Here is a 140,442-nt window from a genome sequence, read left to right on the forward strand (position 1 = left end):
TGTCAGTAGTAAAGCTGCCGCTGTAGAAGCTGACACCCCACCCACCTCAAAAAATTCAGCAAATAGTCTGAGTGGTTAGTGCTTCGTTAGTGCAGGTTTGTGCAGTTAAAACGGACGTTTGTGCAGCTTTGGTTTCTGAAATATTAAAGATTATTTTTTAGGTCATCCGAGTTCACCATCCCCCCATGTTGCTCCGAAACACACCAAACTAGGCTACTTCGTTAGTGCTTCGTTTGTGCAGGTTTGTGCCGTTAAAATTTTCGTTTGTGCAGCTTTCGTTTTCGAGATATTAAAAGTTATAATTTTGGCCGATGACGTCACCATCCCCCCATGTTGCGCCAAAACAAAACAAACTGGGCTACTTCGTTAGTGCTTCGTTAGTGCAGGTTTGTGCCGTAAGCTATCCATGCATACATCCTCTCTGCTTTGCATCGAGTCAACATTTTATATGAAACCTGAACATTAATTTACTTACCTTGTTCAAAAATCAAAATCAGGGTTGGAAAAATTCCAAAGATGACTCTTTCAAAACGATTTCTTTCAAACTGCTAGAATAATTTCAACGAGAGGCTGAAATTACACTTGCTCTTCCGCAAAAACAACACTCGCTACAGTGTGGGTGGAGCCAATCACAGTTGACGTTGTGTGAGAACTTTGTCAAAGTTGGCAAAACATTTTACGTGCTTTTAAAAATCCTTGAAGATCACGCATATACATTTAATGTCAGCAATTGGATGAAATGAAACTCGTTGCATTTAAAATATATTTACTAAATATTAAGTACATTACTTGGATGAACTTTGTTGAACCAATGACCCTGCCATGCACTTCCGGTTTAACTCTGCAAAAACTTTATTTGCTCAAGAAACTAGCATGTTAGCTATGGATTTTTTGTTGTTGTCGTTTTTTACCCTTTTGCTGCATAATCAGCAGAAAGTAAGTCAACAATGTGAATATAATTGTTGAAACCACCTCCGAAACCAAAGCACAGTTGAACAGTCGTACAAATACACACATTACGTTACGGTCACGGCCGCATGTCCTGTCTTGACAGGATTCATTTATTGTGGAGAAAGTTATATTGGTGAGAAAACATTACTATCTAAAAACATTTCTTGAAATGAGACAAATTTCTTCTTGTTCGAAATCTTTATTGAAGTTCAAAACAAAAGAAGGTACACATTGTACAACAGCTGAAAATCTGCAGAATTTAACTTACACAATAACATACGAAATTAATAACTGCTTGCTTTGTGGTTATGTCCAGAGCAGGCCACAGTCATCAATTTAGGTGAAGTCAGTTGGCGTATGAAAGAAAATTATGTAATATCTCATGATGAGCAGTAGCCCAGTTTGTTTTGTTTTGGCGCAACATGGGGGGATGGTGAACTCGGATGACCTAAAAAATAATCTTTAATATTTCAGAAACCAAAGCTGCACAAACGTCCGTTTTAACGGCACAAACCTGCACTAACGGAGCACTAACGAAGTAGCCCAGTTTGGTTTGTTTTGGCGCAACATGGGGGGATGGTGACGTCATCGGCCAAAATTATAACTTTTAATATCTCGAAAACGAAAGCTGCACAAACGAAAATTTTAACGGCACAAACCTGCACAAACGAAGCACTAACGAAGTAGCCTAGTTTGGTGTGTTTCGGAGCAACATGGGGGGATGGTGACGTCATCGGCCAAAATTATAACTTTTAATATTTCAGAAACCAAAGCTGCACAAACGTCCGTTTTAACGGCACAAACCTGCACTAACGAAGCACTAACGAAGTAGCCTAGTTTGGTTCGTTTTGGCGCAACATGGGGGGATGGTGACGTCATCGGCCAAAATTATAACTTTTAATATCTCGAAAACGAAAGCTGCACAAACGAAAATTTTAACGGCACAAACCTGCACAAACGGAGCACTAACGAAGTAGCCCAGTTTGGTTTGTTTTGGAGCAACATGGGGGGATGGTGAACTCTGGATGACCTAAAATATAATTTTTAATATCTCGAAAACGAAAGCTGCACAAACGAAAATTTTAACGGCACAAACCTGCACAAACGAAGCACTAACCACTCAGACTATTTGCTGAATTTTTTGAGGTGGGTGGGGTGTCAGCTTCACTCAGCTGCCGCAGCTAGAGCTGCAGGCTGCTCGCGCGCACGCGCACGCACGAGCGCTTCGGGGGAAAAAGCCATCAACACGCAGAGCAGAAGGTGCGCATGCGTGTGTGTGGTCTTCCACCTTTCAACGCTTTGCATTTTTTTTTACCTGCAGTGGACAATTACGCACAGTCAGGCGTGCACGCTGGCGCATGCGCATGCACGCCGCAGCACCAGCGCGCGGCAGCAGCAGAGGAAGAGGCACGCGCATCCGGACCGCACGCGGCAGCATTATGAAGGTAACGAGCCGCTTTGTTTGTTTGTTTATTTACTGTTTGTTTATTCACCGCGAGGCGTGGGCGCGCGCCCGCTGCCGTTTTTCTGCTGGCTCTCGTGCACGAGGAAACGGCTCCGTCAGCAGATTTCCATCCGACACATGCAGCCCGCAGCCCGGGCTGAGGGGCAGCGGAGGGTCGGTCACCTCCTCCAGCAGCAGCGCCGCGCGCGTGAGCGCGCGGGCCGGCGTGGAGGGACAGCAGTGTGAGAAGCGCGTGCGCGTGTTTCCATGGAGTCCGTGCGGCAGCTGGATTACCTCTTTGTCTGCGGTGATGAATGAGAGGAAGAGGAGGTGGTGCGTTCAGGTGTCACGGTGCTTCCCGGTTCACAGGCAGCAGCTGAACTCACCTGAGCTCCGGTCACGTGACAAACACCTGCTCAGGTAACCCATGGCAACAGATCCAACAGGATCACCTGACCAGATCCCCGTCGATCAGCTGAGTCTGAACTTCCTCCTCTGATTGGTCAGCAAGACTTTCACCTGCTAGACTGGGATTAAACTGGGAATAGACTGGGATTAAACTGGGAATAGACTGGGATTGAGCAACAGGAGAACTTCCTGTTCTGTTTTAGTAAAACCAGATTAGATGTTCAGATTGAGGATTTAAGGCACTTGAACAGGTTACTGGACCTGGACCTGGTTCTGGTTCTGTTCGACCGGACAGGTTTTTCCTTTGTGCCGTTGCCATGGTTACCAGTGTGTTGACCTGGCCTGGATCGGTTCTGATGGAGCAGAAACATTTTGGATCATCAGAACCATCTGCAGTGACAGAGGTTCTGCTGCCTGATCAGAACCGGGTCAGTTTGGGTTCTGAAATGGAAACATCTCGCTGACAGAACCAGTGGTTCTGATCCGAACAGCCGTCAGCAGGACTACAGATCTCTGATCTAAAAAACTACAACTCCCAGCAGGAAGTGCTGAGAGCAGACCGGGTTCTACCGCTGGTTCTGATCTGGTCCAGTCTGGTTCCGGTACCAGGGGAAGTCAATGGTTCTCTGGTTCTCCTCCAGAACATTAATGATGCCAGGTCGGTTCTGGTTCTGAAAGCACCTCAGAAGAACCAGACCAGAACTGAGTTGGACAGAACCACGGAGCTAAAAAGGTCCCAGCGCCGACCCGCTGGACCAACTGGACCAACTGGACCCGCTCTCACCAGCACCTCCTGCAGGCGGACCGGTTCTGATGGTCCAAACGGGTCGCAGGTCCAGAGGAGCGGATCCATAACTCCAGATCCTTCCCGGATCCGGCTCAGGTCCATCTGACCCCTGACCCCGCCCCCTCCCCTCTGATGAAGTCATGAGTCGTTCATGAATGAGCCAATCAGAGGCAGGCGAGTTCGTGCTGGTCCCGTTCGTGTGGTGACCTTTGACCTCCTTATCTCTGGGCGAGAGACACAGAGAGAGAAAGTGGAACAGGAAGAGACAGAACCGACACGACGGCCGAACACACACCGACACACACCGAGGGGAGACTTCTCCAGAGGTAGCAGCGCACACACACACACACACACAAATTGCTCCTCCTCTTCCTCCTCTTCCTCCTCTGGTCGGATCGTTTCGCTAACTGAAACGGCCAGTTTATTAGGCACGCCTGGTACCGGGTCGGGGCTCCTTTGACCTCCAGAACTAACTCAGCCCTCAGGAATTCTGCTCTGACCTTTGACCTCTGGCAGCTCTCAGGAGCTTCTTCATTTCAGAGCTTCTCTGGGGACCTGAGGTTGTAAGTTCAAATCCCAGCAGGTCAGAGAGAGAGTCAGAGTTCCTCAACCCTCTCTGTTCTCCTGTCTGACCTCTGACCCCCAGGAAGTCTTCCTCACCACGTCTGGAGGTCGGAACTCTGCCATTTGATTGGCTCATACCTGTAACCAAGCAACAGAACCTCCAACCCCATTAAACCCGGTTCTGCTCTGGTCTCGGTTCCAGCTCAGAGCTTCAGACCACAGGAAGTGCGATGATTCCACTTCCTGTCTCTGTGGCTCCGTCTGTTGGGAACGTTGCTGAATGTGACCGCCGCTGCTTGTTTCCTCACTGACTTTCTTCACATATGCTCATCCATATTTAATGTAGTGTGTGTGTGTGTGTGTGTGTGTGTGTGTGTGTGTGTGTGTGTGTGTGTGTGTGTGTGTGTTGGGCTCATGCTGGTCACCACCATCTGCTGCTCGCACATCGACTATCTGCTCCCAAACAGGAAGCTCGTCCATGCTTTCAGGATCCCAGAATAAAACGTCTCATTTCCTCTCATGAAGACGAAGACGAAGCTAATCCTCCGTTTATGGGGAGAACCCCCCCTCCATAAACTCACACACACACACACACACACACACACACACACACACACACACACACACACACACACACAGTGCAGCAAATTACTGTAAAACTCTTTCAGCTTTAGCATTAGCATGCTAACCCCTCAGGCTGAATGTTTTCCATATTTCCCACTTGATTTTCAGAATGACGGACATTTTTCAAGATGGCTGCCGTTTTTGAGGTGGCTGTCTTCATTTCATTTTCATGACTTGGATGGCCTTCATGTCTCCTCAGATGATTTTCTGTTCATACGACTTTAAGGAAGCAGCAGAATCAGGAACTGAGAGCTCAGACCAGCCATTGGTTAGCATTAGCTTCTGCTACACTGTTTCATTGGCTGCTTCTGGACGCTGCCACGTTTTTGCTGCCGCTGCTTGTTGGCGTACTTTTGTCGTTTTTTTATTGTTTTGCGATTGCCAACCGTTCCTGTTTCTGGTTTTCTCTGTGACTGTGTTCCCAGTCTCATACTGGTTACCTGTCAGTGGGGAGCTGGACTGTATGTATTGGCTAACCTGTCAACGCCAATTGTTCTCATATCTTTCACTGACTCTTTCGCTCCTTGATGTGGGTCAATCATTTTTACATCTGGATTTTGCTCCTATGGACTCTCCTGCCTCTCCTCATTGAACCTGTCAGGTGTCCTACAAAACTCGTCCAATGAGCTTCTTTGACTCCGTTGGCACCTGCCCAATCATATGGCGGTGATGCTGCGCCTCCATCCGGACGTTGATTTCGTCCCCCGCCGGAGGTACATCCACCGTGGGTCTGGATGGTCAAAACCCATCCATTCCATCTGGACCAACAACCGTCGACCTGCCAGGAAAGTTACCCGGACCGCAGATCGCAACATGCTAGCTAGCCTAGCCAGGTCAGCTAACATCCCTTCCGACTTCACCTTCGTCAGTTTCGGTCTGCTCGACATCTGTTCTCTCGAGAACAAAGGGCATCTCATCCAGGATCTCCTCACTGACCGTAAGCTTGACTTTCTCTGTTTGGCTGAAACTTGGCAACAACCTGTGGGTTTCTCACACCTTGACGACTCCACTGCAGCTGGCTTCGTTTGCATCTCTCAACGCTGCGGCTCTGGGGGTCTCGCAGTAATTCACCGTCAGAACTGGAAAGTGTGCCTGAAGTTAACGGCTGTAAACTCTCTGGACCAACTCCTGCCATCTTTGCTCCATTTATCGCCCTCAAAGCCTCACAAGGACTTTTTAAATGACTTCTCTGCCTTCCTTACCCATTTGTTGCTTTTTCCCCTAATGTTATTTTATTGGGAGATTTTAATATTCATATTGACAACCCCAGCCTCCCACTTACCAATGACTTTTGTCCTGCCTGGACAATTCTGGTTTCAGACAGTTTGCTGATTTTTCCACTCATTTTAAAGGACATACCTTGGACTGGACTTGTTGTTCTGGATTCACGCTGTTGACTGTCAGGCTGATGAACTCTCCTTTTCTGACCACTTTTTCTTATCCTTTAATATTTCACTGTGTGTTTCATTAACAAAGACAGCCCGGGTGTGCCGTGGTGGCGGAGGGGTTAGCGCGACCCACATTCAGGCAAAACGTAGCCTCGACGCGGACGTCGCGGGTTCGACTCCCGGACCCGTGACGTTTACCGCATATCTTCCCTCCTCTCCTTCCCCCTTTCCTGTCAGCCTACTTTGAAAAAAGGGACACTAGAGCCACAAAAAGACGCCTTGCGGGGCAAAAAAACCAAAAAAACAAAGACAGCCCGGTTCGTCTCCTTTAGGAACATGAAACACACACACGCCCCTCGCTCGGTTTCAGTCGCACCTCTCTGGTCACACTCAGTTCATCCAACTTTAATCATTTAAATCCCATCTATCCTCCGTGGTCTCAGGTGTTCCTCAGGTCTCCGTCCTGGGACTCCTTCTCTTCATCATCGGCCTTCTTCCCCTTGGCAATATCTTCCATAAATGTAACATCCACTTCCACTGTTTTGCCAACGACACCCACAGATTCTTCCTCTCCCACTTCCTGTTTAGATGAATTAAAATCCTGGTTTGCATCAAACTTCCTCAAATTAAACAAAATAGCCAAGTTTCTACTCATTGGCACTAAATCTACACTATCTGAAGTCAACAACTTTTCCCTCATCATGGACGGTTCCCTGGTCTCTCCTCAGGTTAAACGTGTCATTCTTAGCAGATCTCTCTTTCCTCTCATTAATAATAATATCATTTATCTGCTCATTTCCACCTCTGTAATATTTCCCCCTCTCTGCTCTCTGCCTCCATATTCTGGTCGTTTCTCTCATTGATTCCTGTATTTCCCTCCTGGTTGCTCTGCCTCATAAATCTGTCTATAAACTTCTACTGGTTCCAGTTTCTGCTGGCCTCATTTCACCACATCACTGCATTTTACAGCAACTTCACTTTAAATCCTGTTTCCATTCAGTTCATAACCTTTGCCCTCCTTATCGGTCTGACCCGCTGCTCATCGCCACCCGTTCACCTTCGTTCTTCCTCTTCCTCATCCTCAGAGCCTGTTGTCCGTCTCAGCAGCGAGGGGAAAAGGAACGCTGCTCCTCCTGACATCCGGAACGTCGACTCAAAGCTCGTCTGTTCAGGTTCTTCTCACTTTAACTGTGCCGTTATTTTGTTGTTTTGTGTCTTGCAGCCATTTTTACTGTTTACTTTGTGTTTTTAATGTTTAAAGGTTCTGGGGTTTGAAAGGCGCTGGCAGATAATTATTATTATTAATGCTAACCAATGGCTTAGCAGGTTAGCATTAGCTTTTGCTAACTATGTGTTTACGATTTACTGCTAGCGGAGCGAAGTGGATGGAACATCTGGACCCGGTCAGGTTCTGGTTTCAGTGAAACATTCAGTTAGCTGCTGCGCTAACAGAGAAGCTGCTTTACTGCAACATGCTGAGGATCTGGACAAACTGCAGAACCAGAACCAGAACCGCCTGCTAGGCAGACAGGTGCTGCCTCAGTACCTTTTACCAAATGTTCTGCAGGTTCTGGTTCTGGTTCTGGTTTGGTTCTGGTTCTATTCAGGTACTGGTTCTGGTTCAGGTTCTGTTCAGGTTCTGGTTCTGTTTCTGGTTTGGTTCTGGTTCTGGGTTGGTTCAAGTTCTGGTTCTGTTCTGGTTTGGTTCAGGTTCTGGTTCTGTTCAGGTTCTGGTTTGGTTCTGGTTCTGTTCAGGTCCTGGTTTGGTTCTGGTTCTGTTCTGGTTCAGGTTCTGTTCATCAGCCTGTTGGTCTCTCCATGGTTCTGGAAGAACATGGACTGGTTTCCAACCGGGTCGGTTCTGTTGGATCAGTGGAAACCTGGAGAACCGGTTCCCTTTTGTTCTGTCTGTTAATGAGCTGCAAACCGCAAACTGATGGAGGGGTCAAAGGTCAGCAGCTTTAAATATGACGGGTTCTGACCAGGTCTCTCTCAGGTCTGTACTGAGCATGCTCAGTAACCAGCTGTTCCCTCTGTCCGCAGCTCAGTGGCCATGTCTAAAGCCACGGTCAAGAAGCTCCACTGGCGCTCCAAGGTACGGCCTGACCTTTGACCCCGGACTCAGCCTCCGGACTTCCTGTTCCTGAGCTCCGGTTTCCTGTGTGCAGGTCCAGGAGAGCTTCGTTCCGCTGGGCGCCGGCGCCGGCTCCGGAGAGCTGGGTCTGGCCGTCGGAGGCGGAGCTGATTATGGAGAGTTTCCCTTTGTCACCGCCGCCCCTGGGGGCGGGGCCACGGTGGGTGACATCATCCTGGAGATCGGGGGGACGCCAGTGTTGGGGATGACGTTGGGCGATGTCCGAGGAGTCCTGAACTCCTGTCCTCATCCAATCAGAATCAAGACTGTGTTCCCAGGTGAGATGATGATGTTCTGGTCCAGCCCAGTTAAACCAGTTAAAGCATGCACGGTGTTTACCAGCTCCAAACAAAAGAACTCTGTCTCTATTGTTCCTGAGTTGCTTCGACCGTCTGAGCAGGAATAACTGTAAGGACACATGTGTGACATCACTGTGACATCACTTCCTGTCTGGTTGTCAGGTTTGTCTCTGTGTAAAGACCTCAGGTTGTACCTCAGCAAGTGTTTCACTCCGGGTTCCATGGACAGTCAGCTGCAGCAGCTCATCAGGGAGAACTTGTACCTGCGCGCTGTGCCGTGTAAGACACACCTGGACACACACTAAGCACACACCTGGACACACACTAAGCACACACCTGGACAGACACTAAACACACGCCTGGACACACACTAAGCACACCTGGATAGACACTAAACACACACCTGGACACACACTAAACACACACCTGGACAGACACTAAACACACGCCTGGACACACAATAAACACACCTGGACACACACTAAGCACACCTGGACACACACTAAGCACACACCTGGACAGACACTAAACACACGCCTGGACACACACTAAACACACACCTGGACACACACTAAACACACACCTGGACACACAATAAACACACCTGGACACACACTAAGCACACCTGGACACACACTAAGCACACCTGGACAGACACTAAACCCACACCTGGACACACACTAAACACACCTGGACACACACTAAACACACCTGGACACACACTAAACACACCTGGACACACACTAAGCACACCTGGACAGACACTAAACACACACCTGGACACACACTAAACCCACACCTGGACACACACTAAGCACACCTGGACACACACTAAACACACCTGTTAAATTCTGTGCTGATGTAACTCAGATTTAATCTGAGGTCATAGAATGTGAAGCCGCTCAGATTATAAAGATTTCATGAAAATCAGACAGAGTGAGACCTCTTTCAAATTAAAGTTTTTTACACGCAGTGAACATCTGTCAGTGACTGTGATCACCATGACAACAGCTGAGCTACCTATCTCACTGATGACCTCCCGGCAGGTACGACCCGGCAGCCGCGGGACGGCGAGATCTCAGGTGTGGACTACAACTTTGTGTCCATCGAGGAGTTCTTCTCTCTGGAGGAGTCCGGAGCGCTTCTGGAGAGCGGCAAGTTCAAAGGTACGGAAATCAACCACGGGTTGGGAAACCGGTGTACCGGCCCTTTAAGAAGGCAGGTAGCATGTAGCACTGCTGCAGCAGGATTTCTTTCTTCCTGCGAACGAAAACAATATGAGGATTTAGTCTCTAATCCTGGAAACCTGCAGAACAAAACCTGACAGAGCCAAACACACACACATGCACTTACACACACACACACACCCACACACACACACACACACACACACACACACAGGTACATTAGAATCACCACCGCTGTATATTAATCTGAAGGGATTAAAGAACTGAAATAGAAACAACCACAAGGAGCCACTGAGCTGCTTTTCTTCCAGCTGCAGTTAGGGGGCGCTGTGAGCATCCCAGTGTTCCCAACCTTCAGGACTAGAAGAATGACCTTCTGACCCGGCAGGTCCGGTTCAGATTTCAGAACCATTCAGATCCAGTTACTGTCACTGCAACCCTGACTTCAGTTCAGTTACATTCTGACCTCTGACCTGTCCTCAGTAATCAGGGTCTGACCAGGCGGAGCAGATTAGGATTAAGTGGAAGCTAAGGAGCTAGCCACTTTCACTCAGTCGCTGCCTCAGCAGGAATCCTGAACAAGCATGAGGCGACAGAGGAGAGGAACGACTTCCTTCTTCTACCAATAAAACGCGTCAGAAACAGGACGATGATGCAACGTAGTGGAGCCAAACGCCTGACCCCGCCTTGTTTTCGTCCAATCACAGGGAACTACTACGGAACGCCCCGCCCCGTCCACATTGGACCAGAGAGCCCTCCAATCACGTACCAGGAACATCGCAACCTGCTGAGGAACTTCCGGACCCGGAGCAAGTCTCTGAGCAACCTGGAGAAAGCCGTGGAGGAAGGAGACAACAGCGAGGATGATGGCGCGCCGTCAAGTAGGGCGCCGCCAAGCTCCGCCCACCGCCGTAGGCCAGGTCGGGTCGTAACCGGGTCGCTCTCCGCAGGCTCGGCCCCGCCCACGGCGCTGCCGCTCAGCCAATCGTGGGACTCGACAGTCGGGAGTCGGGAGGAAATAGAGAATGGAGCCGGAGGAAGAGGAAGAGGAAGAGGAGGAGCTCCACTTCCTGAGAACTGGGAGCTGGCCTACAGCGACTCAGGAGAGCCATACTACATCAAGTAAGAAACCAATCAATAATCAATAAACCAATTACCTGAACCTAGTCTGGTTCATTAATGGAGCCAACATGGCGGCTGCTGGACCTGGATGCGGGCCTGCCCACTCACAACCATTCCTCAGCCAGTAGGGGGCAACAACCCCACTCATCGGTAGGAACCAGTAGGAACCAGTTAGACGTTTGAGCTAGTTTTGTTGCTGCAGCGCCATCTTGTTTTAGATGTTTCTCCAAAAAACCCAAAAAGTTTAGAGAGAAAGCAGGAACCACATCCAGATTAAAGCAGTTGAAGCTGACGCTAATGACCGTTAGCTTCTACAGTTAATCAGCTGATCATGTGCGCCCCACAAATCGATGCCGCCCTGGGTAACTGCCCATACGGCCACGTCTACTGCACATGCAGAATCACACAACACCGTCCCGTAGCTCACGGCAACGAGCCAATAACGAAACGACTTTATGGTGATTCATATTCAGGTCTGGATTACAGGTTTAGCATCAAACATGATGAAGATGATGCTGATGATGATGTCATAGATGACGAAGATGTTTTTCTGTTTTTCAGTCACATCTCAAAGACGACCAGTTGGGTGGATCCTCGAACGCAGAGCAAAGAGTCGACGTCCGCCACAGAACGTAGCCATCATCATTCTTTATTTTTCATTCAGCATGTGGAGCATTAAGCTCTGCTATAAATATAAACTTGATGCAAACTAGTAGCTTGTAGCTAAACTTCCTCTCTGTAGCTTCACTTCCTCTCTGTAGCTAAGCTTCCTGTTTAGCTAAACTTCCTGTCTGTAGCTTCGCTTCCTGTCTGGAGCTAAACTTCCTGTTGAGCTAAGCTTCCTGTCTGGAGCTAAACTTCCTGTCTGGAGCTAAACTTCCTGTCTGGAGCTAAGCTTCCTGTCTGGAGCTAAACTTCCTGTCTGTAGCTAAACTTCCTGTCTGGAGCTAAGCTTCCTGTCTGGAGCTAAACTTCCTGTCTGGAGCTAAACTTCCTGTCTGGAGCTAAGCTTCCTGTCTGTAGCTAAACTTCCTGTCTGGAGCTAAGCTTCCTGTCTGGAGCTAAACTTCCTGTCTGGAGCTAAGCTTCCTGTCTGTAGCTAAACTTCCTGTCTGGAGCTAAACTTCCTGTTGCTGACAGTTCCAGAGTTCACGGACCAGCCGAGCCTTCTGAGAGGTTACTCCATCCACACCCGGCTCTCCAAAGGTCCTCGAGGTTTCGGCTTCAACATCGTCGGAGGAAGTCGCCCTCAGGAGTTTCTGCAGGTGTACAGTGTCACACCTGGAGGACCGCCCACTCTCAGTACAGGTAATTGTGTGACCAGGTACAAGGGCAGGAAGGCAGTCTGGTTTCAGAGACAGAAATTCTGCCCAGCAGCAACTTGCAGCACCCAGGTGTGTTAACAGGAAACCTGCAGCAGGTTCAGGGTAGATTAATGAAGCTTTTGTTTAGGAAGGTCCATTCAGAACCGATAAGAACGTCTACCATTGAACCGATCCTTTTCTGTGTCGTGGTTCTGCAGCGGACATCTTGGTCTACATCAATGACTGCTGTGTGCTGGGCCGCTCCCACAAGGAGGTGGTGGAGATGCTGAAGGCGGTGCCGATGGGTCAGAGCGTGGATGTGGTTCTGAGGAGAGGATACCCCATGCTCTACAACCCGGACGGCTGTCCCAAACAGAACCTGGAGGTGATATTGCCGCAACCCGCTTTGCTTGCACACCAGAGACCTCGACGATTCATCTGCAGCAAAAATCATTCATTGTTTATGTTTATCATTTATAAACAACAATCAGTTCCTGAATGCACCATGTGGACATCATGTAGAATGGTGTGTTCAGGGTCTGTTTGGTTTCTGCAGTGTAATGTTTTTTCTGCTTTGCAGCCTCAGACTCCCAGCGATTCCTCCAGCCAGAGCAGAGGCCTGACGCAGCTCACCTTCAGCCGGACGCTGGACGCCAACGGCAGCACGGCAGGTCAGAGCCGCTGCTCCAGACGTCACCAACACCAGCTCAGTTCTGGTTCTTCCAAAGAATTGATCAAACACCTCAACTGGGTTAAAAACATGAGGATGATGTTGGAAGGATCTGTGTATGTTCGTATTCAGAGCGGTCAGCTCTAAAAAGTTGTCGTCATCTCCAGGTCCAGCACGAACCCCGCCCTCTTATGCCACTCAGCCAATGACAAATGGCCTGGCTGGACCTCCGACCCCCACGTCCTCGGAGGCATCGCAGGTCCCCCCTCCCTCCGCAGACAGGACTCCACCCAGTCACAGCGACTCTGATGGCGGTCAATCAAACAGTGGAACTCGAAGGTCAGAGCTAGCGTTAGCATTGGTAGCTGTACTAGAAAATAGCAGTGTCATGTGTTTTTGGTGCTGTTATTAGCTTTGTTAGCATTAGCAGTGTTTAATGATAGTAGTATTAGCAATGTTGATATTTGTAAATGTTTGTGCAATGTTAGCTTTAACAATTTAATGTGACACAATGTCAGGTGTTTGCGTTTACAACCTTATTAGCAGTTTCAGACGTTAGCAATATGCCAATGCTAGTTTTAGCATTACTAGCACAAATAGTGTTAAGCGTCAGTGTTGGCTTTGTTTACTATAAGCAACATTTAGTTTTATCAGGGTTAGCAATCCTAAAACATAAGCACTAACAGTGTTAGCATAAGTCTTATTTAGCATTAGCGTCTTTGACATTAGTAGTTTTAATGAATTACTGCTAACCTTGTGTAGCTTCCATATAAGTTTCTCTCTGGTGTTCAGCTGACAGTAAACTGGTTTTAGCATCGTTGACTTTGTTGTGTTTGTTCTCTCCGTTCTTCTTGCTCCTCCTACTCTTCCTCACAGGTCTTCTTTGATTCGCTACAACAGCAGCACGCTCCCCGCCCTCTCCTCTTCCTCACTCCTCCTGCACCAGAGCTCCAAGTCTTCAGAGAGCGACCTGTCCACATCCACTCTCCCCAACGTCTCCTCGTCCTCCCACGTGTTGTCCAAGCTGCCCCTCACCCAGATTGATTTGGGTCTTCTCCAGGACTTCAGCGCTAGCAGCAGCGACCCCGCCTCCTCCTCCGCTCCTCCTTCTGCTCCCGCTCAGCGCCAACAGAAGTCTCAGACTTCCCTCGCTGCGCCGCCGCCCAGAGACGTTCCCCCTTGCGGCTTCAACGGCTGTCCGGCGAACCACGCGCTGACCCCGTCGTCCTCCAGGGGGCCTGCGGGTCTGGTGCTGCCTCTGGGGTCGGAGGGGTCACCGCTTCGAGGAGAACTGGTCCCGGTGGCTCTGGGTCACAGCGAGATCGGTGGCCTGGGGTTCAGGGTGACGGCGGGAGGTCAGGGAGGCCAACAGGCGGTGGTGAGGCGGGTTTGGGACCGGAGGCAGTGTCCCTCGCTGCAGGCCGGAGACGTGGTGATGAAGATCAACGGAGCCGACGTGCAGAGCCTCAGCTTCACTCAGGTGAGACATGGACACAGCGACCAGCAACTAAGGTCACACACAGAACCTCCTGCACCAAACCTGAGATTCATAAAATGATCCAACCTGAAATTCCTGAAGCTGCAGGTTCTGAAGAGGAGCTGAAGACGAGGAGAGCTGTGGAGGGTTCACAACAAGTCACAAAGACATGCAGTTAGCAGCCATGTTAGCGGTGATGTTAGCGGCCATGTTAGCGGTGATGTTAGCAGCCATGTTAGCGGTGATGTTAGCGGCCATGTTAGAGGTGATGTTAGCAGTCATGTTAGCGGTGATGTTAGCAGTCATGTTAGCGGTGATGTTAGCGGCCATGTTAGAGGTGATGTTAGCGGCCATGTTAGCGGTGATGTTAGCGGCCATGTTAGAGGTGATGTTAGCGGCCATGTTAGCGGTGATGTTAGCGGCCATGTTAGAGGTGATGTTAGCAGTCATGTTAGAGGTGATGTTAGCAGTCATGTTAGCGGTGATGTTGGCAGCCATGTTAGAGGTGATGTTAGCGGCCATGTTAGAGGTGATGTTAGCAGTCATGTTAGCAGTGATATTAGTGGCCATGTTAGCAGCCATGTTAGCAGTCATGTTAGCAGTGATATTAGTGGCCATGTTAGCAGCCATGTTAGCAGTCATGTTAGCGGTGATGTTAGCAGCCATGTTAGCGGTGATGTTAGCGGCCATGTTAGCAGCCATGTTAGCAGTGATATTAGTGGCCATGTTAGCAGCCATGTTTTGTCTGCAGGTGCAGAGAGTCCTGCAGGAACACACCAAGCAGGGGGAGGTGGTGCTGCTTGTGCAGCGAGGAGGAGGTAGGATGATCAGATCACTCAAGGTCTGGTGTTTCACTGTGATTCATCCTGGAACACCAGTTAAACCAGTTAGATGTCTCTGTCCTTCAGGTCCCATCTCCTCTCCTCTCGTGACCCCTAACCTCTACAAGCCTCTCTCCTCCCCTCACGTCCTGACCACGCCCTCCTCTCCCCCCTCCGCTGACCTGCCGTCCACTGATGCCCCGCTGGGTGGAGTGCCTCCTCTCAGCCAGGCCGGTTTGGGCCTGGAGACGCCTGCAGGGACCCACCAAGGTAGCCCCTCGCCCACCTGCTGCTGGGGAGAGAGACTGACTGATTCCTCGATTCCTCACTGCTACTCCTTTTCCTCCTCAGGTTCTCCTGCTCAGACCGCCATCGGCCCGCCTGTCTCCTCCCTCATCCAGAGCACCAGCTTCCTGGACTCGGTTCCCGTGACGTTGACCTTGGAGCCCCGTGACCTGCAGGGCGTGGAGGACGGCGGCGGTCCTGTCCGGGGCGGAGGAGCCAAAGATGGAAGAGTCGGAGCCAAGATGGTGGAAGTGGAGCTGAGGAGGCGGCCGGGCGAAGGCTTCGGGTTCGTCATCGCCTCCCAGGAAGTGAGCGGAGGTGAGTGATGCCATTGCTGATGTCATCGGCTGGTTCTGGCTCTGGACCGATTCTGGTCCTGTTCAAAACTTTTACAAATGGCTGCTTTCTCTGGAGGTTGGAGAGAAACAGAATAAAATCTACAACTGAAACAAAATAAATAGAAAAAAATGGGATTAAAATCAAACAGAACCAGCAAAGCCGTCTGGTTCTGTTCTGGTTCTGTTCTGGTCCTTTAAAATTCAGTTGGCCTCAGATTCAAACCAGTTCCTGGAGAAGGATTCGACAAGCCCGGTCTGGTCCGGCTGGTACCGCCGGTCATCAGGACCATGTAGGATCCGACCTGAGCCAGCAGGGGGCAGTGTCACCACAGGATCAGCAGAACCGGTCCAAACTGCTGATCAGTGAGGCGTCGAACGCTGAGAACAGCACCTGAACGCATCACAGACAGAACAATCGGAGCTCCGCCCCCTCCGCCGAGGCCCCGCCTGCTTCTCTCTCTCTGCTGTGACTCGCCCACCGCTGGAGCCGCAGCGACAGGCTGGACGCCTCGCTGCTGTGGTTCTGACTCTGGACTTTGGACCATGTTGGACCAGATCCAGTCAGCACTGAGAACCATCAGGGACACCAGGCGTGAGTTCTGCTGCAGGACGGGGGGGACTGGGAGGACTGGGCAGCGGTCAGGCTTTGGATCAGCTGCAGAGTGGTTCTGATTGGTTCTGCTGGGCTCTTACTTTCAGCTGTAGTGAGACAACCAGATTAACAGATTTATTGGAGTTAATCTGAGAGTCTGTAATTCATTAATCGCGTTTAGCAACAAAATCAGCAACATTTCAAACTATTGAATAAATGAGATGAACATGAAAGATGTTTCTAGTTATTAATCTGTCCTCCAGCTCTCGCTGGTTTTCTATCGCTCATCTTTCCAGAGTTTCTCTGATCGTTCATGGAGTTTCTTTAGAAATATGGACTGTGCTAGCATTAGCATTAGCTGCCACATGTTAGCATTGAGATGCTATTTTAGGCTGGCATAGCTTCTGATAGGCCAGTGGTTCCCAAAGATTTTCTGGCCCTCTATGGATTACAATAAAATCCCCCCAAAAAAGACAAAGAATCAACTGGTCACATCGTTCAACCAGACATAAACCTAAACACACAATTACCGTATTTTCCGCACTATAAGGCGCACCTTCAATGAATGGCCCATTTTAAAACTTTTTTCATATATAAGGCTCATAGAATAGTCGCTACAGTAGAGGCTGCGGTTACGTTATGCATCCACTAGATGGAGCTGCGCTAAAGGGAATGTCAACAAAACGGTCAGATAGGTCAGTCAAACTTTATTAACAGATTACAAACCAGCGTTCTGAAAACTCCCTTCATTCCCAAAATGAATGAACAGCTGTTGCTTCCTCCACTCCCACTATAACCATTGATTGGTTCATGTTAAATTCTCTGCTGCTGCTCTGTTCCCGTGTTTTACTGCATCACTGATCGCCTGGAGCTTAAACTCTGCGTCGTCAGCGTGTCTCTTAATAGGAGCCATTTTGGGGTTTTTACACAAAACCCAGCCTGCACCGCGCGCTTCTTCTTCTACGGGGGAAAATGAAGTCGGCGGCTGCTTACCGTAGTTGCGAGACCAGTTGTGGCTCAATATTGGTCCATATATAAGGCGCAGCGGGTTATAAGGCGCACTGTCGGCTTATTGAAGGTTTTTAGGTGCAACTTATAGTGCGGAAAATACGGTAGTTTTCAGATTCCACTGAACTTTATTTCACACTTCAGGTTGCAACAAAACAAACTAGAAAACAATCTTTACAGTCAAACACTTTTGTGTAACTGTTTGTTTTTTTTCATTCATTCATACTGTTTCTCTCACCCCCGTGGTAATGACACTGCGGCCCCACTAAGGGGCGCCTCCCCCCCACCACTTTGGGAACCACTGTGATAGGCTAACAGCTTTCTTCTTCTTTTCCAGCATCAAATCATTGAAAGCAGAAATGAACTGACGCCCAGCTCCATCGCTGCGCATCAGTTTTACAGTCGTACCAGAAACACGCGAGTGGGTGGGTGTGTTCAGCTGCTGCTCATCAGTTCATCAGGACCAAAACAGAAACTTTACGTTTGCTTCATCATGGCTGCAGCAAACAGAACCGGTTCTGGTGGTTCTGAGAGCAGGAGGGGTCTGCGGATGGAATGGCGGTTCTGGGCCCCCAGGTGGTACGTCAGGAGGCAGGAAGGAGGCCCTGATACTGCAGAACCTCCAGCTGCCTGGTTCTGTTGGTCCGGGCCCATCAGCTGTTTGCATCCTCCGGAACCATTTCATGTCCTGCAGGAACCGGCCAAGATCGTATGATGATGGAGTCGGGTTGCGTTGCCGGGGGAAACGCATACTTCCTGTTTCCTGTTTCCATGGAGTCGGCAGGAAGTCGCTTTCACCCCGACCTGAACTGTTTCCTGAAACGGTTTTAGTGACAGACGCACCGACCGGCTGACATCTTCATCTCTTTCTGGAATAGAAAATGAATAAACTGTTAGCTAGCCTGATTTGATTTGGGCTATCCTGCTTTAGCTTAGCTTTGCCTTAGCACATCTTAAAATGTAGCACAGCTTAGCGTAGCTGAAGTTAGTCTAGTTTATTAGCTAAACCTGCCTTAGCTTAGCTCAGTTCATTAGATCATCCAAGTGAATTAATTTAGTTTAGCTTTGCTTATTTTGTTAACCTTGTCTTATCCTAACTTACCTTATCTTTTAGCGTAGTTAGCATTAGCAACACTTTGTTTTTTAATGTTTTTTTTATCACTTTAGTTTATTTTATCTTCCCTGCATTTATCTTCATTTAGCTTAGCCTAACATAATGTAGCTGGATAAAAGTGGATCCTGGTCCTGGTGCGGCCCGGTCCAGTTCTGAGCGTCAGCCTGGATTCGTTGTAGTGAAACTTCCTGTGGCGCTGCGTGGCGTGTTCAGCCGAGCGAACTCGACGCGCCTCAATAACTCATCTGCAGCTCTCTGTCACAGCTCTGTCTCATTTTGACCTCTGACCCCGACCCCTGTCTCCGCAGCGTCCTCCCTGATGTCACACCGCTTCGTCACGGTGCGGCGCGGCAGCCCGGCGGCGCGCAGCGGCCAGATCCGACCCGGAGACCGGCTGGAGGCGGTGGAGGGAAGACCGGTCGCCGCGCTGCAGCACCGGGACCTGGCCCAGATCCTGAGGAGGGCCGGGAACACGCTGAGGCTGAGCGTGGCCCCGAGTACGACACACACACACACACACACACACACACACACACACAGTCTGTGGTTGTCATGGTAACTCAAGGTTTCATCAGAAAGCTTGCTGGGCCCGGTGGTCGGGCGCTCGGCGTCGTCCGTCCAGCGGCTCGTCGTGTTTTTGAGTTGAAAGTTGACAGGAAATTTGAGAATATCACTTGATAACTAAAGTGTGGATTTCCTATGAAAATGCTCAATGCTGAATGTTTCTGGTGAAAATGGCAGAAGCGTTTGAAGCCGACCTGACACATGAACCGTGAAACACATTTTATATTGTAATCCTCAATCCTGCCACAGGATGGAGCTGTTGCCCCCATTTCTAGGGGGTGAAAACTTCATGAAAAGCTGAATATCAAAAGTACGAAGGTTATGAACACCAAGAGATATAGCCGGCATTAGGAGAGCAAAGTGAATAGTATAAAAGTTGAATGGTGAAAATAGCACAAAGTATAAAGTAGGAGAAGAATAAAAATAATAAAAATCTAGAAAAATTGCTGTTCCTAGCAAAGCAGCCGTGAGAATGCATGTTTTCACAATGAAAAAGCACAATAAAAGCAGAACAAACCATAAAAACCTGAAATATTAGAAACATCTGAAAACTAAAACATATCAAACGAATACCATAAATTAGTAGAAGCAGAAATTCGTATAAAACCTGAAATAGTTGAAAAAGGTGAAAATAAAACAGTACCGTAAATGAAATAAAGTGGGAAAAGAAGCAGAACATTTTGACATATGAATTGCTAAAATTAAAGTTTGCAGAAGACCTTTGTAGACAGCAAAACCAGTAAAACCAGTAAGGCATATAGAGAAAGGTAGACAAGCAGAATGCTGACACACAGATAGAAACGGAGCAAACAGAGAAATACACTGAAGGACTAGGAGAAGGTGTGACATGTCTTTACTCCAGAGGAGTTTGACAGAAAACAGTAAGACCTGTAGCAATGACAGTAATAGTTCCTTAAAGTAGACATGCTACGTTTTAATGCATAAGTTATTCCTGTACATTTTAATATGTATGAACAGCATCATTTTGTTTGTCAAAAACATGAAAAGTTAAAATATGTTCAGTTACTAGAGTTTAGACTCTAACAGCTGACAGCAGTTAGAGACATCAAACATCTGCATGAAACTTAAATCACAACTGTGGAAAAACCGAGAGAGATATCTGAGAGCCGAGACATTTGAATATAGTTTAAAATCTGGTGACTTGTTTAAAAGTTGAATGGAGTTTCTAGGTTGAAGTAGGCAGAAATAGTTAGCTGTGAAAAAGTAGAACATTTTACCAGAATTTTGTGGAATTTTGTAGAATTTCGATGTATTTCAATGGGGCTGAAATTTCCACAGAAGCACAAATATTTCAAAAAGTACAATAGTGAAGTTTAGCAAAACATATAGCAGAAATCTCCAGAAAAAGCAGAACATTTTGATATATGAATTAGTTGAAGGTAGTAGAGGTAGTTGAACGGAGTAAAACGTACAGAACATTGGATAAGAGTAAAGAAAATCACAAACACTATCAGTAAGAATATAGTAATATAGTAATATAATAATGAATTCTCACTGATGATAAAGTGAAAAAATGCAAAAGAGTTTAAGACTTATAAAAAGACTTATTAGCTATGTTTAGCCTGGTGGGGCACAAGTAAAGCCTGGCGGCCCTCCAGGCTTGAATGGGAAGTTATGGCGATAAACAATAATTTTGATGTTTTGGATGATCTCCTGGTGATTTGATGCTGATGAATAAAACTGGAACACTTTCTCAAAGATTAATAACATCCTAATGAACATTTATCACTGAAAACATTTTGAAGATCCAGAATAAACAAAACAACAAAAATTAAATGAATTATAAAGTAACCAAATCTGCAGAGCAGCCGACTGAAAACGTTATCATCCAAAAAAAACCATAAAATCACCTAAATGATGATTTGTTGAGATTGTTTTCATTGATCATGTGATTAATTGGTTAATTGGTTATTGGAACAGTCTCCTTCTCCTCCACAGAGTCGTCCTCCGACGGCACCGACTATGACACGGACAGACGGCTGGTCAAAGGGCCCAGAGGGAGGTCAAAGGTCACAGTTATTTCTCTGATTTTCAGCTGAGTTCAGTCTGAAAATGTTTCAGTAAGACCTGCAGGGATTTAGGAGTGAAACTTAAAATGTGACCCGCAGGTGGTTCCAATCCGCCTGGCAGGAAATGAGTCGCCGCCTTCCTTCCTGTTTCAGATCAATAAATATGGCAGAACACCAGAAAAAATAAAAAAACAGACCCAGAGAAAATGTCTGAATGCTTAACTCCGTCCCTGGCAACAAGCTAAGCTCCGCCCCTCTGACACATTTAGAAACATCCTGTTAAAGTGGGCGGAGACAGAGGGGCGTGGCCAGGTGCGCAGATAAGACTAGTTCAGAGGTCAGGACAGGAGAAGCTGACGACCTGTGAACATCTTCTGAACCTCTGTGGTTCTGTTGCAGGACGAGACCCGGTTCTACAGCGTGGATCTGGAGCGAGGGCCCACCGGCTTCGGCTTCTCTCTGCGGGGCGGCAGCGAGTACAACATGGGGCTGTACGTGCTGGGGCTGATGGACGGGGGGCCGGCGCAGAGGAGCTCCAAGATACAGGTAACACACACACGCCAACACATTGTAACATACACTATTACACACAGGTGTGTGTACCTGTGTCCTGCAGGTGTCGGACCAGCTGGTGGAGATCAACGGCGGCAGCACGGCGGGAATGACCCACAGTCAGGCGGTGGAGCAGATCCGCAGAGGAGGAAACCGGATCCACCTGGTTCTGAAGAAAGGCAACGGATACGTCCCAGATTATGGTGAGACTCCAGACTCTGAGGCGGACAGGTGAGGCTCACCTGTCCGCCTGCCAATGCGGTTCTGCCGTCTGCTGCTACCTAGTGGCCACTCTGGAGATCGCAGGCATGGCACGGTCTTCTTCTTCTGGTGTTTACTGGATGTTTGTTCTGTTTAAATCTGTTGGATCCAGTCAGGAAGAGGAAGAGGAGGAGGAATTGCAACTCCTCTTCTGGGACCCCTGTATTTGGTTCAGTGGTTCTGATTCACTTGTGTCAGGTCTAAATACCTATTAAACAAAACACAGGAAAGACAAGAGAGTTAGATTCTTTGTTTCTCGCGAGGAGAGCAGACAGAGATGTGTTCACAGTTACAAATCTCCGACCGCTCTGCAACACATCTGTCTGTTCCTCTCTTTTATTGATCTTTAGGAACCCTGCCACAAGGGGCGCTGCAACTCTAAAAGGGTGGAGTCAAAGCATTCATCACATGGTTGCAGCGCTAAATAACATTCACTTCTAGACACATGTTATCAATACTCTAAATCTTTCTTGCTCCAGGCCCGGTGTGAAATAAGACACATTGCATAGCTTCAAAGCAACGGCTTTGTATCACAAAGCAGCACAGAGCAGAGTTTATTGTCAGGCCTGTAAAACTCTGCTGGGAGCAATTAACACCTCCGTCTTGTAGGAAGTCCTGCAGGACAACAGCTGCCGAGAGTAGCTGTCACCCCTATTTCCCAGGGAAGTCTCAGGATAGAATCAAAGTTATTTAACACACAGAAACATTATCTAAAATGTAACTACAAGGCTACATGATACAACAAATATTTGATAATTACTAATAATACAATTTATCCAACAACTTGGTTCTTGTCTGGATACTGCAGACATGCTTGTGTTGAACAGAATCAGAACCAGGAATCAAGTACCTCCGAGTTTTACCCAATCATGAAAAGATAATCTAATGGCTTCTATGTTTTTATGACTTCAGTTCTCACTAGCCTGTTAGCTCATGTTTAACAGGGTCATTAGCCTGTTAGCTCATGTTTAACAGGGTCATTAGCCCGTTAGCTCATGTTTAACAGGGTCATTAGCCTGTTAGCTCATGTTTTACTGGGTCATTAGCCCGTTAGCTCATGTTTAACAGGGTCATTAGCCTGTTAGCTCATGTTTAACAGGGTCATTAGCCCGTTAGCTCATGTTTAACAGGGTCATTAGCCCGTTAGCTCATGTTTATCAGGGTCATTAGCCTGTTAGCTCATGTTTTACTGGGTCATTAGCCCGTTAGCTCATGTTTATCAGGGTCATTAGCCCGTTAGCTCATGTTTTACTGGGTCATTAGCCCGTTAGCTCATGTTTAACAGGGTCATTAGCCTGTTAGCTCATGTTTAACAGGGTCATTAGCCCGTTAGCTCATGTTTAACAGGGTCATTAGCCCGTTAGCTCATGTTTATCAGGGTCATTAGCCTGTTAGCTCATGTTTTACTGGGTCATTAGCCCGTTAGCTCATGTTTATCAGGGTCATTAGCCCGTTAGCTCATGTTTAACAGGGTCATTAGCCCGTTAGCTCATGTTTTACTGGGTCATTAGCCCGTTAGCTCATGTTTATCAGGGTCATTAGCCCGTTAGCTCATGTTTAACAGGGTCATTAGCCTGTTAGCTCATGTTTTACTGGGTCATTAGCTCCTGATCCTGAGCTAACAGTATTATTCTCCTCCTCTTCCTCCTCTCCCTCGCCCTCAGTGGAGCTCTCCAGCCTCTCTCTCTGTATGACCAACTCCAGGCAGGGCGAGCCCTGCTTCTACGTGATTGGACGAACCGAGAACTCGCGGTTTGTAGCTCGGCTTCCTCCTTCCCGTCTTCATCCTTCCATCTCTTCCTCAGCATCATCATCATCATCATGGAGTCCAGCCTCAGTCATGTGATCAGGTCACATGTTTCTCTTCAAGCTGGTTTTGGTTCTGAACGTTGTTCTGTTTACTCCATCAGGCCGTGAGGAAGGAGCCCCCACCTCCTCTTCCTCCTCACAGGAGCAGGAGTCCGTCACCATGGCAACAGCTTCCCTTGGCAGGCGGAGGAGAGGAGGCGGTGGGGGGAGGAGGGCCGGAGTTGCAGGAGTTCCTGACCTGGACCTGGACCTGGTGGAGGAGGAGGCTGAGGAGGAGAGGAGGAAGATGAGGCGGAGAAGGGAAGAAGAGGAGGAGATGAAGAGTCAGGCGGTAAGAGAGGGGAGGAGGAGCAGGAGCTTCCCCCGTGACTCCCTGCTGCCAGAAGAGGCGCTGAGGGGGCGGAGCCACACCGTCAGCCACGCAAAGCATCATGGGAGCTCTGCTGCAGCTCCGCTGGCGGTGTTCTCCTTCCTCAGGCCTATGAGCGATGACGGGCCTCCGTCTGACAGCCAATTGCCAGCCAGCTTCTTGGAGGTCAGCCAATCAGCAGCCAGCATGGTTCCTACGGAGCGATCTGACTGGAGGAGGGAGCCGGGCAGTGGGCAGGATCTCTCATGACGGCTGACCCAGATTCTGATTGGCTGCAGTCGGAGTGGGCGGGACTTAGCAGACAGGCTTTCTCTCTGATTGGTCAGCAGTGATGTTTATGCTTCATAAGGGCTTCTGTGATTGGCCGCTGAGAGAAGCCCCGCCTCCTGCTGACGGAGCCACACCTCATTACCCATCATGCCTCATTCTCAATACTCTGACTACACGTCTCCGCCTTGTACTGTGGTTACCGTGGCAACTGGGCCTGCTGCATGTTTGGTTGAAGTTCCTCCAGTCTGTATGCAAATGGCGGCGCCCCCTGGTGGCCGTATGTCAGCATGTGAATACAACCGGAATGATTTTTTATTTTTGTAACGTGTAAATGATCCTGACATGATTATTGATATCTGATATATTATTGATATTAGAGATGAAAAGAATCTGCTTGCTTGTAAAGAGAAACTAATGATTTAACAGAGCCATAACCACACACACACACACACACACTGATGTCAGGTCCAGCTGTTCTCCAGCGTCACCATAGCAACCGTAGCGACAGGATGACGTGCAGCTCCGGATCAGAACAAGTGCCTCGTTTGTTTCCTGTTGTCTGTCCGCCATGCTCCTCCATGATGCCCACTGGCCACGCCCACTCACACACACACAGCTTTTCTATCAAATAAAGTCCAAGGAAACATTCTGCAATGTGTCTGTTATTAAACGGTTAAATCCTGCTGCTGCTCAGTGACTGTAGCTTTAAAGACCACTCTGAACGGTCTGCTACCATGGCAACAACATCTTTAAAGGGCCAGCAGCAGCAGAATGTAAAGGTAAAGCTACCAGCTAACAGGTTGCTGAAACATTAGCTTTTAATTTCATTAAAATGAGATAATATTCAGCATCTTTTGATTGATGATGTAATCTGAAACTGATTTGATTGATAACATTTTTACACACAACTCTTATTAGGAAGATCTTTTTCAAAATTTGGAGTCCAGAGGGCCACAGAAATAATTACGGCGGACCAAATTTGGGATGCGGGCCTCGAGTTTGACATAGTGCAGGGGAACCCAAAGTGGGTTCTGGGGCCCGGCATCCTGCATGTTCTAGTCTCTCCCTGGTTTAACTCACCTGGATCCAATGATGGATCGTTAAGAGTCCTAAGAAGAACTTTGACCTGCTGAACAGGTTGTTACTAAAACCAGAGAGAGAATAAAACGTCCAGGATGCCGGGCCCCCAGGACCCACAGTAATTTAAACTCATTTATATGAATCGTTAATCTAACCTGAGAGAACAGGAAACTTCAAAAATCTGTTTCTGCTTTAATTTTCTCAGTATCACAGAACCACCAGGAGAGGCCCTGATGGGGCCCTGATGGGGCCCTGGCAGAGATCCACTCTGCTTCAGGAAGCAAAGACAGCACACTGTGGCATTTCTGAAAAACTCTTTATAAACGTATCAAAAGTAGAAAAATCTCTTTAGGACCAACAGAAACATTCAGAGTTTATGAATGTTTCAGAAATTCAGTAACATTCAGAAACACACAGCGGTCCGGTCCGGTCCGGACTCGGTTCTGATGAACTGTTCAGTAGTAAAAACCTGAGGTAGAAACGTTTGGAGCTGATGGACTCCATTACCCAGAAGCCCCAGCCCAACATGGTGAGGCACTTTAACAAGACTGGAACTCCTCCACCATGGCTCCATCTTCATCTTCACCCTCCTCTTCCTCCTCCTCCAGCAGGCACGGCAGGCAGGTGTGGAAGGGCGGAGCCACCAGCAGGTGGCAGTCTGCGGAGCGGAGCGGCAGCCGACGGGACGCCGCCTGAACCCTGCAGCCACGGCAGACAGCAAGTCGCTCCAGATCCAGCAGCAGAGACACCAGCTGACACACACACACACACACACACACACACTGCTATTAGCATCCTGCGGCTAACAGTGTGACCCCTGGCCCCAGGTAAAGCAGCTGCTCTGGTTGGTTAACAGCTTTGTGCTATGCTGCCCCCTATTGGCATGTTAGTGTTCAGGTGGAGACATTTTGTTTTTATGAAGACCGGCACCGGGCCTGAATGACCAGAGGAGGCGCTGTTCAGTCACTACCAGAACCCTTCGATACCAGCCTGCAGGTGCCGGTTCTGCTGGGCGGTTCTTCCTGCTAAAGGGAGTTTTTCCTCTTCACTGTCGCCCCCTGCTGGTCAGGAGGAGTAATGCTGTGGACTTGATGCTCTGCTAGAGGAAACGAATCTCTGATCGATAACTTGGTCGGGTCGGGTCAGAACCCCATCAAAAATTAAAGAGTCAGGACGGGATCAGGAAGAGGCGGAGCCAGTCCGTAGGCCCCGCCCACCGTGCTGTTACCTGGCTCAGGTGAGAGACTCTGTGAGCGCACTTCCTGTAGAGGCGGTGGCCGTCAGGCAGCGGAAGGGACCGCACGCTGACCCGGAAGCTGCGATCCGATTGGACGTGGACGATGGCGTCCCTCATGGAGGACAGCTGGAGACATGAGAGACAGGAGAGACGTGAGCAGAGGTGATGGCTGCGGCGGCGGCGGCAGCAGCTACCTACCCTGCAGCACTGCAGCAGCTGCAGCTCCGGTCCTGCAGCCATCACGGCGACCCAATGCGCCGGCAGCACCGTCCTCCTCAGCAACTTCAGCAGATGGAACAAGCCCCGCCCCCCTGCGCGGCTGGCTCCGCCCCCCAACAGGCAGAACCCCTGCGGTTCCTGGAAGCAGAGGGGAACGGTTTAGTGGTCGGACCGACACGGTTTCATCAGCCGATCACGGTGGCTCCACCGACCAATGAAATAAAGTCCGGCCGCCTGCAGGTGATGTCAGTAGTGATGTCAGCGGTGATGTCAGCAGTGATGTCAGAGCGCGCCGGTGATGATGTTGTCATGGTGTTCTGGTCGGACTCAGGGTCCGGCAGCTCCACCTCCACTTCGTAGAACTTGCCCCCCTCAGACGTCCCGGTCCGAAGCTCCGCCTCCCTGACGTAATGCTCGACGCTGATTGGCTGCTCCTCCTCCTTCGGCTCGGGCGATTGGATGGCAGCGAGGTGAGGGAGAGGATGAGGGATGAAGGTGAGGCCTGTGGAGACGTGGAGGACGGATCCGTCCTGGAGACAGAGAGACGCTCTGGTGACCGTTACCATGGAAACGGTGAGCGGTCGGCAGGTAGCTCTACCGGAGGCAGCAGGCCGGACAGACAGGTGAGGGCGGAGTCAGAGAGGACGGCGGAGGACAGGTGGCCGCTGTCCAGGGTCAGGTTCCACTGGGACAGACGGACAGGGTCAGGACCGGGTCAGAACCGGGTCTGGCAGACAGCAGAGGACAGGAAGTCTGTACCTGCAGGTGAGTCCCAGTTGGAGCTGAACTGGTCCCACTGCCTCCAGTGACCTGGCGCCAGTGGGACAATGGCGTCTCCTCTTCCTCGCTCTTCATCAGCGGACCGATCCAGCCGTTCCGGGTCTCGGAGGCTCCGCCCCTCTGGCCCCGCCTCCTCTTCATCCACATCCTCTTCCTCATCTCCTGAACACAAACAAACTCAGAGATCTGGCCGAACCGGGCCGCGGGTCGGAACCGGAGTGGGTCCGGAAACGACTGGAGGTTCTGCTGGGAAGAACCAGAACCGGCAGGCCCTACCTCTCGCCTTCCTGCCGTCCTCTCGTGTCTCCAGCGGCGGACGCCGTCCTGCTGGGCGTCCGGACAGTCGGTGTCGTCTCCAGGTCGGACCGGGTCGGGCGGTTCCGTCTGCTCCCCGGGTCGGTTCTGCTGCCTGGTCGGCTGTTTCCGCGCGCTCTGAGGAGAAAGCAGAGGGAGGTTTGGTTCTGGACAGAGACCCGGTTCTGGTTCTGGTTCTGTACTCACCAGCAGCAGGCAGCGCCGCCTCACACACTTCTGCTTCATGCGGGACGGACCGCCGAACTTCCTCATGTCGCGGCAGAACGTGCAAACGCCGCAGTTCTCTCTCAGGCACGCAGCGCAGCTACGGCAGGCCTGGCGGCGCTGCAGCACAAAACATCATGATGCCGCGGCACAAAACATCATGATGCCGCGGCACAAAACATCATGATGCCGCGGCACAAAACATCATGATGCCGCGGCACAAAACATCATGATGCCGCGGCACAAAACATCATGATGCCGCGGCACAAAACATCATGATGCCGCAGCACAAAACATCATGATGCCGCGGCACAAAACATCATGATGCCGCGGCACAAAACATCATGATGCCGCGGCACAAAACATCATGATGCCGCGGCACAAAACATCATGATGCCGCAGCACAAAACATCATGATGCCGCAGCACAAAACATCATGATGCTGCTGATCCTCCTCACCATCTTCTGTCCTGATGCTGAAGTCTCGTCTCTCTTCCTGTTCTTCGTCTAATCAGCCAATCACAGGGCAGCAGCAGGTCACATGGTGGGCAGAGCAGATTCTATTGGTTAACCTGGTTAACAGATGATCACATGACCTCCAGATGACCTTCAGCCTCACCTGAACCTTCTCTTCATCCTCCTCTTCCTCTTCTTTAACAGATCCAGTCCTGAGGACCCACTGATCACCTGTCACCTGGAACAGAGCAGACACACTGAGGCCTCACACACACACACACACACACACACACACACACACACACACACACACACACACACACAGGTGAGCCCTTACCTTCCTCAGCACCACACTCGGCACGTTCTTCTTCTCTGGAATCAGAAACAAGTGGAAGCAGAGAAGAAGAGTCAGCCGGCTGTTCGGTCTCCATGGTAACCGGTCAGACAGGAGGACAGGTGAGCTACCTGGAGGTGAGCAGCGGCTGTCTCCGTCTCTTTGTGCCCAGCTGAAGAACCGGGACAGCGGCCTGGAAGAGACGCTGAGGTCAAAGGTCAGGTAACGGAGGGGAGGGCAGCGCCTGGTTCTCTGGTCCAGATGGACCGACCAGAACCAGAACCGCTGTGTTTCCTCTCACTGCCTGCTGGCGATGCATTCAGGAGTCTGTGGGTTTTTCCACTCCTGAAGGTTTAATTGTCTGGTAGGAAGCAAACAATGAATCCACTTATGATTAATTCTCCATTGATGATTTATTAGATTAAAATTAGTTCCAATCGATTCACTAATAACAGCGCTTCTTTCAGTGCTGTAGTTTGGCCGCCGTCCAGCAGAGGACGCTGTCGCTCATCCTAAAGCGGAGCCAGAAACAAAGATGGCGGCCGTACCATTTGTCCGGTGTGGATCCAGAACGTTCTTAATGCACTTCAGTTCAGAAACATGAACTGAAGTTTCACCGAGTCGCTATGACGACAGAAACACGGAGCCATTACAGCATGATCAGAACAAACATGGCGCCAACAAGTTCTGGGGAGTTTAGTCACTAAACGCTTCAACAGTCACTGGCTGAATTCATTCATTACTCTTATTATCTTGTCTATCCATCATCCTGCTTTATGTTTTATAAATGTCTAAACTTTAGTCAGTATTTAACACAGATGACACAAAAATGTAATTTAAGCCTTTATGTCACTTACAACAGGCAGACAAATGATAAAATAGAGAAAACTTCAAATTATCGATTAACTCATTGACATTTCTGTAGCTCCTCCCACTCTTACCTGTCCTCCAGTGATTGGCTGCTGCTCTCAGGTGTATTGAAGCTCAGGCAGTAGGTGTGGTCGCTCTGTGGCGGCTCACCCAGGGCGGCACCGTCATCTGGGTGGGCGGGGTCAGAGGGCGGCTCCAGGCATCGCATCAGCCTCAGCCGGCTCTGGGGTTTCCCAGGCTCATGTTCAGGGGCGTTCACCTCCACGTTCTTGATGAAGGCTCGGGTTCCGACGCCGCCGTTCTCTGGGTCCAGCGGCTCCATCCAGTCCCAGCCGGACCGCAGGTCACGTGACCTGACGCGCTGGCTCCGCCTCCTCTCCGCTCCGCCCCACCGCCAGGGCCGCAGCGTCTCCGCAGGAAGCCTGAGGAGGACGACCGAGCAGCGCCGGAGGTCCGGGAACTGCTGCCTCCAGCACTGTTCCATCGTTACGGCGTCCGGCGGAGCGTCCTCCACAGCCGGTTCAGGCTGGTCACAGAGCTCCTCCTCCTCACCACATCCTGCTTCCTCTGCACAAACAACAGAGTCAACCATCAGCTGATCATCTCACACACACACACACACACACACACCTGGCGCCCTCCGTCTCACCTGCCACTTCAAGCCCCGCCCCTAAGCTCAGCTCATCCAATTGCTCCATCTTAGGATAAGGCGTCCCCTCTGCTACCATGGCCAATTGGGATGAGTCCTGCGGTTTGGGGGCGTGGCCTCAGAGTCCATGCTCATTGGTTGTTACCATGAGCCAATCAGCTGATGAGCTGCCAATCATCAATCAATGGACTGATCAAATCACCTGGAGAAGAAACAAACATGTCAGAGAAGAAGAAGTGCCGTCATGCTGCCCGGAGCCTCCAGGTGGCGCTGCATTAACTCAACCCCACACCATGCGGGAGCCTCCACCGTGCTCTGCAGCTGGACGGAGCATGTCGGCTCGGCTGGCCTCTGGTTGGTTGTCATGGTAACCCGGACCTCTTTAGGAGCCGAGCTGACAGTTTGGACCAGAGATCAGAACCGGAAACGCCTCGCTCCTTCAGAATCTCATCCTGGATCCGGAAAACTTTCCCAGGATTCCCGCAAAGGATTCTGGGACTTGCAGTCCGCTGATGGAGCATGCAGCTATTGGACCCTGCAGACCGAACCTGCAGCCAAACAGAACCCAGAACCGGACCGAACCTCACGCTGCATGCGCTCTACCTGTCACTGAATAGCGTGCACGCGCTTAGACCGGCGTAAGCACGCGCGCAGCCCCGGGGCAGACATGTTTGCCCCTCGGCGGCGGCGTGGGGCTCCCGCTGCGGCCTCAGGAGCTCCCGGTTCCGGCCCGCTGTGCCCCATGGGTCCGGTCCGGCCTGCTCGGGACCGGGACCGGATAAAGCCCCGAACCAGAAGGAATAAACGGCTTTAACGAGACTCACCGCTCCGAGACCCTCAGCTGCTCCTCCTCTGCTCCGCTGCTGCCTTCAGGGCTGTCGGAATCCACAGACTCCAGCCGAGTCTTTAACTGCATCCGGTCTGAAGCTGAACGGCCGAGCTGACGAATCAGTGCAGACATTACGAACCATCTCTTCAATGTTGACCGACACGGTTCTGGTGAACGTTCAGTTGAACCTGAGGAGAGTCTAATCCATCAAAACTTTCTTATTTGCTTTCCGAGGCGCCCCTGAAAGCAGCACCCCGTGCCCCGCCTCTGAGCATGCGCACTGCGAGTCTGCGAATCAATCAGGCTGATCGGTTTGTTAAAAGTTTGTTGGATGGAGGAGGAGCTTCTGCGGAACCAACAGAACCATCCGAACAGAACCATCCGAACAGAACGTTCCAGGTCCTGGAATAAGAACCGAGAACTGAACTCCAAGCTGTCCTGGAAATATGGATTCATTCAAAACGAATCGATAATCAAATAATCCTTTATTTATACAGAAAAAAAATTCTTTGAAAATCATTTTAGAGATTTGTTACAAAAAACATCCAAACCAGATTAATGAGATGAAATAATCTGTCAGGGCGAAATTAAACAAATATTCATATTCATCCCTTTAGGATGAATAAAGTACCTAATCAACAATAAATAAAATAAAAAGTCTTTATCCATAAATTCATTTTAAAAATTAATTCAGCTGAAGAACTTCCTCAGACTGTCAATAATATTTAATATTCACTTTGAAGATCTGGGAAGTTTTATGGATTAAGTAGATTTACCATCAATCAATCCAGATATTGATCCGCTGATGATTACTTTAGATCTCCATTCTGCAGATTTTTCAATCCAGTATTTTTACAGCAATCGTTAAAAGATGCAGATTAATAATTCAGAAGCGTTTTAAATAAGTTAGTAAATGTTAAAGCAGCCAGGCTCTAATCCAGATTGTCAGATTACCAAACTCCTTGCTGCAACAAGTTGAGTCCTTCATCAGAACCTTCTGCTGACCCGGCCCAGAACCTGCTGACCTGCCGTGACCTCTGACCCTCCTCTCTGCGTCTGATCAGCTGACACACCTGAATGGTCACATTATTGATAACCATTGATCAGTTTTTAGATTTAAAGTTTGGTAAAAAACCAGAAACCAGAAACGTGGATTTAATCTGATTAACGTTTTTTATTCCTCTTGTCTGGATTCGTGTTTTGGACTCAGAACTTTATCACTGTTTGTTGCTTCCTCTTCCGTTCGTTTGATTCATAAATTATTTCTGATATTTTTCAGAAGGTTTGAATTTCCAGTTTTTCCTGTTTGAATCCTTTGAGCTTCACTGAACATCTTCACACTTATTCCATGTTAGCATCGATTTATTATTATTAAAGTTTATTGAAGACATCAAAGACCACTCATTGGAGCTGAGCTCTGATTGGTTGTTTCATCCTAATTAGAAGAAGAAGAAAAAACACCTGGAGGACCAGAACCAGAACCAGGACTTGCTGAGGTGTGTGTTCAGTGTGTTCAGTGAGGTGTGTGTTCTGTGTGTTCAGTGAGGTGTGTGTTCTGTGTGTTCAGTGAGGTGTGTGTTCTGTGTGTTCTGAGTTCTGTGGTCTCTGGCGCCGTTGGGTCCGTTAGCGCCTCTCAGGCGTTTCGGCCTCAGACCACCAACCGTTTTCTTCTTCTTCTCCCTTTTCCTTTCTTGGCTTTTTCTGTCTGGTTCCGGAAAACCAGAACCTCCTGCGTTGCACAACGTGGGTGGCGGGGGGGCGATGCCTTCACTGTCTGCCTCCAGGCAGGAGAATCTGCCTCTGCTGCCCAGATGGGTCCAAACGGACCAGAACAGAACCAAACACATGACCCCAGCTTCACATGCTTTATTCCACTTCATCATCATCATCATCCTCAGAGGAACCGGGTCACAGAACTGGTCCGGTTCAGCACAGCGGGCCAGCCCAGGGCCCTGATTGGTCAGCTCCCTTCCTGCCTGGCCTCTGATTGGCCGATCGTCTCTTCCTGGTCTGGATCCCGTCCTTCCTCAGTGCCAGTGGCCGATGCACCTGCAGACAGAGGGGTCAAAGGTCACATGTTACACCACTCCAGACTTCTCTGGTCAGAGTTAATTATTTCTGTGTGATAAAAAAAACAAAGTTCCCACAAGAATGAACCGGAAAAGATCTGCACCATCGAACCGCCATCTTGGTAGGCAGCGCAGCGCGGAGCTGAACTCTGGACAAGGTGAAAGAGACGAGAACAAAATGGCTGCTGTTGGGTCGACCCGGATGAGACGGAGAATGAAACATGTCCGACGATGTGGACGAGCCGCCGCTGATCTGCTACTGCAGCTCAATGCTAGTGAGCAGGAAGAGTTTATCCAACATGGCCGCTTAACATCAACATTTAAACAGATTTATAAAATATGTACGATCTCTTCATGTGAACAATCAGGTTCTGCTGACTGTGTCCTCTTAGCTAGCAGATAAAAGCTGCACTAGCCAGGCCTGTCCGATAAACGGTAAATCGATTAATCGTACGATAAATTAAAACTATCGACTTCATTTTAATTATCGGCATTATCGTCTCTTGCTGCCTTTTTCTCTTTCTGTTAATGATACTGAATGAAAAAAGGCTCAACTCCGGTGCTCTCCACTGACCTCTGACCTCATTTCCTTAGTGTAAAGCTCAGCGCAGACGACACGATTGGATTGTCGGCCCATTTTTAAAACCTGACAGATCACACATTAGCCGACAGAAATCCTAGGTATAACGGTTCCATCGGGTTCGGTCCTGCCGTGTGGTTTCCAACAATGGGAACAAAATAATGGCTACAAGTTCAGTGAACTAATTTTAAAACCAGCATTAATCAATGCTTTACTGCAATCTACCTGCAATGCATGTGGCTAGTGTCAGCGTAAAGTCCTGACTGAATGAAAATCATTAGAACCTGTTTATGTCACGTTAACGAAGAACAGCTGAAAAGTTACCGGGTTTATCAACTGCGGTAGCAATTTCGCTCCAACTCCTCCTCTTGTCATTTCTATATTCTTTGCATGTTGAATAAACATTAATGTTGTTTCCACATATCATCTCCAATGTCCTGGACTTCGGGTTGCGCCGTGTCAGCTGTTTGGGATTCCCCTCCATAATGTACCCTCAGAAAACAGCGAGGAGAATCCGGCTTTCTGATTGGCTGCCTGTCACATTCAACAGGCTGAGTTAAGATCCCAGTCAGGGACGACCAACGTTTTAAGATTGTTGTAAGGGGAAAAATAGGAGCAAAAAATCGTGTAGTGTGAATTATTGCATCAGGTAGTCGATGTGCCCATCTTCTCTATTTAAATCTAATTATTACTGAAGGGCAACATAATATACACACTTCATAATCTTTAGGTTGAATGCAGTATTTATTTTCACTTTGGCTTTATGTTGCTTAGTTTTTTTTTTCAAGTGAGTTTTTTGTTAATGGAGACTGAGAATCCATTTTGTTTTTGGTTGTTTAGTTTATTTAGTTTATCAGCTCCAGTGTTAAATATTCTTTTGAAAATAAAGTGTATCTATCTTTGGCAGGAAATCACATGCATTATTACGTCATTTCCATTAAATCAGTGTGGAAAAGTCTTCAAACAATATTATCGTTTATCGCAATAATTTTTGAGACAATTAATCGTTGAGCAAAATTTGTTATCGTGGCAGGCCTAGCACTAGCTAAGCTAACAGTCAGCAGTGAAAACTACAGCCAATGTCACTGATATTTATCTTAGTATCACACAGAGAACTCAGAAACTGTAACTGAGTAAAGGCTGTAATGAACTTGTATAAGAGGAGAGCACTAGTTCTAAGCTTGTGGTTTGTTTATTGTTGCCATACCAACTGTCTACCAAGATGGCTGTCAGTACAAAGTTCCAGGAAGTGAGGCGTCACCTGGTGCAGCTTGTAGTAGAGGCCACAGGCGTTGCAGACGGCGTCTCCTGCAGCGTTTCTCCTCCACAAAGACGTGGTTCCCGTCCCGCAGTTGGAGCACTGAGTTCCTTTCCTGGCCGCCGCCTGGAAGCAGGAAGAGACGGAACGCTGAGGACGCCTGAACACAGCGCCCCCTGCTGGCTGGAGGCTGAATTTCCTCCAGTCTGGATGAAGCAGCAGCTTCTGACTGGGTCGGTTCTGACCCGGTTGAGAACCTTCTCACAGTTCCAGCAAGAGGCTCTGGCTCTGCCCCCAGGTGGATCTGTTTCTACGGTAACCAGCAGGCGTGACCTCACCGCTCTCCTCTTGGGCCGCAGCAGCGGCGGGTTCTGCTGTCGCACGCTGCAGGTGGAACACAGGTGCGTTCCTGCTGCCTCCCTCCTCCACAGGAGGGCGCTGTGGGTCCCGCAGCCGAAACACTGGCGGCGCTCTGCAGAGAGACAAGCTGCTCAGGGTTCCACCAATCACAGGCCAGAACAGCCACAGGTAAACACTCACCTGGCTCACTCCAGGCCGGAGACCAGGAAGGACTGAGCAGGTCCCATCCAGGTGGGGAGGGACGCAGGAAGGCAGGGGGCGGAGCCGGAGCAGGATGCCCATATAAGGAGTAGACAGGAGGCGGGCTGTAGGCGGAGCCCAGTGACAGACTGGGGTCGTCCAATCGGTGAGGCCGTCTGAGGAGCCCGGATTCATCCGAGGCCGACCAGTGAGCTTCAGCGCCGAGCTGCAACAACCAATCAGACGCAACAACATCGTCACACACAAAAATATGCAAGGAAGCTCAGGTCAGGGTCAAAGGTGAGCTGTCAGCGTCAGAAGCATTCGGGGATCTTGGAGCCTATTGAAGACAAACGTTTCCTGACACACAGAGGAACCCCAGCAGGGGGCCTGGCGGATCAGAGGAAGCAACAGGGACCAAAGATGGAGCCCTGAGGAGCCGCAGAGCTGACAGCAGCTCCAGATAGTCCCTGATCGGCTCCTGGATTGACCAGAGGAGAGCAGATTTAATCCCAGCTGCAGGCTGAATCCTGACATGAACTGACTGGGAACCAGTGGAGCTGAACTGGTTCCACTGTGACGAAGAAACAACATGGAAAAGCACAAATAAAAACATTTCACCTGATATCCAGATTATTCTTCCTAAAAACTCTTTGATCCGCTAACAGAAAGCAGAGACTGCAGGTCCTGACCTTCATCCTGAAGCCTGATGACCTCTGACCCCTGGTGGCTGGAGAGCCTGACGACCAATCAGCTGATGGAGTCACACCTGACATCATCTCTGTTCTTCTGGGAGTGAGAGCTCTGTCTGGTCGTAGAGGATCTTTGATGCAACACAGAGGACTGAGAAGCTGCTCCTCGGTCTGCTCCTTCTGAGAGGAGCCAGCGCTCCGCCCACCGCTGGCCCCGCCCACCGCTGGCCCCGCCCACCGCTGGCCCCGCCCACCGCTGGCCCCGCCCACACAACGCTTGTTCTGTGGTTTTTGGTGATGAAACCGGACATGAAGCAACATCATAGATCAGCGCTGAAGCTTCTAGGGTCCAAACAGTCCTGTCTGGTGCTCCGCTTCCACACTGGGAGGACTGGGATTCTCCCAGTGAATCCAACCAGAACCATCATCCTGAGGGAACCAGAAGGTTCTGTTCCAGCTCATTCATACTGGGAGCAAAATGGGAGTGAAGACTTTACTGGCCTTCCCAGTAACACCAGTAACTGCAGGTCATGAAGACCAACCACCGGTTTCTATGGAAACAAGTCAGTTACACACTTTACAAAGCAGCTGATGCAAAACGAAAAAAACAAACTCAGTACAATTCAGTTCAGTTCAGTTCAGTAGTTCAGTCCAGTAGTTCAGTTCAGTACAGTAGTTCAGTACAGTTCAGTTCAGTAGTTCAGTTCAGTAGTTCAGTACAGTTCAGTTCAGTAGTTCAGTACAGTTCAGTTCAGTAGTTCAGTTCAGTTCAGTTCAGTTCAGTAGTTCAGTTCAGTTCAGTAGTTCAGTTCAGTAGTTCAGTACAGTTCAGTTCAGTAGTTCAGTTCAGTTCAGTTCAGTTCAGTAGTTCAGTTCAGTTCAGTAGTTCAGTTCAGTAGTTCAGTACAGTTCAGTTCAGTAGTTCAGTTCAGTTCAGTTCAGTTCAGTAGTTCAGTTCAGTTCAGTAGTTCTCTCCCCTCCTCTCATTTCCAACACTTTGAGTCTTTTCAGAGGCAGGGGGCGTGTGGCCGCAGCAACGCGGGGTCCACCACGCTGTTCTGCAGGGGCAGGTCCACAGAGAAGTCGGTGGGCGGAGCCTGCAGGCGCTGGCGGGGAGGGCGACCCCCCCTCTGAGGGATGGGCAGCTCAGAGTGGTGAGCAGGAAGAGGAGAGGAGAAGAAGAAGGGATGGATGAGAGCCTACAGGAGGAACAACCAATCAGAGATCAGCTCCACTAACGAGCGGTACGTTAACGAGCCACCTGGACCCCCGAGGCTCACCTGTGTGGCCGAGCAGCGCCGCCTGGACGGGTAGACCAGGAAGCGGCAGAGCAGGTCCACAGCCTGAGGACAGGTGTCAGGGACGATCTCCTCCAATGGGATCGCTGGATTCTCCTTGAAGGTGATTTTATTATAATCTGGCAACTCGACCATTTCCTGGAGGAGAGAAGGCAGAGGTTCTGGTTCTGGTCTCAGTCGGGTACCGACATCGTCCAAAAGATCATCCTCAACCTGAACACGTCTGGAGGAAGTTCCTCAGGGCTCGGTTCCAGTTCCTGCTCCGGTCAGATGAGCGGTTCCGATCATTCCATCTCCAGAACCGCTCACCGTCCACCAGAACCTGAGCCAGAACTCCACCAGAACCCAAAGCTGCTCCAGTGATTCCTTCAACATTCCAAACGTTCTGACTGGACCGACAGAAACCGTCAGTCCATCCAGAACTCCTCAGGTCTAGATCTGGTTCTGGAAGCAGACCAGAGGTGAACCCATCAGAACCAGAACCTTCCTGTTTCTGGGTTTAGGTAGAGCCGGGCCTGATACCTGCCTGGTTCTGACCCTGGTTCTGGTTCTAGACACTGTGTGTTCTGCTGAGCGGTGAGGTGCGGTTCTTACGGGCCAGCTCTCCCGGGTCGGCGTCCCCAGAACCCGCAGGACGCAGCAGAGCTGTTCGATGTCGTTTTCCCCGGGAAACAGAGGAGAGGAGTTGAGCAGCTCTCCGAAGATACAGCCCACCGCCCTGAAACCAGAGAGCCTGAGACCGGTCCAACAGAACCGCCGCACGGTCAGAACCGCCGCACGGTCCACCAGAACCGCCGCAGAGCCTCTTACCACAGGTCAACTCCCTCATCGTATTTCCGGGCTCCGTACAGCAGCTCTGGGGCTCGGTACCACCTGGAGAGAGGAAACACTTCTGGGTCGGGTCCGCTAAGACGCCACGGCCCACAGGTTCACTTCCTGTGCAGACAGGAAGTGAACAGCCCTCTCGGGGCCCTCTGGGGGCGGAGCCTCGGCTGCTTACCTGGTGGCTACCTGGTGGCTGTAGAGCCTCTCCCCCTGGTCACTGAACAGCCGGGCCAGGCCGAAGTCTGCCACCTTCAGGTGACCCGAGGAACTGATGAGGAGGTTGGCGGGCTTCAGGTCCTGGACAGGAAACACAAGCAGATGGATTCTTTAAACTGGGAACACTGGGAACTTTTCTGATCATTTTTTTCAGTTTAGAAAATAAATGACATAAAGTGACGACCCATCGGCGCTGACCCGGTGCATGATGGAGTTCTGGTGCAGGAAGGCCACGCCCTTCAGCAGCATCATCATGTAGCCCTTCACCTGCGCCGGGGTCAGAGGTCGCTGGGAGTTCCTGATGACCTCAGAGAGGTCAGAGAGCATGAAGTCAAAGACCAGGACAAAGCCGGTTCCATGAGGGAAGAAATCCTTCAGCTTCACCACCTGAGGAGAACCAGAACCAGAACCATCAGAACCAGAACCATCAGAACCAGAACCATCAGAACCAGAACCAGAACCAGCACTCACATGCTGGTTGTCCTCGATCTCCTGCAGAGCCTTGATCTCCCTCACTGCCTGGTTCGGGATCCCGTCCTCCAGCTTCCTCAGAGCCACCTTCTTCAGGGCCACCGTCTCTCCTGTCTGACACACAGCAGAGACCTGATGGGCCGGACCAGAACCGGAACCAGAACCGGACCAGAACCAGACTCAAAGCAGCCCCAGATACCTCGATGTGTTTGGCCTGGAAGACAATGCCATGAGCTCCTTCTCCGATCCGACCCAGGATGCTGTACTGCTCCATGTCTGCCGGACCGGACCGGACCGAACCGGGGAGGACCGGGGCTCTGTAGTGAAGAACAACCAATAAGAATCAACCTGGAGTCTTCCAGGTGAGCAGCGATGGAGGAAGAACCTCATGCAGAAATGAATCACTTTAAGGAACTCAGAGGTTCTTCTCGTTTCAGCTCGAACCGAATCAGTCGTTCTTTTCACGACGACTCTAACAAAACCCGTTACTATCATTCGGCTGCGGAGAACAAACGGAAAGAAACGCGCATCTGAACGGAAACCCGCTTTGAAGATGACGTGTCGTCATGGTAACGGTGCGGCTAAGCTAGCTGTGCGACAGGAAGAGCTGAGCAAAGACTCACACAAACTGACCACTAAACCAGACACGCAGAGGACGTCACCATGGTAACCGAGGCTCTGAGCAGCTAACCTTCTGACGTCACACGGACCTTCCGCTATTGGTCAGAAAACTCAGTTACGTGACGATGGCAAACCAATCCATCAGCAACAATAGTTTAACTTTTATAGTCAGAGTTAGTAAAGAAAATAAAAATGTAGAAAACTTATATTCTAGACAGGGAAGGAGCAGCAGGTTTTTTATGAATATAAACGTATTTCAGGCAACCAGCCTGAAAAAGGCACCATGAGGTATTCAGAACAGAGCGATTTACTGACATCTAGTGACGAGAAAAGATATGACACCCTGGACATTCCTTCTGCTTTGCTCATAAATAGTTCAATCCCCGGTTAACCAAGTGTTACATTTATTTGTAATAGATTCACAAACAGGGGTAAAATTATGACCCCTGTTACTGTGGAGATTTTAACTCCTAGGTAAGTTGCAGTGTTTTTTACAGGGATACCACAAATTTCAGTAACAGCCGTCGAATTTAAAGGAAGGATTTCACTTTTCTTTAGATTGACTTTCAATCTTGAAATGCTTGAGAGTTTAGCTGTAACAGACAGAGCTACAGGAATTTCATTAGAATCTCTTAAAAATACTGTTGTATCGTCAGCAAGTTGTGACATTTTTATTTCTTGATCAAACATTTTAATTCCCTGAAATGAGCTCTGTCTGATTAAATCTTTTAGAACAAGCAGGAAAATGTAAGTTGTGGCCGAACAGCCTGGCCAAGCCCTTCATGGATATAAAACCAACTAGATGTGCCGTATAGAAGTTTATAGAAATGTTTTTATCTCTATAAAGTGTCCTAAAGGCTTTAATGAAAAACTTACCAAAGTTAAAAAAAGGACAAATATAAAGTCAAAATAAAGTTGTGACTAACTGTATCAAAAGCCTTTTGATAATCTAATGATTGGATCACCAGGGAAAAGATCTTTATAATCGAATCAGAAATGTTGCATTCATTTCTGATTCGATTATAAATACATGAATCTCCAAAGGCCATGAAGCCCTTTGGAGATTCATGTATAAATATCATTTAAACCATAAATGATATTGGTTAGATATCATTTAAACCATTTTCAGTCCTTTAGCTAAAATGGAGGCTAAAATGAACCATTAATAGAAGAGGGGAGGGGGAAAGAAAGGTTAAAAGGCGACTAAATGCTGGTAAAAGATCCCTTGAGGATCAGGAAGAAAGAGTTGAAATAAGAAAGAAAATAATGTAGGAAGATTTTAAAGTTATATTAAAATTTAAGGCTGGACAGGATATGATTGGAGTAAGTCCTATCAGTTTGTCAAATGGATTAAAGAAAGTTATTGGAGATGTAGAACTAGCTAAAGTCTTAAGGGATGGAAACCTATTTATCATTTGCAAAAAAGCTGAGCAAAATAATAAGGCCCTAAAATTACAAATGGTGTGTAAAAAAGAAATGCTGGAAAGAAAGGTAGTTGGGGAAGAAAGAGGAGTAAAAGGGGTAATATCAAGGATTCCTGTAGGAGAAACTTGGAGGAGCTAAAGAAAATAATAAAAGGAGGGGAGATTACAGGCTTTTAGGAGTGGGGAGAAAATGGACAGTACATTTACTACTGGATATAAAGATAAAGTTCTACCTGATAAGGTCATGATTGGTTATATGAGCTTTAATGTAAGAGCTTATATTCCACCACCTCTCAGATATAAGTGTCAAAGGTTTGGACAAACTGCGAACGTTTGTCAAGGGAAACAGAGACGTGGAGGTGAACAGGTGGAAATAATCCTGTTAAATGTTGTAACTGTGGAGGAAATCAAACTGCAGCATATGCAGGGTGCATGGTAAGAAAAGAGGCAGCTGAAATTCAAAAAGTTAAACTGATAAGAGGATTACTGAAGAAGTGAGAGAAATAAAGAATAATGATAATGATCCAAAAACAAATTATGAAAGAATTGCAGACAATAATCAGTGTAACATTACATTAGAAAAATTGATTCCTTTTCTTGCATCTATCATAAACTGCTCAGAACAAGCAAGAACTAAAGCTGAAAAAATAAAAATCATAGTAAAGGCAGCTACAAAGTTTTTTAATGCCAAAGATTTATCTTGGAAAAAATCCATGATGAGCTTAGAGATGAGGAAGGATCATCTGAAGCTTCTCAAATCATCACATAATCCTAATATTACTATGAAACGCTCGCAGTCTAACAGCAAATGGTCAGGAATAATTTAAAGGCTTCATTAATAATCTAAATACAAAACCAGATGTAATATGCATTCAACAATCATGGCTCAAACCATCACTACAGTTTAGTGTTCATGGTTACTCAGTCTTACATAAAGACAGAATAAATGGGACTGGAGGAGGCGGCCATATTTGTAAAGGGAAACATAACATTTATTCAGCTCCAAATAATATCAGATTTAGAAATTATTGCTGTAGAAATTTGGACAAATGATGAGAATATTAAAATAATAAATTATTACAATCCTTACAAACAATTAGAAAAGTTAAAACTTTAAAGAGAGAATTGGAGAGGGAAAATAGTTTGGTGTGGGAACTTCAACGCATTTATGGAAAAATCAAGATGATTATAATGGAGGGATTTTAGAAGATTGAAGAAAAAGAATTGGTAATATTAAATAACGGGGTACTAAGTAACGGGGTATTAAATAACGGGGTACTAAGTAACGGGGTATTAAATAACGGGGTACTAAGTAACGGGGTATTAAATAACGGGGTACTAAGTAACGGGGTATTAAATAACGGGGTACTAAGTAACGGGGTATTAAATAACGGGGTACTAAGTAACGGGGTATTAAATAACGGGGTACTAAGTAACGGGGTATTAAATAACGGGGTATTAAATAACGGGGTACTAAGTAACGGGGTATTAAGTAACGGGGTACTAAGTAACGGGGTATTAAGTAACGGGGTACTAAGTAACGGGGTACTAAGTAACGGGGTACTAAGTAACGGGGTATTAAGTAACGGGGTACTAAGTAACGGGTATTAAGTAACGGGGTACTAAGTAACGGGGTACTAAGTAACGGGGTACTAAGTAACGGGGTATTAAGTAACGGGGTACTAAGTAACGGGTATTAAGTAACGGGGTACTAAGTAACGGGGTACTAAGTAACGGGTATTAAGTAACGGGGTACTAAGTAACGGGGTATTAAGTAACGGGGTACTAAGTAACGGGGTATTAAGTAACGGGGTACTAAGTAACGGGTATTAAGTAACGGGGTACTAAGTAACGGGGTATTAAATAACGGGGTACTAAGTAACGGGGTACTAAGTAACAGGGTATTAAGTAACGGGGTATTAAGTAACGGGGTACTAAGTAACGGGGTATTAAGTAACGGGGTACTAAGTAACGGGGTACTAAGTAACAGGGTATTAAGTAACGGGGTACTAAGTAACGGGGTATTAAATAATGGGGTACTAAGTAACGGGTATTAAGTAACGGGGTATTAAGTAACGGGGTACTAAGTAACGGGGTATTAAGTAACGGGGTACTAAGTAACGGGGTATTAAGTAACGGGGTACTAAGTAACGGGGTACTAAGTAACGGGGTATTAAATAACGGGGTACTAAGTAACGGGGTATTAAATAACGGGGTACTAAGTAACGGGGTACTAAGTAACGGGGTATTAAGTAACGGGGTACTAAGTAACGGGGTATTTAGTAACGGGGTACTAAGTAACGGGGTATTAAGTAACGGGGTACTAAGTAACGGGGTATTAAGTAACGGGGTACTAAGTAACGGGGTACTAAGTAACGGGGTATTAAATAACGGGGTACTAAGTAACAGGGTATTAAATAACGGGGTATTAAGTAACGGGGTATTAAGTAACGGGGTACTAAGTAACGAGGTATTAAGTAACGGGGTACTAAGTAACGGGGTACTAAGTAACGGGGTATTAAATAACGGGGTACTAAGTAACAGGGTATTAAATAACGGGGTATTAAGTAACGGGGTATTAAGTAACGGGGTACTAAGTAACAGGGTATTAAATAACGGGGTACTAAGTAACGGGGTATTAAGTAACGGGGTACTAAGTAACGGGGTATTAAATAACGGGGTACTAAGTAACAGGGTATTAAGTAACGGGGTACTAAGTAACAGGGTATTAAGTAACGGGGTACTAAGTAACGGGTATTAAGTAACCGGGTATTAAGTAACGGGGTATTAAATAACGGGGTATTAAATAACGGGGTACTAAGTAACGGGGTATTAAATAACGGGGTACTAAGTAACGGGGTATTAAATAACGGGGTACTAAGTAACGGGGTATTAAGTAACGGGGTACTAAGTAACGGGGTACTAAGTAACGGGGTATTAAGTAATGGGGTCCATATAACGGGGTATTAAATAACAGGGTACTAAGTAACGGGGTATTAAGTAACGGGGTACTAAGTAACGGGGTATTAAATAACGGGGTACTAAGTAACGGGGTATTAAATAACGGGGTACTAAGTAACGGGGTATTAAATAACGGGGTACTAAGTAACGGGGTTTTAAGTAACGGGGTACTAAGTATCGGGGTATTAAGTAACGGGGTACTAAGTAACGGGGTATTAAATAACGGGGTACTAAGTAACGGGGTTTTAAGTAACGGGGTACTAAGTATCGGGGTATTAAGTAACGGGATATTAAGTAACGGGGTACTAAGTAACGGGGTAGGCACTCGGGTGGACTTGGTAAGACGTAAGGAATTGGTTATTGATCTGACCTTAGATTCTTAATCTTTAGCTGATATTTGCAGCTGGACAGTTTAAAGAAAACATAATGAATTTATTATGATCCAATTTCTGTCAGCATAGGAATAGAAACAGAAGAAAACCAAACTGGGATAGTTTTAAAGTGATGAAAAATGTACATACAAATAAACCGATAAATGAATTAAATTCAGAAATTAGTAAATGTATTATTAATACATTTACAGACAGAATGAAGTTCATCCTCCATATGTTACGCTGCAACCTAGTCGAGAAAAAAAAAGAAACAAATGAATAGTTTTGGATGGATAATAATAAATAAAGTAAAAGATGTAGGAATAGATAAGTTTCTAATTAGTCCTGTGGTTTTTATTCCTGTTATTCCATCAAGGATCTTTGGACTGAAGTTGATTTAAACTTACAGTTAGAAAAAATGGAGGTGGAAAGTTATATAAAAAGAGAATATTCAGAGTATTACAAATATATACAGATGCTTCTAAAATGTTAAATGATAGAGTAGGTATATCATTTGTAATTCCAGATGTAAATATTATGAGAAATAAAATGATAACAGATACAAAATTGACAGTGTAGGTGAATTAATGGCTATTTTAATGGCTTTAGAGTGGACTGAGGAAACTAGAGAGAGGGAGGTTTTAATTTGTTCAGATTCAATAAGTATTAATAAATATTCTAGAGTTCAATTCAGAATCAAGGCAAGATATTATATTGGATATAAGTCACTCAATATTTAGGATTAAAAATGATGTTTCTCATGTTAAACTAGTTTGGATTCCTGCCCACATTGGTGTGGTAGGAAATGAGTTGGCTGATAGTTTTACTAAGAGTGCTGCAAAAAATAATATTGTTGATTTAAATATTAAAATAAGTAAAAATCAGGTAAAGTATATTATTAAAATGTATATCAAGAAGAAATGGTAAGAATAGTGAGATAGAGGAGGCAATGCTAGGTTTTATTATAGTATCCAAAAAAGTTGGGGAATTTAGGAAATGTAATAGAATCAAAAAAGAAGATGTTATATCTAGAATAAGTTGGACTTTCAGGATTAAATAATACTCTTAAAATAATTAATAAACATAATACAGGTTGTTGTAATTATTGTGGAAAATTAGAAACAGTCCAGCATATTTGTTTTTTAGAATGTAATAAATGTGTTCAGGAAAGAAAGGTGTTACTTAGAGATTTCAGTAGGAATAAAAATAAATGAGATATTAGGGAATAGTTTCAGAGATCATCTGCAGTATTTTTAGTTTCCTAGCAGAACGGGAATCACGGGGAGATTTTAACAGCGACACGGATGATTCACACTCCAATCCGGAAGGTGGCGGACCGCAAATACAAGTTGTTTGCCAACCGCCATAAAAAAAAGAGAAGAAGAAGAAGTTAGCAGCATGCTAGCTGTGCTAACAGGAGGGTTCGGGTTCTAGAAGTCCTCTTCGGGATCAGAGAATTTCATCTGGATCTGCTCGGGCGTTCCAGAACTGGAACCGGAACCGGAACATGATGGCTCGTCCTGCTGGTTCTGCCGGCGGTCTGGACCAGAAGGTTCTGCAGTATGAAGCTTTCATCAACGACGTTCTGAGGAGAGACCTGCGGTAAGCCTGACCCGATCTTACTAACTAGACAGAAACAGGTTTGGTTCATTCCGAATCCGAACCGAACCAAACCGGAAGTTAGGTTGAACTGATTTAAAGAAGAAGCTGAGTTTCTGAGCAGAATCGGGTCAACTGAAGGTTCTGTAGGTTCTACCTGGCAGACGTGGATCGGAACCAGAAGGAAATGGAGACGCGGTGAGAGGAACCGGGTTAGTTTCTAGTCGGATATTCGCGCTCCGCGGAGCAAGCGGCGTCTAGCTCCAGGTTGATCCGACTTATGAACGCTAATTTCGGCCAGCCGTTCTCTCCCGCTCCCTGCCTGGCGCTCGGAGGTTCAGTTAGGGACCGTCTACAAATTTCCGAACCAAACATGAGCATCTACTGTATGTACATAGATTTCTTGCCTTGTGACTATTTTTATTCTATTTCACCCTTTTTATTTCTTGTCAGTGGGTCATATGTGATGTAAACTATTAAAAACCAAGTGTATTTTTAAATATAAAGTTATGTAAAAATGTAAAGTAAAATGAAGAGGATCGTCTCTCCAGTCTAGTAGAATAATTTCACACTGATTTTATGTCACTGGGTCACATGACTTGGAAGCTATTGAAGAAAAAATATTAAAATTATTTTAAAGATTGAGTACGACTTAAAAATTTGATGGAGAGCAAAGTGTCTCCTGTGACAGCATGAATGACCACTTTCTGTCCACAGTGATGGTCAAACAACTAGAATATCATGAAGTTAAATCAGTTATTCCAATCACAAAGAGAAACTTACATATTATTTTCATCTATTACTCATAAACTGATATATTTAAAATGTTTTTTCTTTTAATGTTGATAATTAGAACTGACAACTAATGAAAACCCAAATTCAGTATCTCAGAAAGTTAGAGTATTACTGAAGACCAAAACAAAAAAAGATTTTTAGAAATCTTGGCCAATAGGAAGGAGTGATGATGTTCAGCTCTCAGTGCTGAGTTCTTCCTTCTGCCTGGTTTACTGCAGCCACGCGGCGCGGCGTCCGTCAGTCTGCAGCCAGGCGTCCGTCGGCCAGGCGGCGTCCGTCAGTCTGCAGCCAGGCGTCCGTCGGCCAGGCGGCGTCCGTCAGTCTGCAGCCAGGCGTCCGTCGGCCAGGCGGCGTCCGACGGACGCATCAGACTCTGAACTCTGAACGGCTTCTTAAGCAAAGGTTGTCTTCTGGACGGCTGTCAGGTCAGCGGTCATGTGACCTGCAGATCTGAACTGAGAGACAATTTAAAGCATCTGCAGGTTTTAATAGAAACATCCACACTAATCAGGTGATTATCTGATTAGTGTGGAGCACCAGAGATTTTCAATATTGAATCTTTCCACAATATTCTAATTTTGTGAGACACTGAATTTGTAGTTTTCATTAGTTATGAGTCATAATCATCAACACTAAAAGAAAAAAACATTGAAATATATCAGTCTGTGTGTAATGAATGAATATAATATACAAATTTCACTTTTTGAATGGAATTACTGATTTAAATCAACATTTGGATGATATTTTGGACCAGAACCTGCAGACGGTCCCTAACTGGACCTCTGAGCTCCTGGCAGGCAGCAGACCGAACGGCTGGCGCTGAACGCCGCTGACTCCACGGCGAACATCCGACTGGACACCCAGCTGACTGCGGTGTGAGACGGACCGAGGAGCTCCGGAGGTCCGGTTCGGTCCAAGTCCTCAGTCCTGAACCAGGCGTCCTGCGGCTCCACCATGACGGTTCCAGATGTTCTCTGGTCTCTCAGAGCTTCATGCTGCCAGAGGGAGCAGAAGGTTCCATCCGGAACCGGTCCAGAACCTCTCTGGTTCTGCTCAGAATGTCAGCTGATGTTTGGGATCTGGATCTGGTTGAAGATCGGCTCGACCTGGACCGGAACCATCAGAACCGTCTGAGCGGACCCGGACCATCAGAACACTTTCTCCATTTGTAATCGATTTCTGGACTACAGTGAAAACTGTTCCCGTCCTCCAGAACCCGGTACCAGAGCCATGTCTGCAGGTCAAGATGGAGGAAGTCTTGGTTCTGCTGGACACAGGGATTCTGACCCGGTTCTGGTGTTGTGGTGTTTGCAGGGCGGTGTTAGAGCAGAGGGATCGTCTCTATGAGAAGATGTCTCACTACCTGCAGCTGAAGAACGCCATCCAGAGTCTGGAGGTAGCTGCACAGATTCTCCATCCAGACAGAGGTCTCACTCTGCCACCGCTTTCCTTTCTCCCTCATTTCTCCAGCAGGGGGCGCTGTGACCTCAGCAGCTTTCAGGAGTTGGATTATAATCCCAGGAGATGAAATGAAAGTATAACCTGAAATCAGAAGCTGCCTCTTAGTTTAATTTTTATTCTTTTGGATAAACATGAAAAACAACCAATCAGCTCCTGATCGTCATTTCTCAGGATTATTGATCTTCAGTCTGGACAGCTGATCAAACAAAGAGCCGGAGCTTATTTTCAGATTGGATAAAGAAATATTCTGGATTTTTACCATTTCTACATTTAATTTATTTTGGGATTTAAAATAATCTTTTGTTATTTTACTTCAAAGGATAATTGTACATTTTTTCTCACATCTTTTCAGTTTTTAAAGATTTAATTCACATTTACACCTCGGGCATCTTTCATTTGGATTTGAATTTCTTCCATATTTTATTTGTAAGTTAGTTTCATATTGTGTGGCTGTAGTTGGCGTCTCTGACGTCACGGTGATGTCACGGTGACGTTACGGTGTGTTCCTGCAGGAGGCGGGGCCTCAGCGGCTGAAGGCAGACGTGGATCTGGGCTGCAGCTTCTTCGTTCAGGCCCGAGTGTAAGCTCCGCCCCTTCCTGTGGCCATGTGACCCGGACGGCGCCAGGCATTTATGATCCAGACTCCGGTTCCGGTTCTGACTGGCTCTCTCCTCTCCTCAGGGACAATCCGTCCAGGATTCTGGTGTTGGTCGGGTTCGGGTTCTTCGTGGAGATGAGCCACCAGGAGGCGCTGCGCTTCATCGACAAGAAGACCAATCAGCTGACGCTGTACGCTCGCTGTCGCCATGGCGACAGCAATAGAAGATATTTTGATATTTTATATTACTTCTTGAAACTGATTTTAACATTTTATTGATTTCTGTTTTTACTTTGTCTCAAATTATTCAAGTTCGAAAAGTTCAAAGTATAATTTCTCCAGATGTAAATTTTATTTTAGAAATGGAAAAATTTCCCTGTGATTTTTATGCTTTAGCAAGATTTTTTTTATTTTCAGATTTTAAAATATTTTTCATATCAAATACTAAAATATTGTCTAAACATATAAAATGTAAAAAATTCAACTTTGATTTTATTTATATACTTAAATTTGAGCAATTTATCAGCGTTTTTAAAACATCTTTTTCATTTTGTTTAAAATAGTAATATTTCTGTAGAACATTTTGATATTAATTTTAAAAATTGAAGAAAAAAATCAGCTGAAGCGTGAGACAAAATGTTTAATCTAGAATATTTTTCTGTTTTTCTCCATATCAAACATAAATATTGGAGATTTTTTACAATATTAGCCCAAGTTAAAGCAAATTGATATGATAAATTGTTGTATTTTGTCCTGAATATTCAGCAACATGTAAATGTCAGATTCCTACAAGTTCAGTCAGGTTAGCTCGACGCTAACAGGATCCACTTGTGGACCAGATGAGAGATGCTAGTCATGCTAATAATGTATGCTAGCTATGCTAATGAGAGATGCTAGTCATGCTAACTGTGTTTGCTTGCAGCTTCACTGAGCAGCTCAACAAGGACGCCGCCAAAATAAAAGCCCATATCCGCATGGTCTTGGAGGTCAGTTCATCTGCAGAACTGGACCGGTTCTGATCACAGTCTGACCCAGAGGACCGTTGGGTCTTAAATCAGTCCCAGTAGAACCAGTTTGTCTCTGGGCAGATCTGATTGGCTGCTCTCTTCTTCTTCTTCTTCTGTCCAGGGTCTGCGGGAGCTGCAGGGGCTGGAGGAGCTTCCAGACGTCTGCAGGAAGTCTGCTGCTGCTGCTCAGCTCTGATTGGACGATGAGGAGGAAGAAAAGGAGGAGCCTCTTCATCAGGAGGCAAATGATCTCCAACTGGACACACAGTGGAACCAACTTCTTCTTAGACGTAAACGGAAACATTGATGACATCTACTTCCTGTTGCTGCTCAAACAGGAAGTCCTCCACATCACTGAGACATTTCAAAATAAAATGTCAGGAAGTGGTTTTGTCTGGTAAACAGAATCAGCTGAACTGAAGCTGAAGAAACAAACATGAACAAGTTCTCGTCTTTTTGCTGTTTGTTGTGTTTTTTTATTGTAAATTTAATAAAGAATTTGAGAATATTTTGTTGCTTTGGTTGATTTATTATTGATTGATTATTGTATTTTTATTTATTTTATGTTTTATTGTGTACTATCCTAGGACAAACAAAATTTCCCCCTTTAAGGGATCAATAAAGTATTTTATTTGACATTTTCCTTTAGATTTTATTTAGGTGTGTTTTTGATTAGAAAATATTTCTCCTTATTTTATCATTTCTAGCCACTAATACATATTTACAGAAGTTCGCCTAAAATGTTATGAAGTTTATTTTATGCTGATTTCCAACAGATCCAGTTTGTAATCCAGATTAATTAGAACCATTCTGGTTATTGAACCCTGCAGGTCCGGTTCTGGTCCGGTTGGCCTCTCTATATGTTTTATGATTCTTGTTCTTTATGTTGTGAATATTGAGAAGATGTTGAATTATTCTAAAATCTGATGTTTTTGTAAATATTCTTTTTGATATAAAACATATTTCAGGATATTTAACAACTTTGTTCTGGATTTCTATTGACTTTGCTGGGTTCGGAACCGGTCCGGTGCTGTCGGGTCTCAGCTGCTCTCAGATGCTTGGCAACGTGGAGCTTGTTTCCATGGTAACGGACGGCTTGCTGAATGAGCCGCAGAAGAAGAAAGCAGCAGCTTTTAAATTAACATGAAAATGGACTGAACCGGGTCGGACCAGAACTGAAATAGTTTGGACCTTTTCCATCTCAGCTGCCTCCTTGGGGTCAAAGTTCACTTTCATCTGGATTCTTCTGTTTCTTGTTTTTCTTTTATTTCTAGAAAAAAATTCTGACCAACTCGTCTCTTCTGAACTAAAATGCAGATTTATTTTCTTGTTCTGATACTTTTATTAATTCTTCCCATATTGTGTTCAGATATCTGCTGGTCTTTACTGTTTAAGATTTGTTTGAATTCAGATTAGTTACATTCATTTATTTGTTCTTTTCATTAGTACGTTTCTGATATTTGTTTATATTTTCCAGGATTGTAGGTCTTCTGACCGGAAGTAAAAAGCAGAATGAATCTTGAAGTTTTATTTCCAGATTAATATGAACCGGAAATAAAGCCAGATTAAATTAATCTGGTTAAATTCTCCTCCGGGAATTTAACACCGAGGCTTTTCTCTGCCTTGCTCTGCGGCTCCTCGCCAGCAGCAGCTCCTGATGACGTCTCCATCCTGTTGCCGCAGAAACAGTCCTGCATCAAATGTCACGCTCCCACCGGAAACTATATCAAAACACCCGGGCTTCCCTTCAGAGTAAAGCTCCGTATCTTCCTGTCGGGTGAGCGTCTGCTCCTTGAGGTCAAAGTTCATTGTGTTAGAAGTGGCTTGAACTGAACCTGTTTCACAACGAGATATGGAAAAACCTCCTGAAAACCTCAAATAGAAGCAGAAAGTAGGAGGCCTGTAAGAAAGGCTTACAGCGTCCAGTCATACCGCATGAAATGACCAGGGGCCTCATGTACAAAACACTGCGCAGTTTTCACACTAAAACTTGGCGTAGGACAAATTTAGAAAAGTTCGGCGCACAAACAAATTCAGATGTACGAAGCCTGCGCACCTTTCCTTTATTCATCCTGATTTACAGGAAACAGAGCAGCTGCTGCTCCGCCTGTCGCCTCCATAAATACATCTTAATGTAAATTAGTATAAATACCCGGAAGTCTGTGAAGCAGTAACCATGGCAACGTCCTGTTCGAAGCAGAATAAGTATTTATAATAATAATAATTCTATCTTTTATTTCTAAGTTGCTTTCAGGGCACATAAGGTCACCTCACAAAAATCAAACTAATACATTTTAAAGAAACAAACTCCAAATGAATCCTAAAGATCTCAGAGCAGCAGAGCGTTCAGCCGGGATTTCAACGTTTCTTCTGAATCCAGGAATCATGAGCAGAAGTTACATTTACAGAGTCCAGATGATTTCTGGCTCCACTGGAGGACGGCTGCAGCTGGACCGGTACCGGTACCTGCTTTAAGTTCTGCTCAGAGCTCCAGGATGATCAGTCTGGATGAATCTAAACGATCAGAAACCAGCAGATCAATCTGATCTCTGATCAATGGCTCCATGTTCTCCATCAGAGCCAAAGCTCCTCAGGTAGCGGCTCACCTTGATGCAGCTACTGATATACCTGGGATTGTCTCCACACCTGATCACCTGATCAATAATCAAACTGTTTGATCAGCCCTGGTTTCTCTCTAGTGAGAATAAATAGATGCATTCAGACGATGAGTTTCATCTTTATGAGACACAAACTGAGCAACATGATTATTTACATTGAGGTTTTCACATCCTTTATTTCTCTTTTCTTTATTGTGTGTGTGTGTGTGTGTGTGTGTGTGTGTGTGTGTGTGTGTGTGTGTGTGTGTGTGTGTGTGTGTTAGGTTGTCTGAGGATAAATGTGGTTCAGTTTCATCATTTAAACACTAAAATATTAAAATCATGAAACCCATCTGGTTTGATGCTTCCTGGTCTAAATAACTGAATGCCGTCAGATTTCAGTGGATTTAGGTGAGTTTTGACTCTTTGTAGTTTATTATTGTTCACAGAAAAGTTTGTCGCACATTTTCACGCCAGGGAAAAAGTGCGCATATATTTATGTAAACTTTGACGCAAAATTCATTTTTATACATGCCGACTTGTGCGTTAAATATGGCGCCGCACATTTTCTGTGCGTACGGCGCTTTATACATGAGACCCCTGGACATTACTGCGAGGGAATGCAAAAGAAAATGCATGTCCCCTAAGGGGATCCGTAGACTCGAAGTGGAGAGCTGAAAACAACATAACATTATTAGTTTTTACTCAGAATCGTATCGCCAGTTGGGTTAAAACTGTTCCTTCTGTAAACAGAATTAATACATTTTATCTTGTATTTCCTAAATACTCAAAGATGCTTTAAAGAAGTACAACAATATAAAATCAAACAATGCAGCATAACAGAAAGATACACTGAGCGTAAATCAAATCAGTCTTTAGCTGCACCTTTTTGGTCAGGCGAAAAATCACTTTTGAAACATTTATTTTGAAAGACTCCACCGGAACCTCTCTCTTTACCGCCGTTACTCTGACTGTGATGAAGAGTTGTGAAGAGGCGTAACCAGAAACAAACGGGGAAAACTCAGGAGTTCAGTCGTTATCCCCGAACACATCTGTCGAATTACAGACTGGACCTTCTCCGTTACTTTTCCTCCGTGTCGGAGGTGGAGGTTTACGGTCCCGGGAAACTCTAGATGTTTCGGGTCTGACGCAGACCGAGAGGCTGGGGGCTAAGCTAACAGCTCATTACTAGAGCAGATGGCTAGGCTAAGCTAGGCTAGGCTAATAGCTCCTTGCTAGAGCAGCGGGAAGGCTAGGGTAGAGTAACAGCTTCTGTTGTGACTGGACCTTGAACTTGGAGAAACTTTTATAAAAGCAGTAGGAGCTTGATTGTTAAGATATTCGTTTTCAGTTTCTGAGAAGATAAAATACTTTATTTTGCTTTGCTTTTGTGGTGGAAGCAGTTGTCTTATCGTGGTAGCAGGCTTTGTCAGCAGCCAGAAAGACCGCTCGGCCGGAGCGCGGATTCGTCCAGGACCCCCGCATGTGAGAGCCCTGCTGGGCTTGGTGATCTCAGAAGGACTCGCTGATAGCGGTGCTGCTTTCTCTGGACGCTGTGCTCCCCAGAGGATAGTTAGCATGGAGGCTGCGGAGCCCCACCGCGGCAACTCGGAGCGGTTACATAACGGCAGCAGGTCGGCAGAGAAGCGGCTGAACGTCTCCTCCTCCTCCGCCTCCTCCTCAGCTCCACTGTGACACTTCTGCACGCAAACAGACCCGCAACAGCAGCAGCAGCGACACGACGCCGACAGCCGCAGCATGGAGGCGGTGTGACTGCTGGCAGGCTGAACCCGCTCAGAAGATGGAGTCCAACCCGCTGATTAACGGTGAGGGCTGCTGCTGTGTGTGTGTGTGTGTGTGTGTGTGTGTGTGTGTGTGTGTGTGTGTGTGTGTGTGTGTGTGTGTGTGTGTGTGTGTGTGTGTGTGTGTGTGTGTGTGTGCGCGCGCGTGCAGGTAGCAACAGGTGAGCTGCTGAGGCCTGCAGCTTCAGGTGGCTCTGTGCCCGTCTGCTGGTGATGCTGGGCCGGACACGAACCGCTTCAACTTGCGTTCAGTTGCGTGGATTAAAGACGAGCCTGAAACTCGTGAAAATGCTTTAACCTGGTTTAAATAAAGGCGAAAAGGCTAAAATAGCATTTTTATGATCATAGTGTTCTTCTCCAGCTGCTGCTTCAGCTTAACGTATTCATTCACTGCCACATGGATGTTCTGCTGCACCTCAAATTCAATGCAGTTTTTAAGAGTTTCCATTTCTTTAGAGACCATATCAACCTGTCAAAGTTGATTCTGGTTGATAAAGGTTGATTTTCTGTTTAAAAAGTAAACGGTGTTGGTGTGTTTCAACCATATGCAGCAGCTTCCTTTCTGCTTTCATCATCCCAAACGGTCGCTGCGCTGTGATTGGTCGCTGAGTGTGTGTGTCTCCAGGTTATTATTATTATCCTGATTAGCTTGAGGAGGAAGAGGATGTCATTCTTCATCTTGTTGTTGATAATCAAACTCCCGTATCTGTGATGCAATATTAGCATGTTACCATGGCGACGCTGATGCACTCATGTTGTTAGATGAGATGTTTCTGATTTCAGGCCGCCAGGCCCGGTTCTGGTCCGAACATGGACCCTGTTCTCCTCTGGTTCTCCTCACGGTCTGAGCAGCGAGTCGGGTCGGCAGAGTTTCCACCAGTAAACCTGCTCAGTGTTTTTGGGTGAAAGATGTTAATTAGACAGGAAATGTCAAAATATTACTGGGTAATTAAATGTTACTGGAAAACATGGCCAGTGAAACTATTTAAACCCACAACCAGGCTGATAAACAACAAATAAAAAATACGATTAAAATGAATATCAATTATTTTCACTTCTGTTTAAACCAAATGAAGTCAGCGGCTCCATCAGGGCTTCAGGGGCCATAAATGATCATATTTTAACACAGATGCATAAATGTAACATTTATTTATTGAGATGATCGATGCTGCTAAATTTGATTTAATGGTTTCATCATAAATAAATTAAAAGATTTAAATTGTTTAATATTTAAATTTAGGATTTTAAGGAGCTGGCAAGTTTACTTTGTAAAAGTTCAAAGAACAATACTCATACTTAGATTGTTTTGTTACCATAGCAACAATCTGATGCTGTGACTTTGAGCTGTTTGTTCACAAACACAAATTAATAAACTGCAATTATAACTTATTGTTTTTAGTTTGGCCAGTTAATCTACTCTCCCTCTCCCAGATTAAATCCAACCCAGAAGCTGTTAGAGGTGCTGATGGTTTTAGCAGCAAGAGGGGCCCCTAGGTCAGATTCTGCCCCAGGCCTCATGCAGCCTTGGACCGGCCCTGCAGGATGAGTTCAATCTGCTGCACTGAGCAGAGATGAGCAACAAACTGAGATTTAATTCAATGCTGCTAATGTGGCTTTAGCAGCTCTAACATTTCTGTCTGTTGAGTTTTAATAAGAGCCACAGAAACTGTTTTGGTTGCTCAACTTTAAGGGATGAGATTTTCAGATCTCACATTAACTCTGACTAAGTGGACAAAGCATTTGATATGGTTTGTTGCATTATGTACCTGGAAAAATAAAACTAAAAATAATATAAAACCAGCATGAAGCGTGACTACGAGGCGAGCGTGAAAGCTCCTCACCGACTGAACCTGCACGATGAGGTTAGCGCTGGTTCGTTAACCGCTAACGCTCCGACCAACCGGAACACAGACGTGAACTTTACTGGGAAGACAGCGCCACACGCTGGGCAGCACGTTGAGATGTGAAGGTCGTACACAAAGATAAATCATTCTCACTGCTCCTAAACGCACCTCTGACAACGACTACAAGTTATTCCTACGTTCACATAGAGCTGTGCAACCAGAGCTAACACGGTGTGTTTAAACTCCTACCTTGATGTAAACTTCTCCAAAGAAACATGATTCCTCACTGGAAGTTGATGTAAATATCCATACAGGTCAGCCTGCGTCCAGTTTGAGAGAAAGGAGGCGTAGGTGATCTGCGCTGAGGTAACTTAAGAGATCAAGCAGTGGCTGCGCGCTGAGGCGCCAGTTGAGTGATTGGGCTGCTCTCCCTGCTTTGAATTCATCAACTATAAACTTATCTTTTAGGAATAAATCTGCCCAGCCAGGGAAACGCTCAGAGCAACGCTTGCAATCCGGATTTTAACAAAAAAAAAAAAAGTGATTTTTTAAAATTATTATTATTTAATTAATTTAAAAAACTAGCAGCGCTTGGCCTGGCGGGGGGCTAGTAAAGCCTGGTGGACCGCCAGGCTTATAATACAACGGGGGAAACCCTGTCAGAGGGTCAAACTGGTTCTGTTATCGGATCGGGAGCTGGACTGGTTCAGGATCCGAACCGCTCCTAGAACCCCAGCGATCCGGATTGCTGTGCAGGACCGGCCCGAGCGATAAGCTGAACTTCCTGGTTCTGGCGTTGACCTCGCTGTGACTTATGGGCTCCCTGTCTCCCTGACATCCAGGTTCTGGTTACTCTGAAAGCCCATGCCAGAACCGTCCCGGCTGGATGGAGCCAGTTCAGAACCAGCAGAACCATTTGCTACCAGTGGAGAGGATTACTCCCTCTGGTTCTGGACGATGAAAAACCCTGCAGCGCCCCCAGTCTGTGCAGGACCACCATGGTTCTGGGTCCAGATGGTTCTGGAGGGGAGCGTCTTCATCTACTCCTCTTCCTCACCGGATACCAACGGCTGGTTCTGATAGAACTGAAAACCCAGTTCTATCAGAACCCGGCCAGGAATGAGATAAAATATCATAAAAGTGTTTAGTGATGAAACTAATAATCAACTGATAGCTGAATGTGTTTCTGATGCCAGCAGCTGATCCGGTTCTGTTGGATCAGAACCGGGTCAAACATGATCATTTCTAACTGAACAGGGAACTTTTAATTTTCAATGAGACAGGACACACATAAGGGCCCGAACGGATCAGAACCAGAACCGTCAGCTGGATTTGCTTTGTTTTATGCTTCTGCTAAACCATATTGATCCATCAGTAAATTCCCAGACGATCGTCTGTCGGAGTTTAAGAACTTTTACTAATTATTTGAACTGATGAGACGATAAAGTGAGAATTAATACAACTATTGATTATTGTTCTGATCAATCGGATATTATTGCTTACATGCAGCTTCCTGTGTTTACTGGCCGTTGATCAGTTCTGGATCAGTCGGATCAGAACGATGCTGGGCTCGTACTCGGTTCTGGTTGAGTTCTGATCATGCTGCTGCTGTTCTGGTTCATTTCTGGCTTCTGAAGAGTCCGGCTCTGTTTTGCTTTCAAACTAGCAGCTCCGGTTCTGGACCGGTCCATGTCTGACTGGTCTCTCTGCTCCCCCAGCTTTGGACCCGTCCATCACCCTGTGGCAGTTCCTGCTGCACCTGCTGGAGGACCAGCGCCAGCGCCACCTGATCTCCTGGACCGGCGAGGACGGAGAGTTCAAGCTGCTGGACGCAGAGGAGGTGGCCCGTCTCTGGGGGCTGCGCAAGAACAAGCACAACATGAACTACGACAAGTTGAGCCGCGCACTGCGCTACTACTACGACAAGGTGAGCGCTATGCTACCGCTACGACAAGGTGAGCGCTATGCTACCGCTACGACAAGGTGAGCGCTATGCTACCGCTACGACAAGGTGAGCGCTATGCTACTACTACGACAAGGTGAGCGCTATGCTACCGCTACGACAAGTTGAGCCGCGCACTGCGCTACTACTACGACAAGGTGAGCGCTATGCTACCGCTACGACAAGGTGAGCGCTATGCTACCGCTACGACAAGGTGAGCGCTATGCTACTACTACGACAAGGTGAGCGCTATGCTACCGCTACGACAAGTTGAGCCGCGCACTGCGCTACTACTACGACAAGGTGAGCGCTATGCTACCGCTACGACAAGGTGAGCGCTATGCTACCGCTACGACAAGGTGAGCGCTATGCTACCGCTACGACAAGGTGAGCGCTATGCTACCGCTACGACAAGGTGAGCGCTATGCTACCGCTACGACAAGGTGAGCGCTATGCTACGACAAGGTGAGCGCTATGCTACGACAAGGTGAGCGCTATGCTACCGCTACGACAAGGTGAGCGCTATGCTACCGCTACGACAAGGTGAGCGCTATGCTACCGCTACGACAAGGTGAGCGCTATGCTACCGCTACGACAAGGTGAGCGCTATGCTACCGCTACAACAAGGTGAGCGCTATGCTACCGCTACGACAAGGTGAGCGCTATGCTACCGCTACGACAAGGTGAGCGCTATGCTACTACTACGACAAGGTGAGCGCTATGCTACCGCTACGACAAGGTGAGCGCTATGCTACCGCTACGACAAGGTGAGCGCTATGCTACCGCTACGACAAGGTGAGCGCTATGCTACCGCTACGACAAGGTGAGCGCTATGCTACCGCTACGACAAGGTGAGCGCTATGCTACCGCTACGACAAGGTGAGCGCTATGCTACCGCTACGACAAGTTGAGCGCTATGCTACTCGACAGTGAGCTACGCTACGACAGGTGAGCGCTATGCTACCGCTACGACAAGGTGAGCGCTATGCTACCGCTACGACAAGGTGAGCGCTATGCTACCGCTACGACAAGGTGAGCGCTATGCTACCGCTACGACAAGGTGAGCGCTATGCTACCGCTACGACAAGGTGAGCGCTATGCTACCGCTACGACAAGGTGAGCGCTATGCTACCGCTACGACAAGGTGAGCGCTATGCTACCGCTACGACAAGGTGAGCGCTATGCTACCGCTACGACAAGGTGAGCGCTATGCTACCGCTACGACAAGGTGAGCGCTATGCTACCGCTACGACAAGGTGAGCGCTATGCTACCGCTACGACAAGGTGAGCGCTATGCTACCGCTACGACAAGGTGAGCGCTATGCTACCGCTACGACAAGGTGAGCGCTATGCTACCGCTACGACAAGGTGAGCGCTATGCTACCGCTACGACAAGGTGAGCGCTATGCTACTGCTACGACAAGGTGAGCGCTATGCTACCGCTACGACAAGGTGAGCGCTATGCTACTCCTACGACAAGGTGAGCGCTATGCGATACCGCTACGACAAGGTGAGCGCTATGCTACTCCTACGACAAGGTGAGCGCTATGCTACCGCTACGACAAGGTGAGCGCTATGCTACTCCTACGACAAGGTGAGCGCTATGCTACCGCTACGACAAGGTGAGCGCTATGCTACTCCTACGACAAGGTGAGCGCTATGCTACCGCTACGACAAGGTGAGCGCTATGCTACTCCTACGACAAGGTGAGCGCTATGCTACCGCTACGACAAGGTGAGCGCTATGCTACTCCTACGACAAGGTGAGCGCTATGCTACCGCTACGACAAGGTGAGCGCTATGCTACCGCTACGACAAGGTGAGCGCTATGCTACTCCTACGACAAGGTGAGCGCTATGCTACCGCTACGACAAGGTGAGCGCTATGCTACCGCTACGACAAGGTGAGCGCTATGCTACTCCTACGACAAGGTGAGCGCTATGCTACCGCTACGACAAGGTGAGCGCTATGCTACCGCTACGACAAGGTGAGCGCTATGCTACCTTCTTCTTGCAGAACATCATCAAGAAGGTCAGCGGTCAGAAGTTCGTCTATAAGTTTGTGAGCCAGCCCGACCCAGCGCCAGCAGACGGGCCTCGCGGCGCTGAGGAGGTCCCGAAGAAAGACGCCTGCGACCCAATCAGCCAGCTGAAAGGCCTGGGGGGCGTGGCCTCGGTCTGCCAGTCAAAGGGCTCGGCCCAGGTACGGCGTCTTGTTTGTTATCATGTAACCTGGTTGTTGCCGGTTGTCATGACAACGTGTCACCCGCAGCGCCCGGCGCCCGGCGGCGCCCAGAAGAGCTCCAGGAACGACTACATGAAGTCCGGCCTCTACTCCACCTTCACCATCCAATCCCTGCAGGCCCCGCCCAACCCCCGCCCAATCAAATCGGAGCTGCTGCTGCAGCCGGACCCCGCCCCCAAGGCCAGAGAGGTGAGGCCTCTTCATCACTCCTCTTCCTCAGCCAGAGGGGCGATGGTCTTCATCGTGTCTTCCTCCCAGGTGAGCCTGTTGCCAGAAGGCCGGCCCTCCCCTCCAGCTGGTGGCGCTGTGGACTCGCTGCAGCTCGCCCCCCAGGCCTCGCCCCACCCCGCGCCGGCGCTCAGCCCGCAGGCCGCTGCCAGCAGCCAATCACAGGTCAGAACCGTCTGCCTTTGCATCTTTAGTTGCGACCCGGTTCTGATCGACCCGCTCCCCCTTTGTCCTCCGCAGAACCCCCCCGGCCCTCCTCTCAACGAACCCCCCCACATCTACCTCACCAGCGTGGGCGACTCGCCCCCTTTCGCCCCCCTGCTCCCCATGGCTCCCGGCGGGGGCCGAGGTCTGGGCTCCGCCCCTGACGGGCCGCCGGCCCCCCTGCTGGATGACCCCGCGGCCCCCCCGCACCACCCTGTGTTCGTCATCATCAACCCGTCGCCCCCTCCCCAGGCCCCGCCCCCACCCGTCGTCATCAAAGAGGAGAACCTGCCGTCGGAGGAGGAGCTGCTGGAGATGGTGACCCTGCAGAGGAAGCCGGCGGACCAGGTGAGGGCCGGTGCCGCCGGATCCAGAAGGCCCGGTTCTGGTTCCAATGGAAGCGGGGTGTGACCAGCTCTCCTCTGACCCGTCCAGGTTCCCCAGCTCGTCTGTGGCCCAGCAGAACCAGAACCACTCATCACCATCGTGGAGAGCCCCCCTCCTCCTGGGCTGGACGCCCAGCAGGAAGTGGTAGGGGGCGGGGCCAAGGATTCTCTAGCAGGTAACTTCCTGGTTCTCCATTTCAGACCAGAACCTGGCAGAGCCGGTCCAGCTGCTGGTTCTGTTGCTTCTTCTCTGGGTTTATCTCTGTTTTCCCGTCAGAGCCCTTCGTTGCCACAGTAACGTGCTCCTCCTCATCTTCGGCGTCGACCTCGCCGTCCTGCGCCGGCCCGCCCAAACCCAAGAAGCCCCGGATCCTGGAGCTGCCGTCCTCACCCTCCCTGCCGCCAGGCCTCTCCCTGGATAAGGTTCTGATGATCCGGGTCGCGTGACCCACCGGTCCGTCTGTCACAGCTCTGACATCACTACCTATCCCCCTGCAGGTGAACGCCGCCGTCAACAGTCTGTTGGCGCCGGGCGCCCCCAACACTCTGACGCCGACCGTTATCACCTCCCACGCCCTGGTAAGCTGGACCAGAACCACGTCGCATGGTTCTGATCAGATCCTCAGTGACTCATTATTTTCTCCATGAAGACAAATGAATGTTAGCCAATATGCTGCAGACAGCATGCTAGCTAAGCTCGGCGTTCTAGCTGACTGTCTGTTTGAAGCAGTTTAGACGTCGATAGTCAATTGGACCTGGTTCTTCTTCAGAACCTCCACCAGGAGCTCGGAAAGTTTTCCTGTTTATTCTGACATCAGTCTGTATTAAATCCCTGAGTGAGGAGATCGCCATGGCAACAGACATGTCCTGCAGCGCCTCAACCTGTGGTTTAATGTTTGTGAACAGGAAGCGACTTGGAGGACTCGTTACCATGGAGACCAAGCAGCTTCTGTAGATGACTGATTTTCCCACCTGACAGTAAAGCACCTGCTGTCTCCAGACGGTTCTGAGAGGTTCTGAAAAGTTCTGGAAGGTTCTGTGTTCATGTTTTTCAGACCCCGGTGCTGCTGACCCCCAGTGCTCTTCCCTCCACCATCCACTTCTGGAGCACGCTCAGTCCCATCGCCCCGCGCTCACCGGCCAAGCTGTCCTTCCAGGTAATAGACCTATCCCACAGCAACATGACCGTCAACCCAACGGTCCAGAACGCTGCTGCTGACGTTCTGACTAGAACCAGGAAGATGGAGACACCACCTGGTTCTACAACCCTTCACTGTGACTTTAAACTGCTCACTGAACGGATTAAAGATCTGCTGCTGGATCAACCTGCTGGTTCTGGTTCTGGTTCTGGTCTGCATCAGAACCAGAACCAAACATGGAGAAGCAGCATTCAGCTTCTACTCACTATAGATCTGGAACAAACTTCCAGAAAACTGCAAACCAGCTGAAATCCTGATTTCCTTTAAATCCAGACTGAAAGCTGGTTGGAGCTGATCTGATCAATAACTGGAACATCGATCAATTATCTGATTGGTGCTGATTGGTTCTGATCAACTGGACCTGATCAGTGGGTTGTGTGCCGCTCTGCAGAACTTGGGCGGTTCTTCTGGTTCCTCTGGTGGCTTGGTACCCGAGCTAGACACGCACACACACACACACACACACATATCCTTCTATCTCTGTGAGGACTCAGAACAGGACCTGGGTCTCTCCAGAACCCCCCAGACCAGACCAGAAGCCCCCAGTTCATCAGAGACCCGGACTGTCTCCCGTTCCCCATAAGGATAGAGGAGATTCTGCAGGGTTCTGACTCGGAGGCCGGTCCATCTGGTGCTGCTGACGTTCTCACAGGTCCGGTTCACTCTGACCTCCTGCAGCCTGCCGGTTCTGTTCAGGTTGATCCGAGTCTCTCTGGGACTCGTCAGCTCAGATGTGGATCTGTGGCGCCTCCTGCTGGTCTTGATTGTTTCTGTTTCATCTTGAATCATGTTTTCCTGCTGAGTTCAGGTTGAGCAGCAGGGGGCGCCGAGGTCTGAGTTTGTTTAAACATGCAGGTCTTCCTCTAGGGGGAGCTGTTTGTTTTTCCACTACAGGAGCCGTGCATGTCTGGTTCTGACCCGTTCCCTCCAGAAGTCTGGTTCTGGTTCTGACCCGTCTCTGTTCCTCTGCAGTTTCCGGCCAACGGCAGCAACCAGATCCACATCCCGGCGCTGAGCGTGGACGGACTCTCCACCCCGGTGGTTCTGTCCCCGGGCCCCCAGAAGCCCTGATCCCGACCCCAGGACTCCCTTTGGACCGAATCCTGAGGCGCTTCCGCAGCGCCACCTGCTGGAGACAGGTGAAGATGATGATGCCAGGTGGACGGCCTTCATCCTCATTAAAACCCTCGTCTTCGTCAGAATGGTGCTGGGCGACGCCGGGAACCCAAAGCATCCGGAACCAACCAGAAACTGAAGCCGGACGGTGGTTGACTGGTTTCTCTGTAACCATGGCAACACCCATCAGCACCGCACCGGTCTGAGAACCGGGAGGAAAGGTCGGCGCAGCCGGAACTTTGGGATTCTGTTTATTTATGCTGGATTTGCTCCAGACGTTCCTGATCCGACTTGGGTCGGATTAAAGATCCATTTTACAGACCGAGCTCTGCTCTGATTGGCCACGCCTTACCTGCAACGGACCAATCACAGAGCAGCGTCCTCCCTGCAGGGGGCGCTCACATTCCTCCTCCTGGATTTCAGATCTAAACTGTAAATATTCCTCTGTTGCCACAGATCGGTTCTGTTGAGGCGGGTTCGATCAGAACCCCTGAACTGGTTCTGGTTGCCATAGTAACTCGTTGATCCACAATGGATCTTTGCTAAAACTGATGTTTTTGGTCCAGAACCAGAGTGCTTAGTCTGGATTGTTCCGCTTGATCTGATCAGAACCTCAAACCCAGCCGCTGTAGAGCGGTTCCGACGGTCTTTAAGGGTTCCAGTTTCAGGAATATCGGACCATTTCTGTCCGGAGAATGTTGAACTAACGGAGAACTCCGACCTTTAGGATCTACCGACCGGATTGGACCGGATTCAGGAAGTTTCTGAGCTGGAAGCTGGAAAATCTGATTCCAGAGGAAAAGATGAAATTCTGTGTTTATAAAAGAAAAACTGTTTGAGTCAAAATGTTGAACGTTTTTCAGGACGAAATATTGTTGAGCGGCTCTGATGAAGGAGCGGCGAGCGGCACTTTACTGAGGAGGAGGAGGAGGATGAAGGTGGAGGGTGAGATTCTCCAGTTTGGAGAAGAAACCATCTGACTGTTGCTAGCTGTGGTTGCCACGGTAACCTGACATGACTGTTGCTGTTGCCTTCATAGTGTTTCTGAGTCGCTGAGGTTGGGTCAGACCCACCTGGACTGGATCCGTTCCCTCGCACAGGTCCAATCAGTCAGCAGGTACGATACGCGCAGCGTCCACCGAACGCAGTGTCCTGCACGCTCGGACCCACTTAGACGGTATCCTTGTACGTATCTGACCTTTCCCTGTTGCACTCCGACTTGGACGGACTCTCATACCAGACATGGTCTCGGATTTGGACACAGCCGGGTCACAGACGCCATGTTTGGACCTTCAACCCTTCAGACTCGGACCATCAGAACCTGTTGCTGTTCAGAAACCCGGTCCTGATGAGGAACCGGGATTTCTGAGGTTGGGTTCCTTTGGCCCGAGTTCTGGTGCTGACTGTGTCCTGATGATGGGGCTTCCCAGCCTCTGCGGGTCCCTGAATGCAGCATGACTCTATTTTTCTACCAGAGATCCGAGTTTATTTTGTTCTCAAAGTTGCCTTAAAGATCCTGAGCAGCAGGAAGGAGGTTCTGGAAGATTCTGTCCGACCAAGAAGCCATGTTTGTGGACCAGAACATTTCTCTCACCAGCAGAACCTGAAGAATGTCTCCACACTGATCACTCAGCATTTCCTCCTGCTGCTCCGTGTGGTTCTGTTTGATGGAACTGGACCCGACTTCTGAAGGTATCTGCAGAACCCGAAGCTCCATTCAGACCCGACTCGTTTCTGTGTGCGGGTGTGACCCATTTAGCTCCGTCTGTCTGAGGTTCTTCTCTGCTGGAGCCGATGGAGAACCTGGCAGGTGTCTGCTGAGCAGAACCTAAAGGTTTGGTTTTGACCTGAAGGGATCTGATGGAGGCTTCAGCAGAACCTCAGAGTCTCTGTTTACCCGGTTCCTTGGGCCAGAACATCCTGAGTCACTATCCCTGTTCCATGACGGGGCTTCAAAGCCCCACGACCCGTCTGACGACACTAAAGTCTTTAGATGTGACACCGCCGTCAGGTGGTCCCTGGCTCCGCCTCCTGTAGGTCAGGTGGTCCCTGGCTCCGCCTCCTGGTGGTGCTGATGTTCTAGAGTTTTCTTTCTGACCTGCTGATCTTCTTTTATTACTTCAGTGTGGTGGGCGGGGCTAAAACCCTATTTGTGTTATGTCCCATGATGCTTTGCAGACAGGAAGCTCCAGAACGTTTTCTGTACATACATGATGCTCCTGATCACATGACTGTTTAACCTGTGCTATGTGACTGGGCCGACCAATGACATGTTTCTGTCGTCACTCCTCAAGGCATGGCCCCGCCCCTCCTCGGCTGCCATTGGCTGGAGGGTTGATTGATGTAAAGGGGCGGGGCCTGCGTTTATTTTTCTGGGTCTGACGACAAACTTTAAATCAAAAGATATTTTTATTTGATGTAAACGTTGTTTTCTACAATCGCATCAGGAAATAAAGATTCATCCGAGTCTCTACGAGTCTCTCCTTGTTCTTCAGGTCCACATTCCAGACCTTCCTTTCTTTAGAGAAATGGGTGGAGCTCAATTGTTCACATCCAGAAACAGAAAAGAGATGCGACTTGAGATTTTCAGGCTATTTTTCTCCAGGCAGTATTTTGACCTTACTGTTGGACTCTGAATGCTTAATGTCCAGTTTGGGGTCTTCAGTAACAGATAAACTATTTTATGACAGTTTTGGGGAGTTTACTATCACTTGCAATATACATATACACAAACTATTTTGTTAGTTTTGGGGACCTTACTTTTCGAAGTCCTACAAGTTAAGTAGAATATAATGTTGGCACTTAATCCCCCCAAACTTTCAGCAGAAAGCTGCTCAGCATCACAATGTGAATGATCATATTTTCTATCCAGTCCTAAAATAATTAATTCACAATTCTGTTTGCTCATTTGATAACATGCAAAGGTTTGCAAAGTCAGGTCTCTAGTTGTTTTGAAGAAATCATAACTGTCCAACTGGCTGTCAGCAGTTTAAATGTTCTGTAGTTTTGATAGAACTGATTCAGCAGTTCCCATGAACACTGTTCATTACAACAAAAGGAAATACATCTTCACCACTGAGTGCCATCAGAAAACATTAACGAAGAAAAAACTTTTCTTCCAAATACATTCAACGTGTAATGATGACATAATAAAAACCAAGATTAAAAACTGTCAGCTTGGGAAAAAAGGTTTTTACTCTTCAGAAAGAGGAAAGACTTTATTCTGAAATGAACCATCACTTCCTCTCAGCAGCTCAAACAGGAAGTTGTCAAAGAACCAGCAAAAAGCAACCAAATATTAAAATCTGGATGCTGGTTCTCCTCCATCCAGTCCAGTCCGGACTGGACCGGACCAGACCGGACTCTAAACATCAAATGCTCCAAACATCTGATGCAGGTGGAACCAGGAAGCTGTTCCCTTCCTGTTTCCTGTGAGTTTTGGCATGAAGTCCAACAGAACCGGTCCGGCTGCTGAGCAGGTAGAACTCACCTCAGGTTGGACCTGCAGCGCCCCCTGCTGTCAGGAGGCTGTTTTATTATCCACACACTTTATACACCATAATGTTTATGACAGAATTTCTGACAAAACACTGTAAACTTTTACTGCTGTGATGTCATAAATCATGGATATAAATCTGCTGAATTAGAATTTAATGTTTCTGTTACACTTTCCACTAATGAAGAGATTAATATAATTATATTAAACTGTTATAATCTACTGCCATGGCGACCGCCAGACCCCGACGGGATGAGAGTGGAAGAATGTTATAATCTATTATAACAGTAATTCATTGTAATTAATGTATTAGCAGCTGACGTTTATTTGCTTCATGATGCGTTCACAGGCCCTTAGAAAGTGGGATGTTTCACCTCTCTTCAGCTCCCACCAGGGAAACATGGCGCCTCATTTTTCTGAACAGACCAGACGAAGCCTGCAGACGTTTCAACTTACAGTTTAATCAGAAACTCCCAGCGAAGCATTTTATCTGTAATCATTGAGGGCAGAAGAGACTAAACAGAAATGTTTTTAAAAATACAAAAATCACAAAGAAAATGCAACAATTGTAAAACTCCACAACATTAAACGCCTCAGAGTAGAACAGAAAGACCCGATGCTTTAAAATAAACTTCCTGAGAGAAAACCGGCTCCTAAAATCTGATTTGATCAGCTATTAATTCCCCTGAAGGCACCACACAGTACCACCAAACCCTGATGATGCAGATTCTACACCAACCAGGGAAGCACTTTGTCACCATCTAGTGACATCTAGGATGGCATAATAAATATGGAATGATATGCTTAAATAAACAAACTTGATGAAACCATCAGTTTTTCTGGTTAAGGAGGCAGTGAAGCAGGAAGGGGCCGAGCGCGCGGCTCTGAGGAGCCTCAGCTCCCAGAACCAGTTGAATTATTCCTAGTTATGGAGTCAAATGTTTCTGATAACCGGACGGAAAAGAAATGCCTTAGTTTTAATTTAGTGACGGGTTTTACTCCCTGATCATGATGTCACTTCCTCTTGGATTGGACTTTTTCTCAGCAGATGTTGCAACAGTGGAAGATCAGGATTAGGAAGAAAGTTTGGGAAACAAGAGAGTGATTTTATTTTGGCGGGTCAGAGAACAGCAGCGGGGAGTTTTGCAGTTTGGTTTGTGAAGCAGCTGATCTGTAACCATGCCGACCACAGACGGATTCTGCTCAGACTCCCGTCTGGTCCCTGATCCAGCGCCGGAACCGGGTGACCCGAGTGTAGACGCCGGGTTTGTTCCTGAGGCCGCAGCCTTCGCCCCAGCTGACCACGCCCGCCACGAAGACCCGCCCACTGGGGTCAGTGACGGCCAGCGGCCCGCCCGAGTCGCCCTGCAGGGGGCGACAGAGGAAACCATGACTCTGGTTCTGATGAGTCCAAACCCTCTAGCTTAGGTTCTGCAGAGTCCTGATCCATATTCTATTGAAACCATGACATGTTTTCCTTCCTCCTGTCAGCAGGCCCCGCCCCCCTGCCGTTTCTGACCCGGCTAGGCTCCAGGGACCTGGCCTCACCTGACAGGCGTCCACGCCTCCGCCCAGCACCCCGGCGCACAGCATCCGGTCGCTGAGCGAGTCTCGCAGCAGAGACCGACACACGGTGCTGTTGATGATCCGGACCCGGGCTTTCTGCAGAACAGTGGTGCCGGCACCTGCAGAACACGCAAACGGGTCGGGTTCATCGCTGCAACATCGCCTTCTGTCATTACAACGGCTTCGCTTGATTTTTAAAGTTCTTATGGCTCCAACTACGGTGGCCGACAGGTGCAAATGCGCAGCAAAAGAGAAAACATGCAAACAAAAAAGAAGACACCCCCGAATGAAATGCAGCAAACAAAATGTTGAAAACGGAAGTGCTCCAGACCACTAGGGGGAGTCAAAGAAAATAGTATTCATTTCTATGGGACCAGATGCAAGATTCAGAGAAAGAAAGTAAAGGTATCTCTCTGAATCTTGCATCTGGAAAGTGTGATTATTGTGAGAAGTCTGAAACAATAGAGCATGTTATTTTAGAGTGTTGTAAGTATGAAGAAGAGAGAAGATGCATGCTGAGAGAGTGTGTAGGTATTAAAGAAAGGTTTAATTTAATAGAATTTTTGAGGAGAGATTTCGGGAGTAGACATATTCAAATAATTATTCAGTATCTTAAAAAAACAAAGCTATTTCATAGGATATGAGTAGAGCAAGTTGGGTGTGAGTGTGTAAAGAATATCAAAGAGGGGTATATAAAGCTATAAGCAAGTTGGATAATATAAGCAGGTGTGTATGTGTGGGGGTATGTTTAATCAGGAGTTAATGGAGGGAAAAGGTAGAAAGTGAAAGTTTATAGACCATCTCGAACCACACTCCATACTGGTAAGTGGCGGTAATGCTACTGTAAGTTTGTTGCCAACCGCCAATAAATACCAAGAAGAAGAAGAAGAAGAAGAATCTTGCATCTGGTCCCATAGAAATGAATACTATTTTCTTTGACTCCCCCTAGTGGTCTGGAGCACTTCCGTTTTCAACACTTTTTGTTTGCTGCATTTCATTCGGGGGTGTCTTCTTTTTTGTTTGCATGTTTTCTCTTTTGCTGCGCATTTGCACCTGTCGGCCACCGTATCCAACAGCAGCTGGACAGGAAACGCATAAACAGTCTTCACCCCTTCAAAATAAGAGCATGACTGAACGACTTGAAAGGTCTTTAGCAGTCAGTAACCAAAACTTGATACAGGTGTTCATCCGACTAAGAGTTTATAAGATAAATTTAAATTGTACACAGGATTGGAAAATGTGAAGGAAAGAAACAGCAACATAACAGTAAGAGGCTAACTGGAGGCTAACCGCAGGCTAACTGCAGGCTAACGGGAGGCTAACTGCAGGCTAACGGGAGGCTAACTGCAGGCTAACTGCAGGCTAACTGGAGGCTAACTGCAGGCTAACTGCAGGCTAACTGCAGGCTAACGGGAGGCTAACTTCAGGCTAACGGGAGGCTAACTGCAGGCTAACTGCAGGCTAACTGCAGGCTAACGGGAGGCTAACTGCAGGCTAACTGCAGGCTAACTGGAGGCTAACTGCAGGCTAACTGGAGGCTAACTGCAGGCTAACGGGAGGCTAACTTCAGGCTAACTGCAGGCTAACTGCAGGCTAACGGGAGGCTAACTGCAGGCTAACTGCAGGCTAACTGGAGGCTAACTGCAGGCTAACTGGAGGCTAACTGCAGGCTAACTGGAGGCTAGGTGTTCTGGGATGGTGCCCTATTGGCAGGATCTAAAGAACCGTATGGATCAGGTACTGGAGGTGAATATTTCATTCACGTTTGATCATCTGTACGGGAAAAGGGACGGAAAGGTTAAGAAGAGCAGCTGATAAATAAATGTACAGGATTATGATGGTAGCAGGCAAAAGAACATCACTAGGAAACGGCTGAAGCTCCTAAAAGGGAAGATCGGTTCGACGTTATGAATATATTTACATGATGGAAAGGCTGACTTTTTCCACCAGATTAGAACCTGGAAAATGTAAGAGTTATTGTCAGGATGTTATTTCACCGTGGAGACCAGACTGTTGAATAAACTGAGGGTTTGAGGTTATAGAGCTACAGGCTGTAAATAGTTTGCTTACAGATTTAAAATTGTGACGAGTTGGAAGAGAAGAACGGACAAGAAAAGCTCATTCAGATGTTTTTAAATTAGTCAGTGAGAACAGCAGCGTGGTTTGGTCCACAGAATATGTGCAGAAACAGGAAGGATCTGATCTCGCCGTGAACTTTGACCCTTCGTAGAACAAACCAGTAGAACCGGTCCGGAGCCGAAGCGCCTCACCTCCCTCCGCAGTGGCGCCCCAGCCGGTGATCCAGGCCTCCTGGCCGGCCGGGAAGTGGTGTGAGGCAGACGGCAGGCAGACGGGCCAGATGTTCTGGTTCAGAACCAGGTCCGGTTCCAGCTCCATCAGGGCGATGTCGCTGTCCAGGCTGACCCGGTCGTAGTCCGGGTGGACCACGATCCGCTTCACCTTCCGCTGCACCGTCCACCGGTTGCTCTGGCCCTGCGCGTGCAGCCCCAGCCAGGCGTCCCATCGGTCCGCCGCTGTGTACCTGCGCCATGGATGGAGGTCAAAGGTCAGGACGGTGCAGCGCCACCTGCTGCGTGTCCACAGAGACAACCTGGAAATCTATGAAGGAGTTTTTCTGCCATAACTGGAGAGCACACATTGTCAGTCTGAAAGCAGGATTCATGTTTTTCTTCTCAAAACTTGAGATGCTTGAACTCCAACCTTTAAAATTCACTCTGCTCAAAACTCGTCTCTCTGCTCCAATCAAATCTCCGCCAGCAAACCTCTCTGCTGGCTTACGAATCATTTTCTGCTCGCACTTGGAACAGAAAAGTACCGTCACCTGGCAAGCTCTCAGCCAGTAGAATGCAAGTGCTGTACTGGGTGCGTTTGTTTCCTTCTAGTGGGTGAGCCTGTGTGGCTGCTATCAATTGTAGCAACCACTGGAGAAACAACAACCTCAGCTTTCTGCTCCGTGTTAAACTAAACATCCATCAGTAGCTAACGGCTACTGATCGCTAACGGCTACTGATCGCTAACGGCTACTGATCGCTAACGGCTACTGATCTCTAACGGCTACTGATCGCTAACGGCTACTGATCGCTAACGGCTACTGATCGCTAACGGCTACTGATCGCTAACGGCTACTGATCTCTAACGGCTACTGATCGCTAACGGCTACTGATCGCTAACGGCTACTGCTCACTTCCACTTCAGTCACTCAAATAATGTTATCCAATATATTTAACATTAACACAACCTGCTGTGGTTTTAGTTTGTAAACATGATGTAGCAGTTTTAGACGGGCAGCACCAACAGATAGACATAGCCATCTATCCGTGCTACGGCAGGAAAATCTGACAAGGTAGCACAGATAGTCAGAAGAGTGGTTCTGAGACATCCATCTGGACCCGGTGAGCTGGAGAACCCCTGCTGCTGGAAACTGGAGGACAGTTCCTCCAGGTCTGGACTTCAGTGGTAAGAAAACTGATCCACCGGCCAATCAGAGAGCTGATCTACCTCCTCCTGTAGTTAAACCCAGCCGGGTTCTGTTGGGCTCGGTTCGGTTCTTACTCGTCCTGGACGCAGTGGGCGGCGGTCAGCAGCCAGCGGCGGCTCAGCACCGAGGCTCCACAGGTGTGTCCATGTCCTCTGAAGTGGAGGCTCACCTGCCAGGGCCACTCCCCCTCCCTGGACGCCTGACCGCCCACGATGCGGAGGCTGCGGTACGGCGGCACGCCGCAGTCTGCCGGCACACACGCGTCAGAGAGAGAAAGAGAGTGTGTGTGTGTGTGTGTGTGTGTGAGAGCTGGACCCACCACAGTCGTCCTCGTCCGAGCCGTCCTCGCAGTCCGGCGTGCCGTCACACTCCGGGTTCAGCTTGCTGATGCAGCGGCCGCTGCGGCAGCGGAAGGTGAAGTCGGAGCAGGGCAGCTGCAGCGCTGCGGAGCGACAGAGATGACGTCAGCATCAGCTGCCATTTTCCATCAAATTGCACAAATTGAAATTACAAAATAAATTTTCTTAATGGAAACACGGCAGTTTCGATAATACATGTATTTTGAGAAAAAGGTTTTTGTGCCGAATTGAAATAATTTATTTCACAAAACTGCATGGAAACATTTTATTCACATCATGAGTCACGTGATCAGCAGCCGGATGTTGCTACTGGCAGAAACGCTGAAGAAGACGACAGGAAGTGGTCGGAGGATGATGGGTTGTTTTCTCTGGCTCCTCCAGCGTCTCTCTGCGTTTTCCCTCATTAATAGGTTTGAATCCATAAATATTCTGGAAAATGGCCGACTACAGTTTCCCATAAATGTCCCAGACTAGCAGAGTAGGCGGGGCTTGTTGCGCCAACGCTTGAATCAGACGTCTCCTCTGATTGGCTGACAGATGATTAGCGCTGACTCTGAGTTATGAATATCCACTCACTGGCCACTTTATTAGGAACACCTGTCCAACTGCTCATTCATGCTAATCTAGAATCAGCCAATCACAAGGCAGCAACTCGATGCCTGTAGGCATGTAGCCACCAGAGGTCAAAGGTCACGCTAGACTGTTTCGTTCTCCATTTGACCGACAGCATTAAAAAAAAGTCGGCCATGTTCTATTTTTACCTGTCAAATTCTAATCATATTAACATCGGCTATCTATCATTTTTATTCACTAGTTGACCCATGAATCCAGATCCATCACATAAAGCAGATAAATGCATCTAACTTTTTCTCCATAGTAACAAAGCCACTGACTGTGGCCCCAATAACTTAGAATAAATGAAATTAAACGATCCAACTTAAATTAGCAGCACTTCACCTGCCTCTGAACCCTCAGCCTCTCACATTCCTCCTGGTCGCATCTGCAGAGAAATCTGTGCTGGTTCATCGGTCAGTTGATCTGCTGATCAAACCGATCAGTTGAACTCGGTGAGTTTTTGCTCATCATGGATTGTCCATAACGAACACCATGTTCAAGTATAAGGGTGTCCATATGTGCACTTGGCACCAGGACACCCTAGGCCGCAGTTCGATGATCGACTTTGTCGTCGTTTCATCGGATCTGTAGCAGTATGTCTTGGACACTCAGGTGAGGAGAGGTGCGGAGCTGTCCACTGACCACTACCTGGTGGTGAGTTGGCTCCGGTGAGTTGAGTTGGCTTCATGGACAGAATCTCTAGACCAGCCAAGGTGTTGAGGGGATCCAGTTTGGTGACCTTAGGATCTCGTCTCTGCTTTTTGCAGACGATGTGGTCCTGTTGGCTTCATCAGGTCATGATCTGCAGCTCTCGCTGGAGCGGTTCGCAGCCGAGTGTGAAGCGGCCGGGATGAGGATCAGTGCCTCCAAATCCGAGGCCTTGGTCTTGAGCCAGAAAAGGGTAGAGTGCCTTCTCCGGGTCAGGGGGGGTGTCCTGCCCCAAGTGGAGGAGTTCAAGTATCTCGGGATCTTGTTCACGAATGAGGGAAGAAGGGAGCGGGAGATCGACAGGCGGATTGGCGCAGCGTCTGCCATCAAGCGGGCGCTGTACCGGTCCGTCGTGGTGAAGAGAGAGCTGAGCCAAAAAGCGAAGCTCTCGATTTACCGGTCGATCTACGTTCCCACCCTCATCTATGGTCATGAGCTTTGGGTCATGACTGAAAGAACCAGATCGAGGATACAAGCGGCTGAAATGGGTTTTCTCCCCAGGGTGTCTGGGCTCTCCCCTAGAGAGAGAAGCTCAGTCATCCAGGAGGGACTCAGAGTAGAGCCGCTGCTCCTTCACATCGAGAGGAGCCAGTTGAGGCTTTGGCATCTGGTCAGGATGCCTCCTGGACGCCTCCCTGGTGAGGAGTTCAGGTCCCACCAGGAGGAGGGGAAAACCGGGACACGCTGGAGGGACGATGTTCCTCTACTGGCCTGGGAACGGCTTGGGAACAAGAGGCTGGGGAGGGAAGACTGGGCCTCCCTTCTGAAGCTGCTACCCCCTCAACCCGACCCCGGATAAGACGGACGGACGGACGGACGGACACACGCTGTCAGCTCCTGGTCAGGAAGGTGCATTTAGTTCAGAGTCCATGAGATGATATTCAGAAATGATAATTTTATTGATTGATTTTAGTTCCTTGAACTCTTTAGGTAAAGTCTATAATGTCTGCCCATGTGCACCAATCAGGAGTGTGAATTATAACCTGTCAAATGACCGACGGGCTTTAAATTTTCCTGTCGTTTAAAAAAATAACCGGTCAAATACAGAAAATATTCCCTCTGGTAACCATGGCGATCTGCTGCAGCTCAAACTGAGCATCAGAACGGAGATTTAAGAGACTTTGATGGCTGCTGGTCTGAGTGTTTCAGAAACTGCTGACCTACTGGGATTTTCACCCACAACCATCTCTACTGTTTACGGAGAACGGTCCGAAAAGAGAAAATATGCAATTCTGTGGGCGCAAATGTCTTGTTGATGCCAGAGGTCAGAGGTCAGAGAAGAATGGTCAGACTGGTTTGAGCAGCAACAGAAACTCTAATAACCACTCGTTACAACCGAGTTCTAACAAGTGCAGATGAGCGTCTCTGAAAGCAAACGTCTTCACCTGAACCTGCAGACGGCTGGGCTACAGCAGCAGATGACCACACCGGCAGCAAGAACAGGAAACCGAGGCTGCAGTTCACACGGGATCAGCAAAACCAGACAAGAGAAGATTGGAAAACGTTGCCTGGTCTGATGAGTCTGGATTTCTGCTGCCACATTCGGACGGTCGGGTCAGAATTTGGCATCATGGATCCATCCCGCCTGGTACCGACGGTCCACGCTGGCGCTGGCGGTGTGGGGATGTTTTCCTGGCACTTTGCCGACCTGAGTGTTGCTGCTGAATCCCTCAGAACCTCACTGGACCGGCTCACAGCGCCGTCCGACCCGGTACCAGCAAGGTGTGCCTAATAAAGTGGCCGGCATCACGGCCAGGATGTTTACAGATTCATAAGTGACACTGGCAGCCACTGATGCATTGTGGGAAATGTAGGCGAGACAGGTCAGGTAAAGCAGGGGAGCTGGGCCTGCAGCGGTTCGCTGAATGGGTTCTGGTTCTGGTTCTGCCCAACACAATGCTGCTCCTCTGCAGCAGAACCTCGGTTCTGATGAGCTTTACCCCACTGAGGCCGAAACCAGGACCAGTTCTGGCCTGATTCTGAACTGGTTCTGACCCAGTTCTGGTGTCCTTACATTTCTGGCATGTGGACTCGTCAGAGGCGTCGCCGCAGTCATCTCTGCCGTCGCATCGCAGCGCGTCAGAGACGCAGCGGCCGTTCCTGCAGGAGAACTCTGCGGCACCGCATTTCCCTGCAGAGAAGAAAAAACGCTGAGCTCAGAGGAAGTTCCGGTTCTGCAGGCTGAGCGGGCCGCTCGCGTCGGTCCAGAGGAATTCCTCACCACAGCCGTCTTCGTCAGAGTTATCGCCGCAGTCGTCCACGCCGTCACACATCCAGAACTTGGCCTTGCAGATGTTGTTCTTACACTTCATCTGCATCGGCGCGCAGCCTGAGACAGAACGTTTTTACAGATCAGATTCCATTCATCCATTAATTCCAGGTCATCAATCAGTCAACGCATCAAATTCAGCTCATGACTCCATGTCAGGGTAAGCAGAAAGCCAGCAGTGACTGCTCCTCCTGGACAGCAGGGGGCGATGTGGCCGGCCGTTTGGACTCACTGCAGCCGATCTCATCGTGGTTGTCGCCGCAGTCATTGAAGCCGTCGCAGCGGAGCGTCGTGTTGATGCACAGGTTGGTGCCACACCTGAACTTCCCAGGACAAGCTGCTCGACGAGAGACCAGCGTCATTATTATTATTGTCATTATTATAATCATTATCATCATGATCATTATAATCATTATCATCATGATCATTATAATCATTATTGTCAGTATTAATAAATTAGGTTCTTCTTACGGTCGGTGGGGACGAAGGCCTCGTACCGGGCGCTGAACCCCGGGTGGACGAGCCCCCGGTCTGACCTGAAACTGACCCTCATCTTGTTGCTCTTGCTGATGAACACGGAGGATTCTGATTGGCTGCCACACAACCTGGAAGAGGAGATCCAGTCGGGTTCTGTGGTGGGTCCGTTCAGAACATCCCAGAGGCCAGAAGCTTCCTTACCTTTCCTCGTCAATCGTCACGTAGTCATGGAGACACGGCGATCTGTCCTTCCCCACAGAAAACTTCTGGAACTGGACCTTCACAAACCTTCCCTCAGGAACCTGAAAGTAAAACGAGAAACGACGTTACTGCCACCCGCGACTGTTTGGGTTTTAGTCCAATAAAATACATCTTGTGGGTTTTTATCATTCGTTTCTTCTAATCCTGGAAGAAACGAACGGGCGGAGCGGCAGGACTCACCTGGACGGTCCAGCTGCAGTCCGCTTTGGGAGGATAGTTGGCCGGGAAAAACGGCGAGGAGAACGAACCTCGTTCTCCGCTCAGCGTTCCGCCGCAATCTGAGAGGAGAAGGTCAAAGGTTAGACTGGACAGACAACAGAAGCTACTGACCCCACAACCAGACAGAACCAGGAGGTCCAACAAGAGGAAACCCAAAAACACCAACCGTCTGAACATCACTGGTGAACTATGAACACAAAGCAGTTCACCAGAAACGAACAGGTTCATCTGAACGTCTTACCTCCGCCGGCTGCAGGAACCTGGGAGTAGAAGACTCTGAATCCGGGGAAGTTCTTGTCCTGACTGGTGACCAGCATCAGCAGCATGACGTTCCCAGACGACACGAAGGCCAGGGAGCCATGCGGGTATCCGCACTGCCTGCAGGGGGAGACAGAGAGACCCCAGACCTTCTGAAGGGAAAACGTCTCCACCGGACAGGAAGGAGGAGGAGCGACTTCCTGTTGGAGTAAATGTCTCAGGCATCTGAGCCGGAACCAGAGCCTTTCTGTTCTCTCCCCTGACCACGCCCACCAGTGATGTCACTCACCTGTCCACAGCGGTTCAGGTGAGGAAAGAAAAGGCGGGACTCACTCAGTGAGGAGGCGGGGCCGGATGGGAGCCAGCGAGTCGTAGATCTGGACAAAGTCCTGCTCACAGTCATCCTCCAGGATCAGGGTGTGGAAGTCCAAGCGGACACGGTGACCCGGGTCGGCCCGGAGCTGCCACTTCTGGGCTGTGTTGGGGCCATAGGGGGCGTCGGGGAACCCGGGAGAATCGATGTGGCCGTTCTTCCTCACGTGGACGCTGATCGGAGCTTTCTCTGAAAAACCAGCCAGGTTTGGATGAACGGTTCTGCACGGATCCAACCGGATCTCTTCCAGAACTGGACCCATTTCCTGCTCCTGAGCCTCAGCATAAGGGCTTCAGTAGAACCTGAACCAAAGTTCTGTTGACGTGTGAAGAGTCTCTCACCAGACATGTTGGTCCTGGTCAGCCGGGGGTCCAGAGCTGCCAAACACAGCAGAACCTTAATCAGAACCACCAGAACATTTCTCAGGGAGTTTAAAACGGATCTGTAAAGGGTGACATCAGGGATCCATCTCATCCAAACATATATTCACTCTATATAGCTCTAGATCTGTAGCTCTAGATCTAGAGCTCTAGATTGTTCTAGATAATAACTTCAGTTTCTGTTAAGCTGGAGAAAATTTTGTCTCATCCACACATTTATCTGTTCTCAGCATTTATTCATAGAATAGAATAGAATAGAAGTACTTTATTCATCCCAGCAGGGAAATTATTTCGCAGTTACAGCATAGAGACAAGACACAATAACAACCACCACTGAGTAGTAGTTGTAGATAAAATAAAAATAAAATATAAAATGCTATAAATTGTAAAAATATAACATGCTGTCAATATAAAAGCAGCTTAGAGCAGTCCTTGCAAAGATTCAAAATGCAGAAACAGAATGTATATGTAAATATATGTACAGCAGTGTGCCACAGTGCAGTTGTGCAAAATTGGACTGATTAGTGCAGAACAGTGATTTATCTTTTATTGTACAGTGAGATGGCATGTGGCAGGAAGGATTTCCTGTATCTGTCCCTACGACAGCGGAGCTGGAGCAGCCTATGTGAGAAGGAGCTCCGCTGTCTGTCCACTATGTGGTGGAGAGGGGGCTGTTTATTGTCCATCATAGACAGAACCTTCTTCAGTGTCCTCCTCTCCACCACAGTTTCCAGGGACTCCAGCCTTAGTCCCAGTACAGAGCCAGCTTTCCTGATGATTTTGTCCAGTCTATTAGAGTCGCTGGCTCTGATGCTGCTTCCCCAACACACAGCAGCAAAGAAGATGGCGCCGGCAACAACACTGTGATAAAAGGTCTCCAACATCTTGCTGCACACATTGAAGGATCTCAGCTTCCTTAAAAAATAGAGTCTGCTCATCCCCTTCCTGCACACAGCGTCAGTGTTAGATGCCCAGTCCAGTCTGTTGCCGATTACAACTCCCAGGTATTTGTAATCCTCCACCTCCTCCACCACTTCCCCTTTGACCTTTAGTGGCCGTGAAGGTATCTTCTTCCTTCTGAAGTCAATCACCATCTCTCTGGTCTTACTAATGTTGAGCCTCAGGTGATTCTGCTCAGACCACTCCACAAAGCTGTCCACCAGTGTCCTGTACTCCCCCTCCCCTCTGTCCCCTATACACCCGACAACCGCTGAGTCATCAGAAAACTTCTGTAGGTGACATGACTCAGAGTTGTACTGGAAATCAGTGGTGTACAAGGTGAAGAGAAAGGGAGAAAGCACAGTTCCCTGTGGAGCTCCTACGTCACTGACCACCACATCAGACAGGACACTGCCCAGACGGACAAACTGTGGCCTGCCTGTCAAGCAGTCAGTCACCCAGGAGATCACTGAGTCGTTGACACCCATCCTCTGCAGCTTCTCACCCAGCAGCAGAGGCTGGATGGTGTTGGAGGCACTGGAGAAATCAAAGAATGTGATTCTCACAGTGTCTCCTCCACCATCCAGGTGCGACAGTGCTCGATGCAGCAGGAAGATGACGGCATCGTCAACTCCTAAGTGGGGCTGGTAAGCAAATTGCAGGGGGTCTAGAAACGTCCTCACCTGAGGCCTCAGCTGGGCCAGGACCAGTCTCTCCATGACCTTCATCACATGAGATGTGAGAGCGACTGGTCTGTAGTCCTCTGGGTCGGATGGCCTTGGCTTCTTGGGAACAGGAACCACATGTGATGTCTTCCACCGCAGCGGGACTCTCTCCAGCCTCAAGCCGGGCCGGGCCGGGCCGGGCCAGCAACTTCTCCAAGGTGGATTCATCCCACGGTGAGCATCAGGGTCAGCTAGCCTGCGATTCTGCAACAATCACTTCCAGTTTGCAGCCCTGTTAGCATATCATGCTAGTCTGTTAGCATAGCATGCTCGTCTGTTAGCATAGTATGCTAGTCTGAGCATTCTCATTCCCATGTTTCCTGATCTGCCACCTGAACATCTTTCCATCGAATCAATAACTTGAACATTGTTCACCAGCAGCTTGTCAGCCCACGGTTCTGACGGCCCAGTTCTGACGGCCCGGTCCTGTTTGGCCCGGTTCTGTTCAGGGTTTTTGTCACTCTCTGAATTTCTGAAACATGAGAAATTTTTAAAGTTCTGATCTTTGATGTTGGACCTTCAGAACCCAGAGTCAGGTTCTGCCAAACAAGTCCAGACCGGATCAAAACATTTCAGGCTAACCAGACCGGTTCTGACCTCCAGACGAAACACCGCCGACCCTCAACGCCGGGTCAGGTCTCAGCAGCCGTCCACGCTGACTTCCTGTCACCTCCAGAGACGCCATGGCTTCGTCCAGGGAGGACAGCTGGACGACCGGGAGCTCAAACTCGGACTCGTAATATGCCACCATGCCGTCCGGCTGGCCGTCCCCTTCACTGGAGACACGGAGGGACACGGTCAACATGAAGGAACATGGACAGAACCTTCAAGAACACAACGTGTCGGGGACTGACCTGAAGGCCTGCACCGTGGAGTCTTTGTAGAACTTGGCCAGCACCGAGTTCTGGCCGTAGATCTGCTGAAGCTGGAAGACAGAGGACCGTGAGACAGGAAACATTTCCCATGATGCTCTGGGGCAGCCGCCTCACCTGCGCCCTGACCTTCTGGGCCAGGCTGCTGAAGCCGTCGCTGCCGGGTTCCTCCAGGTCGGCCCGGAAGGAGCGGCCGCCGATTCCCACGGAGCCGACGTAGAGCTTCGTCATTCGGACGTCTCGGCGCACTGCGGACGGCAGGACAGACGTCACCCGCTCCGCTGCTGCAGCCGTCTGAGCCGCTGCTCAGGGAACCGACCTCTGACTGAAGCCAGGCACGGTTCAGGTTCTGCCACAACCATCAGGTTCTGGACCGCATCTCTGCAGAACCTCTACCGGCAAGGGCCAGAGCGAGAGACATCTGGACGCTCCGGAGACCTGGGACCCTCCCTGGTTCCCCCTAGTCCCTCCAGGGTGACTAGAGGGAACTGACTGGGCCTCTGCTCTGATTGGTCAGAGAACCAATCAGAGCAGAGGCCCGACCCGTTCACAGGAAGTGACTCACGGTGGAAGTGCCACACCAGCAGTCCGGTCAGCAGAGCCAAGGCGCCAGCAGCGATCAGCAGGCTGAGTCCGGCCCACAGCCGTCGTCTGCGGCCCGGGTCCTTCTCCACGTCCCTCGAGTCCGGCGCCTGCAGGAACTGCTCGCTGACGTCCAAGTCCTGCAGGGACAGAGGACATGTTAGGTCAGAGGTCACAGGCCTTCACTGGTGGACTAGAAACAACCTGAGGGAGGAACTAGGGAGCTGAGCTGACCTCTGACAGTGTTTGAGGTTAGCAGCTGACGAGTCACTGATCCACTACAGGTCAACAAGTTCTGAACAGAACCACGACTCAGCAGAATCTCAGCCCACCAATCAGAGCCCTGCAGGACTTCCTGGATCCTTCAGAACCACCAGACCCATCAGCAGGGGCGGAGCTAGAGGGGGGGCCAATCAGATGTCAGGGGGGATCGGCCCCCCCTTCCGTAAAGATCAGGTTTATTCCTATACAGTATTTGGAATCACTGTAAGTCACACTAATATGCAAAGAAGACAAACAATACAAATATAAGTACATTGTACTTATGCATTTAGATATGCAAATATATCTAAATGTCTAAAACTGTAAATCCTCTTGAGCTGCGCTGCGGTTCAACCCAAAGGCTAAATCCACTTCAAACACCAACAAGTTATTTAAACCCTAAAAAACACCGAAAAACAACTGAAGACGGGAGAGCAGCGATCCGCTACAAATCATTTAAATCATTTTATCTCTGCAGTGACAATGATTTAAATCAGGTCACATTTCACCAACTGAAGTGATCAGAGACTCGCTCCCCTCGGCGGGAGGAAACCCCCGCAGGAGGGATCAGCTGCTGGACGCTCCGGAACCTCTGGTCCGTTAAGGGTCCAGATCAGAAATGATACTCTGACAGAAATTGTTCTTATATTGATCGATAGTGAGCTCCGCCATGTTCTCTGTGCGTAAAGTTGAATCTGTCTGCTCACCAAGTGATCAGCTGCACGTCATCACAGTCTGGATAGAAACCAGCGGACCGGATCTGAGTTTACCAAGAGGAGCGTGAGGAGATCCAACAGATCACTGCAGTTAAGATGTGACTGCTTTCGGTTTTAGACCACCATTAGTGTCAATTAGTGACGGTGGAGCTGCGTGCCCACTGCGCTAACCGATATCTGCACTTGAATTTCTTTCCTTCCTCAACAATCAGCTGCTGCTCTATTTAAACTGGAATATGTAGATGGACACAACTAGATCACGCTTTCTCCACGTCCTGCAGGCTGAATGCGCCAGAAGCCCGAGACCCATCAGGTAAATAGTTCTGGTAATCCCGGAGCAGATTTCAGGTCGGATCTAAATTCTAGCGAAAAATGCATCTTTTAATTTGATAAACCATTTAGAGACTAAATAATCTGTATTGCTCCACTTATGATTTGTTAAAACAACCAAGAAAAGAGTCAACCTGTTCTACATACACATTTGTCTTCAAAAGTTCCATCCATCCATTTTCTGTTCACCTTTGTCCCTAACGGGGTCGGGAGGGTCGCCGGTGCCTCTCCAGCTACGTTCCGGGCGAGAGGCGGGGTCACCCTGGACAGGTCACCAGTCTGTCGCAGGGCAACTGGTAGCAGTTGGTAGCGCTGTTGCCTTGCAGCAAGAAGGTCCTGGGTTCGATTCCCGGCCAGGGTCTTTCTGCATGGAGTTTGCATGTTCTCCCTGTGCATGCGTGGGTTCTCTCCGGGTACTCTGGCTTCCTCCCAGTCTTCAAAAGTTCTTGTGTGAAATACCAACTTTATATATATATATATATAAATTCCCTTCTCACCCACCGCGGGTGGTTCTTATCCTCTGAGCTCGGGTCCTCTACCAGAGGCCTGGGAGCTTGAGGGTTCTGCGCAGTATCTTGGCTGTGCCAAGGACTGCACATTTCTGGACTGAGATGTCTGATGTTGTTCCTGGGATCTGTTGTAGTCATTGGTCCAGTTTTGGGGTGACTGCCCCGAGGGCCCCGATGACCACAGGCACCACTGTGGTCTTCACCTTCCAGGCCCTCTCCAGTTCCTCCCTGAGGCCCTGGTATTTCTCTAGTTTCTCGTGCTCCTTTTTCCTGATGTTGCAGTCGCTTGGTATTGCTACATCTATCACAACGGCTTTCCTCTGTTGTTTATCCACTACGACAATGTCTGGTTGGTTCGCCATATATATATATATATATATATATATATATATATATATATATATATATATATATATATATCAGTGACGTGCGATCAGGTGCAATGCTAGTGAGGCACTGATTTAATCATAATCAGATTTACAAATATAGACCAGCTTCATGTTTACATAAGGACATTTCGCGCATGCGGACATCGCTCCATAGCCGCGCAATAATTCAATCAAACTTGGACATGTAGATATTATTAATTTCATGCTCCACAGCAAAGGGGAAAACCGTTAAAGTAAAACTCAAAACCACGTCTTTCTCGCTCTCTGTATCAGCACAGGTGCGCACAGACTCGTTGCCATAGCAACGGACAACGCCACAAAAAACCCACTCCGATATTTCCCACAGACAGCAGAACATTCAGTCTGTTGCAGTGGTTCGGTTTTAGGCTTAATGTTTATTTTGCGATTATTAATAAGTGATTGATGTGATACGAGGAAAAAACTATAAATATATCGCTGCACTTTACTGTATGGCTAGCTCCACGGCTAGCTCCACGGCTAGCTCCATGGCTAGCTCCACGGCTAGCTCCACGGCTACCTCGCTGTTTCTGTCTCTTACTCTGCAGTTGTGGAGTCACAATGTCTGGGACCATGAGCGCCCCCTGCCATGAGGCCAGAGAACTGCCTGCCTCACCTCCAGTCTGTTCTCTGGTTTCTGATCGCTGCTCAGCACAGAAACACGTCACACACACAGCTGGTGACAAAAACACTGAACATTATGTATATAAGCTAAATTATGGAAAATCAGTTTCTATATTAAATGTTTTTATCCATTTTATTGGCGACGTTCAGACAGGAGGAGCATGGAATAGCAGCCAGTGCAGTTAGCCAGAGGCTCAGGCTCAGATTGCTGCTGCCTCACCTGCTGCCTCACCTGCTGCCTCACCTGCTGCCTCACCTGCTGCCTCACCTGCTGCCTCACCTGCTACGCTTTTGAACATCTGAATGGGAAAATGCGAAAATTCAGCGATTTTGAAGAAAAAAAAATCAGAATTGGTTAAGCTAAATAAAAAAAATACTTTACAGTACAAACAACAAGGTGAAAATAGCAAAATAAATTATTTTATCATTATATTTTTCCATGATGGAATATGGAACATTGCCTCCCCTGACCGCACGTCACTGAAGGTTCTGGGTTCGATTCCCGGCCCGGGTCTTCCTCCATGTTCTCCCTGTGCATGGTGGGTTCTCTCCGGTTCTCCGGGTTCCTCCCACAGTCCAGAAACATGACGGTCAGGTTAATTGGTCTCTCTAAATTCTCCCTAGGTGTGTGTGTGTGTGTGTGTGTGTGTGTGTGTGTGTCCTGTCTCTGTGTTGCCCGGCGACAGACTGGCCACCTGTCCAGGTGACCCCGCCTCTCGCTGGAGCAGCAGCTGAGCAGCTGTTAGAAGATGGATATATTTGTGGCCCCCCAGATTTAAAGTCTAGCTCCGCCACTGCTCATCAGAACCACCAGAACCATCAAAACCACCAACATGACTGGACTCCCAGCTTCTTTCTGGACCGTAAAAGTTTTCTGTTTCTTACTCTGAGGTTCCTTTAAGTTCTGGTTCTGGTTCTGGAAAGGCTCCTGGTCTGACCCGTTCTGCTATTGTGCTGTTCCAGTCGGACCGGACCCACCCAGCTGCTGCTGCCGCCCTGGGCCCCACCCGGCCCCACCCGGTCCGACCGGTTGGAGCGGAACGTTTCCTGACGCACCGAGACTGAGAGCAGAACCGTCCACATAAATGTTCTGGTTCTGGTTCTGTTCAGGAACAGCCTCCACACTTCTTCAGAACTTCTCACAATCAGTCCAGAAATTCTCTGAAGTTTGGGTCGGATAGGAGGTCCAGCTGGACTTGCTGGTTCTGAACCAGCAGAACTGATGATCAGTTCGTCGGTTCTGAACCAGCATCGGTTCTGATGGTGCTCCTCTGCTCTCAGATTCTCTAGCAGGAAGTGAAGTCAGACCTGAACAGGAAGTGGCAACCCAGCAGAACCTCTGAGCAGAACTTTCAGAGTTCTGGTTCTGCTGCTAGGTGGAACCACGTGCTGTGCCGATCAGAACCTCAGTCGGTTCTGATCGGCACAGGAAGATCTAACAGAACCTGAGGGGTTGGACTTTCTGCTTCCCATCAGAACCAGCAGAACCTCTGATCAGAACCAGAGATCTCAAACTGGTCTTACTGGGTCTTCAGCCTGGAATCTGAACCATGATGGGTTCTGTTCGAACCCAGACACTGACCCGGTTCTGTTCGAACGCGACAGGAAGCAGCAGCTTCCATCTCAGATGAAGCTGTGACGTCATGGAAGGTAACAGGTGTCGGACTCACCCGAGTTGGACTGAACTTCTGTCCAGAATACAGCGGGTCCATCAGCCCTCGGTTCCGGTTCTGACGGCCCGGTTCTTTCGTCAAACTTTGCTGAGGTTCGTCAGTTCTGCCGCTCAAATAGCGGCGGCGGCGCTGAAAGGGGGGAGACCCTCTGAACCACCAGAACTTCACAGTTCTGACCCAGAGAGTCGGTTCTGTTCGGTGGGGTTCAGGAGCTGGGTTTCGGAACCTGACGGAAAGTACCTGAGCGCAGAGAGCAGCAGGGGGCGGAGCCTGCTGGACACACCTGAGCTCCCAGCAGCCTCTGCGGGACACCTGCCGCTTTCCCGCTTGCTGCTGTTCCGAACCGGTCCGGTGGTTCCGTTCAGAGACACGGAGCAGGTTCGGACTCAGAGAACGACCGGAACCGCTGCTGTGGATCCAGAAAAAAGAGCTAATATAGGAGAACCCGAATCGGTACCGGTCCGAACTTCATCTGGAAAACATGTGCGCTTCATCATCATCATCATCATCATCATCATCATCATGGTTCAGCTGCTGATTCTAGAACCATCAGACCCAGCTGGTTCTGGTTCTGATGGTTCTGGTCCTCAGCAGCTTTCAGAGTTTATGGAGGAAAAAATGCTGGGAACCTCAGAAAATATCAAAAGTTGAAGTTTTAAATATTTATTGTGTTAAATGTTTCTGTAGATTATTTTTGTTCAAAAATGTAAAAACTTCCAGCGGAAGTGAATAAAGTCAAACAGCTTTCTGGCCTACGGAGCTCCACTAAGACCAAAAGTCAAAAATGCTGTTTGTTCTTTTTCTTTCTTCCATAGTTGCAGGTACAGCAGGAAGTTGATTGGCTGCCTGGACGGACGACTGGTTGACCGACTGGTGAAAATCCATGTGACCACCAGGTGCGTACTGAGCTGCCTAGTCCTACACATTTATACATGTAACACCCAAAACCCAAACTGAAATTAATTAAGTTTATTACTAACCAAGAAACTTATTCTAAATAATTAAAGTTAAACAAAAATTGTTATAAATCACCCAGAAAATCAGCAAATAAAAATTTCACTGAAAATAGAGAAATATCTCCTACAGTTTCCTTGTTTTTTATTGCTGGTCATGATGGGATGGATGCTGCGTGTTGCTAGGCAACAGGAGGAGAATCTGAGAAGATTTTTCTTCCAGGATGGAAACAAACTTCAAATGTTGTATAAAATATGAGAAACATGACTTTATTTCCTGATTTATAACTTTATTAAATGTTTTTCAAAATCAGCAACATTAAAATAACACTAAATGTCGAAAACATGAATGATTATGATCATGAATGCAGTTTCTTTCCTTCCTCTGGATAAATTATGGAGGATTAATAAACATCATCAGAGTCCGGGATACGGCAAGCCGTTTAGCATAAAATCAGTTTCCTCTGACTACCTGTGATTTTATTCCAAATGTCTAAAAATGAGTTTTGATGATACAAAGCTGCAGATTGATTCTCATTAACTGTAATTTAACACATTTTTAATTGATATTCTAACTAGTAAGAAGAATAATTCCAGATTTGTCAAATGATATCATCAGATTCCTCATCCGTAGTTTCAGTTCAGCACATAAAGAACTTCATTGGTTCTGATCCTCTCCCTCCCTCGTTCATGTTGGGGGTTAAAGGTCGCAGTGTGTCCCACATCCGCCCTTCGCCCATTTTGGGTCCAATTTCCGCCCTTACACAACATCCGCATTTTTACAAACTTCAGCGAAGCGTATTACCCACAATTCATTGCTGCATCTGACATGTTGAGTTAAAAGGCAGATTTATGGCAATGTTTTGTTGTTTTTTCCATCTTTATAGAAAATTAAAAGAAAATATCATGACAAGGAACATTAATAATAAAAAGTTTGATATGATAAACTGAGCAGAAAAAAGAAGAAATAAAAAGAATAATCACAAACTGACTGAGGAAAGTAAAACAAAATGTCACAAATACAAAACTAATTTCAAATCTTAAACTAAGATATTAACATGTTGCTATAAATATTGGGCTTTTGTGATTTTATTTAAGCCGTCTGTCCGTCCGTCTGTCTTATCCGGGGTCGGGTCGCAGGGGTAGCAGCTTCAGAAAGGAGGCCCAGTCTTCCCTCCCCAGCCTCTTGTTCCCAAGCCGTTCCCAGGCCAGTAGAGGAACATCGTCCCTCCAGCGTGTCCCGGTTTTCCCCTCCTCCTGGTGGGACCTGAACTCCTCACCAGGGAGGCGTCCAGGAGGCATCCTGACCAGATGCTCCTCAACTGGCTCCTCTGGATGTGAAGGAGCAGCAGCTCTACTCTGAGTCCCTCCCTGATGACTGAGCTTCTCTCTCTAGGGGAGAGCCCAGACACCCTGGGGAGAAAACCCATTTCGGCCGCTTGTATCCTCGATCTGGTTCTTTCAGTCATGACCCAAAGCTCATGGCCATAGATGAGGGTGGGAACGTAGATCGACCGGTAAATCGAGAGCTTCGCTTTTTGGCTCAGCTCTCTCTTCACCACGACGGACCGGTACAGCGCCCGCTTGATGGCAGACGCTGCGCCAATCCGCCTGTCGATCTCCCGCTCCCTTCTTCCCTCATTCGTGAACAAGATCCCGAGATACTTGAACTCCTCCACCTGGGGCAGGACACCCTCCCCCCTGACCCGGAGAAGGCACTCTACCCTTTTCTGGCTCAAGACCAAGGCCTCGGATTTGGAGGCACTGATCCCCATCCCGGCTGCTTCACACTCGGCTGCGAACCGCTCCAGCGAGAGCTGCAGATCATGACCTGATGAAGCCAACAGGACCACATCATCCGCAAAAAGCAGAGACGAGATCCTAAGGTCACCAAACTGGATCCCCTCAACACCTTGGCTGGTCTAGAGATTCTGTCCATGAAAGTGATGAACAGAATCAGTGACAAAGGGCAGCCCTGGTGGAGTCCAACTCTCACCGGAAACGAGCCCCACTTACTGCCAGCAATGTGGACCAGACTCTGACACCGGTCATACAGGGACCTGACAGCCCGTATCAAAGGGCCCGGTACCCCATACTCCTGGAGAACCCCCCACAGGGCTCCCCGAGGGACACGGTCGAACGCCTTCTCCAAGTCCACAAAACACATGTAGACCGGTTGGGCGAACTCCCAGAACCCTCCAGGACCCTGCTGAGGGTGTAGAGCTGGTCCAGAGTTCCACGACCAGAACCAGAACCACCCTGCTCTTCCTGAATCTGAGGTTCGACTATCCGACCGACCCTCCTCTCCAGGACCCCTGAATAGACCTTGCCAGGGAGGCTTTAGAGTGTGACCCCCCCTATAATTAGAGCACACCCTCCGGTCCCCCTTTTTGAACAGGGGGACCACCACCCCAGTCTGCCAATCCAGGGGAACTGCCCCCGATGTCCATGTGATATTGCAGAGCCGCGTCAGCCAACAACTGCTGGAGATGGGAGTTAAAGCTCCGTCTCACAGGGGATTCCGCCAGACGTTCCCAGCAGACCCTCACAACACGTTTGGGCCGCCAGGTCTGACCGGCTTCCTCCCCCACCACCGGAGCCAACTCACCACCAGGTAGTGGTCAGTGGACAGCTCCGCACCTCTCTTCACCCGAGTGTCCAAGACATACGGCCACAGATCCGATGAAACGACGACAAAGTCGATCATCGAACTGCGGCCTAGGGTGTCCTGGTGCCAAGTGTACATATGGACACCCTTATGCTTGAACATGGTGTTCGTTATGGACAATCCATGGCGAGCACAGAAGTCCAACAACAGAACAGCACTTGAGTTCAGATCGGGGGGCCGTTCCTCCCAACCACGCCCCTCCAGGTCTCACTGTCGTTTCCCACGTGAGTGTTGAAGTCCCCCAGCAGAACAAGGGAGTCCCCAGGAGGGGCACTCTCCAGTACCCCCTCTAAGGACTCCAAGAAGGGTGGGTAATCTGAACTGTCGTTCGGCCCGTAAACACAAACTACAGTCAGAACCCGTCCCCCCACCCGTAGGTGGAGGGATGCTACCCTCTCGTTCACCGGGGTAAACCCCAACGTACAGGCGCCGAGATGGGGAGCAACAAGTATGGCCACTCCTGCCTGACACCTCTCACCTTGGGCAACTCCAGAGTGGAAGTATGTCCACTCTGGAGTTGCCCACTCTTAAATAAAATGATCATTTTATTTTATAATACAAATGATCAGGTCTGAGACTGACAGCGGTCCGTCCCGCCCTTCCTGTTTGCTGCAGCGAGATGAACTTTGAGAGGAAGAAATAATATATAAACGAAATGTATATAAATTTATATAATTTATATATAATAGGGTTAGGGCTATATTATTATTTCTTATAATATAAATATCATAAGAATAAGAATAATCTCAAACTGACTGAGGAAAGTAAAACAAAATGTCACAAATGCAAAATAAATTTCAAATCTTAAATTAAGATATTAACATGTTGCTATAAAGATTGGACTTTTGTAATTTTATTTAAGCACTCTTAAATAAAATGATTTCACTTTAAAAATGGAGGTGATTTTTAGGAAAAAGTTTTGTGAATAAAACTTATTAATTATATCATAATTTATCTCCTAATCTCTGTTAGAAAACCACAATTTTTATTAAATTAAAAGTAAAGATGGAATAGATTTATTGTACAATATCCACTTTTGAAAATCTTTTAAAAAACATTCATGAAGTCACAATTTTAAAAATGTTTATTGTCTTAAAATCTCAGTCACAAAACACAGTAATTTATATTTATTTTGAATTTCTTTTGCAGAAAGTCATTACAGGGAAACTTTATACATAATTATGAAATTAATATATTTTTTGTGGCAGTGGAATAGAAAGCTGTTTGGTTCTTATTATCATCGTGATTTTTAAACCAAAGTTTTCTTCTCAGACCAGAGGAGCAGAAAACTGATGAATTTATTGTAACATTTTTGGTTCATAAAGTCACAACATTCATAGTTTCTTTAAAAAGGACATTTTAGTTCCATTAGTCTTTTTATTTTTCACATGTAGCATCAGACATTTATTTTATGTTTTATATATGCCGTATGTTTGTCCTGAACTTGATCTGTTATTAGCTTCACTTTATACCAAATTAACTTTTATCTGCATAAAACTGATGATTTTATGGGTAAAAATCATGTCTCTAATCTCAGACTATTAAATTGAATATTACAACATTTTAATGTGTCTTTTTTGCCATCTTGGAAATATGGCAAAGTTCATCTGTTGCAAAAAATAGAATAAAATCAGTTTTCAAAAGTATTGAAATAATGTTTGTTTCGCTGAACATGTGAGATTATATTGAATTCAACAAGTCATAACAAAACAAATATCTCCAGCAGAAATACCTTTAGTGAACATTTAAAATGATCTGTTTTGTTGTTGCTCTGTTTAGCAGCAGGAGGCCCAAACAGTGACCAGTCCGCCATTTTGCATGTGATGTTACGACCCAGAGCCGTTCTGTCCCTGAACCCTGAACCCTGATGAGACTTTGACTGAGCCCACACATTTTGTTTTAATTAAACATTTTGAACGATTGTGCAGAATCACGTGGCAGGTACGTACATGATGAAGTCAAGTCTGATAGGCTTAAGGCACACATAAAATTACAAGATAACAATAAAAAAGTAAAATAAAAATAGAAATAAATAGAATTTGTCAGACATCAAACAGAAAAAGACAGAGAGGAACTAGTTCTCAAAAAGATCCAGTTCATTATCAGCTGATTTTCCTGCTTGTTCTCCATCAGTTTTAAGGCTCTGAAGGTTTTTAAAGTCAGTTTTTCTATTTTCACATTTACAGGATCAGCAGGTTGTTCAGTACCAGGTTGGTTCTGGTCCAAATGTTACATCCTCTGTTTTTAAGAGGTGAGGCAGGAAGAGTTTAGTTGAGATCCAGACCTGAAAGTTTCCCCAAAAGGTTCATCTGTTGGTGTTAAAGTTGAATCTTTGTGGTAAAAATTCCCTGGATGGAAAAACATTATTGAGGATTTTAATGAACTTTTTTAGCTTTAGGACTCAGAGGAGATTTAAGGTCAGCAGTTCTCCACTTATTAACCTTTGAACCAGGAAACAAATTTAAAATGGAGTTTCTATTTGGTCAGACAGGAAATATAAAGTATTTTTTTTAATGGATCTTTATTGAGATACAAAATACATAACAGTACAAACACAGAAATGTCTGCCAGGTGTCACCGACGCATACGGTACATCACCATGACGTTACATGAACACTTTTTTTTTAAAACAAATTAATCAGAAACAAATAAGGCAATTACAGTAGTGGAATTCTGTATAAGGCACATATAGAAGAGGCATATTTAAAATGGAAGACAGAGTAATATTGATAATAGAAAATTAGTATTACAATAAGTAATAGTAAGAAAAGAAAAAAATTAAAAAAAAGGCAAAGGGGGATTCATGTATTAGGATTAATATACATCAGTGGGCAATTCCATTAATATTTCAGCCAGGGATTCATACGGTTCAATACATTTCAAAGATTTCAAATATAACTGGAATTCAGATAAGAAGATGTTAAAAACTGGGGATGATCTCAGCACTCTTTGTTTATGAATAAAGAATTTTGCCAAACAAAATATTAAGTTACAACAGAGTTCTGTAGTTTTGTTTATTAATAACACTCCAAAAGTTATCATATCTCTAGAAATAGATTCAGGAAGTGTGATTTTTAAACTGATCCACCTTTCTAAGCAATTCCAGAATGTTTTGGTTTGGTTGCATTCATAGAAGATATGGTCTATGGTTTCAATATCACGTTCACAAAATGAGCTCTTATTGTCATCGATATTAAAGCCATTTCTTTATAGTTCTTTTGAAGGGTAAATTTAAAATTTTAAAGTGTGTTTCTTTAGCTTTTGGTTGTATGAGGAGTTTAAAATAAAAAGTTCTTAACGTTTCAATTGATTTATTATCAAACTTGGAAAGAATGTTATTTCTATTAATTTTCCCAGGGAACAGAGTTTCGTTAAGACAGTTTCTAATTGTGTGGTTATTGAATTTTTGGTCAGTCAATGAAATTCCATTAATTAATAAATTTGGTAATTGTGGGGTCATCGGATTATTTATTATCAAGTTTTTTACCTGATTAATAAATTGTTTCAGAAAGGCATTAAATAATTTGGTAAATTCAGCTCTTGGGGGAAAGAATTGATATTGTGCACATAATTGTTCGTAGTTTAACAGGCAACCATTAGCATCCATTAAGTGTATAATAGACCAAATATTCTTCTCCATCCAATCTTTGTAAAATAAGGATTTATTGCGATGTAATATGAATCTGTTATTCCATATGATAGAGGAGTGAGGCGAGTAGTTATGTACATAGAGCATTTTCCAGTATAGTAATACTTGTTTATGGAACTCTGATAGTTTAATGGGTAATTTATTTATATTGAAATCAAGTTTTAAACCACCTATTTTGTTAAATACATAATTAGGGACACAATACCAAAATAACTGAGAATTTTTAACCCAGGATTTCAACCAATTAATCTTAAGGGTTCCGTTAAGACATTCAAAGTCAAATACTTTCAGACCGCCATCTTTGAATTGTTTCACCATATGACTTTTCCGTAGGTAGTGTGGCCTGTTCCTCCAAATAAAGTTCATGTTCATTTGGTTAATAGTTTTAGTTAAACTATTTGGGATAGCAGTGCTACAGGTTGAGTAAATTAATCTTGATAAACTTTCCATTTTTGTTAAATAAATGCGTCCTAAAATAGAGAGGTCTCTTTGGAGCCATGAGTTAAGTTTGGATTTACATTCTTTGATCTTGTTTTCAATAGTTCAGGTTGATTCTTGGTTTTTGGTTATAACATTTCCTAAGTATTTAATTTCAGATTTAATTGGAATGCTAGATATTTCTTTTAGGGGAGTGTCATGAATGGCTATAAGCTCACATTTTTTTAAATTTAGTGTTAGTCCTGAAGCCTCAGAAAAATTTTTAATTTTATCAATTACAATTGAAACCTGCTTGTGATTTTTGAAGAAAACGGTGGTGTCATCTGCTAGCTGGCTAATGATTAATTCTGTACCAAAAACATCTAATTTCTCAATGACTACACAGTTTTTAAGATAGATTGCTAACATTTCTGCAACCAAATAAAGAGATATGGGGAGATGGGACACCCTTGAGGAATTCCAACATTAATGTTAAATCTGGCTGTGGTGCCCTCAGGTAGTATTACACAACTATTAATGTTTTGATATAAACCTCTAATTAAGTTAATAAAATTGGCTCCAAAACCAAAATGTTCAAGAACTGAGAATAAGAATTGATGTTCCACCGAGTCAAAGGCTTTATAAAAGTCAAGGAAAAGAATAAAGCCGTCGTCTTGGATCATGTCCCTGTATTCAATCAGGTCCTTCACCAGTCTGATATTGTTGTGGATTGACCTTCCTTTTAAGAAGCCAGATTGTGATTCTGCAATAATGTTTGAGATTCCTGTTTGGAGACGCATGGTAAATATGTATGTTAGTAATTTATAATCAGAATTTCTGAGTGTAATAGGTTTTCTATTCTCAATAAATCTAGGGTCCTTGTCTGGTTTGGGTATACATATAATAATTCCTTGATTCATTGAAGTAGGTTTAAAATAATTTTTAAAAATTTCTGTAAAAACTTGATGCAGTGATATTTTTATGTCTTCCCAAAAATGTTTATAAAAGTTTCCTGTAAGTCCATCTGGACCCGGTGCTTTATTTATTGATAAGCGATTAACAGCCTTATCAAGTTCTTCTATTGTAATTTTGTTGTCAAGTTTTTTTGTAGTCATTCTCTATTTCAGGGATAAATGTTTCAATTTGTTTTAAAAAGTTGTGAGATTTTTGTTCTGAGAATTTGGAGGTATATAATTTGTTATAGAATTTAAAAATTTCAATTGATATTAATTTTTCATTGTTGGTTTCTACATTATTTATTATTAAGGATTTGATAGAATTTTGTTGTTGTCTTCTTCTTCTTTCCAGATTACAAAAGTAGGCCGTGTTTTTTTCTCCTTCTTCCATCCATTTTGCTCTTGATCTAATAAAAGCTCTTTGGCTCTCTGGATATACATTTCATCCAGTTTGGGTTGGAAGATTCGTATTTTTTCTTTGTCTTCCATTGAAGGATTGGGCTTATTGCAATATAAATTTAGTTGTTGTACAATATCTAGTTCTTTTTTTTGGAGTTCTTTTTTAATTTGTTTACTGAATGAGATAGAAAATTGTCTGATCTTGTACTTCAGGAATTCCCATTTTTGGACAGGGCTACTTAATTCTTCAGAGTCCTTAATATTTTGGATTAAATCTTTGATTTTTTGGCAGTAGGTATCATTTCTAAGGAGACTGCAGTTAAATTTCCAATATTTACTTGTACCTGATTTCCAGTTTTGAGGTTTCATTTGTAAAGAAATAAGGCTATGGTCAGTCAAAGGTGCTGCAGAGATGTCTGAGTTAATTTTATTGGACAATAATTCATTTGTTATAAGCCAACAAACAAGTCTTGACTTGCTATTTGAGCCAAACCATAAAAATTGATTACAGTTGGGATTAAGATGTCGCCATACGTCAACTAGATTTTGTTCACTGCAGAAATTGTAAAATATTTTAAGGTAACTTGAGTTATGTTTAGAATCCATTTATCAAAAAATTCATCATGAACAAGGTTGAGATCCCCACCAATTATAATATTGTTTGTTGAATAAAAAGATTTTAGGTGATCTAAGTTTAGGGTTATTTCTTCAAGTAATAATTTGTTCTGGGTTTGATTGTTATAACCATATATATTTAATAAAATAAAAATTACGTTATCCAAACATACAGTGAGAAATAGCCAGTGACCATTTTCATCCATTTTACTTGATATTATCTGACCCTGGAAGTTTTTAAGAAGAATAGCGACCCCTGCTGATCTTGAAGAGCCATGACAGAAATAAGTTTCATCTCCCCATTGTTTAGACCAAAAGATGCTATCTTCTTGTTTAGAATGAGTTTCCTGTAAGAATATTAAATTTGCATTTTTCCCTTTACAAAATAAAAAGAAAGTTTTCCTTTTAGTTAAATCTCTTAGGCCCCTTGCATTAATAGAAATTAACGAAAGTTCACTTTTCAAGTTAAACATAAAAAATTTAAAAAACAAAATAAAGGGCTGAACAGTATTTGAATAGGTTTACCTGAGAATAAATTGAACTGTAGGCAGCAAAAACTCCTGAACTGATCAAATTATCTGGAGTCAGAAATGTTGTGTAGATCTATTGTGACGTTAAGGAGCAACTCGTTGTCCATTGATAAAGGCATATGGGCCTTTGAACCGCCTTTATCCCAGCTCTCCGTGCTTGCTCTACTTTGGGCCACACAGCCAGTCGTGCTGAGGTCCTCGGAGAACCGGATGTGGATCTCCCTGCAGATGGGGTGTTGCTTAGTGGATCTCCAGAGTTCATCCCTGAAGATCCGACCAGTAAACTGGACAATAATCTGCCGTGGGCGGTTGGTGTCGTTCGGGCCGAGGCGGTGTACAGTGTCGAGAATGAAGTCCATCTTCTCTTTCCATTGTGGCAAAATCTGCTTAATAACATTTGCGACTTTCTGTCTTGTGTCTTCCTCCTTTTCCTCTTTTAAGCCGTTAATGCGCAGATTCCATCTTCTTTTGTAGCGCTCTGATTCTGCTGCTTTTCTTTCAATCTCTTCAATCTTCTTTGTCAGCTTGGCATTTGTGGTTTTAAGTTATGTAATCTCATTTTCCTGCTTTTCGTTTGTATTTTTACAATCTTGAATTTCAGCGCTGTTGAACTCCCCCGCTTTAGCAATGTTAGCAATGTTAGCGTGTTCCGTTTCATTTCTTCTCCAAAGTTCAGCATCATTTTCTGTAGATTTTCAACTGCTTCTAAAATCTTGGCATTGGATGCATTTAAACTAACCTCCTGGTCTCCTTTTGTCTTCTTCTGTGGTACCGGAGGCTTGCATGGTGATGATAGGGCGTTTTTAGTCCCTTTGGCATCGGTGTCCATACAGTAGTCGTGAGTTAGCAGAGCCTTGTTAGCTTTGCTATTAGCCATTATCCTCGTTGTTTTTTTCTTTTGCTTGTAGTTATCTTTCCCGTTATCACTGGACGCTTTAAGTTATTATTATTATTATTATTAAATTACGACTGTACTCCTTTTTTGTGTCTAGTCTGGACTTCATAATGTTTAACTACTTATTTAGGGAGTTCGCTACCCGGAGCTCATTACTGTGCATCCGCTCTCTCCGCCATCTTGCCCGCCGGTCCCCAGGAAATATAAAGTTAGTTAGATGCTGACTCATCCGTTTGTTAGAATTACTTTTGTCCAAAAGGTTAAATCCAAACAGTTGAAGTAACTGAAAATTAGCTGACTGATTACATTTGAACCGTATATTTGACTGCAGAGGGGTCAGAGGTCATTACTGTTAAACTGAGTGTGAGCGGTCCAGATTATACCACAAGCAAAGTTCCTCAACCAAATACTTTTTCCATCCAGTAATCCAAACACTTCACAGAGGACGAGCTGAGCGGACTGGACCTTTATGATTCCTTACATTTATGAATGAAGTTGCGGTAGGCCCCCAGGAGCCGTTTAGCTGTCCAAACAGCTGCCTGTGGAGTTTTCAGTTTCCTGCAGGGGTGGAAATTAAAATTTTTACACACCACTCAGACATTTCACCAGCCACTGTTTTTTTTCCTTTTGATTACAAACCCCACAACTACAAGCAAATTATAGAAAATGTATGATTTATTCTTAACTCTATGAAAACCCATTTACTGACAACACGTTTACCATTCAGATGTACATATATAGAATAATTTAACATAAAGTATGGACACCTTAACAGGGTTGCAGTGCAATAAGTTCATTTGAACAAACTTTAACTACACAATCCTAACTGTATTGACTATTTGTCCCAAAAACTTAATTCCAAAATCGAAAAAATTCAAATCTCAAAAGTGATCAAATCAAAATGAAATAAACTCAAACAGTCAATACTGGGCATCATGGGTTCTGGTTTACGCAGTCCAACAAAAGGTCAAACAGTCAAAATGCAGCTCTTTGTTTACTTTATTCAGTTTTTTGGCTAAGAATAAGTTACAGGCTTCAGATAAACCTACCCTAACTCCTGCACCTGTTCTCACTGATAAAACTGACTGACTGATGACAGACAGACAGGTAAAAAACCATAAGACCACCCATAAGCCTCAAGACTCATCTAAACTCTACGTATTTATACTGTGAAACACACCCACTTCCCAAACTGAAATCAATTAACTAATTAAGTGAATTACTAACCAAAAACTTATTTAGAAATAAAATAAACATTCTAATTATAAATCAACTACAAAACAAAAAAATAAACTAAATAATCTACATTCTAAACTTTAACTGAAAATAATGGAGAAATGGCTCCTACACTAACATTCTTGCAATCATATGTTGAACATTTCCACATTTTGGCAACAACCCTCCCCGGTAGAATTTATTAAAAATGTGTCCAGTCATTTCTAAAATATTTTTAAATTGTATCGATAGCTGTTTCGGTTTATTTGTTTTCCCTTACTTACTACAATTATTACTAAAATATCTCAGAACGTGTTCATTATTAATTCCACGGGCCATCATCATCATCATCATCAGCCTTCCTGTGTTACTCCAGAGTTTTTCTGACTTCCTGTTAGCTTAGTGTTAGCTTCCCCCTCACATACCCGCATGGTACTTTACCGCAGTGAAGTTAGTTTCAAGTTGGATATTCGATATTCGAGCTCCGCGGAGTAAGCGGCGTTTAGCTCAAGGTTGATCCGATTTATGAACGCTACTCTCGGCCAGCGGTTCTTCACCGCTCCCGGCCGCAGCGCCCGAAGGTTCACTTAGGGACTATCAACAAATTACCGAACCAAACATTCCTGTCAAAGAAATGTTAATAAATGCCTTGAATTGTAACCAACTAACTAATTGTCAGTGCTAATTCATGCTTTTACATGAGCCAAAATAGCATCTATAAAATTTAAAAGTCATATACAATATTTTCAATAATTTTAATATTAAATAATATAATGTTTTCTTCAATAGCTTCCAGGTCATTTGACCTATTGACTCAAAATCACTTTGAAATAATTATACTAGTCTCTTTAGATGAGGCACAGTCATTTGTTTTCCATTTTAAATCATTTTCAATTTTTAATTAATTTATTTCATCAAAATTGAGGGTTTTTCTTCAATAGCTTCCAGGTCATGTGACCTATTGACTCAAAATCACTTTGAAATAATTCTAATAGTCTCTTTAGATGAGGCACAGACATTTGTTTGCGATCTAAATTAATTATAAATTTAAAAAAAAAGTTTAGACAGGAAATTGAGGACTTTAATTCTATAGTTTCCAGCTTATGTCACGTATGCATCTGCAGTCGGTCTTTCGTAACAGCATTTCTGTTTGTTTGATGTTCGAGACAGACTAAGGTGGAAAAAGGAAAGGTTTATTCATCTCTGGAACAATATAAAGATAAACCAAAGGTACAATTGCAGCCTTAAGTAGTGTCTGCTCTGAAGGGTCAAACCACCTTTCATTAATTTATAATTTTATGTCATCTAAATAAATGCATTTAAAAAAATGCAAACACACATATTTCTGTTTGTTTTTCATATTTTATGTATTACCGTTAAGCAATAAGCACCGTTGTGAAATACCACAAACTCACCACACACATTTACATGGCCTCTCCTGTAATATATAAATAGTGTTTGGACAAACAGGGAAAAAGAAAACGAAAAGAGAGGTGAGTCACTCTAACTTAGCACTTATTACACTTAATAGACTGTACACAAAGTTTAGTTTTAGTAAACCGTAGCATTACTGTCGCTTGTTTTTCTCTAACAATTTTCTTCCCAACCCAGACAATCACCTCACTTTTCAAAGAGCAGTTGTGCAGAGCCTGGAACAAAAGGATCAATTGTAATTATTGAAATATCAAATAAATACTTAAAAATTATTGTGTGAAAATGGTTATTGATGCAAATCTATTTTTAAAGTGTAGTTAAAAATAGAGTAATTTTTAAAGGTATAAGGTGCAATAGGTGCTGTGAAAGTGCTCTCTATATATGTACATTTATAAGTATGTATAAGTACACATGGATAATATATAAAAAAGTATATATGAGAAATCCTCATGAAACACACACGATACCAGTAGGTGGCGTTAATGCTCCAAAGCTTGTTTTTCTTTTTGACAATCATCAAAGAAGAAGAAGTAGAAAACGAAGCGCACCTGAGAAAGCGTGTCATAGCTCTTGTCAAAATGGGCCGTTTCAGGAAAGGACAGAGCGATAAAAATCGAAATCTTTGGGAAACAGCAGGAGGCATTGATGCCATAATTAAGTGTTTCATTTCGTTGAAGTTTAGCGAGGCAGTGCCAACTTATGACCAATGGTTGTCTCTTGTTTTTTATCTATTTAAAAGTAATGATAAAAAATATTTTAAGTGGTTGAAGGTCATTTGGGCTTCAGATCGCAAAGGAATAAGGACGAAGGTGCTTAATACAGGTACTTTTTTTTTTTTTGCTAGTTACAGTGTTGTTACAGTATTCTTTGCATATTTTTGTGTCACAAAGATGGAGAGCCATCTAATTCAAAATTAAATAAATAAATTAAAGAAACACAAAAGGAAAATATGTCTCTTAGAAAAACATGGTGTTTGTTGTGCATGATAAAGTGAATTTTTTTATTAGTAGTTATAATTTTCCTGTTAGGGGCTCTTATGAGCACCTATCAGTATCCTTCTAGGGTCTCATAAGATTTTTATTTAACATACATATATAATAAAAATGTACAATTAATATGTGTTATTTTGGATATGTTTCTCGTTAGGTAGCCAAATCAGTGAGAAGGGCAATGTGCCAATGACGATGTTTGGAAATGGGACCCAAAATCAAGCAGAGAATAGTACAGGACAAGAACATTCTGTTTACTACACAGGACAAAATACCATTCAGGACAGTGAACAGTCATTGGAAAAAGCTAAATTACATGTTAAACAACCACAGTCAGAACAGCAGACAGGATATAATGATGAAAATGACGATATAACAGAGGATGCAAAAGTTCCAAAATCAAAGAAACCTCTCAAAAGAAAAAAAAGGGACAGAATAGGCCAGGCAGTTGTTCAGCCCCATGAATGTTTGGACACACAGAGTAGTACAGCACAAGATGCGTACTCTGAAGACACAGGACAAAATACCACTGAGGACAGGGAGCCGTCACAGGACAAAGTAGAAGTCAATAAAAAACAGCCAGATTCACAACAACAGACAGGACAGGAGAAAACAAAAGAGGCTCAGAATGCGGACAGAACAGAGGAAAGAACAGAGGAAACAACAGAGGAACAGAATAATGAAAGAACAGAGGATGGAAATGATGACCAGAAATGTGCTACATCTAGAATAAATCCAAAAAAGGACAAAAGGAAACAACATAAACACAGCAAAAGTGACTACAGACAATGCAAGGCAGGCCCCCGTAATTTTAAAATAAAGATAACAAGAAAAAAATGGAAAAAAATCAAACCCAAACATCGCCACAGTCAATTACGTCACCCTTGGACTGAGATATTATATGATCAATTCAACAAAATAAATCCATGTTGTACACTTTCCTTTAAATATCAACACATGAAACTCAGCAGCAGCCGTAAAAAAAAGTGTCCATTTTTTATTGCTCGTGCCAAATGCACCTTTAATGGATGCAATGCAATTTATACTTTTAGAAAGAAGAACATCCCTAAACCATTTGACAGCGAAATCTCTTTTATTGTGAAACGGCTTGGTTCGGTGACACACCGTAAAAAAGAATGGAGATTCAGACCAGCAAAATACTTAAAAAGAGGTAAGATAGCCAAAGCTGTAGCAGATGGTGTGAGTAAATACTACTATTCAAAGTTGAGGCAGACACCAATCCAAGAAATCACAGCGGGGAACATTACGAAAAGCCTCACTAAAGATGTTTTAAGAAAAATTTCATCAGAATTAAAGAAGAGTACAAGACTCCATGATGACATAATACTTGAGCTCATGTTAACACAAAAACTGATTAAAGAAACAAGCATTAATTCAAACTCCAAGGGATATTTCCAACAACTTCACATTGACCCTTTTGCAGTGCATTTACAAACAGACACCGGATTACAGATATTGGCCCACCATCTAAGAAATTCATCACCTGTTACCCTCCATCTTGATGCCACAGGGAGTGTTGTACAAAAAATACCTGGTCAGGAAAAAAAAATTCTGTATTACGCTATGGTTTTGCCAGGGATGGGCAAGGACAAACCTCCTTTGCCCATAACTGAGCTACTGACCAACAGCCATACTGTTCCTTCCATTTCACACTGGTTGATGGAATTTAACAGAAAACTGACCCACACTACCAAAATCAAAATAGCACAGATAGAAACCGACTACAGCTGGGCTCTCATTAATAGTGTGCTACTAGCCTTTAACAAGGAGGATATTTCAAAGTACCTAGACAGAGCGTTTGAGATTGTGCATGAACATAAAGTTGAAATGAAAAAGTTCACAGTATTGCACCTGTGCTCTGCCCATATTATGAAGGCTGTTACACAAGCTTTTGGGACAAAGACCCGTGATCGAGGCTTAAAAGAGTAAAAAAAATTAATTAAAAATTGAAAATGATTTAAAATGGAAAACAAATGTCTGTGCCTCATCTAAAGGGACTATTAGAACAAGTTCAAAGTGATTTTGAGTCAATAGGTCACATGACCTGGAAGCTATTGAAGAAAAACACTCAATTTTGAAGAAAAAAATTCCTAAAAAATGGAAAATGGCTAAAAATGGAAAACAAATGACTGTGCCTCATCTATACAGACTGGTAGAACAAGTTCAAAGTGATTTTGAATCAATAGGTCACATGACCTGGAAGCTATTGAAGAAAACATTATATTTCTTTGACAGGAATGTTAGGTTCAGTAATTTGTTGATAGTCCCTAAGTGAACCTTCGGGCGCTGCGGCCGGGAGCGGTGGAGAACCGCTGGCCGAGAGTAGCGTTCCGAAATCGGATCAACTTTCAGCTAAACGTCGGTTACTCCGCGGAGCTCGGGCCGGGAGCGGTGGAGAACCGCTGGCCGACAGTAGCGTTCATAAATCGGATCAACCTTGAGCTAAACGCCGCTTACTCCGCGGAGCTCGAATATCGAATATCCAACTTGAAACTAACTTCACTGCGGTTGAAAACCTTTTCTTTATGAACATGTCCACTCCTTCCCAGGCAGCAGCAGCTAACCTGAACTCTTCCTCAATCTGTCTCTGGTCACGTCTCTCCCATCATCATCCTCCTCCACGATAATAAAGTCCCTGAATCGCTAACTCCTTGTCCGCTACTGAATCTCCTCCAGCGGTAGAAGTTAGTGGTAATTAACATATCGGTTAGTTTGACACATTTTTCTGAATGGGTTTATGCGCTTTTTAGCTTTTGTCGTTGTTTTTCTGACCCGCCCGTCTCGTATCCGCTCATTTTCTCGGACTCCGGCTAGCAGCTAACCGTTAGCTGAAATGGCGCCATTTATAACCTTAGAGGGGAGGGGCGGGCCAAGGAGGACTGAGGGATTTCATTGGATAAGCCCAATGTCTGTCAATAAAATCAACCAATAGACTGTCGCGGTCGATAAAAATTAGATTTAATATAATTTTCTTGTTAAATTATGACAGCGTAGGGCCGCCAGATATGGACATTATGTACATCAGTCTGGACTCCAGACGGTCAGTCCTCCGCTGGACAGAAGTTCAAACTGAATGCAGCTTTTTTTGTGTGTTCAAATTGTCAACCTGCCACAGTGGCGGTGCGTTGCTCCAATTTACACGCCACTTCATACTTTTACCCGTATTTGGCCAGTGGGGGGTGCTAATTTCCACCCCTGGTTTCCTGCACTAAACAGTCAGAAAATGAGAGTAAAGAGCAGGACCAAAACTTTATGACCGCAGCCTGCAGACCAGAGGTTCCGTGACTAATAAATGATTATTGATATTATGTTGTTTAGTTTATTTTCAGATCGATGACCTGAGGGGTCGGGAGATAACGGTGAACATATTACCGTTTATATTTTGTGAATAGAATATTACTATTCTGTATTTATGCCCACCGGCGAAATACCAGCTAATATTTACGGAGTCCTGTAGGGGACATGGGGAAAATGTTTTTCTTTTGCATTCCCTTGCAATATGCTTACTGCAATATTTGCTGGTTTGTTTTGTATACAGTCTCAAATGTCAATTTAAAATTTTAAATCTATAAAGAAACTCAGTGTTTATTCTTTACTCTTTGGTGCAAAAAAACTGATTGAAACTGGATTTATGTTCGGTCTTTTGGCGGCAGCCATGTGCCCGCGCTGTCCACAGTTGTAGCAGTTTACTGTCGTCATGTCCACTTTCATTACATTATCTGACTTCGGTTTGCTTTCAAACTTTTCTGTCTCTCAAATCTTCACCGCTCTGTGTTGTGTGAATAGCCAAAGACTTGTATGATTCTGGGAGTCCCTTCAGAGTCATTGCTATTATTACTCCGTCAAATAACCTCTTTTGCATTTCTCAGAGACGTTATTGCTTTTTCAGCACGTAAAACAGTCTGTCACCGTCTCGCCGGGTTCCTTTAATAGGGACGTGAGCTCCGTGTAAAGGGCGATGATCCTGGGCTTAGTCTGGCTGGCGCCATGGCCGCTAATATCTGCAGAGCTTTCTTCCCATCGTCGGCGGCATCTCTCATCACCAACGACTGGCTCTTATCATCGAGGACCTGGATTAGTTCCGCGTAACATTCCGCGTTTTTCTCTTCCTCTGGGTCCGCGGTAGATAGGATGGTGTCTGGCGAGGAACTTTACCTCCCAAAGTTCCTGGTTGTTTTCGTCTCCGTTGAAAGCTAGTCTGTCCCATTGTCCTCCCGTCCGGTGCCTGGGCCCATAACCTGTTGCGTTTTCTTGTTCAATACTCATATTTGGAATGAAACACACTTCTTTTCGTTAGATAGCTGCGTTCGCTTTATTGCTAACGTTCAGGTTATAAACTTCTTCACTTCCATTGGTTAGAACAGTGCTGCCTATACACAAGAACTCGCTCTCACTGCCCCCAGTGGACAACAGCAGTACAACATGCACATAAACAGAAAGTGACAGGATACAGAACTTGCCACGGTACCTTTCAAAGTAAATTAGAAAACATGAACACATAACACAAAATAACTCAAAGATAAGTTAAGATGACAACATATTCTAACATATATATAAAAATTCCCTTCTCACCCACCGCGGGTGGTTCTTATCCTCTGAGCTCGGGTCCTCTACCAGAGGCCTGGGAGCTTGAGGGTTCTGCGCAGTATCTTGGCTGTGCCAAGGACTGCACATTTCTGGACTGAGATGTCTGATGTTGTTCCTGGGATCTGTTGTAGCCATTGGTCCAGTTTGGGGGTGACTGCCCCGAGGGCCCCGATGACCACAGGCACCACTGTGGTCTTCACCTTCCAGGCCCTCTCCAGTTCCTCCCTGAGGCCCTGGTATTTCTCTAGTTTCTCGTGCTTCTTTTTCCTGATGTTGCAGTCGCTTGGTATTGCTACATCTATCACAACGGCTTTCCTCTGTTGTTTATCCACTACTATGGATATCCACTATCCATATATATATATATATATATGCATTCATGTGCATATAAACATGTATAGCCTAGTATATGTTTTTCAGTATTAATCATTATTTATTTGTGTTTGTATATTTCTATAAATATGTATAGGGTTCGGGATAGGGTTATTACTAATATATTAAAACTGTATAAAAACTTATGACTGGTTGTGTGCTTTGTAAAATGCTCATCAGTATCAGAATATTCTATTCTTAATCTATTCTGTTTTCCACGCTAAGAATATTTAAATATGCTGAACCATGTATCAATACAAATCAAAAATACTTCAAAAAATATAATTCTTTGTAAATGTTGCTTTGATAGCTGTTTGAATCGGGTTTCCAGTAAAACAGAAAAGCGAGTTATGATCGATTAAATGCGCTGATACGTCACTGCGCCCGTCAAACATAACGCTGAGCGGAGCGGTCGACCTCTCCAAGATGGCCGCCCTGAATCTCGTCAGCGCCAATAAGGAGAGCGGCCATGAGGCGGCTGTTCATTTCCGGCAGACAGGCCGGCCTTCCTGTCACTTTGATTCTGATGAACTTCTCTGGGTTTAATTTGAGTTTTTACATTTTCCTCAGCAGCAAAAAGCTCTAAGGAGTTACACTTATGTTTTGATTGACCTTAAATTAGTTTAGTTGTAATAATTTGCATGCATGTAAATATTTTTTGGTAACATTTATTGTTTTATGTAAATAATGTTTGTTTCTTGTTGTTCTGATCAACCCTTTACTTGGTATGACGGGTGAATTTGCCAAAGCTATAAAAGCAGCTTCTCTGTCTCACTGTGTGATGGTTGTCGCCTTAATAATAAAATCATCTTTTAAAACAAGAAGATAAAGTTGGGACTGATGCGGCAGTTTCACACTCTGACCGCTAGATGGCAGCATCTCGTCAGGCTATCCTGCTCCGCTAAGCAAACGAGAAGGACCTCGCTGCAGCAAACAGAAAGGGGCGGGGACGGACCTTTCCGTCAGTCCCATACCTTATTTGGAAATGGGACTATTGCATTCCGGAAATGAAGGGGGCGCTATTTTCATAATCACTAGTATAAATACCTTAAGACGCGGGTTAAGAGGAAAGGAAGAAGAAAGAAAGGTTCTTCCACTGATGTTCGGCTCACGATCAACAATGCAAAACTCACAAAGTCAACAAAAGGTATTTTTACCTTCTTAAATTTTTTCACATAGTAAATCAATACGCTTTTCTAGATTAGGTAGAAAATACAATTAACAGCTGTAAACTAGATAAATTCTTAATTAATAAAGGGCAAGGCTAATTTTAGCATGTAGCATAGCTAATTATTATCCCGCAGGGCACCATTAGATAAAAATAGAAAAGTAGATAACATGTATAATTGAGAAATGTATTTTATTCTCAAACTGTTTTTTATTTTCATTATACAGATCCACGTATCTATTTGCAACATGAACATAAATATTGCTGTTCCCTTTGCTCATACAAGCTACAGAACCATTTAGCACAAACTGCTATGGTTCAACATATTGGTATGTATAACTACACTTGAAAAATATAAAACATTTTTCACATACTTACCAGTTTTCTAGTGTAAGATTAAGATTCATAAGATTAAAGGTATCCTGACTTTATGAAGAGAGATGAGCCCGGCGCCGTTAGGCTGGGATGGAGACACCTGATCAGGTGATTGGCTGAGCAGGTGAGATGAAGACAGTTATAGTTAGAAATTACACACTGGTTTAATTTATGTAACCAGTGACGTTATTCAAAAAGGTTTTCATATAGAAAAAAGATCATTCTCTCTGGCAGTTACCAGCGCAGTGTCTACTGCCGGGGTCCGAGCCCCAAAGATTATTTCTTGTCAAATAAACTTTCTAAAACTTTCTCTCTGTGTGAGTCTTTCCAGGTTGAAGCTACATTTAAAGTTTTAATTAATCTCTTTGGGTTTTGCAACAATTGGATATTTAAGGTCTTTATTTTATGAATCGATTGCAATTGGTAGAATTGATATGGAATTTATAAATGGAATAGTGGGACACCAGTCAGTTTACTGGTTGAACTGGAGTCCTTATAGCAAAAGTTTCCAATGAGACATTATGGTAAACAATGATAACAGCTGAGCCAGGTCACCTGCAACCAAAAATATTCTAGTTTTCTGAATGGCACTTGTTAGAAGTTCAGAAGTCTTTTGGTTTGTTTGTAAATTATATTCATAATGTGAATAATAAGAAAAATATTTGGCAAATAAACAACAAAAGTGCTCTGTGAATGGACGTACTAAGTTGGCCAAAATTGTTGACTAAATGTTTTACAGACCAAACCTCTTTTCCATCTAGTTCTTATTTAATAAGCCAGAGGCTATTATATTTTAGATATTAACTTATTTATTTTAAGAGTACCATTCACAACATCAAAATATATTATTTGAACTTCATTTGTTTATATCTGTTTTCTTAATCTGCGATGGACAGGCGATCTGTCCAGGGTCAGCAGCCCTCATGACCCGACTATAGGGATAATTCATGATAATTAATGGATGGATAAATGTGCTCTTAATGTAATGTACATTTGTCTCCAAGATATTGATTTGATTCATGTTTTATTACTTTTGTTTGAGATAGATTGGGTGTAAGGATAGATAAATACATCTCCATAATGTTTCCTTATTGTTGCTTATTCTAGATTGTTTGTTACTAATATCATTTTAAATAAAGGTTTAATAAAGATTTGGAAATAAAAAAGTGACTTACCACGTGACAGACATACCACGTGACATATCACGTTTTGTAGCCATTTTTTTACTATTTAATTTGTATTTTTAATGTTGAAAGTGTTCTTGGGTGTTTTAAAAGGCGTTGGCAAATAAAATACGTTATTATTAGTATAATTATTATAACACGATCGGTACAGGAAATAGTGTCACTAGCGCCCCCTTCATTTCCGGAATGAAATAGTCCCATTTCCATATAAGGTATGAGACTGACAGTTGTCCGTCCCCGCCCCATTCTGTTTGCTGCAGCGAGGTGGACTTGAAGCAAACAGGAAGTCCGTGTTGTTTACACTGTGACCAGCAGAGGGAGGTGTTGAGTTTGAGGCTGAAAGAAGTGCGGCAGACATTTTCTTCAGTTTCTGTTGCTCTTTATTAGTGGAATGGATTATACACCTGTGTGCTTTAATGCTGTTTCCTCCCTCACTGCGTCATCATCATCATCATGGTCTGTCGGCCGGTCAGGTCAAAGGTCAAATCTCCAGGATGAACTGATCCTGACTGAACCTCCAATAAACACAGGTATCAATAAATTAGTAGATAAATTAATTCATCTGCCAAATATTGAACACAAAACTCAATATTGATAATACAGAGAAACAATAATTAATATCTGTTCATCATTTTCAGCTGTATTAATTTAACATATCAGTCATTTAATTTTCCATTTCCTTTTTTTCTTTCATGATTTTATTAAAAACATTTTTATTTTGCCTATTCATTTAATGATTTCTAAATTTACTGTCACATTACATTATTTTATTTTTTCAAAATGAATATATCAAAACCTTTTCAAAGTTTTTATGTATTGGAATTCATATAATAATTTTTACTTATTTTGTCACTGTTTTAGTGATACATTGGTTCATTTTCTCCCTAATAATTCAACAGTTTTATTGTGGAGAAAATAAAAATGTTTTACAATAAAACATTTTTCCCATAAAGAAAAATGAAAAGAATACAGAATAATGTGAAAGTAGTACTGCTGAAACTAATAAACAAATATTAGTTATGGTGTATAATCAAATGAGTTGGGAACCTTATTGATTTTTTTAAATTTTTTGGATGCAATATTTGATGATTTATTTTATTATAATTTTTTAGCTTATTTATTTTCAACAAGTTTATTTTTCTCCATGCAGATTCAGAGAAAAAGTTCAATAGATTCATTCCAACAAATGCAACAAAAATGTTTGTAAAATCAGTCGTTCTGTTATCAACTTTAAGACGTGTGGCAGAAATGAATATTTTTATTACATTGCAATAAAAATTCCATTTTGAATATTTGATTTATTTCAGAATTTTGTATTATTTTCCTGTAAATGCCTTCAGTCAGCCATTTATAGGTGCCACTGAGGTCAGAGGTCAGAAGTCCGGGGTCGGCCTGACAGTCGTGTTTCTGGTCTGTGGGAGGAGAACAAGCAACCTGCAGGCCGGGATTCAAACCCAAAACCTTCCAGCTGCTGCAGCAACAATAATACAAATTACAAAAATAACTTTCATTTGGGGCAAGAAAGGAAATCAATTATCCACAGCTTAGAACTGAACTGAATTTTGTTGCATTAGTTGCCTGTTGACCGTTGCTCGTGTTGACACGTCATTTCGTCTGGAAGCTGCAGAAGAAGAAAAACCTTCTGGAGTGTTTCCTGTCTGTCGCCGCGGCAACGCAGGAGAAAACAGCTAAAATACCTACAACGGTATCCATGCATAGTAGTGACTGCTCACCACACACACACACACGCACGCCCACACACACGCACACACACGCACACACACACACACACACACACACACTGGAGGAGCATGCCTGAATGAATCTGAAATCAGGAACTCTGATATAATCTGCTTGATTTCTCCTCAGTGGAGAAAAAATCCACAGGAAGGAAGGAAAGAAGAAAGGATGGAAGGAAGGAAAGACAGAAGGACGGAAGGAAAGTAGGAAAGAAAGAAGGAAGAAAATTAACAGAACCAACATCATCATGCATAAGGACAAAAGAAGAGCTCTTCTTCTTCTTCTTCTTCTGTCCTCGGTTTGTTTGTTGGGTAGATAGATGATGAGCGGAGCTACATCTACGAGGCTCATGCAGGAGGATCACCAGCGGCTCCCTGATCACCAGCGGCTCCCTGACTCCTCCATCTAATTGTCTCTGTTTTGGTTGGAGCATTTATGATACAAAATATGTTACAGCATTCAGTTTGCTCTGCTGGAGAAAGCGTGCCTTCAGGTTCTCCCAGCCGGTTCAACATGCTACTTCCTGTTTCCTGTCCTGCTTCCTGCTCCTCAGACGGAGACGGAAAGGCGGAGCAGGAAATATGTTTCATCTTTTCCTCCAAATAGCAGAAATTTTGATCATGTTTGTTTGTCTTTATGTTGTTACATTTATGTAAGATTGTTAGAAAAGTTTGGTGTTGGACTTCAGAACCGGGCCAAAAAGGACAAACACCAGTTCAACTGCAGCGGCTAAAGGATCCATGTTGTTCAGTTCTACCACCTAGTGGCCAGTTTGGAGACAGCAGCAGGAAGCAGGAGGAACAAGCAGCGTCACTCCGACCCGCCGGATCGACTCCGACCCGGGACTCCAGGCCACCGGAGTTTCAAGATGAACCAGAACCATGATACCAGTTGGGCCCGGACCAGAAAGTCACAGATCCAGAACAAACTGAAGGTACTGAAACAGAACCATCTGGACCGGGACGCCTTCCAACAACTCAGCTAATGGTGAGCGCCTGTCATCAGCTGGGAAGGTCAAAGGTCACGTCCAGTTGGACAAGTTAGACTAGAACCTCCAGCTGCTGAGCGGTTCTACTGGGTCATCAGTTGAACCTGGTCCTCGGTTTGTCCAGAACTCTTCAGCTGGAGCCTCTGACTGCTTCATTTGGACCAGAAACCAAACAGAACCAGAACCTACCAAAGGACTAGAACTGATCAGAACCAGCTGGTTGGTCATGTGACTCTGGTGGAATCAGCTGGTTCTGGTTCTGGTTCTGTATGGACCGTCTGACAGGAAGATGCACGTCAACCGGATCATCGGAACCTCCAGCTGGGGAACCTTCAGGTACTTCCTCCTGAAGTCTTCCTGTCACATGATAGATGAAAGCCGTTCGCTCTGCGGTTCTGCTGGAGTTCTGTTCAGCTCCCGGTTCTGGTTTCCTCATCAGAGAAACGTTGCATATTTTAAAGAGTAAAAGGTTCTTGGTCCGCATCAAACAAGCAGAACCAGAGCAGTTTGGATCAGAACCTGCATGCAGCAGTCCAAAGGTTCAGTTGCAGGAGGAGAGAATCAGTCCGGTCCGGTTTGGGCTGTCGGTTCCATCACCAGTGCTTCCATTCTTCAGAACCAAGTGATCCAAACCCACATTGTTAATCCTGAAGATTCTGTCTTTGGATCCTGGATTCAATCCCACAACAAACCCGGTTCTCACTGAAAACAGGGCCAAAACACTGAGCTTCTAGCTTGACCCAAAAACCCGAGTTCAGTCACTCCAACAAGATTCATTTCTAGACGGCGCCGCTTTCCATCCGACCCGTTTAAACAGAACCAAACCCAAAGAAAGAAACTGCTGGACCAGCTGGTTTAACCGATCAAGTATGATCCGGTCCAGGATGATCCGGTCCAGGAGGGATGGTCCGTGTCGGGGGTGTTGGACCGGATCAATGTTCTGATTCCTGAACGTTCCCAGGAGAATAAAATCTAAAGGTTCTGCAGCTTCAGCTTCATGCTCATCTGGTCTTCCTGCAGCTCCAAGGATGATCCCGGGCCACGGATCAGAACCAGAAGTTCAGAGGTTCAGAGTGGGAGGGTGGAAGTCTGGGGGAGCAGGGGTCAGAGGTTATAAGGAGGAGATCTTGACGGTTTCGTGGGTGTAGGCGGTGGCTCGGGTGTTCCGCAGGATGCCGGGGACGGGCGTAGGCGTCGGAGGCAGACTCTCGTCCGGCGTGTTGGCAGGCGGAGTGGGAATGCTGATGATGGCGGCGGTGAAGTCCTGATCACCACAGTTCAGCTTGAGGTTGTCCGGCTGGGCGTTGAGGCTGGATCGACTGGGGAGAGACACGGAGATTGGCATCAGGATCTGTCTGGCTTCCTGAACCATGTGGTTCTGGTCAAGGTGCTACCCTGATAGCTAACTGCTAGCTCTGCTGGAGGAGAAGACGACCGCCATGTTCCAAAAGCCATCAGCAGACCTCTGGCCTCCTCCTGATGTCGGACCAACCTTCCCATTGAGCTGGTTGGTTTCCTGCCGCAGACTTCAGTCCATCACCAGATCAGAGTTCAAACTGGTTTCACTGGATAAATCAGGACAACTTCATGTTCCAGCCTCCAGCCTGTGGAAATGTGTGGACTGTGGGTAAAACCCGGGTCAGTGGCAGAAACCAAGCAGTCTACATGAAGTCTATGTGGTTATGAGGAGGTCAGACATCCAGCCTGAATGGTGCCAGAGGTTTGTTGATGTCTGCCAGGTATAGATGGAAATTTCTGAGCCTGATTCAGAGAGAATCACCTTGAAATACAACAATAGGCTCCAGAATTCATTGGCTGCTGGACCATTCCACCGTGAGAAGAGAGCGGATCAGAGGCCAACCAGTCTCTGCAGAACACACGACACACTGACACTCATCCCTGAGGAACCCCTGGTCTGATCAGACCTGCAGTCACGCCTCTCCAGCCAAGCCCAGGGAACCTCAGGGCTCTGCTCCAGGACCTCTACATTCTCTCTAAGAGACCCTGATTTGGCTCATTTCTGCGTCGGTTGTGTGTTTGGCAGAGGGGCGATCACTTACGTTTGTGGCGGTATGGAGGTGGTCTTAAACTGCAGGGTGTCCAGCTCCTGGACGCTGCCCCGGCTCACGGACACCGTGGAGTTGGCCAGTCGCATGGCGGCTCTTCTGCGGGCCCGGCGGGGGCAGCAGCCTGTGGAGTTGTTCTGTGCCCCCTGCTGACTGGACAGAGAGGTGCTGCGGCTGGTCCGGAAGCCCACCGACTCGGTCATGCAGAGCTCGCTGTAGGTCATCTCATCGGTGAACTCGTGGTTCTGTGAGGACAAGATGGAGGAAGATACCAATCAACCTTCTGACCACCATGGAGGAGTCAAACCAAGAGTTCACCTGTCTACTGCTTAGCTTCATTAGCTCTATTAGCTTCAATAGCTCTATTAGCTTCATTAGCTCTATTAGCTCCCTTAACTCCATTAGCTCTATTAGCTTCATTAACTCCATTAGCTTAATTAGCTCCATTAGCTTTATTAACTCTATTAGCTTTATTAACTCCATTAGTTTAATTAGCTCCATTAGCTTTATTAACTCTATTAGCTTTATTAACTCCATTAGTTTAATTAGCTTTATTAGCTCCATTAACTGTATTAGCTTCATTAGCTCTATTAGCTCCATTAACTCCATTAGCTCTATTAGCTTCATTAACTCCATTAACTCCATTAGCTTAATTAGCTCCATTAGCTTTATTAACTCTATTAGCTTTATTAACTCCATAAGTTTAATTAGCTTTATTAGCTTCATTAGCTCCATTAGCTCTATTAGCTTCATTAGCTCTATTAGCTCCATCCTGCTCTCATGGTATCGTGTCTCATTTTTTTGTTCTTGTGTGGTTTGTGTTTACGATGAAGAGCAGCTATAATCAGGAGGAACCACAGAGGGCATGGTTCCTGTGGTTCCTGTAGTTCCTGTGGTTCCTGTAGTTCCTGTGGTTCCTGTAGTTCCTGTGGTTCCTGCCTCACCGTAGTTTTTTCCAGACAGTGAAGCAGGTGGTTGTGCTGATGCTCAAAGGCGGATCTGTTCTTCACACACAGAGCCGTGCTGTCGCTGTTCCGGTCCTGAAAACACGACAGAAACCTGTCAGTCCTCACAACCTGGAACAATCAGTTATCGGTTATCAGTTTTCCCAGTGAAGCATATTGTGGGCTTGCAGGTCAGCCTCCAGCTGTTGTCATGGAGACAGTTGTTTCCTCCATCATGGTGAGGGAGGCAGAGGTCCAGAACCAAAGCTGGAAGTTGAAGATCTGCTGGAAGGACGATCTCCTGATGACCTCCATGTCTGATATTCATTCATTCATCCTGCAGTATGCTGCAAAGTTGTCTGTCTGTCGGTGTGTGTGTGTTGGTGTGTGTGTGTATGTGTGTGTCTCACTCCCAGAGTGTGGTCCTCTTTGTACTGCAGGAAGGCGTTTGAAGTTCCTTTCTTCGCCATGCGGATTCGAGCCAAACGGACTTTCTATGAACAGAAGAAGGAAAACATCAGCGTCACACACACACACACACACACACACACACACACACACACACACACACACACACACACACACACACACACACACACACACAAAATTCATTCTCAGTTGTACGATTCTGAAAACTACACTACTGCATGAGGCCCTGCTTCCTGTGGGCGGAGCTACAGGGATGAGGTCAGACAGTCTTCTGACCTGCTGCGCTCTCATCTTGTCGGCTCTCTGGTTCTGGTGGTAGATCCGGCTGAAGTTAGACACGATGACCGGGACGGGCAGCGCGATGACCAGAACGCCGCTCAGGGAGCAGATGGAGCCGAAGATCTTCCCTGCGATCGTGTTAGGAACCATGTCACCGTATCTGCAGAGAGAAGCAGCAGCTCAGAAAGATGCTGGAGGGACCAGACCGATTGATCAGATCAGACCGATTGATCAGATCAGACCGATTGATCAGATCAGACCGATTGATCAGATCAGACCGATTGATCAGACCAGACTGGATTAGCAATAAATCTCCTCTCTCAGCTTTGGACCCAGAGTTCTTCCTGAGCCCGGCGCCACGCCGAGCAGCCGGGTCTGGACCTCCAGACTTTAAACTAGAAACTGTTTGATCTCCAGGTTCTGACCTCACTTCCTGTTCTGTTCACCTCTCACTGTTTACTTCCTGGTTCAAACCAGCCAGCAGCCGGCCGGTTCTGAGGCTTCAGGTTTAGCTGCTACATGTTAGCATGGAGATGCTTTTTTGGGCTAGCATAACTTGTCTGGTAGGCTAACTGTTTTTAGCACAACATGAACTCAACATCCGTGTTTTCCAACGTCCAATCGGATAAACCCAGAGAAGCGGCTTCATTGCTAGCATTAGCGATGAAGCTGTGTGTCAGATTTACAGCCGTACCAGAAACAAACAAATACAAAGGTTCTGCCCAGAATGATTAAAATGTGCAGATATTATTATTGTTTTTGAGCAGAAACGATAATTCTAAGTCTGGAGTTTCTGATTGGATCTGCTGTGAGTTCAGCTGCAGGGTCACCTTCCCACCAGCAGAGGTCAGTAAAGCGCTGCTTCCTGAAGTCTTGGCCGCAGAGAAGTAATTAAACCAGTTAGTGTGTGTGTGTGGGTGTGTGTGTGTGTGTGTGTGTGTGGGTGGGTGTGTGTGTGTGTGTGTGAGGCTGCAGCTCCTAATGTTTAATAATGGATGGCAGCATTAGGAGCTTGTAGCTGCTTACTGAAGGGAGACATTAGGAAGTTTAGATTGTGTTTCTCTCCTCACTGCTTCCTGCTCTCTGCACTCAGTCTCTGCATTTCTCTCCATCTCTTTTCCAGCGGTCATTATGTGGCGCTGCTGGAGCCAAAGCTCCACTCCCAGAGTGGAGCTTTGACACCGAGCCAGAGGCTGGGAGGAGGAAACAGGAGAAGGAGAGGAGGTCATGAGGGACAGGAAGAAGAAAGACGGGACGTTTGGAAGATCTGATCTGAGTAAATCTGGAGTCGACTGAAGGAGAGCATCGATCCGTCCCTCTGAGCTTCATTTCACCCGGAAACCGCCTGAAACGAGAGCAGAACCTGCTGGTTCGGTTCTGCACGAGGGTCAGGTTGGTCACTGAGCAAAGCCTCAGCCAGGAGGCCTGAGGAGGAGAACCGGGTCGGCCCTGGGACGGGAAGCGTCCTGGTCCGGGTTAAATCACCCAGAGACAGAGACAGGAAGACGCTCGGGACCAAACTCTGAGCTGAAGCATCATTTTCTGATTCCTGGAAGCTGAAAAATGGAGTTGGACAGCAGAGGAGAAAGCTGCTTTCTGATTGGACGAGATAGGAATCCATTAGTGCTGAGTCAGACTGATGGGATCTGCAGCAGCCAATCACAATCTAATAGAGGGACAGGCGGCCAATGGAAATTAGTTTAGAGGAGAGCAGGAAGGTCCCGGCAGGATCCGAGAACGTTCCCATGACGACCGGCAGGAAGCAGCTACAGGTCTGACCAGAACCCGCTGCAGCTCGGTGGTGGCATCATCATGATGTGGGACCTGACTGCAGGTCAGAGATGGAGAGATGAAGAGCTTTGTTCCTCTTCCTCCCAAGGACAGCGGTATCGACCCGGCGGGTCAGCAGCTCAGTTCGTCTTTCCTCACCAAAACATTCTGGATCACAGAGCTGCTAAAACCTTCATCCTCCTCCTCTTCCTCTGTGACCGGCAGCCATGTTTAATTGATGGAGTGATGATGAAAGTTGCAGGAGGAAGGATGGTTGTTCCGTGTTTTCCTCCTCTGGAGAAGATGCTCCAGTCCAGACACCGCTCCTCTTCATCATCATCTTCCTCCTGCAGGTTTTTAGCAGAAAGTCTGAAGTCTGGGTTTTTTCTCTAAATGTTGGAGAAATGGCCAGAAGTTCTGGTTCTGGTTCTGGTTCCAATAAGTAACATTCAGAGTAAAAACCAAACTCTGCAGAACTCTTCATATCAGCCAGCAGAACAGAACCGGAACCGGGCCGGGTCGATGTCCAACATCTCTGCAGCTTTAAATAGAGCAGCTGAAAATAGAGGCAGAACCGACCCGATCGGATCAGAAGCCTCAGAGCAAAGGCTCTGATGCAGTGCGGTTCTGTGACTGAAGGCCTTTTTGTGCTACGAATACAAAATGTGAATATCATTCAGTCTGACTCACTGAACCTGATCCGGCTCGTCAGTTTAATAGCACCTTTTGAAAATGAAACCTTTTAGCAGCTTTTAAACATACTAAGAGTTATAAAGACGTTATAACATCAGCTGCCATAGCAATGCATGGAAGCACCTACAGTCCTGCACGTTAGCACAAACATTAGCGGTGCACTTCCTCTCTAGTGACCTGCCTGTGGAGCAAAGCAACGCAAAATAAGCATTTAGCTAGCTTGTATGTATTAGCCATGTTTAGCACACTGAATGGAGAAAGTCAATGATAGACAACATGCTAGTGACAGCATTTAGGCTAACATTAGCATTTTGGCTCATTTTAGCTTACACACTAGTTTAAACCTACTGAATGGAGTAAGTCCACACTGGTCAACATGCTTCAGATGTTCCACATGCTATTAATATTATTTTAGCTAAGCCTAGCATTGATGCTAATCTTTAGCATCAGAACCCTGGTTTGACTTTGGCTTTGAACTTCTTCACAAATGTTCTAGTTAATCTAAAATGTCTTTGCCTTGGTGATGCAATTATTAACATATTCTCATTTATGGAATGAGTCTGTAGATTTGCTCAATGCTTGCCTACAGTTGAAAACAATTACAAAATCCACCAACATTTTCTGTGAAGTATTATCACAATAATGTAGTTGCCTTTTACTAGCTGATTTTACCGAGCGCTCAGAAACTGGAGCACTTCATACAAGAGAGGACAGTTGGGCAGCAGAGTGACCGTCGCTGCTCCTGGACTGGACGGCGGCCATTAGCCGCTACAGCTAGTGACGTGAACCTGCGGCGCCATTACTGGCCATCGTTTGATTCCACTGAACCAAACTGATCCGATGCAGGACGAGCAGGAATCTGTCACAACAAACGGTTGGAGCCCCACATTTCTTATCCACTTTCTATACATTTTGGCTTGAATAAAAGTGCCGACGTTTGGATGTGTAAAATATCTCTACCTCTCTGGATATAAACCTAGAAACAGTTTGGTCACGATACCAGCGGTGGTTGGTTAGCTTCTTTAAACAGCTGCTTTACTGATAATCTGTCAGAAAGTCGATGTTTGGGTCGCCTTATTTTTGAATTAACTGAACCGAAACACGCAGCGGGTTCATATCATGGCTGTCCAAGTCAAGCTACAGCATTAGGCTACTAACCTGCTCCACACTTTAGATTCAAGTTTAAACTTTTTACTGACCTGTGAAATGTGATTCCCTTCGATCTTATCTTGCTCACCTGTCAAGTTTTGGACTAGATACAGGAAATGGCGCCAAACTTCAGAGGCTTTCATAGAGAACTGATGATGACGATGATGATGATGATGAGTCGCCCAGCTTCGTTCCTCCAGGGTTCCGGTCGCTGTTCTCAGATCAGGTGGATCTAGGAACCCGGTCTGGATTGTCCAGATGTTCTGTTCCAGAGAGGAACCCTCAGGGTGGGATCAGGTAACGGCGGCTGGCAGCAGGAAGCAGCAGGCACTTAGACAGGAAATGCAGCAGTGAGACAGACTCCATGTTGGTTCCTCCTCACCGTCCGGCCCAGAGAGTTCCTGCTGGAGGCGTCCAGCGGCCCGGGAACCTCTGATGACCTCAGAGTCTGACCTCTTCGTCCCGTTGAGGCCCGGCTGCAGGAGGAACCAGATGTGGTTCTGCCTTCGTTCTCCTGGTCAGCCACCCGATCGTCTGGTCCAGATATGAAGCAAACTGTTCCAGAGGTTCTGAGGTCCAAACGGACCGGAACCCTTCAGGTTCCCGGTCAGCCGGTTCTGACTGAGTGACGTCACGTCAATACGAAGCGTGATTCTGCAGACCGGGAGGGAACGGCGATCAGATGCTTCATCCTGGTTTCTATTTGCGGCTCCTGCTGCTTTTATTTTCTGCCTCCTCCTCCTCTCTTCTATTTCTGGCTCCTTCAGTCCAGAATAAATATTTCAGAGCAGCAGCTGATGTTCCAGAGCTGCAGGTCCAGAACCACCAGAACCCCGTGAGGGGCACAGGCCGGGGGTTCAGAGGAGGGTTCCTTACACTTCGACAGTCAGCTGTTGATCCTGGGACGTTACCTGGCAGGTGTCTGGACCAATCACAGTCCACACTCAGACCCGAGATAACGATCAGGTCAGACCGCGATCTTATTGGTTGTTACGGCGACAGACGGAGGCAAATGTGCAGAAAACGTATAAATGATGCAAAATCCAAAGCATAGCAGCAAAAACCTAAATCAGCAAAACAAATGCTAACGCTAATCGCTGCAACCGCAGGAAAACTGAAGCAACACAGAAAATGGAGGAGTCCTCAGACGCTGAGAGGAAATAATTGATGAGAGGAGGAAAGGTTTCTGTGAAGCTCAGCCAGGCAGACGGAGCGGCTGCAGTCTCACCTGGAGACCCAGAAGAAACCTTCAATCTCAGACCTGAACTGAAATTGTCGGTTTTCCTGCAGTCGCTTCTCTCTTCTGTTTTCAATCTGCTCCTAATGCAGTCCATGTTTCTGGTTTGGCACTGAGTCCTAATAAAGTGGGTTCTGTTCTGACCCATGTTCCACCCAACTGGTTCTAGAACTCAATGGTTCCATGAGATGGAGCTGAAGGATGAGAAGATCTTAGCAGTTTTATTCAGTCGGGTTTTATTCTTAGAGCAGCTGCTCTTAAAGTCAGGTTTGGAAACGTTCCCGGTGTCTGGAGGACGATCCGACCCGAAGGTCAGGGTCAGAGTCGGAGCAGACGACGGCGGCCGGCCGAGGCGACTCTGGTCCGATCTGAAGGTTTCCACACAGGATGCAGAGCAGAAACAGTTCAGCTGCAGAGAGCGACTCCTCACTACGTTTCCCAGAATGCATCAGGATTCCTGACAGACCCAGGCTTCAACTTTAACCAGAAAACAGACGCAGTTCCTCACTCTGAAGATGAGGCCCGATTTAATGGCTGTGTGTGTGTGTGTGTGTGTGTGTGTGTGTGTGTGTGGGCGTGTGTGTGTGTGTGACCATCTGCCTCCATTTCTGACACATGACCTCAGGTTTTAATCAGATTATCAGAACATCTTCCAGCTGCTGTGTTGACTGAAGATATGTAACCATGGCAGCGGCCCCGCCCATGTCTACCTGTGTGTGTGTGGGTGTGTGTGTGTGTGTGTGCAGCAGGATTTGCGGTGGAACATTGACTCTGTGGTGACTCCAGAACTCGCTGAGCAGCAGATTCTGGAGTCTCTTTTGTTTCAGCATCTTGAATACTTTCTATCTCGCTCGTTGCTGGTCCCAGTAATCACTTTCCTGGCCCATGAGGCGAACTGACCCAGTTCTTCAGTTCATTGACAGATCCTGCTGTCATCCTGCTAGTCTCCACGTTGTTTTGATAAAGTTTGGATTTTAATTTAATCAGATTAAAGTTGTTTTATCTGCCTTCTCGTCTGACATTGGATTCAGCAGAGAAACAGAAAATAACAGATACAGCAGACGACTATTAAGCTCCAAAGCCTTGGTGAGGTCAGGCACTGATGTTGGCTGGCTGGGCCAGTTCTGTTCGCTACCACCTACAGAACCAGTAACGGGTTGCTGCTTGATGGGAGTCTCTGCCTGCTGGAGCATCAACGGTCCTCAGAAACGTCTGGAGGGTTAATGATTTAGTCATGAAACGTTTAATATAAAATAATTTGCTCTTTGAGATACGATAGATGACCAGAACCATCAATTAGTCTGGAACCAATGACTGAAACCGGGGCAGCAAGCAACGCTGCATCATGAATGAACATCATCATCATCACAGAGGACCCGGCGGCGGCGCGGCCTCAAAGGTCAGCAGAGGAGCGTCAGAGGAAAACGAACAACCAGAAAGTAAAAATACCTCGTCTAAATGTCAGAACCGCCGTTCTTCCTTTAAAGCCACAGAAGAAGAAAGAAACTCTGGTTACTCTGAAGTTTAAAACCAGGACGAAAGCAAAATATCTGCAAGGGTCTAAATGCTCATCCAGACTGGCTCTGAAGGCTCCTGGAGGTTCTGGTTCTGGTCCAGTTTAAGGAGTCACATACTCTGAAAGCTGTGTTGCTCCTGCAGGAACAACAGGATCATCTGGAGTTCAGACACAACCAGTCGGCACCTGCTTCCTCCTCACACACACACAGCCGTGTTTTCATGTCTTGTGGGGACTTTGCATCAACTTCCAATAATTTTCTACAGTCTAACAACAAACCCCCAACCCCCAAAACCCAAACCCCAAACCCAAACTAAAAGTCAATTCACACTATAGTCCTAACTTCTAACCGAAAAGCAGCATTTACCCTCATGGAGACCAAGAAAATGTGTTCCTCCCAACACACACATGTTTGCGCAGCTATCTTTGCAGGGACTTTCCATTGACTTCCATTCATTTCTACAGCCTAAACCCTAACCCTATCCCAACCCTAACCCTAACCAAAACCAAAACTCAATTCACACCTTAATCCTAAATCTAACCCCTGACCCAAAAACAGTGTTTCCGCTTGTGGGGCCCAGGCTTCGGTCCCACAAGGGGAAGTGTGTCCCCACAACGTAGTATGTCAGGAAAATGGTCCCCAAAAGGTATTAGAAACAAACACACACCACACACACACACCCACACACACAGTCCTGTGATGGCTTTATTATTTCACTGCTGGTTTGTTTGTGGAGCGATAAAACACAGGAGCAAAGCAATAAAGCAGCTGGATGGAAAACAGAGATAAGAAGAAAACAAACCAGAAAAGACGAGAGACGATCGTTTCAGTTTAACTGATGGATGATCAATTGTCTGCAGCTCAACCTGCAACAATCTGACAGCAACGTTGGCTCCTTCATTAAAGCAACGTTGACTCCTCCCTGAAGCGACGCCCCTAATCAGACTGAACTCTGGGTAACTGATGGATTGCAGACGTCAGGTTTTAATGGAACATCTTGTGGAGCTGAAAGTTGCTCTGCAGTGTTTTTGCTGTGTGTGAAACATGAAACGATTTGACCCAGGTTCTGTTGGGAAATGTTCTGATCCATTAACCGGGCAGGGAGAAGCTGTTCCTCTGTTTGAGTGGAACATAACAGGATAAAGGTCCGGTTTCCCTGCAACCCGCAGACCCGTCTGGACCGGAGCTGCAGCTCAGCGCCGCATGCTTCGCTGCAGCTTCCTGTGCAGCTGCAGGCGAGGAGGAAGTAAATGCTGCCTCCATCTGAGCTGATTATCCTGTTAGTCACAGAAATATGTTTGAATTTGGAGGAATAATCTTTAACGGTGCATGATGCAACAATGAAGAGCCGGTTGAGAGGCAGACCTGCATTTGGGGGCGTTCTGGTTTCCCCCTCTTTAGATGCTTTATGAATGCATCGTTCCCTCCAGCTCTGTTCACTTCGCTTCAAACTCCAGACCCAGTTGTTCGGTTGGGTTGGTCCGGTGCTCCTACTAACCTCGGTCTGGATTCAGCTGAAATGAAAATGAGCTCTGCTGCAGTTCAAACTCCGGTACCCCAACCGGCCAGGGACCGCGCTAAAAGCAGGAAGTGGACTACAGCGCAGGGCATTCTGGGTAAATGCAACCAAAACAAAGACGTGCTAGATTAGACTCACGAGGAGAGGAACAGAGCAGATGATGATGTTGTGGTCCCAGTAGAACCAGCAGGAGGAAAACATCCTGAACCCAGAGAACTGTCCCAGTCGGGTCTAGAAAACCCAACTGGGGAAGAAATCTCGGTGTCATTTTCCTGGAACTGGAAGGAGAAACACGGCGTTGCTTCGGTGTCTGCAGAAGATCTGAGTGAAGCCAGAGAGGAAGCAACTTCAAATGGACCTGAACGTAGCGACAGTGTGATGAAGTTGGGATGATGACACCTTCCTGACCCGGCAGGTTCCTCTGAGGTGGGAAACGGACCTGAATGTGTTGCTCAGCATTTCACGCCGTTTTGCTCCTGACCTCGACTTCCAGACACGGAGCAGCAGGACGGCCAGCGCCGCTTCCTGACTCCCACTCTGCTGCTCCACACACAGCAGATAATAGACCAGAGCTGCAGCCCCACACACACACACACACACACACACACACACACACACACACACACACACACACACACACACACTCCGTCCACCGGCAGCGGTGAGGAGCGTGGGCAGCCAACACACACCGCCGTACTCGACAAGCAGCGTGTGGGAGGAAAACACACACTTCATCTCTTTTCATGGTGGGAACCAGGAATCCGTGTCCTGACTGTTTACGCCGAGGAGCACGCGCTCCCGTCGCCATGACAACAACACGAAGCAAAACACAATCTGTTTGATGTCAGACATCCAGCCCAGGCCCACTCACCCCAGTGTCGTCATGGTGACGATGGTGTACCAGAAGGAGGCTGGGATGGAGGTGAAGGTGGAGCCCTTGGTTCCCTTCTCAGCGTAGAACATGACGGTGGCGAAGATGATGATGGCCATGGTGAGCGAGAAGAGCAGGAAGCCCAGCTCGGAGGCGCAGCTCTTCAGCGTGTAGCCCAGGATGCGCAGGCCCTGCGAGTGCCGCGAGAACTTGAAGATCCGGAAAACCCGGAAGACCCGCAGGGTGACGAAGGCGCCGCTCACGTCCTCATTCTCGGGCATCACCAGGCCGATGTAGTAGGGCATGATGGCCACCACGTCGATCACCGACATCACCGAGCGCATGAACTTGCAGCGGCTGGGCGCCGCAAAGAGGCGCATCAGGTACTCGAAGGTGAAGATGAGAACGCAGGCCGTATCCATGCAGAAGAAGGCCAGCTGGTACTTCTCGCCACAGGGCAGATCCTTCACGCTGCCCTTGGGCGGCCGGCACGGCACCGTCTCCACCACGTTGGCGATGACCGACACGGCGATGAAGAAGCCCGTGACGTAGTAGAAGACCAGCGCCATGGTGGAGGTGTGCGGGTTCTCGAAGGCGCGCCACAGCCGCTCCCTGGAGGTGCTGTGGGGGGGCAGCGGGGCGTCGGTCGCCTCGTTGGCCTCCGTGTCCTCTGCCAGCCGCTCCTGGTTCTCTTTCTTCCTGTCCCGGTATTCCTTCAGGAGGAGAAGAAGAAGAATGTTAAGTGGGCTGAACACAGCTGAGTCTGAATTCACATTTCTGCATCAAACTGAGGAAGAAATAAAGAACCCAGAAGACCCGTTTGGGTCTCATTAACCGAAATCACAGAGAGGAGGGGCTGCTGAGGAGCCCCTCAGATCCATCAGGTTGTTTCCTCTCTGCTGGTTTGGCTGATGAAGCTCTTCTCCACAGAGACTTAACGAGTTCAGCTGCACAACATCCAACATTAACGCCGAGCATTAGCAGGCAATAAAAACTTGAAGCTACCGTGAGCACACCGCCATGATGCAGGCATTACCAGCCAATCAGGAGGCGCCGCAGAGCAGAGAGCTCATAAAGAAGGAAACTGCAGCATTCCTGATTTAGACGCTCTGTGATGCAGCGCGGGGGGGAGGGCTCCTCAGATTAACTGGTTAGAAACGACTCAAAGAACAATCTGCTCCGTGACCCGTCTGGCGGTTCTGGTTCTGCCAGTAGGGTTCATGCAGCAGCTCCGGACCTACCTCCATGCAGCAATCCCCGATGATCTCTGGCACGATGCCGTAGAAGGCCAGCTCCTCGTCAAACGCCTGGACGCACTCGTGTCGGGGGTAGTGCAGCTTCCCGGTCCGGTAGAAGTTCAGGATGTGCCGGAACATCTCTGGGTCTCTGTCGAAGAAATACTCCTGGGTGTCCTCGTTGTAGAAGAACTCCTTCTCCGAGGAACCCAGCAGCGTGTCGGGGTAGCGGTCCAGAGTGTTCTTCCACGTCTACAGGGACCGAGAACAACGCAGAACACTATCAGAAACCGCAGGAAGAGGCTCATGGTTGGTAAGCAGCTGGGTTCTGCTCCAGAATACGAGTTGAACGGTTCTGCTGCTGGTTCTGCTGCTGGTTTGAAGACGCTCCTACAGAACCTGAAGCAGAGCCGCAGCTCTCTGGCAGCGGTTCTGGCAGCGGTTCTGGAGATGGCACCACTTGGACGGTGGAGAGTCCACAGTAACCCTTCAGCCTCATTTAGGAAGATTCAGAAATGTTTGGACCGATCCAAAAGGAGGATCCGCTGGTGGTCCAGATCAGAACCAGAACCTGGGTCCAGACAGAGACAGTGAACCGGCACCATGCGGTCCAGCCCGATCCGGTTCCATCTGGACTCCTCCCTCTTCCTGCTGGGATGGGTTCTGCTAACTGAACCCAGAAACCAACATTAAAAGGGGAACTGAACCAGAACCTCTGGAACTGCTGGTTCTGGTTCTTTCAGAAGCTCCAGCTCCTCCTCATCCCCAGGCTGGAGTTCTCCAGAGGCCCGGTACCGATCCGTTCATTGGTCCAGCTTTTGGAGCAGGGATGTATGTAAATGCTGCAGGACAGAAGATCTGGACCGGACCAAGGTACAGATCCCGGACCTGCTGGTGGTTCCTGTCGCAAGAGACTGGTTGGACGGGTTTTAACCACTTCCTGGTTCTGGTTCTGAAACCGGATCGTTGCTCTGACTGTTTCTCACCGTTTGATATTCACAGAGAAACGGGGCAGAACATCATCAGAACCGGTTCTACAGAGAAGACTTTCTGGTCTTGATGCAGCAGAACCCGATCAGAGCAGCAGAACCCGATGAGAATGAATGAGGAACTAATGGATACGGCGGCACCAACGTCTTTAAACCTGTAGACGCTGCTGCCAGAATGGACTGACTGACTGACTGACTGACTGACTGACTGACTGACTGACTGACTGACTGACTGACTGACTGACTGACTGACTGACTGACTGACTGCTGTGACTCAGCAGACCCAAAGGTTCCCGGGTCAGAAAGGAAATGGACCGCTTGTCTTCTTTAAGGCCACAGAATGGAGTTTTAGTTCTGTCTGTCGGAGTCTCATGAGAAACGTTTCTTCCTGCAGACGGAGGCCGACTGCAGGTTGGTTCATATCTGGTGCCACTCCGAGCTGGAACCAGTTTGTAGGTTTTCCTGGAAACTGTTCAGACTGAACTACTGAGATGGAACCAGTTTCTGGAGTCGGTCTCCAGTCCTTCTGAACTTCCCAGGATAAATTCACCATGTTTCTGTTTTATCAGCTGATTTTTCAGGGCTGAAACCAAAAGCTAATTCTGCAGCCGACTGACGGAAACCTGTGGCTCCATGACTCCTGCCTGGCAGAGCCAAAGGTTTGGAGTTATTCAGCAGAACATTGTCATCAGCTGAAGCATGCTCAGTAGACGGCGGCACCCACCTGGAAGCGGACGCCGCTCACGTTGACGTACAGGATCTCGTCGGATCGGGACGAGTTGTCCACCGGAGGTTTGGGCATCGTCTTCTTGGCCAACGGCAGCCAGCCCACCGCCGCCGCCCGTGCAAACGGCAGCCACGTGGCTACGCCGGCTGCCATCTTGCATCAGAGCGTTTAACGGGAGGAGGAGTCTAGAGGCGTCAGGGGGCGGGGCTAATGGCTAAAGGTGGGAGGCCTAGTTAAAGCAGGGCTCACTGCTCCACCTGATCCGACTTCCTGGTCTGGTCTGGGCAGCGAGAGGCGAGTGGGTTGGACATGTTGAGTGGGGAGAAGGGGTCAGAGGTCAGGGAGGTGTCAAGCCATGAAAAAGACTCAGAAGTAGCAGGAAGATCTGGTGAACTTCCTGTTTTCAGCTCCTCAGGGTGAAAACGGTGCGATTTCCTCCAACAGGCTCTTTATTAAAGCTGAAGCCGCCGAGTCCAACAATAATAATAAAGTTTAATATCGCTGTTTATTTCTGCAGGGATCTGGAAGAAGAGCAAATAAATCCAGGAGTGATGAAGAGCGTCTCCGCCTCCTCCTGCGCCGCTCTTATTAAAGGATGATGATGAGGATGATGAGGATGATGATGCAGCTCACGGATCCGCCGTCCTCGGCTCCGTCTCTCCGTCTCCCAAACGAAGGCCGGAGGAGACGCTCCGCTGCGTGTCCATGTAAGGCCGTCCTGTCAGGAAACACAAACACATCGGAGCCGGAGTCAGACGCAAAGCAGGAGGGGAAACCACGGAAACCCGGAGGGCAGGGAAGCCTGGAGGTTCAGGCAGGAACCAGGACAGCAGCTGAGGGAAGACGGACATCTGGACGGTGAACAGACGTAAAGAATAAAAACAGATTAAATAAATCAGGAAGAACCAACATCCATGAAAAGGAAAGAAAACAGGAAAATAAATAAACAGAAAATAATTTTAATTACTCAAATATTAGAACTGGCAAAATTCAAAAAACTTTTCTTATCAGCACCTTTTTGTCGCCTCACAGCCAGAACTGAAGGGGCGGAGCTAAGCCTTTCTGTCTGGAGAAAGGGGCGGGGCTAAGCATTTCTGTCTGGAGAAAGGGGCGGGACTAAACCTTTCTGTCTGGAGAAAGGGGCGGGGCTAAGTCTTTCTGTCTGGAGAAAGGGGCGGGGCTAAGCATTTCTGTCTGGAGAAAGGGGCGGGACTATGCCTTTCTGTCTGGAGAAAGGGGCGGGGCTAAGCCTTTCTGTCTGGAGAAAGGGGCGGGACTATGCCTTTCTGTCTGGAGAAAGGGGCGGGACTATGCCTTTCTGTCTGGAGAAAGGGGCGGGACTAAGCCTTTCTGTCTGGAGAAAGGGGCGGGACTAAGCCTTTCTGTCTGGACTTCGGTCACACAGTTGGGAAGCAGATCTATGTGAGAGAAGGTCTGGTGCTTTACCTCCAGCCTGGTTCTGACCCAGTACTGCATGATCTACCTTCAGAGGTTCTGCAGAACTGGGTCAGATCCTGACCTTTGACCCGGTCAGGCTCTGCAAGTTGCTGTCCAGAGAACGGAGCGGAACCAGTTCTGATGTGATCGGATCAATACCTGGAAATCATTTCCAATACCGATCAATTCCTCTGATCAGAGGTCATTCAGAGGTCATTCCAGGTCCAGATGTTCCAGTTCTTCTGAAACATCTGGAGTAAAGGCCCTGGCCTGGGAATAAACCTGGAATAAACCTGGAATAAACCAATAAATCTGTAATGAAACTTTAATCGCTGGAAGCTTCCAGACCCTCAGAGCTGAAGATCGTCTTCCTCAGTTTCACACCAACAGCGTGTCCGTCTGATCCAAAGCCCGGTTCTGATCCAGACAGACATCTGAGCCCGGCCACACCCAGAGGGAGAGCGGCACTGCTGGAGCGAAACCATTAGCTGAGCTTCAGTGCAGGAGAACCTCAGATTCTCCTGGAGGAACTCGGTTAAACTGTCCGGGTTCTGATCGCTTCCGGATCGGTGGGATCCTGGATCCCGGCCGCTCCTGTGTGGTTGAACGGGTCGAGGCCGTTCCTCTGGCAGCAACCCAAAGCTGCAACGGGTCAGAGACCAGCGAGGTCCAAACATGGAGAACCAGCAGAGCCACAGAAAATCCACCAGGAACCAAAACAGAACCGGAGAGACGCTGGGATCCAAACCCGCTTCCAGACGGGTACAACACACCCGGACCGCGTCCTCAGAGTCAGCCCCGCCCTGCTGATGACCCGACTACCTGCCCAGGGGGGCTGGACCCTGCAGAACCTCGGGGGGTTTCAGTTCTGACCTGACAGCAGGTTCTGACCCGCTCCTGAGCCTGGTTCTGCTCTTCTGGTACAGTTTGGGTTTTAAATTGCTTCCCTGTCCTGACGCCTAGACGATGAGATCGATATCAGTTTATTTTTAGATCATTCTTTGTGAGGAGCACCAAAATCAGGCGCTACAGAACCAGAACCAGAACCAGAACCTTTGGATCACCAGAGAGGAAATGTTTCTAGACGATTAAACCTCACGTGGATTTGAACAGGATTCTTGCCTTTTTGAAAAACAAATATTGTTAGCCTCTGGAAAAGTCAAGATGGCGGCCATTTTTCAAAATGTCTACCATGGTCATCAGGAAATATTATTTTATACTAAATTTGCTAATATTTATCACACATAAATACTTTGGGTGTTAAATCATACATAACTGAACACGTAAAAATCATATTTACTGATCATTTCTTATTTTTCCCCCCTGGTTGTCATGGAACATAAATTTGTTTGGTGTCAAATCATCGTTACCAGAAACATCACATGGTTCAACTAACTGCTTTAAAAAGATTAAAAACGGCGGCCATCTTAACTGAAAATGAACTTCCAGAGGACCCAAAGAGCGGGAACCAGAGGTCGATGTCACAGGTCATCCCAGGTCATCTCCATGGAGACCATCCAGCCTCACGTCTTTCTGTTCTGGCTTCAGTCAGAAAGTTCCCGATCCGCCGACTTTCATCAACCCTCCGAGTCCAAAGTCACATTTTTACCAAAACCTCAGTTCAGCCTCAGATCTCCGACCAATTTCAGAAAATCTGAATCTTTCTGCAGCCGAACCAACAGCAGACAGTCGGAACCTTCAACCGGTCCATCCGGGTCGGTCAGGTTCCTCCACAGGAAGCATTCAGGCTGACTTCTGATTGGACAAGAGCTCCGAGGATGTGAATATTAATGAGTACAGAATGTGTGTGTGTGTGTGTGTGTGTGTGTGTGTGTGTGTGTGTGTGTGTGTGTGTGTGTGTGTGTGTGTGTGTGTGTGTGTGTGTGTGAGGCGCTTAAAAGCAGAAGTTCATCACTAATTCATTACGTGGATTACATCAACATCAGGCAACACACACTCAGACACACACACACATACAGTAACACACACACACACCCCGTCACACACACACTCAGTCACACACACACACACACCCTGTCACACACAGTTGGTGTTTTTCGCTCATCGTCTCTAGAAGTTGAGTTTGTCTCCAAACTCTTCCTCCCAGTTGTCCCGTCCCGCTCCTCCTCCTCCTCCTCCTCCTCCTCCCTCCTCCTCCTCTGGTCTTTCTATTCTCAGCAGTGAATCTGGAGCAGTTTCCAGTTTCCAGTTTCCAGTTTGCAGTTTCCATCCTACTTACCGCTGGTCAGGCTGATGAAGAAGAGGAAGAGGAAGCAGCTCCTCCAGGTGAAAGCAGCAGAAAGAGGAAGAAGAAAAACAGAAAGAGGAGGAGTAGTTGTGCCGCCCGTGAGCCGTCCTGCTCTGCTGCCGCGGCAACAACCACATCTCCTGTCATCCTCCTCTTCCTCACGCTCCTCCTCCTCCATTCGCTTGCTCGACCCTCCCTCCACTCTTCTCTCACTCTCTCTGCTTTCTCTCTGCTCTCCGTTGTCATTCCTGATCTTTTAGCCTCTTACTGTCTCTTCCTCCCTACACACACACACACACACGCCGACACACACACACACCCCCACACACACTCGATGGTCACAGATTCAAAGACTTAAAAACTTTGTTGTTTCCTTTAAGGAAAACTTGTTCTCTAAAGATCTTCATCATCACAATCAGCTCCTCGTCATCATCGACTCCCGGAGACCCAGTCGGGTCCCGGAGACCCAGTCGGGTCCCGGTCCCAGCGTTTGTCTGATGAAGGGGCTTCCTGTGTTAGCTCCAGGCTAACAGGTCTAGCCTTAAAGGAGCTCAGTGTTTCGGCTGTTATTCAGTTTTCTGGAAGCTTGTTCCAGATTTGTGGTGCATAGAAGCTGAATGCAGCTGGTCCATGTTTGGTTCTGATTCTGGTTCTGATGACCAGAACATGCTGCTTGGCTGAGACATTAGTCCACTGGTCCTGGAAATGTTCTGCAGCTGGTAGAAGACCCACTTTGAAATGTGGCTCTGAAGGGTCAGGTCAGAGGTTAGAGGTCAGAGGTCAGCCTGATCTTTGGTTTCCAGCTGGAAGAACTGAAGCTGCATCTAGATCTATAACTCTAGATCTCTGACCCTGATGGGTCCCTGAAGGAGAACCAAGAGATGAACTAATAAGCGGTTCTGTTCCTTCAGAGCGTCGCATCAAGTCAGAGGACTCCAAAGCTTCACGCTGACAGCTGGATGAACTCTGACCCCCGCAGGTTGATTAAATAAACCTGGAAAGTTCTGCAGGAGCCCCCTGGTGGCCTGCAGGGGGAACAGCCGGTCGGAGTCGGGAGGAAAACCCGGACTGGACCGGGTTTTGTCTTTCAGAGAGGTTCTGCCTGAGGAAGAGGACGATGAAGGTGGAGCTTTTTGTGGCAAATCGATGAGACAAGGAAACGCTGGAAACTCGTTAATAATTCATCCTGGGACAGAGGACAAGATGAAAGACAAGATGGAGGACAGGATGGAGGACAAGATGGCAGACAAGACGGAGGACAGGACAGAGAACCAGATGGAGGACAAGATGGAGGACAGGATGGAGGACAAGATGGAGGACAGGATGGAGGACAAGATGGCAGACAAGACGGAGGACAGGATGGAGGACAAGACGGAGGACAAGATGAAAGACAAGACGGAGGACAGGATGGAGGACAAGATGGCAGACAAGACGGAGGACAGGACAGAGAACCAGATGGAGGACAAGATGGAGGACAGGATGGAGGACAAGATGGAGGACAGGATGGAGGACAAGATGGCAGACAAGACGGAGGACAGGACAGAGAACCAGATGGAGGACAAGATGGAGGACAGGATGGAGGACAAGATGGCAGACAAGACGGAGGACAGGATGGAGGACAAGACGGAGGACAAGATGAAAGACAAGACGGAGGACAGGATGGAGGACAAGATGGAGGACAGGATGGAGGACAGGATGGAGGACAAGACGGAGGACAAGATGGAGGACAGGATGGAGGACAAGATGGAGGACAGGATGGAGGACAGGATGGAGGACAGGATGGAGGACAAGATGGAGGACAAGATGGAGGTCATGTGATTAAAACATTTAATTTGAATAAAATCACATTATAAACTTGAGGGTCGAATCGTTTTAACACCATCAGTCAAAATGGCCGACACCTCTGGCCCCGCCCCCACAGCCAACCCACCAATCAGCAGCTGGCTTCGATCCAGCCTGAAGGAGGTCCGGTCTGCTGTGCTGCAGGTTCTGGTTCCGGTTCCGGCAGATGGATCAGAACCGATGGCAGGAATCCGATCCGTCTGGTCCCCTGACCCGCAACCATGGCAACATGATCACAGGTGTTAATTCACCTGAGCCGCTTCCTGTTACCTAGAGGAGCTACGGATCAGAACCAGCGGATCAGAACCCCCTCTCTGGCCCGGTCCACCTGGTTCTTGGACTGCTGGCTCCGGTCCGGTCTCAGCAACTGAAACCTTAATTAAAGCTGAACCTGGACCCAGTTCTGATGGCCCGGGTCCAGGTTCAGTTCAGAATCAGAACCTACCAGTTGATTCTGACTGTTTAACCAGGCTGCATGAAGCAGGTTCTGGTTCTGATTGGGTCCAGATAACTGGACCTGCTGCTGTGTTCTGTATCCATTCAGTGTGTGGTTCCATGAAGGTCCTGACAGCCAACTGAACCAGAACCAGAACCAGCACCAGGTTTCTTCTCCCCTCCAGCTTCATGTTGCTGGTTGCTGCAATCAGCCGCAGTGTCTTCGGCTGCAGCGGTTGATGCTGCAGGCCCCTGGGGGCCACGCTGCCTGGACTGAACCGGGCCGTCAGAACCTGTTGCCAGGGAAACAACTGCCACCTGCTCCATCAGCGGTTCTGATCAAGATCGGTTCTGAGATCCGATTCCTTGAACAGATTCCTTATTCTTCAATCTTTAGTTTCTTTAAACCGGGTCAGAGTCCAGACTGGACCAGAACCACCAGAACCTCCTCAGCAGACAACTGACGGTTCCTTCAGCTGCTCAGTCAGTTTCTCCTTCCATCAAGTTTTCTTCTGAACAAACAAGTTTTACTCTTTCCTGACTGAACGGTTCCAGTTCCTGACTCGGAACCTTTTCCTTTCTGGACCCCGACCCGGTTCTGGACCCCGACCTGGTTCTAGACCCGACCTGGTTCTGGTTCTCCACAGCAGCTGAACGGCCTCCAAAAGTCTGGTGTTAAGCGCAGATCAGAAACCGGACCGGAACCAGGCTGCTGAGACAGGACGTCCTCCTTCGTGGTCCTCTGAAGTTACAGTGGTGTTCTGGTTCTGGTTCTAACCGGTTCTGATCGACCCAGAAGGCAGGAAGTCTATATTTAGCCTCTCGCTGCTGAAAACTCCTGAATTTTTTAAGCCGCCTCCGAGGCTCCGCCCCTCCAGACACGCGGGATCTCCGTGGCAACCCCCGGTTTCCCGGGACGATGCGGGACAGCGTTACATCACCAGCTCGTCTTCCTCAGCTGGCTGTGATGAAGGTTCTTCCTTCAGAACCGACCCGGTCCAACACGGCACCTCCTTCAGTCTCACTGCAGGTTCCAATCCGCTGATCAAAGATTCAGTTCATAAATAATGTGGATCAGAACCGACTCGCCCCGGCAGCACCTGGAATCACCTGGAATCACCTGGAATCACCTGGAGCCCATCAGATCCTCTCATCGCAGCTTCACTGCAAAAACACAAAATCTCACCAAGTTTTTAATTTAGTTTCTATGACGATCGGATCTCGTTGTGACAGACAGAAAAACGCTTCTTCACTTTGGTCCAATTCAATCCTGCAGCTGCAGCTGGAGTTCTGACTAAAACCAGGAAGATGGAGACACCACCCAGATCTACACCACCCAGTTTATAAATCACTGAACGGATCAGAACCACAACACATTAAAGATCTGCTGCTGGATCAACCTTCCAGACCTCTCAGGTTCTGGTTCCGGTTCTGGTTCTGCTCTGCATCAGAACCAGAATAAAACATGGAGAAGCAGCATTCAGCTTCTATGCATCACAGATCTGGAACAAACTTCCAGAAAACTGTAAACCAGCTGAAACACTGAAATCCTTTAAATCCAGACTGAAAGCTGGTTGGAGCTGATCTGATCAATAATCTGATGATTATTGGAGCTGATCTGATCAATAATCTGATGATTATTGGAGCTGATCTGATCAATAATCTGATGATTATTGGAGCTGATCTGATCAATAACTGATGATTATTGGAGCTGATCTGATCAATAACTGATGATTATTGGAGCTGATCTGATCAATAATCTGATGTGTGTTGTTCTCTGTGTTTCTGTGACTTTGTATTTTTGTGTTTTTATGATGTAAAGATCTTTTTAAAGCCTTGTTGATGGAATTTGCTGTACAAATAAAATTTGGTTGATTGATTGATTGATTGATTGATTGATTGATTGATTGATTGATTGATTGATTATTGTCTGGCTGATTCTTATCAAACTGTTGAGTGAAAAATGTTCCAGTTTTTGTTTCCGTTCCTCTCGCCGCGTTTTGCTAAATTACTTTGGTCTCATTTCAGCTGAACTGACAGTTTTGCAGTGTGAAGCTTTTAATTACCTCCAGGTCCTTCAGCCAATTAACCTCCAGCCTCAGCCAATCAGCTGCCATCTCGTTAAGGTGCTCACCTCTCTAATCTCCCCGCTGAGGGACCGGAAGTGGGCTAATTAAAGGTGACGGCGGCGTCTCCAGTCACGTGACCTCCATCACCACACGGCAACTTTCTTCTGACAAACTTTCAGCTCAGCAACTTCTTCTCCAGGAAATAGACGGAGCCACAGTCAAACCGGCGGTGTTTGTAAGCATGAATCAGTAGCAGACAGAGGAAGCCGATTTTTATTGAAATTAAAATAAAGATCTACAAAAACAGATCACTGCGACTCCTTTATGCGCATTAATACTTTATATGTCTGTTATCAGCAGCAGCCATAATGTGTCGCTGATGTCATTAATATACACTAATATTACACGGTTTCAATCCCACATAGCATCGCTACCAAAATCTATGTAGCAAAGTTGAATAAAAAACAGTGTAATTAAACTAAAATATTTTAAAGTACAGGGACAGGGCTACAAATCCAGGTGTAAATAAAATAAATTAAATAAAGCTTACCTTAATCTTCGACGAAATAAAACAGGCGAAACGAAACTTCCATGGAGTTTCGTTTCCATGTCATGTAGGATGACAAGAAATCTGCTGAGTCAGCAGATTGTGACGTAGCATCGATGTGTGCGTCACAAGGCAGGACGGAATGATGGGTAGCACAGATAGTTAGGACACCTGTTGAAAAGGGCCAGTGGTCATGTGACACATCGAAGGTTTAAATCACAGAACCGGGTTCTTACCAGGACATCCAGGTTGTAGACGGAGCCACCAGTTCCACACTGACCATCAATGATGAGGCGCAAAACTTCAGGTACCAACAGAACCCTCATAATCCGGACGGGAACAAAAACATTGACTCTCATTTTTATTCAGAAACTTTGAAGAAAATTGAATCAGAACAGAAACTTAAAAGTTCTGCCACAGCGCAGAACCATAAAACGGCTCAGTTTGGAACCGGAAGTTTCCTGTTTTGGTTGGTAGATTCCGAACTCAGAACCGGAACCGGATCATTTCTGTTTCTGTCAAGAACAGAGGTCACGCTAGACTGTTTTGTTCTCAGTCAGCATTTTAAAAAAATCGGTCTTGTTCTATCAATCAATCAATCAATCAATCAATCAATCAATCAATCAATCAATCAATCAATCAATCAATCAATCAATCAATCAATCAATCAATCAATCAAATTTGATCTGTATAGCACATTTCACCAGCAAGGCATTAACCCTGACCCTAACCCCCTACCCTAACCCCATTATCCCAACCCCCTAACCCTACCCCCTTACCCTACCCTACCCCCTTATACTAACCCGCTACTCTAACCCCCGAACCCAAAGTGCTTTACATCATAAAAACACAGAAACACAACAAAACAGAATCAACAATCTAAACACGACATTAACTCGGGTTCCATCAATAAATTTGTAATTGATTACGTTTCAAATACAATCCTTCTATTGATCATTATATCAACAGCCAATCAGATTCCGTCACTGTCGCATTTTGGCTAAATTTGGCATTTTGGATTTTCCCACTTTTGGAAATTATAATCTTTCAAAATTGATCTTTAAAGTCTCCATTTCAACATCCGGTCCGTCCCTGGTGAAAGATTAATATACTAAATGTTAAATTTGAACATACATTAAGTCAGACTAAAGAGGAGTAAAAGTGGGACATTTTGGAACAACTCATTTTGTGTTTAGTGTATTTTAATAGTATTTAAATTGTATTAAAGCAAAATTTAAAGTGTACTTCAACGTACTTATTTTAGGACAACTTAAGTTACACTTACTATACTTTAAGTATTTTGTTTTTTTATGTAATATAAACATGCTTGATTAGTATATTCTAAGTGTACTATTTTTGTGATTGAATTACATTTAAAATACATTTTAAATGTATTTTCAGTATATTGGCATTACATATTTTATATATTAGTAGTGTGATTACATTTTGCTACAATTACACTTTGGTTTATTATAATTGCTAATGAAGTAACTTTTTAGTTACTTAATGTCTTTCATTATTCTGCTTTGCCAATTTGTACATTAATGCTTCATATACAATATAGCAATGCAAACAATTAAAACTCCCAGAAAACAGAAAGATCATTTAACAAACTTTACAGGTAAAACTAATTAATTTATGCTTCCAATATATTATCAATTTGGTAACAATTATTTGATGGGGTTTGCATAGGACTGACATAACCCTGTCACAAACATAACTCTGTCATAAACATAACCCTGTCATAAACATAACTCTGTCATAAACATAACCCTGTCATAAACATAACTCTGTCATAAACATAACTCTGTCATAAACATAACCCTGTCATAAACATAACCCTGTCATAAACATAACCCTGTCATAAACATAACTCTGTCATAAACATAACTCTGTCATAAACATAACTCTGTCATAAACATAACCCTGTCATCCAGCTGTTAAAGCAGCTCCTCATTAATGGTCATAATTTACTGCCTGTTTGTTCCTATTAATGTTTTGTTTATGATAAAATCATGTCAGTTTTATAAACATCCTGTTAAATAAAGTCTCAGCCACATTTTTCAGGAGTTCATTGTTAATATAATATCACTGAATTGTATAAATTGTCAAAACATCCAAAGTTTACCAACAACATGCTTATGAAAATGAGCCAATAAAACAATATTTAGACTTTAGAGGAAAAGTGAAAATGTTTGAATTCCAGTTTTACTGCAGACAAAGTGACGTTTGTCCTTCAGCAGAACTTTCCTGTTCACTGGACCTGACTGGACCTGACTGGACCTGACTGGACTTGACTGGACCTGACTGGACCTGACTGGACCTGACTGGACTTGACTGGACTTGACTGGACCTGACTGGACCTGACTGGACTTGACTGGACCTGACTGGACCTGACTGGACCTGACTGGACCTGACTGGACTTGACCGACCAAACAGAACAACACGGCAGTTCAACACAGAAAGATCTTGTTTTTTAAAGAGCACAGAAAAATGGCCAAGAAAAAAATAAGACTTACAATATTAGGACGTTTTGGACTCGATACGTATGAGACATCATCAGAACTGAAGATGATTGGACCGGATGGAAAAACATTTCTGGGTCTTTAATTTACCTGTTTATGTTAGAAGTAGAAAAATAGTCAGTAAAATCATAAAATCAGTTGATGTTCATTAAATGTGAACTGAAGGGAGAAAAACTACCTTAAATCTTTCCACCATGATCTGAACACGTTGGTCCCTGCAGGGTGGTGAGGGGGCCGGTGGGGCCCGTCTGCAGCCGGTTCACCCTGGACAGGTCACCGGTCCGTCACAGGCCCTGAAAGCCAACAGTGAATAAAATGTATGAAAGAGAAATGGCAGATTAACAAGGGGAATAAATTCTGTCCAGTTATTTTCAAATGAAATCATGTTTATTAAGCACTTAGTGTTGGAAACACAGCAGGTTCTGCTGTTAAACTGGAACCAGCTGCTCAGGAAAAATCACAATCCTTCCACCATGAAGACGATGTGCAGCTTCATCCTCACAGCTGGTTGGTGATCTGGTGGATCTGGTGGATCTGGTGATCTGGTGGAGCCAGAGCCTCTGCTGAGACAGGAAGTCTTTAGGTTTTCTAATCCCTCTTTCATCTTCATCTGCTTAGACTGAAAAAATATGTTGAAGATAAAACAATGATGAAGGAGTTATAACAGCCTCACAATATCAAAGTGTCTTTGTCAAACTGAGCTTAATTAAAACCAGGTTAAGTTTATGAAGAAAACTAGATCAAGTGGCAACAAACAGCCTCCATACAGTTAGAACATGAAGCTGAATGATTGTTATAGTAAGAATCATAAAAGTCACAATAAAATTGATAAAGTAATTATTTCTGAAACCAACGTAACTTTGTCTATATCTTTACTGTTTAGAATTAAACGAAGATAATTAGCATCTTGAAGGAAACTTACCACCAGCTAGCAACACGTTAGCAGCCTTCGTCCCTTCGGCTCTTTTCGTGACCCACATTTCATTTCCATCGGTTCTTGTCCTGTTGTGTTGTCGTCTAACTTGGACTAGGACGTCACCAGCTTTAATTTACCTAAAGTACTAACTATGGACCTTACCAAGCTCCGCCCACAACCGACCCACGTGACCGCAAGTCTCACAAACAAAGCCTGGTTGTTTCTATGTAAACATGACTGATTAGTGCGTCATTTCTAGCGGATTTTCACAATATATCAGCTACTAAATGGACAGAGGAACTAACAAGTTCATGTCATCAACTGGGAGCAGGTTACTGGTTTCTCAGTCACAAGCTGGTTACAAACCTGAGGCCAGCAGGTGTCAGTCAGTTATGGTAGATCTGAACTTTGACCTCAATATGAGAAGCTACAGCCTGATAGGAGGAACCAAAGAGCTCTGTAAAGGTAAAGGCAAATCTTCTGAAGTTGGGATATAATTCATTTAATTTCACATAATTACCGCGGTAGAAGCCATTTGTTTGTTAAAATTTTATGAAATATATTTGTTCTATTTGATGTTTGTTGTGAATGACGTAAACTCACAAACTAACGAGGTAATTAGTCCAACGTTTAGAAACTACAGCGGCTGTAATGAGCCACAGCAAAGGGAAACAAAGGTAAAATAACCTGAACAGGTGATCAACTCAGAACCACTCCTACCTTTTTACTCTCTCTCTTTGTAGTTTAAGCACACCTGTTACCGTGGCAACCGCCTGCATCCCGCAAGACAAGCAAAGATTACGTTAAAAACATAACATTCAGTCCGTTACGGTATCAAGTTTCCAGGCTTGATATTTATTTCGCGATTATTAATCAGCGCTTCCCTGAACACAGTGATGGTTGACTAGATTTCAAACAGAAGGTGGATTCATCAGGGATGCCCTGAATCTCCCTTTTTGTTTCTTCTCCCTATGCAAATTCTAGCTACTTTTATTAAAATATTGATCTCAAAGGCATCCCAGTGGCAGGAAAAACTAGACTATTGAGTCAACTAGCTGATGATACAAGATAAGTTTCAAGTTGATTTTGCACTTAAACTTTTAAATCCATTTTCTGTAGCTTCTGGTCTGAAACTGAACGGATCTAAATGTGAACTTCTTCCAATCAATAGTTGTGATCAATGATCTTTGTCAGGAATTCCTGTGAAGTCTGAAGTTAAATATCTTGCAGTAACTAAAGTTAAAGAGCAAACAGCAAGAATGAAAAACTTTGATCCAATTATTCCCTCCAGCCAACAAAGATTTAATCTGTGGTTCCAGAGACCCGACCATCACTGGTCCAGTCCTGCTGCCAGTTCAGCCCTTAATGTCCCAAACAGCCTTTGCACTAAAACTGATCAAAGACTCTTTGATTTCATTTGGAAAAAAGCCAATTGTTATTAGGAAGAATGTTCTGATCAATAGATGAAGTTCTGCTGGTTTCAATGTTCTGGACTTTAATTCCCTACATTTAAAGTTTGATGGATCCAAAGATATTAGAAAAGTTTGGATTCCTTCACGCCTTTAAATCCTTGGTGGCCCAGACTTTTTATGAAGATGTAACTACAGAATAGAAAATCTCCCTGTTCATTTATCCAGCTTCCAGAAACGACTTTTATCCTGGTTGGTTTAGAAACAGAACTTTTCCCTCATAATGTTTTATTTGGAAGAACCAAAATATTTGCTTCAAGCATAAATCCCTATTTCTTAAGAACTGGGTGGAAAATGATCATCTATCTGTAAAACGATTGTTTAATGAGGAAGGTCAGCTGTTTAATTATGATGAATTTCTTTGTAAATATAATTTTCCCCTAAAGAATTTTCTGTTGTTTTCAATGTTTTTCCAGCAGGTTAGAAATTTCTGATATCAGCCTCAGGTGGAGCCCAGATTAAATATCCCAGATCTCCAGAGTTATTTATTGGTAATTCAGATCCGCTCATTAGTAATAAAACCAGAAATAAACATATTAGAGAAATAATCCAGAGGAATATTA

General features: G+C 46.4%; 7 protein-coding genes, 1 long non-coding RNA gene and 1 pseudogene across 17 annotated transcripts; 3 read left to right on the forward strand and 6 right to left on the reverse strand.

The window, feature by feature from the left end:
• Positions 1–3,822: 3,822 nt before the first annotated feature.
• On the forward strand, positions 3,823–25,022 carry LOC102223683 (membrane-associated guanylate kinase, WW and PDZ domain-containing protein 1-like). Its single transcript, XM_023334674.1, has 21 exons — positions 3,823–3,916; positions 8,210–8,261; positions 8,335–8,578; positions 8,762–8,878; positions 9,646–9,765; positions 10,494–10,667; positions 10,737–10,908; positions 11,470–11,540; positions 12,049–12,216; positions 12,431–12,597; positions 12,793–12,883; positions 13,050–13,221; positions 13,759–14,362; positions 15,111–15,177; positions 15,268–15,450; positions 15,532–15,783; positions 18,826–19,014; positions 21,041–21,111; positions 21,511–21,657; positions 21,728–21,866; positions 23,835–25,022. Exons 2-21 carry the CDS (start codon positions 8,220–8,222, stop codon positions 24,350–24,352), a joined length of 3,708 nt encoding a protein of 1,235 aa, XP_023190442.1. The 5' UTR covers positions 3,823–3,916; positions 8,210–8,219; the 3' UTR covers positions 24,353–25,022.
• Positions 25,023–25,786: 764 nt separating this feature from the next.
• LOC111610094 lies at positions 25,787–31,432 on the reverse strand. 5 transcript variants are annotated; one of them, XM_023342587.1, is made up of 15 exons: positions 31,342–31,432; positions 30,518–30,719; positions 29,940–30,435; positions 29,130–29,191; positions 29,002–29,036; positions 28,828–28,902; positions 28,668–28,715; positions 28,191–28,328; positions 27,966–28,121; positions 27,669–27,851; positions 27,508–27,594; positions 27,122–27,439; positions 26,889–27,047; positions 26,682–26,816; positions 25,787–26,205 (listed from the first exon to the last, which is right to left on the reverse strand). In XM_023342587.1, exons 2-15 carry the CDS (start codon positions 30,594–30,596, stop codon positions 25,993–25,995), a joined length of 2,184 nt encoding a protein of 727 aa, XP_023198355.1. In that variant the 5' UTR covers positions 30,597–30,719; positions 31,342–31,432; the 3' UTR covers positions 25,787–25,992. The 5 variants fall into 5 exon arrangements, with proteins under 5 accessions (XP_023198355.1, XP_023198459.1, XP_023198408.1 ...); XM_023342691.1 differs by lacking the exon at positions 31,342–31,432 and adding an exon at positions 31,121–31,334; XM_023342640.1 differs by lacking the exon at positions 31,342–31,432 and adding an exon at positions 30,810–31,110.
• A 1,765-nt stretch (positions 31,433–33,197) lies between these two features.
• On the reverse strand, positions 33,198–37,162 carry LOC102223432 (endothelial transcription factor GATA-2-like). Of its 2 annotated transcripts, XM_005813794.3 has the most exons (5): positions 36,486–37,162; positions 35,794–36,019; positions 35,592–35,725; positions 35,257–35,379; positions 33,198–33,395 (listed from the first exon to the last, which is right to left on the reverse strand). In XM_005813794.3, the coding sequence occupies exons 1-5, from the start codon at positions 36,807–36,809 to the stop codon at positions 33,273–33,275; spliced, it is 930 nt and encodes a 309-aa protein (XP_005813851.3). In that variant the 5' UTR covers positions 36,810–37,162; the 3' UTR covers positions 33,198–33,272. The 2 variants fall into 2 exon arrangements, with proteins under 2 accessions (XP_005813851.3, XP_023188387.1); XM_023332619.1 differs by having other exon boundaries at positions 33,277–33,395; positions 35,257–35,725.
• Positions 37,163–37,377: 215 nt separating this feature from the next.
• On the reverse strand, positions 37,378–41,000 carry cdk20 (cyclin dependent kinase 20). Of its 2 annotated transcripts, XM_005813790.2 has the most exons (8): positions 39,495–40,988; positions 39,296–39,409; positions 39,023–39,211; positions 38,784–38,905; positions 38,594–38,656; positions 38,378–38,501; positions 37,766–37,921; positions 37,378–37,684 (listed from the first exon to the last, which is right to left on the reverse strand). In XM_005813790.2, exons 1-8 carry the CDS (start codon positions 39,567–39,569, stop codon positions 37,493–37,495), a joined length of 1,035 nt encoding a protein of 344 aa, XP_005813847.1. In that variant the 5' UTR covers positions 39,570–40,988; the 3' UTR covers positions 37,378–37,492. The 2 variants fall into 2 exon arrangements, 1 of the variants encoding a protein (XP_005813847.1); XR_002752952.1 differs by lacking the exon at positions 37,378–37,684 and having other exon boundaries at positions 37,830–37,921; positions 37,997–38,501; positions 39,495–41,000.
• A 3,116-nt stretch (positions 41,001–44,116) lies between these two features.
• Positions 44,117–50,631, forward strand: uxt (ubiquitously expressed prefoldin like chaperone). 3 transcript variants are annotated; one of them, XM_005813789.3, is made up of 6 exons: positions 44,123–46,274; positions 48,381–48,462; positions 49,040–49,107; positions 49,209–49,316; positions 50,048–50,111; positions 50,254–50,458. In XM_005813789.3, the coding sequence occupies exons 1-6, from the start codon at positions 46,180–46,182 to the stop codon at positions 50,326–50,328; spliced, it is 492 nt and encodes a 163-aa protein (XP_005813846.1). In that variant the 5' UTR covers positions 44,123–46,179; the 3' UTR covers positions 50,329–50,458. The 3 variants fall into 3 exon arrangements, with proteins under 3 accessions (XP_023191853.1, XP_005813846.1, XP_023191855.1); XM_023336087.1 differs by lacking the exon at positions 50,048–50,111 and adding an exon at positions 47,821–48,285 and having other exon boundaries at positions 46,185–46,274; positions 50,254–50,631; XM_023336085.1 differs by lacking the exon at positions 50,048–50,111 and having other exon boundaries at positions 44,117–46,274; positions 50,254–50,631.
• A 3,061-nt stretch (positions 50,632–53,692) lies between these two features.
• elk1 (ELK1, ETS transcription factor) lies at positions 53,693–66,164 on the forward strand. The gene is made up of 11 exons (XM_023332630.1): positions 53,693–54,555; positions 58,094–58,302; positions 60,333–60,518; positions 60,588–60,749; positions 60,819–60,953; positions 61,029–61,340; positions 61,428–61,554; positions 61,656–61,801; positions 61,877–61,957; positions 62,434–62,535; positions 63,550–66,164. Exons 1-11 carry the CDS (start codon positions 54,531–54,533, stop codon positions 63,646–63,648), a joined length of 1,584 nt encoding a protein of 527 aa, XP_023188398.1. The 5' UTR covers positions 53,693–54,530; the 3' UTR covers positions 63,649–66,164.
• Positions 66,165–67,630: 1,466 nt separating this feature from the next.
• LOC106700283 lies at positions 67,631–80,802 on the reverse strand (annotated as a pseudogene).
• A 28,162-nt stretch (positions 80,803–108,964) lies between these two features.
• kcnd1 (potassium voltage-gated channel subfamily D member 1) lies at positions 108,965–132,031 on the reverse strand. Of its 2 annotated transcripts, none has more exons than XM_023339871.1 (9): positions 132,007–132,031; positions 126,389–127,109; positions 124,682–124,927; positions 123,441–124,153; positions 114,682–114,844; positions 114,387–114,470; positions 113,977–114,072; positions 113,027–113,277; positions 108,965–112,285 (listed from the first exon to the last, which is right to left on the reverse strand). In XM_023339871.1, the coding sequence occupies exons 2-9, from the start codon at positions 126,542–126,544 to the stop codon at positions 112,078–112,080; spliced, it is 1,917 nt and encodes a 638-aa protein (XP_023195639.1). In that variant the 5' UTR covers positions 126,545–127,109; positions 132,007–132,031; the 3' UTR covers positions 108,965–112,077. The 2 variants fall into 2 exon arrangements, with proteins under 2 accessions (XP_023195639.1, XP_005815470.1); XM_005815413.2 differs by lacking the exon at positions 132,007–132,031 and adding an exon at positions 130,068–130,228.
• Positions 121,742–122,681, reverse strand: LOC111609744. Its single transcript, XR_002753298.1, has 2 exons — positions 122,416–122,681; positions 121,742–122,327 (listed from the first exon to the last, which is right to left on the reverse strand). It is a non-coding gene; the product is annotated as an uncharacterized LOC111609744 (long non-coding RNA).
• Positions 132,032–140,442: the final 8,411 nt, after the last annotated feature.

Source organism: Xiphophorus maculatus, chromosome 1, assembly GCF_002775205.1.
Source record: "Xiphophorus maculatus strain JP 163 A chromosome 1, X_maculatus-5.0-male, whole genome shotgun sequence".
Classification (NCBI taxonomy): domain Eukaryota; kingdom Metazoa; phylum Chordata; class Actinopteri; order Cyprinodontiformes; family Poeciliidae; genus Xiphophorus; species Xiphophorus maculatus.

Excerpts from the sequence above, each read along its gene's own strand:
- LOC102223683 (XM_023334674.1), top strand. The coding sequence starts at position 8,220 with ATGTCTAAAGCCACGGTCAAGAAGCTCCACTGGCGCTCCAAG. Across the intron at positions 8,262-8,334 it reads AGCTCCACTGGCGCTCCAAG|GTCCAGGAGAGCTTCGTTCC; the intron begins GTACGGCCTGAC and ends TCCTGTGTGCAG. Across the intron at positions 15,784-18,825 it reads CTCCCAGGAAGTGAGCGGAG|CGTCCTCCCTGATGTCACAC; the intron begins GTGAGTGATGCC and ends CTGTCTCCGCAG.
- LOC111610094 (XM_023342587.1), bottom strand. The coding sequence starts at position 30,596 with ATGGTAGCAGAGGGGACGCCTTATCCTAAGATGGAGCAATTGGATGAG. Across the intron at positions 27,440-27,507 it reads TGTCCGGCCTGCTGCCTCCG|GACGGATCCGTCCTCCACGT; the intron begins GTAGAGCTACCT and ends CTCTGTCTCCAG. Across the intron at positions 26,817-26,888 it reads AGCTGCTGCAGTGCTGCAGG|CTGTCCTCCATGAGGGACGC; the intron begins GTAGGTAGCTGC and ends TCATGTCTCCAG.
- LOC102223432 (XM_023332619.1), bottom strand. The coding sequence starts at position 36,809 with ATGATGTTGCTTCATGTCCGGTTTCATCACCAAAAACCACAGAACAAG. Across the intron at positions 36,020-36,485 it reads CATCAGGCTTCAGGATGAAG|CTCGGCGCTGAAGCTCACTG; the intron begins GTCAGGACCTGC and ends TGGTTGTTGCAG. Across the intron at positions 33,396-35,256 it reads TCTACTACAAGCTGCACCAG|GTGCATCGGCCACTGGCACT; the intron begins GTGACGCCTCAC and ends CTCTGTCTGCAG.
- cdk20 (XM_005813790.2), bottom strand. The coding sequence starts at position 39,569 with ATGGAGCAGTACAGCATCCTGGGTCGGATCGGAGAAGGAGCTCATGGC. Across the intron at positions 38,906-39,022 it reads AGAACTCCATCATGCACCGG|GACCTGAAGCCCGCCAACCT; the intron begins GTCAGCGCCGAT and ends TTTCCTGTCCAG. Across the intron at positions 37,685-37,765 it reads GGCGCTGCTCGGCCACACAG|GCTCTCATCCATCCCTTCTT; the intron begins GTGAGCCTCGGG and ends TTCCTCCTGTAG.
- uxt (XM_023336085.1), top strand. The coding sequence starts at position 46,180 with ATGATGGCTCGTCCTGCTGGTTCTGCCGGCGGTCTGGACCAGAAGGTT. Across the intron at positions 46,275-48,380 it reads GTTCTGAGGAGAGACCTGCG|GGCGGTGTTAGAGCAGAGGG; the intron begins GTAAGCCTGACC and ends TGGTGTTTGCAG. Across the intron at positions 49,317-50,253 it reads AAGACCAATCAGCTGACGCT|GGTCTGCGGGAGCTGCAGGG; the intron begins GTACGCTCGCTG and ends TCTTCTGTCCAG.
- elk1 (XM_023332630.1), top strand. The coding sequence starts at position 54,531 with ATGGAGTCCAACCCGCTGATTAACG. Across the intron at positions 54,556-58,093 it reads GTCCAACCCGCTGATTAACG|CTTTGGACCCGTCCATCACC; the intron begins GTGAGGGCTGCT and ends CTGCTCCCCCAG. Across the intron at positions 58,303-60,332 it reads TGCGCTACTACTACGACAAG|AACATCATCAAGAAGGTCAG; the intron begins GTGAGCGCTATG and ends TTCTTCTTGCAG.
- kcnd1 (XM_023339871.1), bottom strand. The coding sequence starts at position 126,544 with ATGGCAGCCGGCGTAGCCACGTGGCTGCCGTTTGCACGGGCGGCGGCG. Across the intron at positions 114,073-114,386 it reads AAGAGGACCACACTCTGGGA|GACCGGAACAGCGACAGCAC; the intron begins GTGAGACACACA and ends TCGTGTTTTCAG. Across the intron at positions 112,286-113,026 it reads ACCTCCATACCGCCACAAAC|TCGATCCAGCCTCAACGCCC; the intron begins GTAAGTGATCGC and ends GTCTCTCCCCAG.